This window comes from Lactuca serriola, chromosome 5, assembly GCF_051521515.1.
Source record: "Lactuca serriola cultivar US96UC23 chromosome 5, Lser_US96UC23_V15, whole genome shotgun sequence".
Taxonomy (NCBI): domain Eukaryota; kingdom Viridiplantae; phylum Streptophyta; class Magnoliopsida; order Asterales; family Asteraceae; genus Lactuca; species Lactuca serriola.
In genome coordinates, this window is record NC_136412.1 from 276,505,703 (window position 1) to 276,649,881 (window position 144,179).

Below are 144,179 nucleotides of genomic sequence, written 5' to 3' on the forward strand. Positions count from 1 at the left end.
CGGCCGTAAACTCATTGGTCCGTAAACCCATGGGCCGTGAACTCATGGGGGTATTACCATTTGGGCTGTAAACTCCTATGTGAGGCCCTACACCCCTTATATGCAACCCTATGTGGTTTAACACTTCATAACAAGTGTTTCCTAGTCCCTTAAGGTTGTTCCATTTCAAGATTAGTTGATATAAACACTAATTAGATGCATATATGTATCATTATATGATAAATAGGATCTCTGTGTGTGTTCAAGTCTTCACTTGGCACTTAGCATCCTATACCACTCGTTCATCCAAACCACCCACTACAGGTGACTTCATACCCCTTAATCTACCTTTTAAATGTTTTTAAATGATTTTATGGGGGGATTAAAAGTTGAAACATTTAGTTATTATATTAATCACATGTGATTAATAATTATCAAACAAATGGATTTACTATACTTTTAACTATTTTATCAAACAAACTACTTCAACATGTTTATCAAACTCTTTTACATACTAAACTATTTATCAAACTTGTTCTTATATACCAAACCTTTTCTTTTAAATCTTTTAAACTTTTATATTATCAAAACCATGTAAAATGCATATATAGTTATATAAGTAAGGTTGGAAGGACTTAGGACTGATAACTCTCTTTATTTCCTGTTCCTTGTTTGGTTGTGGACTTAGAGTACCCTGTTGTTTGTCCGAGTGTCGTTTGATCCTTAGTTATATATTATGTATATATGTATAGACATAAAAGCTTTTACCTGAGTTCAATACACTCAGTTATACAAACAAGTCTACTAGTAAACTATAATAGGTATAGTTTAGGAAGTCACTACTCACTAGTTCTAGTTAAATGAAACATACAAAGAGTCAGTTCATACATGAGTCAATACATACTATAAAGAGAAACAGATAAAGAATACTATAACGAGAAACAATACTTACTATAAAGAGAAACATATATAGAATACTATAACGAGAAACAATACTTACTATAAAGAGAAACAAATAGAGAATACTATAACGATAAACAATACATACTATACACTATACATGAGAACATACTATGATGAGAAACAAAGAGAACATACTACATACTAGACAGAGAGAACATATACTACACTAGTACATACAATACATATACAAGAATACGATAACATAAATGTGAGTCACCACTTCGGGGCATGGCATCACTGCTATGGATCGTTTTGTAACCAGAGTCACCTGGAGGGAGAGCGTGAATTTGTGTATAGATCTATACAGGACTGACCGTCCCACACCTTGCTGCTAGCTACAGTGGTACCTGCAGGTCTACAGGTGATGAATGTCATTCCATTTCGACGTCTTCAAGCGTTGTGTTTTACTAGTCGATCAAGTATGGTTACAATCATATCACATTATACCTTAATTAACAATCGGTTTAAGGTAGTTAGTACAACAGTAGTTACTATAATACAACACTACAGTACTTTATTATTTTCCCATTGCATTCACATTGTGATCTTCTCACATAAACGGTAATGTATAAACTATATTTTGTTAATGATAGTCACACTTGGGAAAAATACACCCTTTTACAATAAACAAACATGCATAACATTTGATGCCTTGGTAGAAGGCTACTTTTAGTAGAAAATATAGGATTTTCTAGGAGATACAAACATTTACTACAAACTTTTACAAACTTATACATCAAACACTTACAAACATTTTCATACAAACAATGACGCTAAAATGTTTATGAACTCACCAGGTTTAAAGCTAATAAACTCTTTCAAAATAACTTGTATTCTCAGGTCATCAGTAGACAAGTACCGATGCGAAGTTTTGAGAAGATGGAGCTGTCAAGACTCGTTTCTTATTTTGATTTATATTTTGGTGTCTTATAAACTATGAATGAACACATCTGTATTAAATTATACTATTAATGCAATGGATGATGTTGTTTCTTGTTTACTACTTTGCATTGTTATGATATTGTACATGACGTCCTCCGCCCCCGAACGTTTCCGCCGTTCCGGTTTTGGGGTGTGACACCAACTCATAGGTAACAAGTCATATCTCTAGGTTTGAAGAATATAAGATATTATCATCTCATGATCACTCGTGATAAAATCCATGAAGTGATTCCAATTAGCGTGGGTTGAATCCAATACTCAGAACTTATGAGTACTCATGAATGTTGTAGAACCACTTGCTATGTCCCATACCTTGGACATCTACAATCTAGCTTCATGACAGTCTTGATTCATATCTACTTCCAACATATGACCGACTGTGGATAGTTTGAATAACCTAGTCATTCAAGAAGAACTACCTAGTTATTCTGGAAGTCAAAACATGTAAAGTGAAACACAAGAATAATCGAATCCAATATGGTCTCAGAACTTATGAATATAAATAAAACACCTTTTATTTATCACTATATTGATTAAACATTATTCATTACATACTGTTTCAAACTATCAACTTTATACTCGAATTAAAACAATAGTAGTCCCATGCACCAAGCATGTACACTATGTTTTCTAAACACTAGCCATGCCATTCACCAAGTATGCACACTATGTTTGTCTAAACAGTAGTTATGCCATACACTAAGTATGCATACTAAGTTTGTCTTATGATCTTTACTTTGTGAAATAGATCGATTTAACATAACTCCAATGATTCTCATTTCACAGTAACAAATCCTTACCGCAAATGCAAGAATTCCAAATTCATGCCATTTACCAAAATATTGTTAGATTTTAAACTTATATGCATTGGTCCTCCTGTAATGATTATGCACAAAGTCACAAAGACTTGTCAACAGACATTACAGAGTATTCCAATGGAGATCATTCCATGGAAACGAAGTCTCAAATTCAAAGTACATTGCTTTGAACATCCTTCTTGCATTAATTTTCCTAATCTTACACAGATTTAATGAATAACTTCCACCTATGGGAACATTTCCATATTCCCATTTTGACTATCACTCCTGAACAAAAGTTGCCTCTTTTTCAGAATATGTCAATATGATCCTTCTAAAATTAACACTATACTTCCAACTATCCCTGAGCAACCAATCTTTGGTAAACCTTAGATTGTTCTCGACAACTGCTTAATCAAATTAGTCATATCTAGTTCTAGTACTTTTTCCCTCTTAATGCTCTAGGCATTTGGAAAAATTTAGAACAGATGAATGTTATAGCACATGCAATCGATCCTATATCTGAAGCATATGGGACACGATTCACGATGTCTCACATAAATACATGATACTAGACGAGTCTTTTTGCTACAATATTTCTATTTTCCAAGTTCTCATAATTCAAATTACGAAAAAGGATGTCATAATCATAATCAAATTTTAGAATGCAAATAATGGACCTATATGTAGAAATTCCTTATGTTGAGCCATTACAACACAAAATTCATATATATCCTTGACTAAAGCTGACTAAAACCTCAATCTAAGCTTTTAGAATTGAAATGAAGCATAATTTCCTCCCCCTTAATTATAGCAAAACACCTTTTCAACCCCTGCAACTTCACGAATTGAAACTTTTGTTTTCTATAATTAACATTGCTATCTTGCAATACTAATAATAATTATCACGCTCCCACTAACATGATGATTATTAGCATAACACTTATGCTCCCACTAGCTTCGACATGTACTCAGAAATCACTTGAACTTCTAGAAATCAATACTTTATTGACTTTCTTACCAAAGTTCAGATTTCTGGTACGAGATGTTTTGATAAGACTTTATCAAAATCACACACCTTTCCTTAGATAGCTCACATGTGTGTCTAAATAATTTTTAGAACTATGAAAGGGGATGCCGTAATCATAGTCTCAATTGTTTAGACCTTTGCCATTTCTCACAAGTCTATGTTAGTGTACCGGTTAACCATACACGCTCCACTAACGACTTTGAGAATGCAAATATCACAACTGTTATCTACTTAAAATCTACTTAGTGAAAGCGTTTCCTCACCATCATTTCCATGAATCGGAGAGAAACCTTATGACACTTAGATTTTCTGGTGTATGTGTTCCTATCCATGTGAATTTGTCAAAACCATAATCACAAGACAAGGTTAGTGACAAATCCAAACTCTTATGGATTAAACTTGTACAATCTTAACTTCTTGTCACCTGGCAGCTCAAGGGCCTGCCGTTGCTTCCAAGTTGTTATGCAACAAATTGAGAACTCTCAGAACTCATATGCAAATCCAACTTTAACTGGAATGTGCACAAAAATAGGAATATGTCAACACGATAGGCTATAAACCTCAAGTCGTGTGCTAGTGATAAACTATAGGTTTTTCCTTTTGATTAGATCTAGAAGCTTTTTCAAGATGTTTAAGACTCTCGCTGCCCTCTTGACATATAAGACTCACTTGCCAAATATTCAAGAGATAGTGCGAATTCTTTATCAAGAGAAACACTTCACACAATTGGCCTTAAGTTGGTCTCTGTTTTATCCAAAACATCACAACTTATCAATTTCAAATGTACAAGAGTAGGACACACTTTATTCTTACATTTGACTAGTGTTATAAACCTTTCTTTAAGATATGTCATTCAAGCTACAATCTTGGAGTATGACTCTAAGAATTGTTTTGGAACGAAGTATGATTCATCTTCTTGATTTAACCACTTCAACAATTCATGATTCCTCTTCTTAGCCATAAGATTGCACTAAGATGTCCTTAGAGGACCAATTGTGACATGGTTTCTTAATCATTAAGATGATCACAAAACATGATACTAAAGTACTCTCCCATCTTTTCAGATTTGAGAAACTTTTATCCTTCTGCCTAATTTGATTCTTCTCATTCGTCCTGCAAAACATTGAAATTTTTTTCCACGTTTCAAAATTATACTTAAACTGGTAAGTATAACCATATTTACTAAACATTAGTAAATCATAACGAATAATCTTATCAATCTTTTGTGGTGGACTTGACCAGTGCACAAGAATGTGTACTCGATCTCTTAGTCCTTCACTTGACTCACATATAAATGTGGACAAGGAATTAGTCTTAATTTTCCAAAGCTAAAGGTTCTCATTCATCATACTATAAAACTTGCATTATTCCAAGTTTTGGTCCAACTGAAACCTTGGGTTATGAGAATCTTTCCTTATTTGATAAATTTAGACACTACCACAAATGAAAGAATCAAATTCACATTTCCATTATTGCTAGAACCATATAAACATCAATTTTCCATAAAAGCCATTGCAATGAGATATAAACTAAAATAAAATCATAAATAAAATGTGGAAAAACTTTTTCCTTACAATGCGGCTTCAAATGAAAATTATGTTGTTACATATTTCCTAGCAATCTATCATAACTCCTAAGTAGTAGCTCAAGAATCCGATCTTCGAACCATGCGATTGAAACCCATCTTCGCGATTAGATTCAACATACTCTTTCTCTAAGTTCCCTTCCCTTTGCTTGATCTTGCCATACATTAAAAATGTATTAAGAATCTTCAAATAGAAACTTAAGAGAGTTAGATAGTGGACTTACCTGAAGCGGAGTCAAGCTTTTTGACTAGACCTTCTCTCAGATCTTTCAGGTAGTTAAGGCAGCTTCGCAACCGATGCCCCTTCCTTTGGCAATAAAAACATATGGACCCTTTGGAATGGTACACATGACTATCTCAGACTTAGACTTTCTCTTTACCATTTGGTCAACCAAGTTGATTGTGGTCGATCCCTTTCCATTAGAAAGAGAAAGCCTTTTCTGGATATCCAATGTTACCATTGTTAATGTCCATTGGGAAGTTGATCTCCTAATCAAATTTGATTTACTAATCCATAAATCATTTTTGATTCAGCAACACCAAGCAAATAGATAAGATCATTAAGGGTCATGTCATAGTCTTTTTCATAGTAGTCCTAAAGGAACTCACTATGTGACTTAGAAAGTGATTGAACATTCAATTTTCTTAAGACTTTGACACCTAACTCTCCCGGCTTGTCAATATGTGACTTCATCTCCAAGATGCGATCACACATAGACCTTGCTTGCCAATAAGGCTTGAGTGACCTTGAACTTGTGGATTAAGGAGAATAATTGGAGGAGGTGGAGGAATTGAAGTATGATTTCCATGATCCAGTCACGGGACATCATCTTCATTAGGAAAGCTTATTCCAAGAGTTTTTGGGAAGATCATAATTGTCTGAACTAGACATCCTTGTGGGAGATATTCAAGATAGTTGATTTAAAGTCCTTAATTTAACACCCAATATGAAATATTAAGGCTAGGACCCAACACAATATTTTATAACTTGGAAGAGCGATGTCATAATCCAAGCTATAAAATATTTGAAGGTAGGTGAATGATGATTCACCAATTTCCACCATGAAAAACGAAATAAATTATTAGGTTTTAATTGGATTTGAAACTCCTAGATCTTTTGAGATTCATAGAACTGTTCAATGGCATGTTTCAATCTCGATATGCCCTCTCAAATTTTGTGACTGGGATGCCGAGGATCACAAAACAAGGTGTGAATAACCATGCAAATATACTTGGTACCCTTAATATTTACCCCTCAATTGATGTGCCGGTTAACCACACACGCTCCACCGATACTTTGATAAACATTAAGTTACCCTTTGCCTACCTTGTTAAGTCCAACTAGTGTGTCGGTTAACCACACACGCTCCACTAACGACTTAAGCAATGTGCAAAGTGTAATTTAATGGGTTAGCACATTGTTCACATTTTTCAGAAAGTAACTAAGATTGGGAATTATAAAAAACATTTAGTTACTTTATATTTATCATTAATACTTTTAATGAAGATTTAAAGTCTTTGTCTTACCCGTTCGGCTAACGACCCTCCACCGATCAAGGAAGCGGTGGGTGAGAGTGGACACCCATTAAGCTACCATTTTGTAGGCAACAACCTTATACCCCCTTATAGACCGGCTTTGTGAATGAGGCCTAATAACAGTAAAACGACTTGTTCTTATACATATATAATTATTATTAACTTATAATATTATAAAGTATAAGGGTTGAATTTTAACTTTTAAAATTCTAGGGGTTGGAACTAAAGTTTACTAGATAATTTTACATGTTCCAAAACTTGAGGGAAAGTTTTGAAAACTATTCAAAACTATTCAATTCCATAACTTATGTGTTTAAAGTAGTTTTAATTCAAAAAACTCTTCAAGTTCCATAACTTGAGGACAAGTTATGGAAGACTTTAAACTACTAAAAAGAATATGACTTTTCTTTATTCATAACCTATGTAAATATTTATGAGTTTTATGAATCTTAAATGTGAATTTTCATATAACTTGAGGACAAGTTACAAAACACATTTTAGAATCAACTCTTAGATTAATTTGGATTTAAAACAACAATTTCACATAACTTTCCTATTAATCTAAGCAACTCAATAATTTAATGAAACTTTTTCATGTAATTAGCCTAACCATTAAACTAATAAAAAAACATGAATCTATTGACAGTTATATTTGAAATTGGATTAGCATGAACATTACCACATTAAAAACAGGTTTATAAGTTGAAAAAAGCTTAGGGTAATGTTCCTAGTCCAATTCTAGCCAAAACAGTCGAAGATATGTTGTCTGCTAGTCCAACTCGTCGAGTGCATAGACCAACTTGGCGAGTTGTATGAGTTTACCCTTGGACTCGTCGAGTCCCTTCATGGAATCGGCGAGTTTGCTGAGCAGACAGCAACAAACTTCGATTTTTCAGCCAATTTTGCAAGTATAACAAAAAACAAGCATAGGCTCTGATACCACTGTTGGGTTTTGAGCATTCTAACACTCCTAAGTGTACATGCAACCCTAAATACCTTGGATCTATTTTTTCTCTATTATACATGCAAACATGAATATTCCAAGGTATTATCCTAACTAGCATACAAAACATTAATTCATATGGAATAATATAAGTTAGAAGACATACCTTTAGATGTAGCTTGATTCCATGGAGCTTAAGAGCCTAGTGCCCCAAGTGTGACACCTCAAATGGTTCACACAACACCAAATACACTTAGAATAACTTGAGAGAAATGAGACACTTCATGAAATCGGCTAGCCCTCACCATTCCTTCATAGTGGCCGATTTTTGGGAAGAATAAGATGCTTATATAGTGTGTCACAATTAGGGTTACACCATGTAAACCCTAATTGTCATGGCCTTTCATTTCCATGATCCATGGGTACAAAAACACCATGGAGCATCCTATGGGTTTTAGCCCAACTTGATAATCCATGGAGCATTATCCCACTATACAAGTATGGATGATTTACACAATCAACCCATATATTTAATTAATATCCTTTTGATCACTTAATTAATTCTTGATCAATACTAATTAAATAATCTTATTAATATATTAGAACTTATAATATATATTAATAAACCTTAAGTGTTATTTCTCTCATTCTAGTCTATCCAAATGCATGATGCCATGCAACCCAAATGGACCATGTCAATCGGGTCAAGTACATACCAAATATAGTTATGGACTTAGACACTAATCCAACATGCGTATCATCAGGACAATTTCTTAGGATGGACTCTTGAGAGAAGGTTATATATGATTTATTAATATATTATAAGTAATAATATATTAATATGAAATCGTATGGTTTTAATTAGTATTTATCAAGAATTAATTTAGAATTGATTTAGTGATCAAAAAGAGACTAATTAAATCTATGGGGACTAATTATGTTAATTAGTTATATTTATGTGTGTTGGGCTTATGATCCATGTTGGACCAAGTTTATGTATGGCTACATAAAGAGTTGGGCCACATGAAACATGGATCATAAGACCCATGAGTATGGATTTGGGTTATATCCATGACCCTAGAAATCCCACATATAAATACATACTTCATTGCCCAAAATCAAGACTAGTGTATTCTTGGAGTTCATTGTGGTTTTGGGTGCATGGAGGTTCTCTCTCAAGTTCCTCCTTTGTCCATGACGTGTTGTGATTCCACTTGAGGCTTCCACATTATTTGGGCTAAGCTCTTAAGGCTAGATACATAAAGACTTCAATCTCCGCCATAAGGTATGTTATCCTAACTAGATTATTGTGTGGTATATGACATTTGTATGCTAGGTATAGATTTAATACCTTGGAAACACCATTGCATTTATAATTAGTGAAAACATAGATCCAAGGTAATTAGGGTTGCATGAACACCTTAGGAGTGTTAGAATGCTCAAAACCCAACAGTGGTATCAGAGCCTAGGCTTGTTTTCAATTATACTTGCTTATATTTGCTGAAAATCGAAGTTTTTGCTGTTTTGGGTTGGGGACTCGCCGAGTCCACTGATGGAATCGACGAGTCCATGTGTAAAATCATCCAACTCGTCGAGTTGGTTCATGCACTCGACGAGTTTGACCCCCAGACAACATATCTTCAAGTTTTAAGGTTGGAATTGGTCTAGAATCATTACCTTAAACTGTTTTGGACTTATAAAACCTGTTTCTGATGTGGTAATGATTACAGTAAACCAATTTCAAAGTTATTATCAAAGTTTCAAGTTTTATATATGATTCTTGAAAATTGTTGATATGGATTGTTCATGCTTATGAGTTTTGGTAGATCATAGGAATTATGTGCAAATTGTTTGTTAGTGTAACTTTTGATCTCAATGACATTGGATGGACTCCATAACTTGTCCTCAAGTTAAGGAACTCCAAAAGTTTTCATGTTACCTTGTTTTATGAGTTAATTTAGATTAATGAAAAAAATTATGTGTTAGTTGTTTTCAATCTAAATTGATCTAAAAGTAGTTCATAAAATGTGTTTTTGTAACTTGTCTTCAAGGTTATATGAAAAGTCACATTTATGACTCTTAAAACTCATAAAAATTGCCATATGTTACAAAATGAAGAGTCTTTTTTGTCATAAATAGTTTTATGAACTCTAAAACTTGTCCTCAAGTTATACTCCATAGCTTGTCCTTAAGTTATGAATGTTCAAGAGTCTCTTCATTAAAGATTTTCAAAACCTTAATTAAACTCATAAGTTATGAAAATCTAAGAGTTTTGAAAAGTTTCAAAATTTTCCCTCAAGTTTTGGAATTTGTAAAGTTACCTCCCATGTATACTTTAATTCCAAATTAAACCTTAGAATTTTAAAAGTTTAAAATTCAACCTTATACTATTATAATATTAAAAGTTAATGGTTATATATATATATATATATATATATATATATATATATATATATATATATATATATATATAAGATAAAGTCAATCTTACCATTAGTAGGCCTCATTCACGAAGCCGGTCTCTAAGGGGGGGGGGGGGTATAAGGTTACTGCCTATAAAATGGCAGTTTAATGGGTGTCCACTCTCACCCACCGCTTCCTTGACTGGTGGAGGGTCGTTAGCCGAACGGGTAGTATAGGACTCTAATTCTCCTTTAATTAAAAGTATAATGATAAATACTAAGTAACTAAACTCTTATAAATTCCCATATTAGTTACTTAGGAAAATGTAATGGTGCCAAACCATGAAATTACACTTTGCACCCTTGTTAAGTCGTTAGTGGAGCGCGTGTGGTTAACCAGCACACTAACATGGGACTAACAATGTGTGTCAAAGGGTGACTTAAGTTTTATCATAGATCGGTGGAGCGCATGTGGTTAACCGACACATCGATTGGGTGAAAAAATTAAGGGTACCAAGTCAATTTATATGGTTATTCACACCTTGTTTATGATCCTCGGCATCCCAGTCACAAACTTGAGATGGTATAATCGAGATTTAAACATGCCATTGAAAGTTCAATGAATCTCAAAAGATGTAGGAGTTTCAATCCAATTAAAACTTAATGGGATAATGACTTGAAAGGGTAACAAACTTTCGACTTTTTTCACATTTAGTCACTAAACTTTTTTTCGTTATCTATTTGCCATTGAACTATTGAAACTGTTCACATTTTACCCTTATGACTGGCTCTTACCGGTCATAAGGGTAAAATGTGAATAGTTTCAATAGTTTAGTGGCAAATAGATAACGAAAAAAAAGTTTAGTGACTAGATATGAACAAAATCGAAAGTTTGTTTCCCTCTAAAAAGTTCAATGACTAAATGTGAACAAACTTCCTCTTGTATTATGTTTTAGCAAATTATTTATTTTTGTTAAATTGTATCAACATTTGTTGATGAAGAAATCTATGAAATAAAAAAAACCTGAAAATATATTTAAAAAAAACAAAAAACCGAAAACGAAATAAAAAACCAATGGTTTGACATTTTCCAAAATAAAAAATCAAAATTTCAATCTGATTTTGGTTTTACAAAAAAAATGAACCATTCTCACTGATGTGAATTATGACCATTGGTTTGGCATGCGGAATTTGTGACATCCCATGAATACGTAGTTACAACATCGTCTGAACTCGTAATTCATAGTAAGGGGTTAGTATCATCGCATGAATACGTAGTTACAACATCGTCTGAACTCGTAATTCATCACCTACATGTTATGGGTCTACTGGTGTTTCCACTGGGTTGTCTAGAATAGTCCGTGGTCGCCATCTATACTCTGGTGGTTGACTACATCGCCACATTTCCAGTTAAGGTTATGGTATCTCCTTTCATCCTATATCACCTATTCATCATCATCTATTTACCTAATTATCATCACCTTTCTATCATCACACATCTCTCATCATTTTATTTCATTACACACCACCTATTTCATCTACCCATGTTTCATCCGCAACATATTTGTAGATATAAAATAAATATACCGTTTAAATCTTTTAAAACATGTATAAAATCGTTCATCCAACATAGACAGCAAGTATTCAAATAATATGCACACATAACACGTAATTTATATAAAATACTTCATATCTATGTGTAAGATGAAAGTAACTATATATACCATAAAAATTCCATAAATGCTTCCTAACTTCAAACCTCAAGGTTTACTCTACTAAAGCTTCATATTCTCGGCTCTCTGGACCTAGAAGGGTCCAGATTCTTAACTTCAAACCCCAAGGTTTACTCTACTAAAGCTTCATATTCTCGGGTCTCTGGACCTAGAAGGGTCCAGATCTATAACACAAACTTGCAAGAGGGGTTTGAGGCATTCAAAACCCCAAAGATGAAGTGATTCATGCCCTAACCCCAAAATGGAATCTACACAATAGGGAAGGAAAGGGGTTCATTTTTGTACCTCAGAATGAAGCTCCTTGCTTGAATAACTCAGAACAATAACCTTCCTTGGTCCCTCTTGCTGGAACTCTTCTCCTCTCTTGCAAAATCACACCAAAAAGCTCAAGATAGGTCTTCCTCTCACTCTACATACTCAAGCTCGCTAGGGTTCTGATTTATGGGAAAGGTAGTCGCAATTGAAGGCCATAAGTTCCTTTAAATATGGCTCGGGCCCAAAGATTTAGGGTTTCTACCAACAGCGCGGACTCGTCGAGTCGCCTCACCGACTCATCGAGTCCATTCATTAATCCGAGTCATCAGTCGCGACCTTACTCGACGAGTTGAGGCGTCAACTCGTCGAGTCTCTCTTCTTAACTCAAAAGAAAAATACTTAAATTATGATACTTGGAAATCCGGATGTTACATTTTGTTTTTTTTATTTCATAGATTTCTTCATCAACAAATGTTGCTACAATTTTTTTAAAGATATATATATATATATATATATATATATATATATATATATATATATATATATATATATATATATATATTTCAACGTTGAAATCATATCGATTGAAGGCAAACGGGCAACAAGCTGCGCCGCCAGTCCTTTCTGGATGGCAAAACCAATTCTTTTGAAAACAACATTTGTGGATCTAGGAGATATGACATTAGAATGCATGACCCGTTGGACTCTATTAAGGAGCTCCACCGCCTCTGGTGCGAAAAAACCAAATGTATCAAATGCAAAAGGAACAAACACATGTTGATTTTCTCTACATGCATTCTTGTGCTTTACCACTTTGCACGCAGCGGCTTTCAAAGCGGCATGCCCAGCTGCGAAACCCCCGCTCCCCAAACCAACGAGAGGAGAGACCCCAGTAAGATCCACGCACGCATATTTCCCTCCTATCCATCCAAAGACCAAAATGTCAGCCGGTCTAAGTGTGGACCTGCCATCCTGCTACAATTTAACAAAAATAAATAATTTGCTAAAACATAATACAATAGGAAGTTTGTTCACATTTAGCCATTGAACTTTTTAGAGGGAAACGAACTTTTGATTTTGTTCACATTTAGTCACTAAACTTTTTTTCGTTATCTATTTGCCACTAAACTATTGAAACTGTTCACATTTTACCCTTATGACCGGTAACAGCCGGTTATAAGGGTAAAATGTGAACAGTTTCAATAGTTTAATGGCAAATAGATAACGAAAAAAAGTTTAGTGACTAAATGTGAACAAAGTCAAAAGTTCATTACCCTTTCAAGTCATTATCCCAAACTTAATAATTTATTTTTTTCATGGTGTAAATTGGTAAATCGTCATTTACCTACCTTCAAATATTTTGTAGCTTGGATTACGACATCCCTCTTCCAAGTTATAAAATAGTTTGTTGGGTCCTAGCCTTAATATTTCATATTGGGTGTTATGTTAAGGACTTAAATCAACTGAAACTTGAATTTCTCCCTCATAGATGTCTAAGTTCAGACAACTATGGTCTTCCTCATCCTTTTGGATAGAGCTTTCCTAAAGAAGATGATATCCCAAATGGCAATCAAGGTGAAAGATCAATCCCTTTGTTGTGCATTAATAGGACTAGACATCATACTTCACTTCCTCCACCTCCTCCAATAATTCTCCTTGACCCACAAGTTCAAGGTCACTTAATCCCTACTTGGCAAGTAAAGTCTATATGTGCTTACATAATTGAGATTAAGTCACATGTTGGCAAGCCGGGAGAGTTGGGTGTCAAAGTCTTAAGGAAATTGACTATTGACTGGGTTCTTCAATCACTTCCCAAGTCATATAGTGAGTTCTTTAAGGACTGCTATGTGACAGACCATGACATGACCCTTAATGATCTTACATATTTGCTCAATTCTACTGAATCAGCAATGATTTGGAGCAATGGTAAAGCAGATTTGTTTGGAAGATCTACTTCCCATGCTTCCATGGACATTGGTAATGGTAACATTGAAAGTCCATAAAAGCTTTCTCTTCCCAATGGAAAGGGATCGGCCATGGTCAAGTCATTTGACCTAATGGTAAAGAGAAAGGCTAATTCTGAGATAATCTCGTGCACTATTTCCAAAGAGTCCATATGTTTCTATTGCCAAGAGAAGGGACATTAGTTGCGAAGCTGCCCATTTTACCTGAAAGATCATAAGGATGGTAAAGTCAAAAAAGGTTTGACTCTACTTCAGGTAAAGTCCACCTTCTAACTCTATTAAGTTCTTATTTGGAGATTCTTAATACATGATGTAATGTAATTACATTTTGATGTTTTGTAGAATCAAAGAAAAGTGTGGAAGCTTAAAGAAAGAGCATGCTGATTCTGATCGTGAAGAGATGGATTTCAATCGCATGGTTTGGTGATCAGAATTTTGAGCTCCTGCTTAAAGAGTTATGATAGATTACTTAGGAATAGATAACAACATTTTTTTCATATGTATTTGCATTATAAGGATAAGTTTTTTCCGCATGTTTTAAAATAAAAGAAAAGTTTTGATTTTATTTATTTTAGGTATCCTTATAATGGCATTTGTGAAAAAACGCCGTTTATATGATTTCGTTGATTGCAATATTGGAAAATGGATTTGATTCTTTTATTTGTGGTAGTGTCATAATTTACCAAATAAGGAAAGATCCTCATCACCCAAGTTTCATTTGTGATCGTGAAGAAATGATGAATGAGAACTTTCAGCTTTGGAAAAATTAAGACTAATTCATTGTTCACATGTATGTGTGAGTTAAGTAAGGGACTAAAGGATTGGGTACCCTTGGTTATGCGCTAGTCAGGTCCACCACAAAGATCGATAAGATTATTCGTTATGATTTACTAAAGTTTAGTAAATATGGTTATACTTACAAGTTTAAGTGTAATTCTGAAACATTGCAAAAGTTTCAATGTATGGCAGGACGGATAAGAAGAATCAAATAAGGCAAAAAGATAAAAGTTTCTCCAATATGAAGAGATGGGAGAGTACTTGAGTATCTTGTTTTATGATTATCTTAGTGATTATGGAACCATATCACAATTGATCCTCTAAGAAAACCTTAGTACATTTGTTTGGCTAAGGAGAAGAATCGTGAAGTGTGGAAATGGTCAAATCAAAAGATAAATCATACTTTGTTCCAAAACAAGTCTTAGAGTCATACTCTAAGATTGTAACTTGAGTGAAATAATTTTAAGAAAGGTTTATAACACTTATCAAATGTAGAGTAATATGTTTCTTACTCATGTACATCTAAAATTGGTAAGTTGTGATGTTTTGGATAAAACAGAGACCAACTAAGAACAATTGTGAGAAGTGTTAATCTTGATAAGAATCCGCACTAACTCTTGAATATTTGTTTTGTCAAGGAATGGATCGTGACAAGAGAATATTATATGTCAAGAGGACGGTGGGAGTATTAAAGATCTTAGAAAAATTTCAAGAACTAATCAAGAATAAAACCCATTGTTTAATTGCTAGCACACAACTTGAGGTTTGTAACCCATTGTTTTGGCATATTTTTGTGCCCACTCCAGTTTAAGTTGACTATGCTTGTGAGTTTTATAAGTTCTCAATTGTTTTCATAACAACCTAGAAGCAATGGTAGGCCCTGGTGCTACTAAGTGGCAAGAAAATGAGACCGGGCAAGTTCAGTCCATATGAGTTTAGATTTGTAACTAACCTTGTCTTAAGATTATGGTTTTGACAAATTCACATGGATAGGAACATATACACCATAAAATCTAAGTGTCATAAGCTTTCTCTCCGATTCATGAAAATGATGGTGAGGAAACGCTTTCACTAAGTAGATTTTAGGTAGATATATAGCAAGTGTGATATTTGCATTCTCAAACTCGTTAGTGGAGCGTGTGTGGTTAACCGACACACTAACATGGACTTGTGAGGAATGACAAAGGTCTAAACAATTGAGACTATGATTACGGCATCCCTTTTCATAGTTCTGAAATTGTTTAGACACACATGTAAGCTATCTAAGGAAAGGTATATGATTTTGATAAAGTCTTATCAAAGCATCTCATATAAGAAAACTGAACTTTGGTAGAAAGTCAATAAAGTATTGATTTCTAGAAGTCCAGCTGATTTCTGGGTACATGTCAAAGCTAGTGGGAGCATAAAGTGTTATGCTAGTTAAATTATAATTATCATGTTAGTGGGAGCATGATTATTATGTTACGTGTTGCAGGTTAGCAATGTTAATTATAGAAAACAAAGGTTTTAGTTCGCCTTGAAAAATTGTTTTGCTATAATTAAGGGAGAGGATTTTATGCTTCATTCCAATTCTAAAAGCTTAGTTTGAGATTTTAATCAACTTTAGTCAAGGGTATATATGAATGTTATGTTGGAATGGTTCAACATATGGAAATTCTATATATGTTGCATTCTCAAAATTCGATTATGATTACAGAATCCCTCTTCATAGTTCGAATTGTGAGAACATGGCATATAAAAAATTTTATAGCATGAATCGTGTCCCACATGCTTCGGGTATAGGATTGATTACATATCTAAATTTTCCAAATGCTTAGGGCATTAAGAGTGAAAAAGGAATAGAACTCGATATGACTAAAATGACTAAGCAATTGTTGAGGATAATCGGAGGTCTAGCAAAGATTGGTTGCTCATGGACAATTGGAAGTATAGTGTAAACTTTGGAAAGGACCATATTGACATATTCTGAAAAGAGGCAACTCTTGTTCAGAAGTGATAGTCGAAATGGTAATATGGAATTGTTTTCATAGGTGGAAGTTATTCTCTGAATCTGTGTAAGATTAGAAAACTTATGGCAAAGAAGGATGTTCAAAGGAATGTACTTTGAATATGAGAATTCGTTTCCTTGGAACTGATCTCCATTGGAATACTTTATAATGTCTGTTGCCAAGTCTTTGTAACTTTTGTGCATAGTCATTACAAGAGAATCATTGCATATAAGCTTAGAATCTAACATATTACAGTAAATGGCAAAAGTTTGGTATTCTTACATTTACAAAAGGGATTGGGATTGTGAAATATCATTATTGGAGTCGTGTTCAATTGATCTATTTCATAAAAGAAAGGACCATATGTAAAAATAGTGTGCATGCTTGGAGCATGGCATCACTATTGTTTTAATTCAAGTATTAAGTTGATAAATCGAAACATATACAATGAATAATGAGTAATCGATATGGTGCTTAGATAAAAGGGTTTTTATTTACACTCAAAGTGTTGGGGCCATATAGGATTAGTATTATTCTTGTGTTTCACTTTACATGTTTTGAATTCCCGAATAACTAGGTTATTCAAACCGTCCACAATCAATCATACTTTGGAAGTAGGTATTGAGGCAAGACTGTCATGAATGGGTCTGTAGTTTTTCTAGGTGGCTAGACTTAGCTGCATTGCTCATGAGTGCTCCTGGAATAAGATTCGAGTATTCGATTAAACCCACGCTCATTTGTATCACTTCATGGATTTTATCACGAGTGAATCATGAGACGATAATATCTTATATTCTTCAAACCTAGAGATATGAGTTGTTGACTATGAGTTGATTATACATTGATTGTACGAAAACGCATCAGTAACTTGATGTTATAAAACGTGACTTTGTGTATGATTCAACAAGTAGTTAGTACAAGCATATGAGTCGAAGTTTATCCATTCCTTTTACCTCATAAGGATAAAAGCGATATATGTGGGCCCCTCGATGATTTACTGATGACACCTCTAAGTGCTTGGCCAAGCCTGGATTGATTTGATTTGTTCAATTAGTCAGTTGTCATATATCAAAAATCGGGAAACAACAAATGGACAGAGAGAATGATTATAATCTATGTCTCAGTCCATATGATATCAAGAATGGAGGAATATATGATCACTTATCTAATAGACGCGTCATTGATTTGTTCAGAGTTCGATAGCGGCTTTAAGAGCTACAATTGCTAGTCGGGTTATGAAATCGTACTTGCAATAATAGTTTTAGACTTATCCAAGTGGGATAATGTTGGGTTAGATGTCTAAGCTCATAACTATTATTGGTGTGTACTTGACTTGAGAGTAGCATGGTCCATTTGGGTTGCATATCATCAGGACAATTTGTTAGGAGGGACTCTTGAGAGAAGGTTATATATGATTTATTAATATATTAGAAGTACTAATATATTAATATGAAATCATATGGTTTTAATTAGTATTGATCAATAATTAATTTAGAATTGATTTAGTGATCAAAAAGAGACTAATTAAATCTATGGGGACTAATTATGTTAATTAGTTATATTTATGTGTGTTGGGCTTATGATCCATGTTGGACCAAGTTTATGTATGGATACATAAAGAGTTGGGCCACATGAAACATGGATCATAAGACCCATGAGTATGGATTTGGGTTATATCCATGACCCTAGAAATCCCACATATAAATACATACTTCATTGCCCAAAATCGAGACTAGTGTATTCTTGGAGTTCATTGTGGTTTTGGGTGCATGGAGGTTCTCTCTCAAGTTCCTCCTTTGTCCATGATGTGTTGTGATTCCACTTGAGGCTTCCACACTATTAGGGCTAAGATCTTAAGGCTAGATACATCAAGACTTCTATCTCCACCATAAGGTATGTTATCCTAACTGGATTATTGTGTGATATATCACAATTGTATGCTAGTTATAGGTTTAATAACTTGGAAACACCATTGCATGTATAATTAGTGAAAACATAGATCCAAGGTAATTAGGGTTGCATGAACACCTTAGGAGTGTTAGAATGATCAAAACCCAATAACTTTTTTATAAAGTCAATGGTTATCTGTTCCCATTTCCATTCGGGGATTGATGGTTGTTGTAGTTGACCAGGTGGCTTCTAGTACTCTACTTTGCCTTTGGAGCAAGTCAAGTATATACTGACATATATGGCAATCATTGCTTCATGTTGGGCCACCAATAAAGCTTCTTAAGGTTGAGATACATCTTATTTGATCCGGGATATATCGAATATCTCAACTTATGAGCTTCATTTAAGACTAGACTTCTGACTTCACCAAACTTTGGGGTCCAAATTCGGTTGATGAAATATCGTGTTCCGTCTTCCTTGAGATCGAACTGTTTGTCCATTCCTCACCGGTTTTCTTTTACAATATTTTCAGGTTTGAGTGCTTCCAGTGGATCATCTCAAATTTAGGTGGTGAGATTAGAGTGGATTGTTAGGGTTAGAGCCTTTACATGAAGTGGTTTTGCTCATTCTTTCCTACTTAAAGCGTCTGCTACGACATTTTCTTTACCAGGATGATAACGAATTTCACATTCATAATCATTTAGCAATTCAACCCACCTTTGTGGTCTCATGTTGAGCTCCTTTTGGTCGAAAATGTGATAAAGGGTTTTCTGGTTGGTGAACATGACACACTTCGTTCTGTATCGGTCATGTCTCAAAATCTTTAAGGTAAACACTATAACTCCCAAATCTGAGTCAAGGGTAGTGTATTTGGCCTCGTTTGATTTAAGTTGTCTAGATGTGTATGCAATGACTTGATTCCTTTGCATCAGTACACATGCTAACCCTTGGTCTGAGGCTTCACAGAATACTACAAAGTCTTTTATTCCTTCTGGAAGAGACAAAATTGGTGCACTTCACAATAATTGTTTCAGTTTCTGGAAGGTAGACTCTTGTCTGTCTCCCCAATCAAACTTATTGTCTGTCTGGGTTAGAGTGGTGAGAGGCTTGGCTATTTTAGAGAAATTCTCAATGAATTTGCGTAATAGCCTACATGACCTAGGAATTTGCGTACTTCGGTTATCATTGTTGGTGCCTTCCAATCCCTAACTACTTCGACCTTCTTGGGATCGACAATAATCCATTTGCTACTAACAACATGGCCAAGGAAATGCACTTTGTTAATCCAGAACTCACATTTAGAGAACTTTGCATAAAGTTTCTCCTTTCTTAACAGTTCCAAAATTAATTGCAAGTATTGGCCATGTTATTCTTTGGTTCATGAATATATCAATATTTCATCGATAAACATGATCACAAATTTATCCAAATAGGGTTTACACACCCGATTCATAAGGTCCATGAATATGACTGGTGCATTGGTGAATCCGAAGGGCATAACTAGGAGCTCATAGTAACCGTACCGAGTCCTGAATGGCATCTTTGGAATGTATGCTTCTTGCACTCTGAGTTGATGATAAATGGATCTTAGATAACTCTTCAAGTAGTATCAGGATCCTTGTAGCTGATGGAACATGCCATCGATCCTCGGAAGTGGATATCGGTTTTTGATGGTGAGTTTGTTCATGTATCGATAGTCGAAACACATCCTGAATGATCCATCTTTCTTTTTAATCAATACCACAGCTCCCCATGGTGAGTTCTTGCACTTCCGATGGAGCCAGACGATAAGGGGATCTTGCCACTAGTGTCGCACCTGGGATCAGGTAGATTTGGAATTCGACTTGTCTGACACGAGGTACTCTAGGAAGATCCTCTGGAAATACGTCCTGGTAGTTGCACACTTGCATAATGTATTTGATTTCCTTACCTTTTCCTTGCATATCCACCACGTGGGCCAAGAAAGCGAAACATCTCTTCTGCAAACACTTTCTCGCCTTCATGCAAGAGACGACTCTCAGTTTCTTTACTGATTTATCTCCATAAATCACAAGGGCTTCATTGTTGGGTAAAGGTAGTCGAACGAACTTTTCTAACATAAAATATTTGCTCAATGAGGTGATAACCAATCCATCCCGATGATTACATCGAAACTTCCAATAAGTATAGTGACTTTCCTAGTATTGTATGTTGATGACATAATCCTTATAGGAAACGACATTCTAACTTTGCAAGAAGTGAAATCTTGGATTGGAGAGTGTTTTACTATGAAGGACCTAAGGGAAGCAGCCTATATTCTTGGAAAAAAATTTGAGGGATAGAAATAAACGACTTGTTGGTATTAGCTAGAGTACATACTTAGATAAAATACTGTAACGTTTTGGTATGGAGAATTCCAAGAAAGGGGATTTGCCCATCTATTAAGGTGAGTAAGACTCAAAGCCCCAATACCGACGAGGAAATAACTGACATGAGTTGAGTATTATATGCTTCGACTGTAGGTTCGATTATGTATGCTATGACATGTACTCGCTCTAATGTGTCTTATGCTTTGAGCATGGTTAGTCGATTTCAAGGAAATCCTGGCAGAGATCATTGGACTGTAGTCAAGAACACTCATAAGTATATGCGGAGGACGAAGGGCATGTTTCTAGTCCTTGGTGGCAGTGATATGTTAAGAGTGATTGGATATAGTGACACTAGCTTTTAGACAGATCAAGACAAATTTTGTTCTCAGTCGAGTTACGTGTTTGTGTTAAATGGTGGAGTGGTGACTTGGAAAAGTTCCAAGCAGGATACAGGGGCTGATTCTACTTGTGAATCAGAGTATATCGCAACGATTGAGGCATCAAAGGAAGCAAATTCGTTGAAGAACTTCATCGATGACCTCGGAGTAGTCTTGACCATTCAAGAGCCAATGGAACTTTTATGTGATAATGAAGGGGTGGTTACTTTGACAAAAGAACCAAATGATCATCCTAGATTCAAAGCATATCGACAAAAAGTATCATTACATCAGACATATGGTTGAAGAAGGTCATCTCCTAGTGAAGCGCGTATCATCAGAAGACAATCTTCCAAATGCTGTCACAAAGGCTCTAAGCGGGGTTAAACACAACCAGCATACTAATAGCATTGGTTTGAGAGATGATATTATTTTTAGTAGATAGTTGATAGTTTGAAACTTTGTAATAGAATAAATGTAATTGATTTTTGGTGATTGAATAATGGACAATTATTTATAACTATGGTTACTGCATTTTCAATTGTTTATCTTTGTGTTTCATTTTTGTATGTTTTACTTCCTGGATGATTTCAAAATTTCACAGTCGCTAATACTTTTAGAAATGAGTAGTGAATTAATATTGTCATGAATAGATTGTAGATTGTCTATAGAGATTAGACATGGCAATTGCTACAATGTTCATTAGTACTTAGGAAATAAGGATTTTGAGTATTGGATAAACCCATGCTCAGAGAAGTACTTCATGATTATATCATGAGTAATTATGAGGCGATAATATCTTTTATTCTTCAAATGGAGATATATAAAATGTAATTTACAATTCATATATGCATTGGTATTGCGAAAACGCATAAGTAACATGATGTTATAAATTGTAGTGTCGTGTATGATTTGGTGAGTAAAGGATACAAGTAATAAGTTGAAGTTTATTTGTTTCTTTTGCCCTAATAAGAAAAGCTATATCTTTGGCCCCTCGGTGATTTGGTATTGCCATTATAAGTACTAGGCCCAACCATGACTGAATTGATGTGTTGAATTGGGAGTCTAATGACATTATCACAAATCAGGAAATTGAGAAACATAATTTTGGAAAATGAGATTGATTGTAATCCATGTCGCATATCCATACGATATTTTGAAAAACAAAGGAATATTTGATCACTTATCTTAGGGTCAATGTCTGATTGAATCAGAGTTCGACAATTGCTTTGGAAAACACACTTTGTTGTTTAATTTAGAAGTTATACTTACAATTGTAGTTACAAACTTATCCAATTAGGAGACTTTTGGATTAAGGTGTTTAAGCCAATAACTATATTGGTATATAGTTGAATTAAAACAAAGTACTTTTTGGGTTGCCCTCAAAACTAGTAATTGACTATAATGATTTTTGAAGAGAGATGTTGATTTATTGATTTATTATAAGATTAATAAATAGAAATAAATAATTTGTTAATATATTATGAGATTAATATATTAATTAGAAATAATATTATTTAATTAATAAGTAATCGGAAATTAACTGAAATTAATTTTGGATTAGTTTAAAGTGCAAGGACTTAAGTTGTAATTGTTCATTAGTTGAAGATGAGGGATTCCAGAACCTTCCTAGGAGGGGATGGTTTTTGGAAGAGCCTTAAGGTTGGAGGGAGTAGTGTCGCACTCCCTCATGAAACCATGGTGACACGTAGGTGCCACCTCACCCGTTACCACAAAAGTGTGGTTTCATACCACACCTAAGGAGTGGTGCCACACTTAGGATTTTTTTATTTGTTTATAATAAATAAAAGAGACCAATCAGAGGGAGATAAGAAAAATGAACTAGTCACGTTGTTTGAAGGAATGCTCCTTTGGAAGGCCGCACTGCACTCTCTACCGCACCCAGGGGGCGGTGTTTGTGCTTATGTGTCAAGGAGAGTGCGGTCCAGGCCACACCCACTCCCTCTATTCTAAGGGTTCTAGAATTATCCTTTAAAGATAATTAGGAAGTTAGATAATTTCCTAATTTGAAATAATAGTATTATATCAAAATTAGGGTTTAAAAGGATCCTTGTATCAACTATAAATAGGACCCTTAGGATCCAATTTTTCGTCCACTCCTTTTAGAAAGGCTAAAGCCAAAAATTTCATCCTCTCTCTTCCTTTCTCCTCAAGTGTTCTAATTGCTAGGGTTTGGGTACAAACCATTAGAGGCATCAAGATTTTGTTGCTTGTTTTCCAATGCATTTGAAGAAAGGAATTGATTTGATCATTTACTATAAATCAAAAGGTATATAAACCCTAACCCGTTGTTAATTTCGATAATAGTAGGGCCTAGTTAGGGTTCTTGATACTCATAGTTTATTGTTATCAATAAAGAAAACTTAGATCCAAATAGGTTGCATGTGAAATTAAGGGTTAAATTATTTCGCTTCATGTTTTTAATTATAACCTATAAAATATATCAGATTGTAAATACATGGAGACTGTATGTCTTAGTCAATATCCTTTGCGTTATAACTGTTAATCTATATAGAACGTTGAATGTCAGGTGTAGATCGACGATACTGATTTATACGGGTATACATCTCGCCAACGGTTGCTAGCTACAACTATCGTTTGACGAGTCGAAAATGGGCGTTGACGTTTCTACACTACTTACTCCATGACGTTGATAAAGAGTTGATATGGAACTCTCAACACGCCCCTTTTTAGTGTTGGTGCAGAGGTCTCGTGTCGCAGTTCGGTTATGAGTTCATTATAGATCTCAGATTCATTTCTTTACCGTATAGAATTGAAATAAGATTTATACGGGGTTTTCGTTCACTTATACTAGTTGAAAGAGATTGTATGTAGTGAGATAGTTTGTGACTCAAAGGATAAGTGTCAATACCAGAAATTAAGTCATATAATACTTAATTAATATCATGGCACGACTGACCAAGGTTTATTAACTTACATATAACAAGTTATTTATATAAACTCTTTATTTTGTCCGAAAACACAATGTTTATGTGGGAGGAGTTTTTCCCACTAATTAGATGTCACTTTCCAAATTGAATAAGATAACCCTTAATAAATTTGGTTGGTTACAAAATCCAATAATAATTATTTCTTGTTTGTGATTTTTAAACTAGATGCTTCCTAGTTTTGATTAATAAAATTTGCTCCTATTCAAGATAAATATACCTAAAGTAAACAAAAAATGTAGTATTTTTTAATTGTACGATTTAAAATTTATTGCCTAAAACAGAGTTGGTATAAAGGATTTTGCAAGGGTGTGCATCCAACTAATTAAAAAATATATAAATATGATTTGATCGTTTGTTTAACGGTGTATTACGATTTTAATCAACTCGATTCTTATATTTATTTTTGTTTCTAGTTAACGATTTCTATCAAACATTGATAATATTTAAGGCACGATAAGTAATGCATATAAACTTTCTGACATATAAAATTAATTGCGCTTTACTTCCTTTACCATTATGATTTATGAAAAAGAAAAAGTCGTACTATTAAAAAGTAAAAGTCGTATTATACTATGAAAAAAAGTCGTATTTAAGGAATGATCGATGACACAATCGTTACAAAATAAACAAAAACAAAAAACAAAACGGTTATTGAACTTTGGAATTTATATACTCTAAAAAGAACATATAACTAGACATCGCAATGGAGCGGGTTTGAAACTAATCGACCTTAATCTAAATTCATTAAGCAATTTTCAAATGTTGATTTAAATCCGATCCGTAACCCGTAGGGTTTTGAATAATTAAACACATACTTTTATCCACTAGATCAACGAATTTTCAACTATTTTACCCAAGTCATTTACAATATTAAGATTATACTATAATTATTCATTACAACACATATAACATGAATCGCTACAATTAGATAACATTCATTTCAAAACAAACTTCAATTATAGCTTAATAAATAACGTTTCAAAACAAAAGAAATGTCTACTATTAGTCTATTACAAACATGAAAGAGAAAATGTAGACATCAAAAGACATCTTTAAAAAACCCAAAGTCCAACTGATCCATTCACGCATTGATGGCCTGGAAAAAAGTAAGCACATATAAGTATATAGTAAGTTATTACAAAGTAAAAAATTTAAATGACTTATAGAGTTATAGCAATATTTTTTTGTTTCCTTGACGGTAGCCAATAAGAAATCATTGTCATCCATGGATTAACACTGACTAAAACCGAAGCACTAAGAAATAATTATCACCCAACTTCATTAACACATGATTTCAATAAGACACGATTTTTATAAGTCCCCCGATTTTAAGTCATGATTTTGACATAGTAACACAAGAATTCAGTAACCAGTAAGGCAGCAACAAATGATATCAATAGGTCACGATTTCAATAAGTCGATTTTAGCAACACACAATTGGAGTAGAGAAGATGAAATTAATCGATTATATCCGAATTTTAGAAAACAAACCTGATTGTGGAATGTCGATTGCAGAAAACACTTCTATGAAACAAGATAGACTGAAGCCATTTCTTCTTGTTCTTGGTTATCGAAAGTGACTATAATACTAACTTCACAGATCTATTTGTATTGGGAGTAACTGAAATATGGGCATTAGAAACTGGGAAGTGAACGTGGAACTATTGAACTACTGAAACTCAGACATTAGAAAATGGGAAGTGAAAGTGGAACGATCGAACTCCCCGAGTTATGTACATAAAACTTTATCGGTGATAAATGTATAACATATAAATAATATATTTATATTTTTAAAAGAAAAACATCATAAATGGTCCCTATGGTTTCCCCAGATCTGAAGTTTAGTCCTCATGGTTTAAAAACATCATAGATGGTTGTTGAATCAAGAAAATGACCCTCTTAAACTTATCTATCCGAAGTCAACCCCTCTATCGCAACAGATCTTCTCTCTGGAATCACCTTCAGTCTACAACATCTTTTGCTATCGCAACCTCTTTTGAAGATGTCATCCACAACCTTCTGATCTGCAATTGAGACTTAGTTACATTATCTGACTTGTTAATTTACAGTGTATTATCCAGTGAACTTTTCATAGTCACTATAAGTCCGAAGTTTATTAGTTGTTTATTCGTTATGTAACCTTTTAAGACTCTATAAATAGAGTCATCACCTTCATGAATCAAATACCTCCACATCTGAATTTCTCTACCTCTGAATTCTTATCTACTACTATCTAAAATCTTTCTAAACTTTCACTCAAATATTAAGATCAACTCTCATATCTCCTTCAGAGCAAGTCCTTGAGACTTCTTTCACTTTAAGCTGATCACATGAACTAACTCAATTTGAATGCAAACCTTGTTAAGAATCAACTTAGTGTTTACTTGATATATAACTTGTCATTTACTTTTCCTTCACTTTTATGCACTTACATTTCCGCATCTAACTATCTAACAACTCTAACTCCATATTATTGTTGAGCTTAATGATCCTTTGAGATTAACTTATTTCCGCAATATATAACTTGTACTAACGTTTGTTCAAGTGTCTCCCAAAAGTTTTTCTCTCAACAAATGGTATCAGAGCCAAAGTGGTTGCTTTTTTAAACAAATCTCTGATTTTGAAAAGCCTTCTATACCACTGAAGCTCATTTCTTTTTAAAAAAATCTTAAAAAGGAGTTAATGGCACAAGCTTTATCACTCAACGTTTCCAATAGTGTTGGAGGTTCTAACCGATCCTCAATACTTGTTGCAAGCGAATATCACCACTGGTCTCAAAGAATGGAGAGGTATCTGAAACGAGTTGATAGAGATGTTTGGAGATTTGTAGAATAAGGTCCTCATGTTCCTATTCTCACTCCTATATAAACTGATGGTGCTCAAGATAGAGTCGGTGGAGGTCAAGTTGTGATGAATCGTCCCACTAAAGATGATCTTTGATAAAATGGAAAGTGATGATGTTGCTTTCTATGGAATCTCATGTGGAGTGGCCCCAGATAACTTTGACATCATTATTAACTGCAAATCATCCAAATAAATTTGGGATGTTCTTAAAAACTTGTATGAAGGTTCCAAACAAGCTCAAGACAATAAACTCACCACTGCCCTCAACGAGTTCAATAATTTCAAAGCTCATCCAGGTGAAAGTCTTAAAGACTCATTCAAAAGTTTCAATCTTATTGTCACCAAGTTGTCAAATGCTAGTACCGTCCGGAGTAATCATGAAACAAACCTTTAGTTTCTCAATGGTTTGGATAAGCACTGGACTACAGCCAAGATGATAGTCCAAGGAGATAGGAAGATTCACACACTATTTCTCTTCAAGTTGTATGGTGAACTTCAGGCACAAGAGTCAACTATGCTAAGAGATTGTGCAGACTTCGGAGGTCCACTTGCCCTCATAGCTCAAACCCCACTAAACAAAACCACCCAATCATATGAACCTTAACCTCTTTCATATGACAATCCACCGCAGTATTACGAGGCCGATACATAGTATGATGATGAAGAAGAATTCCAAAATGCAATCTCTCTTGTTAGCCAACAATTCAACAGGCTACATCCAACTTCTTTTCGTAAAAATCAACAGTTTACAAAACCACCCTTCAACCAAAACTTTAATCCACAGAACAATCATTCTCGATATCCTATAAACCCTCACCAGTCTTCGCAACCCCAAAACACTTATCAATCCCAGGAGACACCGCAACCCGTCAAGACAACTGACTCTGGTACCTCAACTGAAGATAAAAGTGATGTTATCATTTGTCGCAAATGCAACAAATAAAACCACTTTGCTAAAGATTGTAAAACTAATGTAGTGAAAGACAAAGCATTCTATCTCAGAATGGCTCAAGAGATGGAAGAGAAAGAGAAGGCAAGGGCATACTTGGATAAAGTAAAGAGGGATCATCAAGTGTGGTCTTCTGGAAATAAAAATGAAGATCATAACATCAAGGGAAAAGGAAAAATATGTATGGTGGCAACTACTGATGAGGACAGATCAACAAATCTGGAGAAAAACTACTGCTTCATGGCGAAAGATGGAACTCTAAGAATCATTGAACATGTAAAACTCATGATCCAATCTAATAACTACAACATGCATGATTGTCAACCTTTTTTGGACAAAATTAATGACACATGGGCTATCGTATTTTCATACTATAACAAGGCATTAGATGAGAAGAACATAGCGTCCCAAGAAATGTTTCATTTGAGAGGATGACTAAAATATAAGAGACTTAAAGTTGCCATGTTAAATAAGGACTTAGTGTTAGAGAAAGATGCTAGGATGTTATGTGAAACACAGTTAGGGATAGCCTTGAATCAAAGGAATTTAACCTAAAAGGAAAATGTATGTTTGAATCTTTTAATCGAAAAATTGTTTAAGGAAAGTGAGGCTATTGAAAATCTTATGAACAATGGGACTACAGATAACACATACAATTGGGGATGGTCCAATGGGTTTTCAACCGCAAAGGACTCATCACCTCGATTTAACAAAGACCGTCCATATGTCCCTCCGGATTGAGAATTTCAGTTCCGTGTCAATGACAAAACATTCCCTAAAAACATTAGATGTCACTTCGGTAGGCTTCATGAACTGAGTAACAATTTTCTAATTGAGGAAATTCTCCCAAAATCCTCTGATCCAATTCCAGTCATTAACACAAGTTGTCCCAACTCTCAGTCATCTTCTGTTATAGATGAAGAAATTGTTTTGCAAGGACCATACTTAGCCGATAATTGTTCCAACAAAAATCCATCTCTGACATACTCTGTAGTAGTCCAGTCATCCTTATCGCATACCAAATTTAAAAGCACAATGACTATCCAACCCATTTTTCATGAATTTCCAATAGAAAATTTCGAATAAGATCAATGTTCACAAAGTCCAAAATCATCAAGTTCAGATGATTCAAGTCCTCGTTTTCAAAAACAATCAAAAGTTTCCAAAAAACCACAGTTGAACACTTATGACTGCGGTTCCCCAAAAACTCAAGCAAAATTGGCTTTCAAATAAGAACTTACGTCTTGAAGCAAAAACCGAGATACCGATTTCAAAAACAAAAATCTCAAAAAAGCCAAATTTTCAAAGCAAAAGAGTTTAGAATAACCTATCACTGACAAAAATCTTTCAGAAGTCGCCACAGTCACAGATTTAGACAAAAATGAGTGTACGGTAACTAAAACATTTTCAAAAACTCCTGCAGAATCCAAAAAGAAAGTCACATCTTTTCAAAGGTATATTCTTCAAAATTATTCCTTAAAAGATCAAAAATGGAAAGGTCTGTTGCCAACTCCTGAACTGAAAAAGGCACCTCAGTCAAATATTAAGTCAAAACCTAAGAGAAATTCTTGTGCAAAAGCTTTTTCAAGTTCCAAAGTTTCTACAGCTAAAATTCATCCACGGACCAGACAAAAGACCTTACCCACATCCTCCAAACCAATGTCCAACTCGGGTATTTGGATTAAACCTTTTAATTCTGGACTCTATCTTTTGAAAACCTCACGTCCAATCCACCCTCGTAACATTCCCAAGGTTACAAAGCACTCATGATTAGGTCTATACACCGACAAGAAACTAGTCCATGTGCCTCGTATTCATGAACCTAGTCAGAAGGATTCTCGTTTATCCCCGGGCTCCAAACTTGTTTGGGTGCCCAAGCTAACCCATTAATCTTATATGAAATGTGCAAGGAGGAACAAGAAGAGGAGTGGTTGATTGAAAGTGCATGCTCCTTGCACATGACTGGAAGGTTAGAGTTGTTGGATTAGTGTCTAAGCCCGTAACTATATTTGGTAAGTACTTGACCCGGTTGTGCATGGTCCTTTTGGGTTGCCTTCACCAAAGCAACATGATAGGATGATTTATGAATAAAGAGGTTATTATGATTTATTAATATGTTGTATGAATAATATATTAAAGGAGAAATCATATAGTTTAATTAATAGTAGACAAGAATTAATTATGTGGCTAAAATAGATTAATTAAATAAAAGGGACTGGAACTGTCAATTGTGTGATAGATTTGGGCTGAGAATCCTTTGGAATTAAGGGGTGGACAAAATTAGAGTGGGAGCCCATCTAGATTTCGTCCAAGGCCTTTTACTAGAAGGTTTTGTGGACTGCTTAAGGCCTAAGCTATCCAATTAGGGTTTTGACTGAAACCCTAGCAACATAAGTATAAATAGACCCCGTAGGCTTCAGAAATCGGCTAACCCTATTCCTAAGAGTGCAAGAGCCAAATTCTAGAGCCTCCAACCTCTCTCCAAGATCATCCTTGTGTTATTGGTGTTTGTAAGCCATTAGAGGAGCAACATTTGTGACTCTAAGCTCCATGGACAAAATATTCAAGCTTCCAAGAAGAGGTAATCATCTAGATCTGCTTTTCTTATGTTAATTTTGAATTATACTCACTAGATCTAGGGTTTGCAAGACTTGGATGAATGCATGTACAATAGAGAAACCTAGATCCAAGCATTAGGGTTTGCATGAGCACATAAGATGTTCTATTGGCTCAAACCCATCAGTGGTATTAGAGCTTTGCTTGGTTTCTATTTTATTGATGCCTTATATGTTCATTCATACTTTAAAATCGTTTTTTGGGTTTTCTTTCTGATGAACTCAACGAGATCCATTGAGAACTCGACGAGTTCCAATGTGAACTCGACGAGTTTAGCTGTCAGACAGAGAGATTTTCGGGATTTCTTGCTGTTTTGCTTAAGGATAATTACCTAAATCGTTTTTGACTAATCAAATCCGAATTTTATTACTGTTTTTGGACTATCCTTACCAAATCAAAAGATAATTACCAATTGTTTGAATAATAAATTCCTTATTTGATAATATTTGATTATTCAAATTTAGATAATCATTAAATTAATTGTTTAATTTAAATCTTTTGCTATTTGATCCTTTGTGTTTTGAAAAGTTCAAAACTTGTCCTCAAGTTTTGAAATTTAAATTCTTGATTAAAAGTTTAATTTGAATTATTTAAATTTCAAACCCTAGAATTTTACAAGTTTAAAAATTCAACCTTATACTATAAAATGACTGTTTAATGGGTGTCCACTCTCACCCACCGCTTCTTTGATTAGTGGAGGGTCGTTAGCCGAACAGGTAGGATAGGGCAACCCTTTCCTCATTAAAAGTACAATGAATCTATATAAAGTAACTAAATGTTTTTCCAAAATTCCTAATCTTATTTACTTTAGGCAAAAGTGAATGATGCAATTCCATGAAATTACACTTTGTACCCTTGCTAAGACGTTAGTGGAGCGTGTGTGGTTAACCGACACACTAATTGGGTTCTAAGCAAAGGTGGAAAAAGGTGACTCATTGTTTGTCATAGTTCGATGGAGCGTGTGTGGTTAACTGACATATCGAATAGGTGACTGTAACAATGAGGGCACCATGTATATTTGCATGGCTATTCACACCCGTTTTGTGATCCTCGGCATCCCTGTCACAAACTAGAGGGGCATATTGAGATTTAAACATGCCATTGAAAATTTTACTGAATCTCAAAAGATCTAGGAGTTTTCAATACATTTAAAACTAAATATCTTTTTCGTTTTTCATGGTGGAGAATTAGTGAATCGTCATTCACTTACCTTCAAATTATTTAGTTGTTAGATTACGACATCCCTCTTCTAATTTGTAAATAATGTTGTTGGATCCTAGCCCTAATTCCTCATTTGGGTGTTTAATTAGGGATTCATTTCTGATCAAACTTTTTTCTTTTTCCTTTTCAGATGTCGAACGTCAACAACAATGCTTCCGACTCGAATTCCTCCGGCTCGTTCTCACTCATGAATTTGTGTGGGAGAGTGATCTTTGATGGGTCCAATTTCAATGATTGGATCTACAACACCCGAATGGTCACTCGTTACGAGGACAAACAGTATGTCCTCGATGAGAAGCTAAAGGAAATCAATGTCAACACTACCTCTATTAAAGAGATCGCGACCTTTGAGGTCCATGAGCATGATGCTACGAAATCCATTGCATCATGTTGGCGACTATGACTGCAGAACTCCAGAATTCCTATGAGTACATGTATCCCTATGAAATGCATCAAAACTTGTTGGACGGGTACCACCAGAGCGCTAAACAAGAAAGGTACGAGATCATCACTTCGATGATCACTACCAGAAGGGGTAATGGAGAGTCCCTTACCGCCCATCTGCGAAAGAAGTAGAGATATGTTGATCGTCTGCTAAAGTTGAATGTTAACTTCGATGAAGAGATGGTAATCAACATTATCCTTCACTCCTTGTCTCCCTGCTACAACCAGTTCCGCATGACCTACCACATGAATAAGGAAGAGGTCACTTTGAGCAAGCTTCAAGGCTTGCTGTGACATCCCCTAATTTCTCGGCCAGAAAAGACCGATTTAATTTATGCTTTTTAAAATAAAATTAGAGAAATCTTTTTAAAAGATGTTGCGGAATTGGTCCCCAAACAAAATATGATAAAAGTTTATCAAAACCCTTCATTAAGAAGGTATATGTTTTCCATATATATATATATATATATATATATATATATATATATATATATATATATATATATATATATATATATATATATATATATCAAAACCTCGAGATGTCATGTTCCGATACAGATCAAAAGCATAAACAAGACATTATAAGCCTTTCAATAGTTATTTACAACTATTGGCGTATAATCCAAAAATCTCTCGTCGTCCTCCGACTATGCTCGGGGTCCACTACCTGTAACATAAAAAGCTGAGTGGGTCAGGCTTGGGAGCCTGGTGAGCATATAGGGTTTTCAACCCACAATAATAATAAACTTACTAAGTTCATCAATCAACAATAACCCTGATTACCCGTTCCCGTTATCCTCACTTTATGTCCCTAAACACTTGTCACAAGGGACCTAGCTTAAAGAATATCATCGGGATGGACACTACTGCTAAGGGGTTTCCTCAGCCATACATGTCCTAAAGGCAACTGTCACACCCCAAAACCAAGAACGCAGGAAACGTTCTGTGGCGGAGGAAGTCATGTAAAGTATCACAACACAGTAAATGTAAATAAGCAAACAACATCACTCATTGCATTAAATATATAATTTTAATACAAGCGTGTTCTGTACAGTTTTAGACACCAAAAATATAATGTGAATCAAAATAATAAGATGAGTCTTGGATGCGCTCCATCTTCTCAAAAGCTTGCCTCGGTACCTGTCTACTGATGACCTGAGAATACAAGTAATTTTGAAAGAGTTTATCAGCATTAAGCTGGTGAGTTCATAAGTATTTTAGTGTCGGTGTTTGTTATCAAAACGTTTGAACATGTCTCAAGTGTAAGTTTGTAAAATGTAAGTAAATGTTTTTAAGTGTTTGTAAAAGTTTGAATCTCTCAGAAAAACCTATATTTTCTATTAAAGTAGCCTTCTACCAAGGCTTAACTGTTTTGTATGCTCGTTTGTTGTAAAAGTGTGTAATTTCCCAAGTGTAACTATCATTTAACAAAATATAGTTTGTACATTAATGTTTAAGTGAAATAATCACTAAATATATGTAATGGGTAAATCATTGTAGTATTGTAGTGTTGTATTATAGGAACTACTGTTGTACTAACTACCTTAAACCGGATTTATATTAAGGTATCAGGTGATTAATTGCACCATACTATCGACTGGTAACAACGACATACGAATGGTCGTAATAACGGAATGACGTTTGGCACCCGCAGACCTGCAGGTCCGGCTGTAGCTAACAGCAAGGTGTAGGATAATCAATCCAGTATAGATCTATACGCAAACTCACGCTCTCCCTCCAAGAGAATTCTGGCTACAACTCGGGCCATGACATTTAAGGCATGCTCTGATACAGTGGATCACAATTGTTAACGTATTCATGTATATGTAATGTAATGTTACTCGTTCTAGTATCGTTGTATATGTTCTCGTCCTAGTATAGTTGTATATGTTCTCTTTCTAGTATAGTTGTATATGTTTTCATTCTAGTAAAGTTGTATATGTTTTCTTCCTAGTATAGTTGTATATGTACTCATAGTAATAAGTATTGACTCATGAATGAACTGACTCATTGATCTAGAAATTGTAGTAGTATGATCTTGTGTTACCCCGATGGTAACTTACTAATGATGTGACTGATACGCATGAATATGGAAGTACTTTTATGTCTATATATGTACATTTGATATATAATTAATATTGAAACGACCTTCGGACGGTTACCCGAAATCTCACCAGACCACATCCAAATCGAGAAAAAGGAAATAGGGTGGATGGCCTTCCTAAGCCCTTTAAACATTTCTTATATATCTATACATATATGGGCATGCAATTTATAAGAAGTATAACAAAGTTTACATAAAATTATTTGATGAGTAAAAGAGTTTGTAAAACATTTTGGAGTAAAGCAATTTGATAAACAGTTTGAACAGTGATAAAATCATTGGTTTTCTAGTTATTAATCACATGTGATTGATGTAATAACTATAAGTATTCAACTTGTATCCCCCCCCCCATAAAAGTATTTAAAACATTTAAAAGTATTTCAAAGGTTAATTAAAGGGGTATGAACTCACCTGTAGTGAGTGGTTCTGATGACAATGTTGGATTAGACGTTAGGTGCCAAGTGGTGACTTGAGTACACGCGCGAATCCTATTTAGCATATATTGGCACATATATGGATTTAATTAGTGTTATGAACAACTAATTGATGATTTTGGGACCACCTTAGGGACTAGTAAACACTTATAATGAAGTGTTATAATCATATATGATTGTATGAGGGTTTATAAGGCTATACAAGAGGGTGTATGGCCAAAATACACACTATATGTGGGTGTGCGGCCAGGTGTGCGGCCTAGTGTGCTGCCAGCACATGTGTGCGGCCATGTGTGCTGCCAGGTGGTGTGTGCTGCCATGTGTGCGGCCAGATGATGATCTTGGTGTTCTTGGTGTTCTTGGTACCTTATGAAGATCTTCAAGGAGAATGGATGATACTTGAGAGGATTTTCGTGTTCTATGCTTGAAGAAGTGAATGAAGTGTTCAAGAATGAACTAAGTGTGGCATATATATATATGGAGTGTGCGGTTGGGAAGGTGTGAGGCCGCAAACAAGAGTGTGTGGCCGCACACTCAAGTGTATGGCCGTACACTCCATGTGTTGGAGTGTTTGGCCCGGTTTTGATTCCTACACTTCGAGTTAACGCTTTTTAACACTCCTACCTTGATTATATCACATTTAGAACGCTTCATTAGACTCTAAAGGGTACTACTATATAGTAAAATAAGTCTAATATTGGAAAGAATTAAAGAGTGCATGCGAGAAGTTTTCGGGTTGTCACATCATCCCCTTGTTAAGGGAATTTCGTCCCGAAATTTGAGTTTAAGTTACTACATTAAATAAATAATTAAAAAGATGAGGATATTTCAGTTTCATCTGATCCTCGCGTTCCCAAGTGAATTCCGGTCCGCGCTTGGCGTTCCAGCGAACCTTCACAATCGGGATACGACTTTGCTTCGTCTGCTTGACCTCACGGTCCATGACTTCTATGGGTTCTTCCACGAAGTTGAGGCTCTCGTTGATCTCGATCTCGTCGAGTGGGATTACAAGAGTCTCGTCGGATAGGCACTTTTTCAAACTGGAAACGTGGAATGTAGAATGTACGTTACGAAGTTCGTTCGGTAGATTGAGTTTGTAAGCCACTGGGCCGATTCTTGCGAGAATCTTGAAAGGCCCAATGTACCTTGGATTTAGCTTTCTATGCTTTCTGAAGCGTATCAATCCCTTCCAGGGTGAGACCTTCAATAAAACGCGGTCGCCCACCTGGAATTCCAACGGTTTCCTACGTTTATCGGCATAGCTTTTCTGTCGGTCTCTGGAGGCCTTCAATCGTTCACGGATCTGAACGATCTTCTCCGTCGTTTCCCGAATGATTTCCAGACCTGTGAGAGTACTATCAGAAGTTTTCCCCTAGCTAATTGGGTATCACCCACCTCAGCCCAGCACATAGGGGATCTGCACTTTCGGCCGTAGAGGGCTTCAAATGGGGCAGCCTTGATGCTCGTGTGATAACTGTTGTTGTAGGAAAACTCGACAAGGGTTAAATGAGTATCCCATGTTTTTCCAAAGTCAATCACACAGGCTCTCAACATATCTTCCAGTGTTTGGATGGTCCTCTCACTTTATCTGTCGGTCTGAGGATGGTAGGTTGTGCTCATGTCTAGCCTTGTTCCTAGGGAATGTTGCAACGATTGCCAGAATCTTGAGGTGAACCTACTATCTCTATCGGAGATAATGGATATAGGAACACCATGTAGTCGCACAATTTCCCTAATGTATGTTCTTGTAAGTTTCTCCATCTTATCGGTTTCCTTGATAGGTAGGAAGTGTGCAGACTTGGTCAATCTATCGACGATGACCCATATGGTATCAAGTCCACCCGTTGTCTTGGGCAACTTGGTTATGAAATCCATAGTGATCCGCTCCCACTTCCATTTTGGGATCTCTGGTTGTTGCAGTAAACCAGAGGGTTTCTGGTACTCGACCTTGACATTTGCGTAAGTAAGGCATTTACTCACGAAGGTAGCAATCTCTACTTTCATATTAGGCCACCAGTATGGCTTTTTAAGATCCAGATACATCTTATCTGAACCTGGGTGGACGGAATACCGAGTGTTGTGCGCCTCGGTCATGACCAAGTCTCGGAAACCACCGTGCTTCGGGGTCCAGATCCAGTTCATGAAATATAGGGCTCCACCACCCTTGGCTTCTAAGTTCTTATCCATTCCTCTGAGGGATTCACTCGCCACATGTTCAGGTTTCATAGCTTCAAGCTGAGCCGCCTGAATTTGTTTAGACAAGTGCGAATGGATAGTCATTGTCAACGACTTGACTCTTTGACCAGAATATTCCTTCCGACTTAGGGCGTCCGCTACTACGTTGGCTTTACCCGTATGATAACGAATGTCGCATTCATAGTCATTGAGTAGCTCGACCCACCGTCGTTGTCTCATGTTGAGCTCCTTTTGATCAAATATGTGTTGTAAACTCTTGTGGTCGGTAAAAATAGTGCTTTTTGTGCCGTACAAGTAATGTCTCCAGATCTTCAAGGCAAACACAACTGCCCCCAGCTCAAGATCATGTGTGGTGTAGTTGGATTCGTGTGTCTTCAGCTGTCTCGAGGCGTAGGCGATGACCTTACCTCGTTGCATTAGGACACAACCGAGCCCTTGGTTTGACGCATCGCAATAGACCACGAAGTCTTCTATTCCTTCGGGTAGGGATAGTATTGGTGCGGTGCACAAAGCTCGCTTGAGCGTTTGAAATGCTCTTTCTTGTTTCTCTTCCCAGTCAAAGGCCAAACCCTTCTGGGTCAGTGTTGTAAGAGGTTTCACAATACTGGAGAAGTTCTGTATGAATCTGCGGTAGTAGCCAACAAGACCTAGAAATTGACGAATTTCTGTAGGCGTCTTTGGTGCTGACCAGTTCTCAATAGCCTTAATTTTGGATGGATCCACGTGGAGTCCCTCTTCGCTTACCACGTGTCCTAAGAATTCGACTCTTCGGATTCAAAATTCACATTTTGAGAACTTCGCATAGAGCTTCTCCGTTCGTAAAGTTCTTAAAACTTGTCATAGGTGCTTGCCATGCTCTTCCTTACTCCGGGAGTAGATCAGGATGTCGTCAATAAAGACAATAACGAACTGATCCAAGTAAGGTCGGCATACTCTATTCATCAAATCCATGAAGACTGCGGGCGCATTGGTCAATCCGAATGGCATCACCACGAACTCGTAGTGTCCATAACGAGTTCGGAAGGCTGTCTTCGGCACATCCTCCTCTAGCACTCGTAACTGGTGATATCCGGATCTCAGATCAATTTTGGAAAAATAATTCGCCCCTTGCAGTTGGTCAAATAGATTGTCTATGCGAGGCGGAGGGTAACGATTTTTGACCGTCAGTTTGTTGAGTTCCCTGTAATCGATACACATACAGAATGATCCGTCTTTCTTCTTAACAAACAAGACTGGTGCTCCCCAAGGCGAGAAGCTTGGTCTTATGAATCCCTTGCTGAGCAGTTCGTTAAGTTGACCAGATAATTCTTGCATCTCTGTTGGTGCTAATCGGTAGGGCGACTTAGCTACTAGGGTAGCTCCCGGAATTAAGTCGATTATGAACTCAACCTGTCTTTGCGGAGGTAAACCTGGTAGCTCTTCTGGGAAAATGTCGGGGAAGTCGCTCACTACTGGGATGTTCTTTAGTTCTTTCATTTCGAGGCTCGTATCGACAACGTGAGCAAGGAATGCACGATATTCCTTACGTAGATATTTCTGTGCTTGAATACTGCAGATAATACGAAGACTTGTATTGGTTTTGTCGCCGTAGACGATAAGAGTTTCGTTAGACGGGAGGTTTAGACGGATTGCTTTCTCGAAGCACATGATGTCGGCGTGATGAAGACTCAACCAATCCATGCCGATGATAACGTCGAAGCTTTTAATTGAAACCGGCATGAGGTCGATTGGAAATGAATGGTTATCTAGTGTTAGGTTGCATCCTAAATATATACTCCTGGTGCTTTCAGTTTTCCCATTAGCCATTTCGACCGTGAATTGTTCTTTAAGTGCGTACGGTTGATGCTTAAGTATGTGAGCAAATTTATGGTTCACGAAGCTTCGGTCCGCTCCACTATCGAACAGAATGCATGCATAGGAGTTATCGAGAAGGAACGTACCATTCACCACCGTCGGGTCAGCAACTGCTTCCCCATGGCTTATTGCCAGTACTCTCCCTGATCCACCTGCATTCTTTGCTTTGGGGCAGTCCCTCTTGTAGTGGCCTGCTTCACCACATCCATAGCAGGTTGGGATCGCGCCTGAGCCGGGGACTTGGGTGATCGGTCTCGCCGGGAATTTACAGAAACGGACGGTGTGTCCTTTCCTGCTGCAGTTAGAGCACTGCATTTCACGGCAGGGGCCGTTGTGGTGGAAGTTGCATTTGTTGCACTTAGGCAAACTTCCAGCATACTGCCTTACCGGGGCAGTATCAGCAGCAGGGGTTATCGCAGCATGTACAGCCACAATTTGCTGCTTTTTAGCAGCTCGCTGATTCTTCTTGTCTTCCCAGAACTTCCGCTTAGTGTCAGCGGGTTTGGAGGGTTCCGGGATGGCTAGGGTGGTTGTTGTTGTAGGGGTTTTGACTCCATGGTCAATGAGTCGCTGTGCCAGTCGCTTGGCACTGTCGAAGGTAGTGGGGTTTGATGCTAGGACATTCCCCTGATACGGAGGCACTAGCCCCCATATGTATCTTTCGATCTTTTTCCCCTCAGTGGGAACCATATTGGGGCAGAGAGCCACCAGTTCACTGAACTTGGCGGTATAAGCGACCACGTCGGTGCCCTTCATGGCCAGGCTCCAAAGTTCATGTTCCAATTTCTGGATTTCGCCCCTCGGGCAATACTCCTCAATCATGAGGTCTTTCATCGTTTCCCAGCCCATGTTGTTGGCTTCGACGAGGGTTAGAGCTTTAATGTGGCCGTTCCACCACGTCAGGGCCTTTCCTTCAAAGGTGCATGCGGCATATTTGACTTTGCTCGCAGCAGGGCATGAACAGATTTCGAAGAATGATTCAGTCTTCTCGAACCATTGCGAGAGGGCAATGACTCCATCGGTGCCATGGAAAGGCTTCGGCTTGCAATTGGTGAAATCCTTGTAGGAGCACTCTCTCGAGCGCACAGGGGTTTCAACCGGAATGGAGTTAACAGGGGTTCCACCTCTGTTGGCGTCAGTAGAGTGATACTGAGCCATGGCAGTTGCCACTGCTGCGGCTACGGCATCATTCAGGGCTGCAGTATCGATGACCGGAGGCGGAGGAGGTGGTGGAGGTGCAGGGTTATTCCGGGGAGATTTTCGAGGAGGCATCTTTCAGCTATAAGTTTATAAAGATAGATACAATGGTAAGAATCAATTGTAAGCAAGTTGAGAGTGACACATGGACTAAATAGCCATAGTCCAATAGTTGAATGAGTGTACGAATTGAATTCACAATAGGGAAGAATAGTAGGAAAACGCAAGTGTAAAATTTTTCTCACATATTAGTTAGCTGTCAATAATACTGGTATTATTGATGTAATGGGTTCAGGGGAAAAATCGACCTAACAGTAGGTCTTACATCATACCATACGGAAAGTTTGACAGTTACTAGATTCCTAGTTAGCGTACTAAGAGTTAGGAATATTTTACAGGCAAGTGCTACTTAGAGCACAGATGTTAAAGGCTATTCATTAACCAAAATACAGAGATGTACTAGACATCATCTAACGGCGATGGGAATTCCTCGGGCGAGACCGGAGGTCTGACCCTTGACGAAACACCTCTTGAAGGTGTCGCTCCTGAGCCCTCTGGCGGGCTCGAAGTTCCAAGACTTCAGCTCGGGAGGCAGCCAGCTGTTGTTGTAGGGTTTCATTGGTTCTCCGGGTCCGTTCCATGTCTTCTTCAAGATGGCGGATGCGGACTGTGTTGACACCAGAGTTGGCATCAATCTCCATGACCCGGTCGATGGCTGCTCGACCTTGCTTAACATTACGAGCTATTCTACGGATAATGACGGGCAGAGCTCGGTCAACAGAACCACCTTCACTGACGTTGTAAAAGCTTCGGTCCCCAAAGTAAGGTAAGGGTTGACCCTGTTCATCACTCCAGTGATTCAAGTTTGTTGCCCACAAGGGAGTAGGACCTGGAAAAGCTGGTCGGGGGTTGTTGTTCGGGGCTTGACCTACTAGCGGTAGGTTGTTGACTTCAGGCTCGGAGTCAGATCCATCAGAAAAGCCTTCTGCAAGGTGATCATCCAAAGGGATTGGATGCTCATCTTCGGGCTCTTCTTCGATCCACCCGGCATTGCCTTCATTTGGAAAGTACGGGTCGCCATGATGGAATCCGGCCATTTAAATCTACGCGAGAAGAGAGGTATAAGAATATAGTATACATGTAGCTAGTAGTACAAAATACACCTATAGTATTTTAAGTTTAAGTTCTACTGATCTTCTTGTGGTATTGTTGGTAAGTTTTTAGACTTGTTAACACATCACAACCATTCTAGGGCATATGCTAATCACTCCTCGGACCAACATAGTTGATCATGCTATGTCATTCCCAGGACTGACCATACATCCCCGAGCTCACTTATGATATTTAACAATCGTAATACTTTTGTTCTTGTCATTGTGACACTGATTTTAGTATGAATACAGACTAGTATACTTAATTAAATATTTTAATATTTAAAGTATAGACTCTGGGTAATAGTGCTTTAATCCCTAATGGGTTTATAGTTTAGTATATCTTTTATGGGTTGATATACTTGATTCACTATAAACAATGCTCTGACACCAATCTGTCACACCCGAAAACCAAGAACGCAGGAAACGTTCTGGGGCGGAGGAAGTCATGTAAAGTATCACAACACATTAAATGTAAATAAGCAAACAACATCATCCATTGCATTAAATATATAATTTTAATACAAGCATGTTCTGTACAGTTTTAGACACCAAAAATATAATGTGAATCAAAATAATAAGACGAGTCTTGGATGCGCTCCATCTTCTCAAAAGCTGGCCTCGGTACCTGTCTACTGATGACCTAAGAATACAAGTTATTTTGAAAGAGTTTATCAGCATTAAGTTGGTGAGTTCATAAGTATTTTAGTGTTGGTGTTTGTTATCAAAACGTTTGAACATTTCTCAAGTGTAAGTTTGTAAAATGTAAGTAAATGTTTGTAAGTGTTTGTAAAAGTTTGAATCTCTCAGAAAAACCTATATTTACTATTAAAGTAGCCTTCTACTAAGGCTTAACTGTTTTGTATGCTCGTTTGTTGTAAAAGTGTGTAATTTCCCAAGTGTAACTATCATTTAACAAAATATAGTTTGTACATTAATGTTTAAGTGAAATAATCACTAAATATATGTAATGGGTAAATCATTGTAGTACTGTAGTGTTGTATTATAGGAACTACTGCTGTACTAACTACCTTAAACCGGATTTATATTAAGGTATCATGTGATTAATTGCACCATACTATCGACTGGTAACAACGACATACGAATGGTCGTAATAACGGAATGACGTTTGGCACCCGCAGACCTGCAGGTCCGGCTGTAGCTAACAGCAAGGTGTAGGATAGTCAATCCAGTATAGATCTATACGCAAACTCATGCTCTCCCTCCAAGAGAATTTTGGCTACAACTCGGGCCATGAAATTTAAGGCATGCTCCGATACAGTGGATCACAATTGTTAACGTATTCATGTATATGTAATGTAATATTACTCGTTCTAGTATCGTTGTATATGTTCTCGTCCTAGTATAGTTGTATATGTTCTCTTTCTAGTATAGTTGTATATGTTTTCTTTCTAGTATAGTTGTATATGTTTTCTTCCTAGTATAGTTGTATATGTACTCATAGTAATAAGTATTGACTCATGAATGAACTGACTCATTGATCTAGAAATTGTAGTAGTATGATCCTGTGTTACCCCGATGGTAACTTACTAATGATGTGACTGATTCGCATGAATATGGAAGTACTTTTATGTCTATATATGTACATTTGATATATAATTAATATTGAAACGACCTTCGGACGGTTACCCGAAATCCCACCAGACCACATCCAAATCGAGAAAAAGGAAATAGGGCGGATGGCCTTCCTAAGCCCTTTAAACATTTTTTATATATCTATACATATATGGGCATGCAATTTATAAGAAGTATAACAAAGTTACATAAAATTATTTGATGAGTAAAAGAGTTTGTAAAACATTTTGGAGTAAAGCAGTTTGATAAACAGTTTGAACAGTGATAAAATCATTGGTTTTCTAGTTATTAATCACATGTGATTGATGTAATAACTATAAGTATTCAACTTGTATTCCCCCCCCCCCATAAAAGTATTTAAAACATTTAAAAGTATTTCAAAGGTTAATTAAAGGGGTATGAACTCACCTGTAGTGAGTGGTTCTGATGACAATGTTGGATTAGACATTAGGTGCCAAGTGGTGACTTGAGTACACACGCGAATCCTATTTAGCATATATCGGCACATATATGGATTTAATTAGTGTTATGAACAACTAATTGATGATTTTGGGACCACCTTAGGGACTAGTAAACACTTATAATGAAGTGTTATAATCATATATGATTGTATGAGGATTTATAAGGCTATACAAGAAGGTGTATGGCCAAAATACACACTATATGTGGGTGTGCGGCCAGGTGTGCGGCCTAGTGTGCTGCCAGCACATGTGTGCGGCCATGTGTGCTGCCAGGTGGTGTGTGCTGCCATGTGTGCGGCCAGATGATGATCTTGGTGTTCTTGGTGTTCTTGGTACCTTTTATGAAGATCTTCAAGGAGAATGGATGATACTTGAGAGGATGTTCGTGTTCTGTGCTTGAAGAAGTGAATGAAGTGTTCAAGAATGAACTAAGTGTGGCATATATATATATATATATATATATATATATATATATATATATATATATATATATATATATGGAGTGTGCGGTTGGGAAGGTGTGAGGCCGCAAACAAGAGTGTGTGGCCGCACACTCAAGTGTATGGCCGCACACTCCATGTGTTGGAGTGTTTGGCCCGATTTTGATTCCTACACTTCGAGTTAACCCTTTTTAACACTCCTACCTTGATTATATCACATTTAGAATGCTTCATTGGACTCTAAAGGGTACTACTATATAGTAAAATAAGTCTAATATTGGAAAGAATTGAAGAGTGCATGCGAGAAGTTTTTCGGGTTGTCGCAGCAACCATGAGGGGGATGGAGTACAACGAATGAACACTCTCAGTTCATTAACACCTACAGGTTGCGGACCTGCTAATGTTTCCCACTGGACTGTCTAGAAAGTCCGTGGTCGTCATCCAAACTCCGCTAGATGACTGGATCTCAAAATACATCGAGGCCTCTCATCAGTTTTATTTTATCACACATCACAATCTTGATGGGTTTTGGTCATAAGAACATCCTATGTGCTCATACAAACCCTGATGCTTGGATCTAGGTTTCTCTATTGTACATGCAAGTTATTCAAGACTATAAACCCTAATTCTAGCATTCACGTAATAATATTAACATGATAATAGGTTTAAGATGTTACCTTGATTGTTATGTAGCAATAACAATCCAATTCCTCCTTGTATTGACTTTAGAAAGCTTAGAGTCACAAATGTCACTCCTCTAATGGTTCACAAACACCATAAGCAAAAGGATGAAGATGAGAGAGGATGGAGGCTGCCCAAAAACGTGTGAAACCCTAGAAGGTTGCTTAGCCACGTTTTTGGGTCATAAGGGATCCATATATATAGGAGGCTATTAGGGTTATCTAACAAGGAAACCCTAATTTGGATGCTTAAGCCCTAAGCAACCCATGGACTCCTTTAATTAAGGCCTTGGACGATTTCTCCATGGGTTTCCCATAGAATTCGTCCACTCCTTAATTTAAGACAATCCATAGCCCATATTGCAATTATCTTATAATTAAAATTCCAATCCCTTAAGTTTAATTAATCTCTTTTAGTCACAAAACTAATTACCAATTAATTCTTGACTAATATTAATTAACCAATATGATTTCTCCTTTAATATATTATTCTCATAATATATTAATAAATCATATTTAATCCTTTCTCTCCATAATTCATCCTATCAAGTTGCTTTGGTGAAGGCAACCCAAAAGGACCATGCACCATCGGGTCAAGTACATACCAAAATAGTTATGGACTTAGACACTAATCCAACAAATCTATCCATGTTCTACCCAACATCTTTGTAGACAAAAATACTTATACAGTTTAAAACTTGTATAAAACATCAACTCAACAGTTACCTCAAATAAACAATTAATATATTTACACATAGCACGTATTATAAGGTAAATACTTCATATCTATGTGTAAAATGAAAGTGACTATACACTCACATGATTTGATGATAATCGGGCAGCAATTCGTTTACTAAAACGATCGTTTCTAATAAAACCAGGAGTTTTATTGAGAAACCGGGATTTGTAAAAGTCGGGCTTCGAAACCGAAAAAATAAATTTTCTGGGCTTCTCGGGTACTTCGTGGCGTATTCCGGGCTTTACAATCGATACCAGGGCTTTGGGGGATTCTAAGATGAAGAAAATATGAAGAGAGGGGCTAAATATGGCAAAACTCCAAAAGTAACCGAGAGCCTTCGCAGGTACCCTTCTATTTATAGGGTCCGAAGTCTTGATCCAAGGGCTGAGAGTCTTCTGATCCGACAGCTGAGAGGCTTCGCAGGGGGGTGGCTCGCACATGGTCTACGCATGCGAGGGCTCACAGGCAGTCTGTGATTGGACTGAGGCGTGTGTCCAATGCGTAGGTGGTCAGCAAGTGCGAGGGTCTCGGTGGCACTCGCTGATTGGACCGCTTCGGATAAGGCCAGGTGCTCGGATGACTCAGCAGCTCTGGTGACTCAGCAGGACACGTGGCGCATGCGAGGCGAGGGTGACGTGGCAAAGTGTGACTATGCGAATTTTCTCATTTTTCGCGCCAAAACTTCTAAAATCCATAACTTTCGCATACGAGCTCCGTTTTTGACGTTCTTTATATGCACGCGTAGCTAAAATTACGCTCTACAACTTCTGTTTAGACTTTGTCGGCTAATTTTGACTTTAAATTTTATATTATTATTTTTAACAGACCGGGACAGGAAATCCGTTAAAAATTCATAACTTCTTCAACTTTTCAGCAGTCTGATGGCCTATTTCAGGTCCCATAAACTGCTTTTCCCCAGCTTCCAGCCAACATGATGGCATTCGACACTTTTCCCCATACAAAGCATGATAAGGTGCCATCTTAATGCTTGAGTGGAAACTATTATTATAGGAGAATTCTACTAAAGGTAAGTGTTCATCCCAGTTACCTTGGAATTCTAGGGTACATGCTCTCAGCATATCCTCCAATGTTTGAATCGTTCGCTCGCTCTGACCATCGGTTTGCGGATGGTGAGCTGTACTCAAACACAACTTGGTACCCAATTCCTCTTGTAGACTCCTCCAAAATCTCAAGGTAAAACAACTATCACGATCGGACACAATCGTTCATAGAACACCGTGAAGCCTCACAATTTACTTCACGTATGAATTCTCAAGTTTATCCATAGACCACTTCTCTTTGGCTGCTATGAAATGCGCACTCTTAGTGAAGCGATCAACGACCACCCAAATCATGTCGTGACCGTTCCTTGTTCTGGGCAGTTTAGTCACAAAATCCATGGTGATGTCTTCCCATTTACCCATGGGTACGGGTAAAGGCTCTAAACTCCCATACGGTTTCTGATGTTGTGCCTTAACCCTAGCACAAGTTACACACTCAACCACATACTTAGCAACATCGAGCTTCATCATCGGCCACCAATAATAGGGCTTTAAATCCCTATACATTTTTGTACTGCCGGGATGAATCGAGTACATGGTCTTGTGAGCTTCTTCCATCAAAAGATCTCTTACTCCGCCCGTCTTAGGTACCCAAATCCTATCTTGGAATACCTTCAACCCTTGGTTGTTTGTACCGAACACTAACGTTTTGCCCAAACATTCTTCCTTTAGGTCATTTTTCTCCAAAGCTTCCTCTTGAGCTTTCTTTATACTTTCCACAATTGTCGATACAACTTCAATTCTCAACGCTCTTGGCCTTTTCTTTTCAAGGTTTACCTTCCGACTGAGAGCATCAGCAACAACATTTTCTTTACCAGGGTGGTAAAGTATCTCACAGTCGTAGTCCTTGAGTAACTCTAGCCAGCGTCTTTGCCTCATGTTAAATTCCTTCTGATTAAAGAGATATTGGAGACTCTTATGATCAGTGAAAAGTTTACACTTTGTGCCATAAAGATAATGCCTCCATATCTTTAGGGTGAATACTACCGCTGCCAACTCCAAATCATGAGTGGGGTAGTTCTTTTCATGTTCCTTCAATTTCCTCGATGCATACGCTATCACTTTATCCCTTTGGGTCAGAACACAACCTAACCTCAACTCCAAATGCATCGCTATAAACTGCGAAGTCATCAACTCCTTCAGGCAATGAAAGAATTGGTGCTTCACACAGTCTTTTCTTCAACTTCTCTAAGGCTTCCTTATGCTTCTCATTTCAAGCATAAGTAGCTCCTTTGTGGGTCAAAGCTGTTAATGGAGTAGCAATCGAAGAAAAGCCTTGGATAAACCTTTGGTAATATCCAGCTAATCCTAAAAAGCTTCGAATCTCCATAGGGCTTTTTGGTTGTTCCCACTTCATCACAACTTCAATCTTTGCTGGGTCAACCATTATTCCTTCTTGGTTAACCACATGACCTAAAAAATTGACTTCTTGAATCCAAAATTCACATTTGGAGAACTTTGCATACAACTTCTCCTTTTTCAGGACTTCTAGCACTTCACGTAGATGCTTTTCATGCCGCTGCTTGCTTTTCGAATAAATCAAGATGTCTTCTATGAATACTATCACGGATTTATCTAGGAATGGTTTACAAACCCTATTCATAAAATCCATGAAAGTTGCTGGGGCATTGGTTAGTCCGAACAACATAACCAAAAATTCATAGTGTCCATATCTTGTTCTAAATGCATTCTTTTCGATATCCTGCTCTCTCACCTTTAGTTGATGGTATCCCGACCTAAGATCGATATTCGAGAAATAGCTCGAACCCTGTAACTGGTCGAACAGGTCATCGATCCTTGGCAACGGGTACTTATTCTTTATCGTCACTTTGTTCAGCTCTCTGTAATCGATGCACATTCTCATGCTTCCGTCTTTCTTCTTTACAAATAACACAGGGGCTCCCCATGGCGATGAACTAGGTCGAATGAAACCTTTGTCCAATAACTCCTGAAGTTGTTTCATAAGTTCTTTCATCTCTGTTGGTGCTAATCGATATGGTGCTTTTGCTATCGGCGTCATTCCTGGTAACAAGTCGATACGAAATTCTACTTGTCGATCAGGGGGCAATCCGGGAAAGACTTTCGGATAATCACACACCACCGGAATATTCTGCACGTCCTTCTTTTCCATCTTAGCATCAATCAGGAACACTAGATATGATGTACATCCCTTGGCCAAACACTTTCTGGCTTTCATTAAGGAAATGATTCCAGATTTTACTCTGCGTTTGTCTCCATACACCATAAACGACTCTTTCCCTGGTGGGTTTACTTTTACTATCTTCTTTCTACATAATATTTCTGCATCGTTGGCGCTAAGCCAATCCATTCCTAAAACTATGTCGAATCCATTTAACTCGATAGGCAATAATTCCTCGTGGAACTTATTCCCATCCAAGTCAATGAGGGTTTTTTCATACGATGGCTAACAGGTACAAACTTGCCACTAGCAATCTCGACTAATAAGGCATTAACTAGCCTATCTACAGGCAAAGCTAGCTTTCTACCAAATTCATGCGATATAAAGGAGTAATTGGCTCCAGAATCAAACAAAATTTGGGCAGGCAATTCGTTTACGAGAAAGGTACCTGAAGCGACATCGACTTCTTCTTTTGCAGCTTCAAGTTTCATCTGAAAGGCTCTCGCCTTCGACTTTGGTGGTAGATTGGGCTTTGCGGCATCCTTCCTCTTTGGGCAGTCTTTAAGAACATGCCCTACTTCCTGGCACTCAAAACATACCATTTTGTCGGACGGACACACGTTGGCATAATGCCCAGTCTTTCCACATTTGAAGCAAGTCACCTCCTCACTACATCTCCCAGATTGCTTTCTCTTGCACTTATCACACCATTTCACTTCACCTCCTCCTCCTCCAAACTTCTTGGACTTAGAAAATTTGCTTTTCTTGTTGGAACCTGAAGTTCCTTCAAATTTTCTCTTTTCACCAACTTCTGCCCTCTCCAGACCCTTCTCTTTGATCTGAACCTCGACATTATTAGCAGCCCAGATGGCGGCTTTCAAAGTGGTTTCTTGCTTAACCATCAGACCAAAGTCCGCTGGTAATCCAAGGGCAAACTTGTTGACCTTAGAGAGTTCAGTTGGAACTAGATGACGAACAAGCTTCATCTTTTCCATAAAACTAGCAGCGTATTCAGTAATGCTCATCTTTCCTTTCTTTAAATTCTGGAACTCATTGTTGATTTCCAGAAGATCCTGCTCAGAGAAGTACTGCAATTTCAGTTGTACCACAAATTCTTCCCAAGACATCTTACTAGCTTCACCCTTGGGCATCGAATCAGCTAGTAACTTCCACCAGCTCAACACACCAGACTTTAACAGAGGAATCGCAAGTGCGGTCTTTTGTTTGTTGCTGCACTCGCAACTTTCAAACATCGTCTCCATTTCGGAGATCCAATTCATGACTTCCACCGGTGTCGGACTTCCAGATAGACACGTCGGTTTAGATGCCATGAAATCTTTGTATTTGCATCCGCGTCCATCAACTCCTCCATCCTGGTTTTTTTGTAACTATTGGTGGGTTGGCTTGACCAAGAGTCCCACTGTAGTTCCCTCCTACTGATTTCCCTTCATTCAATACGGGCTGTTCAACAGGAATCGTAGTCTTTTCCCTATGTTGTTGTAGTAATCGCCTTGTCTCCTCCATTTGGCGATCTAACATCATTGCATCATTGCTTGTACCCCAGCCATCGTCATTGGCTCAGGTGCAGCTCCTACAACAGGTACTTGCTCAACTACTTGAGGTTGAGGTTGTTGATCCCTGTTTCCGTTTGCATTTGCAGCTCCACTATGAGTTCTTGCCATTACAATCTATATAATGAATAAGGCGAATTTAGGTCTTTATCCTTGTTAGACATGTCAATTCCCTTATCACTCCGAAACGTTTACATGTTAGTTCTAATCTTGTAATCATACGCTTAGAATCCTACATACATATGGTTTCCAGATCCGGTTGGCAACAGACCATAGATCCGAACAAATAATGGCACACATGGCAAACACATAGCATTTAGAACATAAGGGAATTTTAGGCATCTTCCCTAAAATAAACTAGTGATCATGACTAAAATATGGTAGACACTCATCTCACAATCATCACTTAGCATTCTAAGTTCAAGTCTAGAAATTCTACAATTTCTTAGTTCGCTTAAACTAATGCTCTGATACCAACTGTGACCTCCCCTAATTTCTCGGCTAGAAAAGACCGATTTAATTTATGCTTTTCAAAATAAAATCAGAGAAATCTTTTTAAAAGATGTTGCGGAATTGGTCCCCAAACAAAATATGATAAAAGTTTATCAAAACCCTTCATTAAGAAGGTATATGTTTTCCATATATATATATATCAAAACCTCAGGATGTCATGTTCTGATACAGATCAAAAGCATAAACAAGACATTATAAGCCTTTCAACAATTATTTACAACTACTGGCCTATAATCCAAAACTTTCTTCGTCCTCCGACTATGCTCGGGGTCCACTACCTGTAATATAAAAAGCTGAGTGGGTCAGGCTTGGGAGCCTGGTGAGCATATAGGGTTTTCAACCCATAATAATAAAAAACTTACTAAGTTCATCAATCAACAATAACCCTGATTACTCGTTCCTGTTATCCTCACCTTATTTCCCTAAACACTTGTCACAAGGGACCTAGCTTAAAGAATATCATCGGGATGGACACTACTGCTAAGGGGTTTCCTCAGCCATACATGTCCTAAAGGCAACCATGAGGGGGATGGAGTACAGTGAATGAACACTCTCAGTTCATTAACACCTACAGGTTACGGACCTGCTAATGTTTCCCACTAGACTGTCTAGAAAGTCCGTGGTCGTCATCCAAACTCCGCTAGATGACTGGATCTCAAAACACATCGAGGCCTCTCATCAATTTTATTTTATCACACATCACAATCTACCCATGTTCTACCCAACATCTTTGTAGACAAAAATACTTATACAGTTTAAAACTTGTATAAAACATCAACTCAACAGTTACCTCAAATAAACAATTAATATATTTACACATAGCACGTATTATAAGGTAAATACTTCATATCTATGTGTAAAATGAAAGTGACTATACACTCACATGATTTGATGATAATCGGGCATCAATTCGTTTCCTAAAACGATCGTTTCTAATAAAATCGGGAGTTTTATTGAGAAACCGGGCTTTGTAAAAGCCGGGCTTCGAAACCGAAAAAAATAAATTTTTCGGGCTTCTCGGGCACTTCGTGACGTATTTCGGGCTTTACAATCGATACCGGGGCTTTGGGGGATTCTAAGATGAAGAAAATATGAAGAGAGGGGCTAAATATGGCAAAACTCCAAAAGTAACCGAGAGCCTTCGCAGGTACCCTTCTATTTATAGGGTCCGAAGTCCTGATCCAAGGGCTTAGAGTCTTCTGATCCGATGGCTGAGAGGCTTCGCAGGGGGTGGCTCGCACATGGCTCGCACATGGTCTGCGCATGTGCGGGCTCGCTGGCAGTCTGTGATTGGACCGAGGCGTGTGTCTGATGCGCAGGTGGTCAGCTTGTGCGAGGGTCTTGGTGGCACTCGCTGATTGGACCACTTCGGATAAGGCCAGGTGCTCGGATGACTCAGCAGGACACGTGGCGCATGCGAGGCGAGGGTGACGTGGCAAAGTGTGACTATGCAAATTTTCTCATTTTTCGCGCCAAAACTTCTAAAATCCATAACTTTCGCATACGAGCTCCGTTTTTGACGTTCTTTATATGCACGCGTAGCTAAAATTACGCTCTACAACTTCCGTTTAGACTTTGTCGGCTAATTTTGACTTTAAACTTTATATTATTATTTTTAACAGACCAGGATAGGAAATCCGTTAAAAATTCATAACTTCTTCATCTGACATCCGTTTTCGTCAGACTTTTTACCGTTGTGCTCCTAATGACGAGACCTTCAATTCTCGTTTAGGTTGTGTCGGCTATAAATTGATCGATCTAAAATTCGAGTTTTTAGGTGTCTACTGCTAAGCTGAAACTTCGAAAAATCATAACTTCCTCATACGAAGTCAGATTTGGGCGTTCTTTTTATCGAACTTCTCGGTTTAACGAATACTACGACTTTTGTTTAGATCACTAAGGCTAAAAAGTAGTTTATCGAAAACTCACTTTTTATGACATTCAGCACCGTGTCGGTTTTGTCGCGAAACTTCAACATGTCATAACTTCTTCGTTATAACTCGGATTTTGGTATTCTTTATATCCCCGAAATCCTTGTTTCGACCACTACAACTTTATGTAAAGATATTGGGCTTATTTTACACTTTAATTTTGACGCTTATTTTTATTCTTAATTAATTAAGCCCTAATAATTTAGCATAAAACACATAATTCACATAATATTCACATAATTCCTTTTCATTTCTTCAAAATGAGTTACAAAGGTTAACCTAGACTATCAACTCAATATAAATGCCTAGGCTAGAAACACGAGTGTTACACTTGCTAAGGACAACTGAGAGCAATCTCAAAGATAAGTTTGTTGCATCAACTCCAACTCCTGCTACTGCCCCTGTCTTGGCAATTGGGCAAGGGAAGGGTAAGAAGAGGAAGGCTCCCTGAAAGAGCCACCACAAGGGAAAGTCCCAAGATGGCACCTCTTCTAGTGGAACCAATGTTGGTTCTGCTAAACCCAACTCAAACCCTAAGGAGGCAGGGTGCTACCATTGCTATAAGATAGGGCATTGGAAACGAAGCTGCCCAGAATATCTGCAAGCTATCAAGGATGGGAAGATCAAGCCATCCTACGCAGGTATTTACACTATTAAATCTAATGATTCATTGCATTCCTTTTCTTGGGTACTTGATACAGGATGCGGTTTTCACATTTGTTCTGATTTGTAGGGCCTAAGAAGAGATAGGGATGTGGAGCATGGAAAGATAAATTTGATCATGGGGAACAGAAAATCGTCACCTTTCACCAAGATTAGAGTTTACTCTTTATTGCTCAGTAGTAGATTAGGATTAGATTTAAATAATTGTTACTATTCGCCAGATATGGCAAGAAATATCATTTCATTTCATGGTTTATATAGACAAGGTTTTAGATATTCATTTGATAATGAAAAGGGTTCTATTAATGCTTATCTTAATGGTGTCTTTTATTTTGAAGCATTTCCTTGCAATGGAATATATGAAACTATGATGGTTGTAGATAACTTAGGAAATGATGTGTTGTGTATTGATTCATCCAATGGTTTGGATAAAGCTTGCTTGTGGCATTGCCGTCTTGGACATGTCAACAAGAAACGCATAGCCCAAATCCAAAAGAATGGAGTGTTGGAGTCATTCGACCTTAGGGACGATGACGTGTGCGAGTCTTGTTTACTTGGAAAGATGACCAAGTCAACCTTTACCGACACTTGTGAAAGGACTGAGGGTTCATTGGATCTCATACACACCGATGTGTGTGGGCCCTTTAGATCCTCCACAAGGGACGCGCGTCGCTTCTATGTGACTTTTATCGATGATCATAGCATATATGAGTATATCTACTTAATCAGGCACAAGTCAGAAACCTTTAAAAAGTTCAAAGAGTTTAAACAAGAAGTGGAGAATCAGTTGGGCAGGAATATCAAGATGCTTCGATCCGATCGAGGTGGAGAGTACCTAAGTCTTGATTCCACGACTACCTCAAGGAATGCGGAATCGTTTCGCAGTTGATGCCACCTAGGACATCATAGTTGAACGGTGTGGCTGAGAGGTGTAATCGAACCTTGCTAGACATGGTTCGTTCCATGATGCGTCGTTCTTCACTACCTATCTCATTTTGGGGGTATGCCTTAGAGATCGCCGCCTATATCCTTAACTTAGTCCCTACGAAGAAGGTTGCCAAAACACCTCACGAGATGTGGACAGGGAAAGCTCCCTCGTTATCTGTCACACCCCCGAACCAGACAGCGGAAACGTCTGAGGGCTCGCGTGACTTACATTGAATATCATCACAATGAATATACATGAAACATAACATAAACATCACCATGCATTAATAACTTAAATCTGACATTATTCATATCAAATGCATTGTCTAAATATTACATATCCATAGCAGAAATTGTTTGAAAGTTTTCAAAACGTAACATCCTAACATACTTGGTATTAATCTTTAGCTTACCTGTTACCTGAGAATACAAATTATTTTGAAAACGTCAACATATGGAATGTTGGTGAGTTCATAAGCAGGGTTGTTATGAAAATGTTTTGTGCAGTTTATAAAACCCAGAAAATCCGATATTTTTTGAAAAGACAATCGTTTATACTAAAGCGTGAAGATCCATAGGTTTGTGCATGAATGATTTCAAAGCGTGTATAAACGAGAAGTTTTGCATTATAGTTATTGAAAAATACAAGTCAATGGTGTTGATTTCCTCGAAAAACCCGATGTTTTCCAATAATATAATATGATTGTTTCGAATTATTATACCGTCACAACGAATGATTATGAATTCCCTTGATTACTCAGATAGCATTGGATTTATTTATGTTAGTCATTATAACCATGCATGATAATGACTAGTTCGTCGGTCTTGGCATTCTAGCGAATGCCGAAATTGATCTTAAGATTTTGTCACCCTAGACTGGCCGAGTCTAACTATAGTGAACAGCTGAGGTGTGGGGGAGTCACCCCCGTATAGATCTATACACAAACTATCGCTCTCCCTCCAGGAGACTTTGATTAAAACTACAGACTACGACCAACACTTAAAGGTGTCGTCTGTTATTACTCACTTAATCCAAACGAGTTTGATTACCATTGATTAACGACCTGTATTTGTTTACTTGAATTGAAGGTAAGCCTAACAAACGAGGAGAAGAGGATTACGAGGTCCTACTAATTACGTATGTTATTTAAGGCTATTGGGTATACGAAGGACGTGTTGGCCCATTTCGCATATGATTTATTTGGACCTTACTAGCAATGCTAATGGACCACCGAGGCCCAATAGCACGTAAAATCCATTGAGGGTCCCTTAAGCATGTAATTAGGTCACAGGAGGCCTAATAGACATGTATTATTATTGTTAGTCCCAAACACGAAGGCCCAATAAGCATGATTAGAATCTTTCAAGCCCAACAATTTGAATATTTACTTCTTTTGGGTATAGTATACTTGTCGGAAGTTTGATTGAACAATTGTTAAATCGAAAGACACTAAGCTTGTCGATTGTTTATAACGATATTTGAAAATATACATATATTCTTCATTCTATTTTCATAAGTTATAATTTGGTATTTTTGACCCAAATATCTTAATAATAAAATAATTGACTCAAAAATATTGGTTTGACCTATTAATCCATTCTTTAATAAAAATGACAATCTTAGTCCCTTTTTATAAAAAAAAATGACATTTTAGGCCCTTAAACTATTTTCTTGACATTTTTGGCCCATAGACTTAATTAAATAATGTTTTTAGCCCAAAATTTACTCTTTGGCAGTTTCAACACCTTTAGTAAAGGATTTTCATTTAAAGTCCAAACTTTTCGCAAATTTTACAATTTTTACCCAAAATCCAAAAACTTTGCATTTTTTATCCTTTTTGGAAATAAAGGTCATTTTAACCCCTGAAATAGATTTATTTGCCCCTTTACCCATTGTTTTGATAAATTTACCATTTCAATCCCTTAAAACACAGTTTTTCGCAATTTTGGGCCTATGGGCCGAAAAGCCCAAAAATTGGCCCATTAGGCCACAATTTACATTTCTAGTCCTTTGAAGAGCATAATATTCATAAAAACATCTATTTTAACTATTTTGACCCTTTTGGTCCCTATGAAAACCATGAATGACAACCTTTAACCCAACTTTTGTTTATTTGACAAATATGGCCCAAAAATGAGTTTTAAGTTTTAATATGTTTAATATAACCTTAGAGGGTAGTTTTTCTTGACTTGTTTAATGTAATATATCTTAGATCATGTTTATTTTCCTCCTTGAGCTATAGATATCGAGATTTCTTTCCTTTTTGGAACATATATACCACATAAACACATGAAATCACACATAACATACACATACACATAGATCTACAAATTTTACTTGTATTCTCCCCCATAAAACTTGTGAAAACTGAAAATAGAGGGGTATGAACTCACCTTTTCTTGTTGTTTTCGGTTTTGAAGAGAGAATGGAAGAGTTTGATGTTATTTTCGGCCCTAGAAAGCTTCTTGAGAAGACTTTGGCTTAAATAGGTTCTAAGAAGCATGATCATGAACTTTCATGAGTTAATAGGAGATTTATAAAAGATTCAAGAAGCTATACCATGGATCTAAGCATCAACTTACCTAGGATGATGATTTTTGTGGAAGAACCTCCTTCAAATGCCCTAGATCTCGAAAATTTTGATGGAGGAATAAGAGTGTTCTTGAGAGTGTTTGGGATGAGAGTTTGAAGATATGTTGGTGAGTTGAAGAAGGAGAAGAGAGAGAGGATGAGGTGACCATTATAGATGCATGTTGGTCCATACATGGGTACATGGTGTGCAATAAGGAGGTCGCACCTCCCAAAGTCAACCCTCCCCATTTTTACATCTTTCTTTTCTTTTTTTTTCTTTTTTTTTTGTTTCCTACTTGGGCCGAGAGTAGAGAGAGAAGAGAAAGAATTTGGGCCTTTAATGCTTGAGTCCATAATATGGGTCCAATTTGATGGTTTTTGGCCCATTGGGCCTTTTAGAGTAATTCACGGCATAATATACATCAAGGGATGAGTTTTATGGACCATTAGGGCTAATTAGATTTGTTATGGCCCAATAAGGTCTATTTTGATAAACTAGCCCATTTTAGGCTTATAAGGCCCAAAAAGGTTAGGTTTTATGAAAGTGGGTCCAATTAGAGCCCATATAAGACTTCTATGCCCAAAATAGTCCAATTGGAAGCTTATTGGTCCATTAGGCCCAATAAGGAAGTCCTAGTCCAAAATGGACTTAATCTGTGATTTTTAGGGTTTCCAACCTTTTGTTGACTATTTGAATGTTTGTATAGAGTATTTGATGGAATTTTGTTGTCATTAAATAAGCACCATACATGTTTTCAAGTTTTAGCTACAATGTTATCTTTGTTAAGGGTTTTACAAAGCATCAGAATTCCTAGTTGTGACATTGTCACATATCAAGGTTTGGGGTTGCGAGGCTTTCGTAAGACGAGAGACTCAAGACAAGCTCGAACCTCGTAGTGAGCGGTGTATTTTCATCGGCTACCCGCAAAAGTCCTTTGGATATCTCTTCTATAGACCGAGTGACAATTTTGTCTTCGTCACGAGGAGAGGGGTTTTCCGTGACCGAGAACTCATAAGTCAAGGGGACAGTGGGAGGCAAATCGATCTTGAAGGGATTCAAGAGTCGAGCGATGAAGGAACCTCTAACGCTGGCACTCAACCCGAGGAGGAAACTCCGGTTGAACTGATTGACGAGTCCTTACCTCTTACGTTCCGAAAGAGTTAGGGTTCAACCCCAGTTGTATGGTTTTCATAGTACTACAGAAGGGGATATGTTCATTAGTGATAGTACACTAGTGAATTTGTACAAACCTAATAGTTATAAGGAAGCCACGGCAGGCCCGAAGTCTATGAAGTGGAAAGAGGCGATGGACAACAAGATTCAGTCTATGTATGACAACCAAGTTTGGAATTTGGTTGACAATGTACCAGGTCGTAAGACGGTCGATTGCAAATGGATCTTCAAGAAGAAGACCGAAATGGATGGGAATGTGCACACCTATAAGGCGCGATTAGTTGCGAAGGGTTTCACTCAAACTCCCGGAGTTGATTATGATGAAACCTTCTCACCGGTTGTGAAGATAAAATCTATTAGGGTGATGCTGGCCATTGCTGCATTTCATGACTATGAAATATTGTAGATAAATGTCAAAACCGCTTTCCTTAATGGAAAGTTGGTTGAGGATGTTTAAATGGCTCAGCCAGAGGGTTTTGTCAATGAGAAGCATCCCAATAGAGTGTGCAAGCTTGAGAAGTCCATTTATGGATTGAAACAAGCATCTCGCATATGAAATCTTTGTTTCGATGAGAAAGTCAAAGATTTTGGTTTTCTACGAGGCGATGATGAATCATGTGTATATGGCAAAGCCAGTCGGAGTATGTTGATGACATACTACTCATAGGAAACAACATCCGGACCCTGCATGAGGTTAAGTCCTGGCTCGGGAAGTGCTTCTCTATGAAGGACCTCAGAGAGGCTGCCTATATTTTGGGAAAAAGGACAGTGAGAAACAAAAGTGAGAGACTAATAGGACTTAGTCAGAATACTTACTTGGACAAGGTACTAAATCTTTTTAGTATGGAGAATTCAAAGAAGGGAGAGTTACCAATCCAAAGTAATGACAAGTTGAGTAAGACTCAAAGCCCGAGTATCGAAGTCGAGATAACAGGAATGAGCAGAGTGCCATACGTTTCAGCAGTTGGCTCGATTATGTATGCTATGACTTGTACTCTCTCTAATGTAGCCTTCTCTTTGAGCATGGTCAGCAGATATCAAGGGAACCCTGGCAAAGCACATTGGACCGCAGTCAAGAATATTCTTAAGTACCTTAGGAGGACCAAGGAGTGGTTTCTAGTCCTCGGTGGGAGTGATGACTTAAGGGTGCGAAGGTACAGTGACGCCAGTTTTCAGACCGATAGGGACAACTACCGTTTGCATTTGGGTTGGGTCTTTACCCTAAATGGAGGAGCAGTGACTTGGAAAAGTTCCAAGAAGGAGACCGTAGCTGATTCAACGTGCGAATTAGAGTACATTGCAGTGAGCGAAGCATCGAAGGAGGCAATATGGTTGAAGAACTTCATCGGTGACCTTGGAGTTGTGACAGCCATAAAGGAACCTATGGAAATTTTCTGTGATAATGAAGGAGCGGTTGCCTTGTTAAAGGAATCAAGGGATCATGGAAGATCTCAACATATCGACAAAAAATATCACTTTATTCGACATTGGGTAGAAGAAGGACTCCTCGTAGTGAAGAGGGTATCGTCGGATGATAACCTAGCAGATCCACTTACGAAGGGACTGAGTAGGGTTAAACACTTGCAGCACGCTAGGAGCATTGGGCTGAAGGACGATATTAGTTTAGATTAGATATTTTAGAAACGTGTACTAGATAAATTGTAATTAACATTCGATGATTAAATAAGTGGGTATTATTTATGAGTAAAGTTACTGTTTTATGTTAATTGTTTACCTATTGTTTCATTTTGCATATTTTGACTTCCTGAATAATAAGATTATTCGAACGGTCCACAGTTGTTCATATGTTGGAAGTAGGTATGAATGAAGATTGTCATGAATTGGTGTGTAAATTGTCTAAAGTGTATTATACATAGCAAAAGTTTGCTACAACGTTCATGAGTGCTTATGAACTTGATTTGAGCATTGGAATAAACCCACGCTTGCTGGAATCACTTCATGGAATTTATCACGAGTGATCGTAAGACGATAATATCATATGGTCTTAAAATCTAGATATATGGTTTATTGTTTGCTAATTGGTTGTGCATTGATAATGCGTAAACGCATCAACAACTTGATGTTATAAAACACATTGTTTTGTATGATTTGATTAGTGGATAGTAAATCCATATAAGTCGAAGTTTATCTGTTCCTTTTATCCTAGGAGGGTAAAAGCGATATCAAGGCTTGTCGATGATTTGGTTTGACTTATGTGTCGGGCCCAGTCAAGACTGAATTGATGTGTTCGATTAAGTTCTATGTCAAATGAATCCGAGATCAAGAAACAAACTGCTGGACAATAAGTATGACTATGTTCCGTGTAATTGTCCACACAATATCTAGAACAGAGAATTATACGATCCCTTATCTAAAGGACAAGTTACTGATAAGATCAGAGTTCGACAACGTCTTTGAGAGCTACGATTGCTAATCGGATTGTGTTTACATTTGTAGATACTAGAATTATCCAAGTGGGAGACTGTTGGATTAGTGTCTAAGCCCGTAACTATATTTGGTAAGTACTTGTCCCGGTTGTGCATGGTCCTTTTGGGCTGCCTTCACCAAAGAAACATGATAGGATGATTTATGAATAAATAGGTTATTATGATTTATTAATATGTTATATGAATAATATATTAAAGGAGAAATCATATAGTTTAATTAATATTAGACGAGAATTAATTAAGAATTAATTTTGTGGCTAAAAGAGATTAATTAAATAAAAGGGATTGGAACTGTCAATTGTGTGATAGTTGATTTGGGCTGAGAATCCTTTGGAATTAAGGGGTGGACGAAATTAGAGTGGGAGCCCATCTATATTTCGTCCAAGGCCTTATTCTGGAAGGTTCTTTGGATTGCTTAATGCCTAAGCAATCCAATTAGAGTTTTGACTGAAACCCTAGCAACACAAGTATAAATAGACCCCTTAGGCTTCAGAAATCGGATAAACCTATTCGTAAGAGTGCAAGAGCCGAGTTCTAGAGCCTCCAACCTCTCTCCAAGATCATCCTCTTGCTATTGGTGTTTTTAAGCCATTAGAGGAGTAACATTTGTGACTCTAAGCTCCAAGGAAAAAGATTCAAGCTTCCAAGAAGAGGTAATCATCTAGATCTACTTTTTTTCATATTAATTTTGAATTATACTCGCTAGATCTAGGGTTTTCAATACTTGGATGAATGCATGTATAATAGAGAAACCTAGATCCAAGCATTAGGGTTTACATGAGCACATAGGGATGTTCTTTTGGCTCAAACCCATCAATAGTACCTTCGGGATTTTAGGCCTATATATAATGGTAGACATGTCACATTCGGTAACAACACAAATGGTATCATCCGGGGTTATGGTGTTCTGAATATGGGTAACTTCTCAATTCAAATGGTTGCTTATGTTGAAGGACTCAATCATAATTTGATCAACGTGGGTCAATTGTGCAAAGTTGGTCACAGATTTGAGTTTGATAGTGAGTATTGCCATCTTTTGACAAGTGATATATATAAGCACCCGTTTGATTAAGCCTAAATCCGAAGGCACGATGTATCCTTTAGACGTCTCTTTAATCATTGGAAAACCGCTATTGTGTTTCCTATCCAAAGCCGTATCCGAAGTCAATTGGTTGTGGCACCGCAAGTTAGCTCATCTCAACTTCCGGTATATCAACAACTTGGTCACTGAAGAACTTGTCTGAGGTCTTCCTATTCTAAAATACAACAATGACACCTTCTGCCCAACATGTGAGTGTGAAAAGAAAACAAAGGGAAGCCATCCATTGGTGATCAATTCTTCAATAATGGAGCCGTTGGAATTACTTCATAGTGACCTCTACGGTCCATCTACCGTAGACGGTCTCCACCATAAGAAATACATATTGGTTATAGTTGATGACTACACTCGTTTTACTTTAGTCTTCTTCTTGAAACTCAAATCAGATACACCGCGGGTCCTGATTAATTTCATCAAAGAAATCGAGATTTAGATCAAGCTTCCAGTAAGAAGAATAAGAAGTGACAATGTAACCGAATTCACTAATCATTTCTTGAATAGTTTCCTGGTTTCAAAAGGCATTAGTCACAATTTTTCAGCTCCCTACACACCGCAGCAAAATGGAGTTGTAGAGCGAAGGAATCATACGTTGGTTGAAGCTGCAAGATCAATGTTGAATTTTTCCAACCTTCTTCTATACTTCTAGGCCGAAGCAATGGCAACTGCATGCTATCTTTAAAACTGAAGCATCATTTGCAAGCGTCTAAACAAAACTCCTTATGAAGGCCTGAACAACCGCAAACCAAATGTCAGATTCTTCCACATTTTTGGATGCAGATGTTTTGTGATCAACAACAAAGATCACCTTAAAAAATTTGCATCCAATTCAGATGAAGGCCTTTTTATTGGCTACTCAACCAATAAAGTAGCCTATAGGGTTCTCATCAAACGTACATGACTGATAGTCGAAAGCTTCAACGTTAAATTCGATGACTATTATGTCCGCAACACTGCTCCTTCAACTGAAACAAAGTTCATCTTGGAAAGTGATATTCCAGTCTCTTTGGGTCCCCTTAACATGGTTAAAGTTAACTATGATGACCTATTTGAACCCATAGAGATGGCTCATTTATCTAAAATTCTTGTGTCTCCGGTAGCTCAACAACAACACGCATAAGTATCTGGACTATACTTGTCTGAAGATTTGTCGAACGGAACTTCCACCTTGCCGGTTGAGGGGGAAAGCACAACTCCGGTTCAAATCACAACCATTGAGCTTCTAGTTATCGAAGATGTAGCTCCGATATCCTCCCGTAGAGTCATAACTCAATCAAATGTCTCCTCAGACTTTGATGATGAAGAAATAGAGAACATTGACACAAGAACTGACTCAAGGATCATCACTCTATCATCATTCCAAGGGGGAACCTATTGGATTATATTTTCGAAAATGATTTCCTTTTTGAAAACCTTATACCATTTCCTTAGTTTGAGTTCAGACACACCCAAAAGCGTGCCCGAATCCCTCAAACCAAGGCTCTGATACCAACTTGAAACATCCCAGAAATATGACCCAAAAAATTCGTTTTGAAAACATTATAAAAACTATAATCATCCATAATCAATAACAAAAACAAGTGTCATGTATCTCAAAATCTCATATCAAATTTTGTATAAAAAACAAATGGGGAAATATATATATATCAGAGTCTCAATAAATCCCAGGCTGAAAGCTGTGGTGTGTGCCTTGCGATCATCCCGAGCCCTTCCCTTTGCTAGAAGAAGTACCTGAAACCAAAACTGAAAACTGTAAGCATGAAGCTTAGTGAGCTCCCCCAAACTACCACATACCATACAATAACACACATAACATATACTGGGCCTAGCCCACTGCATCGGGCCCTGCTCGGCATCGAAACGAAGTCCGACATAATCTGGGTCCCGCCCACTGCATCGGGCCCCGCCAGGCATCGGACCGAAGTCCGGAATAACTTGGGCCCCGTCCACTGCATCGGACCCAGCCCGGCATCTAACCGAAGTCCGGAATAAACTGAACATAACATAACATGAACATATAGCATAATCACATACTACATCGGGCTTCCCCGACATCAGACCGAAGTCCGGATCATATAACACATATTACAAACATGCATGAATCACGAAGATATCAAGCATACATACTACTGCATCGGGCCCCGCTTGGCATCGGACCGAAGTCCAGAACTACTATCATCTAAACGGGTCGGCATTGTGGCCATAGACCCGTTCCTATTGGAAGGAAACTCACCTCATAAGGCTGATGGCTGAAAAGCTGATCAGGAACTGTCTGACTGCTGCTCCAGTAACTCCCCGACTACAATTCCCATAAAGACACTAAATCAAACACTGATAACTAATCTTAGGATAAAATGACCATTTTACCCCTGGTCAAAGTCAACTTCCAGTTGACCTGACTCGCCGAGTTGGGCCGCCAACTCGTCGAGTCCCTATCCTTTCTTCTATCCTTCTATCTGACTCTACTCGTCGAGTTTTGCAAAGACTCGGCAAGTTCCTCTTCTATAATGATATCTAGTCAACCTTCATCTGACTCGTCGAGTTGTATGAACAACTTGTCGAGTCCTCCTTCATCATATGAACACGTCCAGACTATGACTCGCCGAGTTGTATGAACAACTCGTTGAGTCAGTTCTTGTGGTAAGGAGATTGCCTTGGACTCGCCGAGTGTGTTCTATCACTCATCGAGTCCCATGGTTTCCAGATCATGGCTATGTCTTAACACATCGAATCACTCCTCTGGACTTTTCTAAATCCTTGCTGTCACTCTGCTGGGTTCCTTTGAACCACAACAGATTGGGGACTGAAACCTCGGACTTGTCGAGTTCCAAGAACATCCCGTCGAGTTCATCTATTGTCCAAGTCTATAACTCGATTTCTAGCATACAACTATCAATCAGAATGTAGATTTGGGCTTCTAAGATCGATCTAGCATGTAAAGTTATGAACTTTACATGCATGCATGGAAGTATAAGCTTTAAGGACCCAAAATGAGGTCTAAAGGGGGTGCATGGGCTAATATGGCCATAAAGCTTGCTTCTTTATGCCATGAAATCGGTTCTAGAGTCTAGATCTGAAGATGAATCGACTTGGGACGTCCAAGTCTTAAGGATCAAGCTTATTGACCCCCAAAACTCCATAAAGGGGCAAAGGAGAAAATCTATAAAACCACAAGTCAAATATAAAGCTTGATTACCAGAAAGTGAGGAGAAACTGTTGTTGTTCTTAGATCTACAAGCTTCTCCCAGAGTCCTCCTTCTTCTCCTTCTTCACACTAGGTTCAAACCACACAAGTTTACTAAAAAATGGCACTCAAACACTCACAAGGCTCAAGGTGGCGAGTTAAGGTTTTCTGGATGTTGAGGGAGTGATAAGGAAGGTCATAGGGGCGTTATGTTCTTTAAATAGGGGAACAAACCCTTGAAATTAGGGTTTTCATCAGACAGCGCCTACTCGCTGATTCTGTCTTCCGACTCGTTGAGTAGACTTACTTAGTTCCTGCCCCGGATCCGATCTTACTCGACGAGTTGGGCCTTCAACTCGTTGAGTCCAAGGGAAAATTATAAAATTGACTTGATTAAATGCATACCTGAAACCAGGTGTTACTAAGAAGTTCAACTTCATTCCCCTCCTCGTCAAGAAAATCCTCCACATTTTAAAAATCTAGAACCAACCATGTCATCAGAACACTCCAATGACTCCCCTACAACTAAACAAAGAAAGGCAAATTGGAAAGCAGCAAAATTTGCTGAGTTAATCTGGAGAGAGCATGGCTTTGACACGACTATGGATGAAACCCTGATTAACTCCTGAATTAATCCTACAAAAAGATTGCTCGATGAAGACTATAAGCTAGTTCTGAAATATGCAGAACCACCTTTGGATGGATATTGGGATATCCCGATCTCTCCCAATGCCAAATTCTTCACTTTCTTTGAACCCTTCGACCGCAGTCTTCCTGATGACAAAAGATTGCCTCTCGAGTTTGAACGTCTGAACAAGTTTCACGCCAAACATAAATCACCGTTTGAAAGCATTTGGTCCAATGATAAACCTTCCGCAATCAAGAACTTTAAGATAAGGGAATTTATGAAGACAGACTTCATCCAATACACACTGACAAGAAGAGGCGACAATTACATCAAGACACAAGCAAATTTTCCGTACATGAACCCTGAGGAAGTCTTTCTGATTGCTCGGGTGTTTCAAATCAAGTCGGAGAAATATACAAAGATGAAAATTGCATATGAAAAGGATTGTGGATACCTTAAGTCCGCAGTGTGTGACTGCACCAAGATTGATGCGGACATTCATCCAGTTCTTGCTCAAAAATTCAATGTCCCAACACTTGAACCAACACCTGTCTTCACTGAAGGATATCAAGATCAATCCTTAGGAGCAACCAACTTCCCAAAACTGAGAGTTGTGTACAAGAGAGCCAACAACAATGTCAAATACTTCATCCCCATCACTCCTGTACACCACCTAACCCACCGACAACTTGAAGTCACCTTGACTTCGGTTCAGAGAACGAAGCATGAAACAGATGAAGTAAAATTTGAGATTACAAGGAGGATCACATGGTTAGGTGAAGTAAGAAAGTTTTGGTGGTTGCTGATCAAGGTTCTGAAGCTTAACACTTAATGAAGGTGAAATTGAAGAGGTAGCTTAGGGGGGAAATGTTGAATTAAGAAAGCGACCCTCTTAAACTTATCTATCTGAAGTCAACCCCTCTACCGCAACGGATCTTCTCTCTGGAATCACCTTCAGTCTACAACATCTTTTGCTACCACGACCTCTTTTGAAGATGTCATCCACAACCTTCTGATCCGTAATGGCGACTTAGTTACATTATCTGATTTATTAATTTACAATGTATTATCCAATGAACTTTTCATAGTCACTATAAGTCAAAAGCTTATTAGTTGTTTATTCGCAATGTAACCTTTTGAGACTCTATAAATAGAGTACTCAGCTTCATGAATCAAATACCTCCACATCTGAATGTCTCTATCTCTGAATTCTTATCTACTACTATCTAAGATCTTTCTAAACTTTCACTCAAATATTAAGATCAACTCTCATATCTCCTTCGGAGCAAGTCCTTGAGACTTCTTTCACTTTAAGCTGATCACATGAATTAACTCGGTTTGAATGCAAACCTTGTTAAGAATCAGCTTAGTGCTTACTTGATATATAACTTGTTGTCTTTTACTTTTCCTTCACTTTTCTGCACTTACATTTCCGGATCTAACTATCTAACAACTCTAACTTCAAATTACTGTTGAGCTTTATGATCCTTTGACATTAACTTATTTCCGCAATATATAACTTGTACTAACGTTTGTTCTAGTGTCTCCCAAAAATTTTTCTCTCAACAATGGTCCCTGTGCTTTCAAAGCTTTTGACTATTGGTCCTTATTGCTAACTACGTTAAGTTTTATCGGTTAACTGAATGACATTTTCGTCATTTCACTACCATAGTGACCATTTATGATATTTTCTCTTATTTTATAAAAAAATGAAATAATATGCAAACGGCCTCTCTTTCTCTCTCTCATATACATACATTCCACCCACATCCACACCCATCATTCCTTTTAACCACCAAACACCATCACCACTGTGAACCACCCTTAAACATCCATATAACCCTTCTAAAACATCATCAACCACCCATATACCTATTACATTCATCATTACCCAATTCCATCCTTTTACCCCCACCCACCTGCTCATTCTCTTTTCTCCCCCATCCATTACCGTCGACGCCATTGCTTCAACAAGAACACCAACACCACCGTTAAACGAAGGAAATCAGCAGACAAGAAGATGAAGACGAGAACCTCAAGTTGTACTAACGAAGAAGTGGATGCGATTCTGTTACGATGTGGCAGGCTTAGACGAAGCAATTCCTCCAGATCTCAAAACCCTATAATCACAGAAGAAGATACTCTCGTTCCAATATGAGCTTCGATTCCGACGAGACACTGAACCATCACTACCACCGATTCAAGGAGGAGGTTAGGGTTTCGTCTCCCTCTAGAATGCGACACCATAAATCCTTTGCGTTAAACCTTCAGGTTTTCACCGATAACCTAATCCAAGAGCAAATCGATAGAAAAGAGATTGATCCTTTGCTGCATAGAATGAAATCATTAGCAAAGATTGACAACAACGTCGTTAGATGTCCGCAGTTCGACAAACCATAACACGACATCATAAATTGAGCAAATTGCGGGGATTTCAGATAGAATTGTGTGATTATTATCCAAAGTAGGGAATTAGGTATGGTTCTAGAAGGGCTTACTCGATTGTTGATGGAAAAATGATTGCTTTGACTTAAATCGTTTGTATCAGTTGTAGTATATTTGTGAGATAAATACAGGATTCGAACAAAGAAGTGGATGAGAAGAGAGATTGAGGTATGAGATTGAAGAAGATGATGCTGGTATGTGCTCTTAAATGTGTGTGTGTGTATGTGTGCGTGTGTGTGTGTGAGAGAGAGAGAGAGAGATAGATCATTTGCATATTATTTCATTTTTTAAATAAGAGAAAATGTCATAAATGGTCCCTATGGTAATGAAATGACGAAAATGTCATTCAGTTAACAGACAAAACTTAACGGAGTTAACAATAATGACCAATCGCCAAAAGTTTTGAAAACACATGGACTATCTATGATGTTTTTAAACCACGGGAACTAAACTTCAGATCTGGGGAAACCACAATGACCATTTGTGATGTTTTTTCTTTTTAAAAATTTAGACGGGGTGTGTCATAAACGGATCAGATTGATAGTGATCCATATCCGACCTTTTTAATAAAATGGTTAAAGAGTATTGGTCGTTAACGGGTAAGCGGATTATAAAATATGATCCAAACTTATTAACTTTATATGGATTTGGAGTGGATCAGGATCAAAACTTGTTCCGTTGTTAAGTCTAAATATAACTAACATGAGTCTTGAAATCATGTAAAAAACAAGATCGTGAAGAAAAAAAAACTATAGATATTACAGCAGAAAAATAAAATTTGAAATTAACAATTGTTCTTTCAATCATATTCCATCCATTAAGAATGTATATATTACTATTATTATATTATATTAATATATTTCAGTATGGTTGAAAGTGACATTTCACCGTTCCCCCGTCCCCACCTCGGCCCCCGAAATGTTCAGCCTTTCTATCCCCGCCTCCGCCCCCAAATCCCCTTTATTACCCCCACCCCCACCCCCGATTCATTTACGTTTGCATTTTTTTGGTCTAAAAGAAGTAATTATTTAGGCTAAAAGAAGCTATCTTTTAGGTAACAAATAATTATTTATAACAGAATTTTACATGTTAAAAATAAAAAATTTATGGCATCTTAAAAACATTATACTAACAACTTAAAAATATGTTTTTTTGATGAATTTTTTAAGTTTAAAATCATGTTATTGTTTATTATATTTATATAATTAATATATGTAAATATATGTATAATTTATTAACGGGGTCCCCATGGGGGTTTTGGAACGGGATTGCCTACCCCTACCCCCGTCCCCAAAATTAAAACGGGGGTTAACCTTGCTCCTGTCCCCGTCCCCGCCCCCGATTAAAAAAAAATCCCCTAAACGGGACGGGGCCCTCACGGGATTTTTTGACATCCCTAGGTGGGAGTGCATCCCCACCCCGACCCCGACATTTCTAGGGATGTCAATGGGGGCAAACGGGACGGGGATTGCATCCCCGGCTCCTGCCCCCAAAATTTTCCCGTTCCCCGTCCCCGCCCCCGAATTCCCCTTCTGACCCCCGCCCCGCCCCCGATTGATTTTGGGCTACCTTATTTGGGCTAAAAGAAATTTTTGTTTTGGCTAAAAGAAACTATTTTTTGGGTAACAAATAGATATTTATAACATAATTTTACATGTTACAAACAACTTAAAAACATGTTTTTTGTAGAATTTTTGTACGTAAAAATCATTTTATTGTTTATTGTAATTATATAATTAATATATGTCAATTTATATAATTTATTAACGAGACCCCATGGGGGTTTCGGGACGGGACTACCAACCCCCGCCCCCGCCCTCGAAATCAAAACGGGGGTTAACCTTGTCCGCGCCCCCGCTCTGGTCCCTGATTTTTTTCAACGAATGCCCCCATACGAGACGGGGCCCCCACGAAACTTTTTGACACCCCTACTACCACCCCGTTGACATCCCTACTTAAAACCATAAAATTGTGAAACTTTATTTTATATATGTCGGCCAACCTTTGAACAAGCCTATTTAGCAGCCGCAATGTATTATAATAACATTTTCCCAAATGTCTCGTTCGGCAATAACAACACACGTGTGTTTGTGTGGTAACCAATTTCTTTCTCTCTCTTTTTCTTTGCCAAAAGAAAAACAATTACAAAGAAAATAAGGAATAAAATTTGTAGGAAAATATAAAGTTTAAGTTTTTTCTATTTTTCAATGAAAATCTCAAAACGAAAAGAAATTTTAAAAAGGGTTTTCAGTTTTCAAAACTTTTCAAGGAAATAATAAATAAAATTCTCTATAATGTATGTAAATTAGAAAAAGTAATTTTTATATTTATTTTCAAAGTTTTCCAAATTTCTAAAATAAAAAATGAAAACTCCAGCGGTTTTAACCAAACATAGTTTTCTAAAAATTTCATTAAGAACTGAAAATAAAATTCAATTCTATTTTTTGAAAACATTTATAAAAAAATAAAAACAATTTTCCACAACCAAACATACCTTAAGGTATTTTTTAAATCACTTTTCTCCTTTTTTTTATTCAAATATAATTTATTCTTTTAAAAATTAAGAGGTTGTTGCAATTAAAAAAAATAAAAGACTATCAAATTCTCTTAATTTGAAAAAAAAAATAAAAAAAATAAGTCTACATCTTAAATGAGAAATTAAAAGACTATCAAACAACCCATAAATAATTTTTTTTACTTAATGCACTTAATATATACAAAACTTAATAAATTAAGTTGTATGTACTTGTTTCCTTTTTACTTACTTTTAAGAAATTATCTTAATATATTAAATTAGAAAACATATGTTTTTAACATTAAACGGCAATCTATATATATATATATATATATATATATATATATATATATATATATATATATATATATATATATATATATATATATATATATATATATATGTATATACCTTCCACACCACTCATGTTTCCTCAAAATTAGAGGGCATGCTCATGATTCAAGAATCTTGTTTTATTTCTCATAACTTTAATAATAAACTAGAAAAGATTCACCGGCGTTGTCGGGGTCGGAAGGTATTGCTTTGTAAAGTAAAGTAGCATGTTGAATTGCATTGAGATAATCTAGTAAATGAAGATAAACAATGTCATCTAATTACATAAGTAAAGAAATCTAAATAATTATTTCTTTCAATAAATTAGGAAAATAAAGAAATGGTCTCACAAATTGAACTTAATTGTCATGTATGGCAGCGGCCGTAAAACCAATCCGGAAAATATAGACTGTTGTTTTTTGTCCGTTAATGTGAGGGTAATTTGGTCTTTTAAGGTAGTAGGGACTGAATTTGTGACGACGGGTAAACCATATGGACCATTTATGTAATTTTGGCGGTGGTGGTGGTGATGGCAGCTGGTGGGTGGCTTTATGGTATTGGGTGGGTATTTTCTAATAAATAAAACATTAATTTAAAACCAAAAAGAGAAATATAAATTAATAAAAAAAATCGGATTAGGAGTAAAAGAGTGATTTTGATTTCCATCGTTGTCCTCAATGTGTTAAATCTGGTAAACCACAGTGTCCAATCGTGTAATTTTATCTAACAATAACAATAATAATAATAATAATAATAATGAAGGATCATTTCTGCCAAAAGACTAAATACTAATAATATGTAACAAAAGACGAGAGTTATGAAAAATTCAAACGAAAGTGACAAAAATAACAAAGAAAACTTAGAAAGTTTACTATTCCTAACTTTCATATATATATATATATATATATATATATATATATATATATATATATATATATATATATATATATATATATATATATTTGCTACACATACTTTCCTGTTCAAAGCAAAGGATAAAAATATTAAAGAAAAATCTCTAAAATAAATATATTTAAAAAAATAAATAAATATAAAGCAACAAACTTCATGTATTTCTTTTAATAATCGGCATGTAAGTTATAATTTGCAATACTTTTTCAATATACATCAATATAATATAAGCATTTTAATTAATTGCAATGTGTAATTTTTTTTAGAATATATCTAATTTAGGTGATGAAACTATTAATTTAATATAATGAATATGTTGGATTTATTTTTGTTATTTGAATGTATTAGTTATGCATGACGGTATTTCTGATTTATTTAAATTTGAGATTTATTTAATATGATGATGTATATTTTCAATTTATAATGGTCATTAAATAAATGATATGTTTGTACACTTATATTTTATAACTAAGTGAATATACGTGTGTTGCACAAAATACGACAATATCTTTGAAATCTTTACAAATATATGTTATTTAAATATATCAATGACATTGTTGATAACTCTTATATAATAAATCTGATAATAAATTGGTATAAATATTATTTGTTTTGAATTATATGATAATATATTCATCTTTTAAAATTTTATTATCTCAATTGCCTCAATGGTCTCTACATCCAGTTACTCCTAAATAAAATTGAATATAATATATGGTTTAATGATATATATATATATATATATATATATATATATATATATATATATATATATATATAGTTGTTGTTATGATTAATTAATTTTAAAAAATTTATTTGTTTAAAATTTTAATATCTATCATTGTAATTATTTAAAACATTAAACATTGATTTTATTTTTAAAGGTAACAATATAATTTTTATATATAATGTTACTTTATTATTGTTGTTGTAAGTTATTTAGAATAACGTATTTAGAAAGGAAAAATGACATAAAAACCCTTAAGTTTTCACAAAAATATCGGTTTTACCCGTGGACGTGTTTTAGCCGGTTTCCATGTAACCTACCCGTACCTAATGCTAGTAACGCCCTTGAGTTTTCAAAAATGTTCGGATTTACCCTGAAGTTTTCAAAATTGTTCGGATTTACCGTTATTTTGATTATTTTGATTATTATTTTGATTTTCATTATTATTATTATTATTATTATTATTATTATTATTATTATTATTATTATTATTATTATTATTCTGTTTGAAATGTTTTTAAATGTATAAAAATATTTTATACTTATATTTTTAAATACGTTTTTAAATGTATATTAATATTTTTATTGATTTAAAAATATATTTACTTGTATTTAGTATTTAAAAATATATTTACTTTTATTTAGTATTTATATATATTTGAAAGCTAATGTACACCTTTAAAAACGTATTTATATATTAAAAATATATTTATTTATATTTAGTAGGTATTAATATATATATATATATATATATATATATATATATATATATATATATAAAAGAAACATTTTTTTAATTCATTGGTTGATTCATCAACCAAAACAAAAAAAAGTTTTTGATGTTTGGTTACTAAGTATAAATATGTGTTTATTTCATATTTATATGTATACGGTAGTTGTTTTATAAAATAAATAAATACTTATATGTATTAAATACAATTTAATACAAATAAATATATCTATTAAATACAAAAAAACATATTTATACACTTAAAATTTTATTTATACATTTTAAAATATTTTAATTTTTATTTAATATATATAAATATGTATTTATTTGATATACAAACTATGGTGTGCATATAAATATGAGATAAATACATATTTATACTTAGTAATATGTACCAATACATATCATTATATCTTTTATATAATATAAACCTTATAAATATGTATTTTTATATTTATATGTATACAATATACATTTATATGAAATAAATATATATTTATGCCTACTAAATACAAATAAATACATTTTTAATATATAAATTTATTTTTAAAGGAAGACATAGGCTTTCAAATGTATATAATTACTAAATATAAGTATACATATTCTTAAAAATATATTTGAATTAGTAAAAATATTTTTATACATTTAAAAATATATGTATAAAATATTTATATACCTTTAAAAATTTATCAAAAATTTATACTAATAATAATAATAATATGAATAATAATAATAAAATAATAATAATAATAATAATAATAATAATAATAATAATAATAATAATAATAAGAATAGTAATAGTAGTAATAATAATAATCAAAATAATCAAAATAAGAATCAAAGTAAGGGTAAATTCAAATGTTTTTGAAAACTTAAGGGTAAATTTGAACATTTTTGAAAACTCAAGGCTTTACTGGCATTAGGAAACTTGTAGGTTACCTGGAAATCGTCTAAAATGGTATAAATGAACAAATTAAACAAAACATCTGCTTTACTGGACCTAAAACACGTCCAATGGTAAAACCGACAGTTTTGTGAAAACTTAAGGGCTTTTATGTCATTTTCCCATTTGGAAACTGTTAATTGTTTTAATTTTGTTTTAGAAATTTAACTTTTTTAAAATTTATTTGATGAATATTTTTAGTTTCATTTATTGTAATTATTTAAAATAACAAAAAAAAAATGTTTTTAAAAATAACATTATAATATTGTATATAATATTATTTTTGACTATTTTTATTGTAAGTTTTTTTAAGTTACTTACTTGAAAAATCTTAATGATTAAAAAAACAGTTTCATGCTTTTTTATTAATTTAGGATTACAATTTAGGTTTAACACTATAATTTATAACATGTAACTATTTTTAAAATAGTCTCTTGATTTTTTTAACTGAAATATTGAAATATTAAGATATTGAAATTAATAATTGAAGTATCTTGAATAAAATCAAAAATTATACAAAATTGATGACTTTAAAATAAAAATGACAATCGGTCACATACAATAACATATCTAAACTAATAAGTTGACTATAATATGTGAAAAAGTTAAAATCTTAATTTTAAAAACAGAAGTAAAATATGATATTTTAATATTGCAGTTTAATTAATTTATGATTAGAATTTAGTTTTTGCATTAATTTAACATTATTAACCAATTTATAATAACTATTAGAAAAAAATTGAAAAGTAATGGAGGCTTCAAATACATGTGGTGCAGGTAAAATTGTCTCTTTAATAAATACATATCTATATCTATATCTATATCTATATCTATATCTATATCTATAACTATATATCTTATAATAGAAACATTTTTCTAAGCACCACATTGATTTGAAACTCCTTTGTCTTTTCATATTCTCAAATGATTATATTTCGAAGTACCACATTGAATTGAATCTCCATTGTCTTTTCATATTCTCAAATGTCTTCTAAGTAATTGATTTAGCATTAAACACCAAACATGCTATATAAACTCTTACATGTAAAAAGGATGTCATAAGAAAATGAAAAGAATAAAATTTCAATAGGCACAATTCTTTTAGAACGTATTAGTAATGATGGAGTCCCTAAAAGAGCTCTACAAGTCAAGGTTGTGGATGAATGTATTATTTTTTACTCATAGTTTGATCGTGTTATAATTTTTTCAGTAGTGATGTGCAATTCGAGTTGTGGCTTGCAATTTTCAAAGTTACATGTGAGAACATAATCATTAGCATATTGTTTTTATCTCTTCGTTTTTGTTATGAATATTTTAATATGCTTTGTTTTTTCTTAGACTTTTGTTTCCTTTTATATTTACATTTGTACATGTATAAAATGATGTTTGAACCACATATTGTAATTGATTAAAGCAATACATGTTAACTATATTAATATGCTCCATAATTTGTATCATAAAAGCTTAATTTCAAGTCCATCGTTATAGCAAGTTGTACAAATCTTATATGAAGTGACCTAAAATTAGAAGTTTACAAGTTTAACAAAGCTTCTTTCATAATTAGTTTAATGTTATTAATAATTTTTATTGTATACCTTAAAGGCACCAAACATGTCATAATGAGTTTTTATATCAACTTCGTATAAATATAATTATTTCAAAATTAATAATGACGATATTATTATTTTAATAACATATATATATATATATATATATATATATATATATTATCATATAATTCGAAATAATCAATATATTATATCAACTTAGTATACGAATTATTATATCAAATTTAACAACAACCTTATTGTTATATTTAAGAAAACATATATTGTAAAGATTTCAATTATATAGATGTTTCTACGCAATGCGCAGACATTCACCTAGTATACTTATAAAATAAGCAATTTTACTTGCATCACATTTATTTGAAACTTCCGTGACTTTTCAGTTTATTTTTAATAATTATTATAAATTCGTTAATAATGTTAAATTAATGTAAAAACTAAATTCTAAACATAAATTAACTAAACTACAATATTAAAATATCACATATTACTTCTAGTTATAAAACTATGACTTTAACTTTTTAACATATCATAGTTAATTTGTTAGCTTAAATATGTTGTCGTATATGAACAAGTGCTATTTTAAAGTCACAAATTTTGTATAATTTATGATTTTATGCAAAATAGTTAAATTATTAATTTTAATAGAATGTTAAACGGTTAACTTAAATCAAAATTTCAATTAAACTTTAAAGAAATCGAGAGACTATCTTATAAAGAGTTAAAAGTTATAAATTATATTGTTAAACCTAAATTGTAATCCTAAATTAACAAAAAAAACCATGAAACTATTTTTTATTTAATAATTTTCAAATAAGTAGCTTAAAAATAACTTAGAATAAGAATAGTTAAAAGTAATATTATGTAAAAAATTATAATGTTATCTTTAAAAAAAACAATGTTTGTTGTTTTAAATAATTACAATAAAAAAAAACTAACAATATTCATCAAATAAATTTTAAAAAAGTTAAATTTGTGAAACCAAATTAAAATAATTATGAGTTTTCAAATACGTTATTTTAAATATGTTACAACAATAATAGTTAAAAGTAAAATTATATATAAAAATTATATTGTTACCTTTGAAAACAAAAACAATGTTTGATGTTTTAAATAATTACAATGATAGAAATTAAAATCTTAAGCAAATAAATTTTTTAAAATTAATTAATCATAAAAACAACTATAAATTTCATTAAACTATATATTATATTTAATTTTATTCCAGAATAATCTGCAGGTAGAGGCCATTCAGATAATTGACTTTATAGAATTTTAAAAATAAATATATTATCATATAATTCAAAACAAACAATGTGTATACCAACTTATTATAAGATTTATTATATAAGAGCTAACAATAATGTTATTGATATGTTTAAAAAAACATATATTTGTAAAGATTTCAAATATATTGTTGTATTCTGCGCAACGCGCAGGTATTCACCTAGTGTGTGTGTGTGTGTATATATATATATATATATATATATATATATATATATATATTCAAGAAATGATAATTTACTATTTTTAAATAGGAAGATAAAATAGTCATTTATTTAGATTCAGACATTACATTCATTCCAATAAAAGAAATAACATTTATATTATCAACACTTTATCAATTCAATATCCTTATCAATTCAGTACATTTTATAAATTTAGGACTTAACAGGAAAAAATGAGTCTTAGTATACCTCCATTAGAAATTGACGTTAACTTGTAACACCCTGTTTCGAATCGTTTGTTAAGTTGGAGTCGTGGTCCGAAGATTAGTTTCATAAGGCTTCGGGTCTTGGTGGATCGAAATATTTAGTCCCCTTTGGATGTGGTTAATGTAGATTAGGTGATTCGACAGTACAGTTGGGGCTTTGGAGCCCATGTGTATAGCCGTAAAGTGATAGTTCAAGCCTTTTATGAAATTTAGGTTTAAGTACGGAAGTTTTAAGGCAAAGTAGAATTGATAGGACTTTGGAGCTTCTCATTACCTTTCCATGGTTATAAAGACCGTCGAAAATGGAGTTAGAACATGGAAGTTATGACCTATTGAAGTTAGCAGAGTTTTGGGGCTTAGGCTAGTACATGGGGAGTACTCCTTGAGCACGCATCGTGTAGTGGAGGTTTTGATCGTGGTTAAATTTCGAGTATGCCAAGCGTACTCAGGATTACGCATGGAGTACTCTAACCAGCTAGAAACCCTAATCTTTAGGGTTTTACCCCTAATTAAGCTCATTATGTCCCTTGAACCTTGCCTCTGATCAGCCTCCATACCTCCTAAACCCTAATCTCGACCCTTAGCCACCTTCTTAGAGTTATTGAGCTATTGTGAAGAATGTTAGTGTTTTCTTGTGCATTTTGAAGAGATAGAAGGTTATTGAAGATTCATCAATTGGTGTGAAGCTTAGAGATCCAGAGTTGTCACCTCTTTTGCAATCTACCGAAGCGCAGGGATTTTCTGGATCGACAGTCCGAGCTTTTATCTAAGATATTCAACAGCTTGAGGTGAGTCTCCTCACTGTAACTATGGGTCGAAGGCACCAATTCCGGCATATTGGTTTATGTATTATAGGAAGACTAGGGGGTGGCACCTGACATTTATATGAAAGACCCGGAGGCAGCTCTTGACAAATTGTATGCAAGACCAGGGATCGGACCCTGGCATATATATATATATATATATATATATATATATATATATATGTGTGTGTGTGTGTGTGTGTGTGTGTATAGATAATATGCTACTTGTTTTTATGATACTTGCATGGAAGACCAGGGGAGGTGGTTCTTGGCACTTGTCTGTAAGACCCAGGGTTTTGGCCCCCGGCCTGGCAAGGAGAGACTATGATACGGCTCATGTCATAATGGCAAGACTATGGTTGGCACATAGCATTCTCTATTGTATGTATGTTATATGGTATTTTGGGGAACTCACTAAACTTTATGCTTACGATTATTGTTTATGGTTTTAGATACTTCCGGTACAAAAGGGAAGGGCCTGACATGACTACACTACATCCACCCATGTTTCCGCAACTTTGTGATTTTAGGATTGTACTCTGATAATTGTTTCACCTTAATGTACTTTTGAATGATTGGAAATACTAAATGGGATCTTATGGTTGAATTATAAATGAAATTTTTATCTTATAATTTTTGGGATGTTACAAGTTGGTATCAGAGCCTTGGTTTGAGGGATTCGAGCATACTCTCGAGTGTGCCTGAACTCAAACTGAGAGTTTGGTAAGTTTTCATAAAATAAATGTTTTATTAAAGGATTTTCTAATCAAAGAAAGGGGTGTGGTGTGTGCAATCAACCGAGCTCAAGTATATTTTCCTAAAATACCCATACATGCTTTTGTTATGCTTTGAATTATGAATTTGTGAGTCGCATGCTAGATTAGGGTTAAGGATCTGCTTAGGATTGCATGATAGTATGCTAGGAGACATGCCTTGGTATTCATGTTGTATGAGCTTGTAGACTTGCATGCTAGTATTGATCAGTTAGTGATAGGATGACATGTTTAGGTTATGCTTGTTCAGATGTAACAACTCATTTATTAAATAAATAAATAAATAAATTGATGAATGTATAGTAGCCCTAAAATTAATAATTATATAGCAAGGTGTTGGTCTCGAGGAGCTAATTGTCATGATTTAGAGTTTTGGGGGTTAAAGTGTAAATTTGAGACTTATTTTGTAAAGATTTTTAGAAGACAGGGGGTGTTTGGTATCATTTGAACCTAAGTTGAAAAGGTTTTATAGAGGAGGGGCCATTTGGTAACATAAGGACTTCAATTGGAAATAATTTGTAGAGGGAGGGTCTGTTAGGTAAAACTCGGATCTAATTTGTAAAGGATTTTAGGAGGTAGGGTTTAAAAGGTAAAATATGGGTCAGTTTTGAAAGAAATGGGAAACGGAGGGACGATTTCTGTCATTATAGCCATAAGTTTCAAGTGTCGAGTATTTAATCATCACCATGTCTCAAAACTAACCCTAATTGAGGGATGCAACCACCAATTTCAGACTCCTTCAGCCGCCATTCGGTTCATCAGCCACCACCACCCTGATTTCCCTCTCTTGTTTTCCGACCAGATGAAGTCCCAAACGACCGCCACCTGCTGCCTCGCCGATGAAACACCGCCACAACAGCTTTGCTGCCGGAGATGTCGTGTGCACCGGAGAACCGTCGAGATCGAGGAAGCAAGCCACGTTCGTCATAGTGCAAGTCGTGTGCGGAAAAGGAACTCTCGGTTAGGACCATCACCTCCCACTCACATCTTCTTCTTCGTTCTTCCTATGGCCTGGCGTTGTGTACGTCGATTGGAATAGACGGTGGGCTTTGGTCGTCGTTTCTAGGTTTTTGGTTGTCGCTTGCCAGCTGTAGTGGCTGAGTTGGGAATGTTTCGCTCTTCAGATCGTGATTACGAAGTGTGTACATGTGTTTGCTCGGGTGGGCATCCACGGAACCGCTGCTACCACAGTAAGGTGGTGGGTGTCATCGCCGCCTTCCCATTTTCTGCCACCATTGTACGCCGCCAGGTCGATGGCTAGGTCCACCTTGCAATCAAAAGCATGTATGTGTGTGTGTTTATTTCAGTGGAAAGGTGTGTGGGTGTTTATTTGGCCGGAAAATCCACCACCAACACCGTGAGGTGGTGGCTGCCACCATCTACCACCGTCAGCCACCACAAGGGTGGTTGTATGTGTGTGTGTTTGGCTTAGCTTAGCTTAGCTTAGTGTGTGTGTCATTAGGATTTTTCTTTGTATGTTGTAACCTGTAACAGAATAATTAAAGAACAAATCAAACCAACACCGGTCGTCGTGTTGGGTGGTGTGTGCTTAGTTTGTGTTCAGATTGCTTTTAGAGTGCTTGGACACGATTTGACTAGGACCATAACCACTACCGTGAGGTGGCCGCCGTCGCCGTAAGCCGTCGTGAGCCGTCGTTGACCACCACTACCCGAGGTGGTAGTGGGTGGTGCCTAACTTGTGAAACCCTAGTGGGCCTAATGAAACCCTAATAGGCCTAAGGACTTAGCTTTTAGGCCTAATTAGGTTGAGAGGGGTTAGAAACCGTAATTTTGGATATATGGGCCTTGGGATTATTGGGACCCACATTTGGGCCATTGGAATGGAATTGTGAATTACACCCAATCACACCATATGATTTATCTAGTAGAATGATAGACTTAATGGATTAAGTCCTTAATGGGTTAAGTGAGAAACACTTAACCCTAATTGTCATTTTATGTGAAACCCTAATTTAACTTGGGCCTTAAGTGGGCCTTTATATTGGGCTTTAGTGATTGGGCCAATAATGGGCCGTTCAAGAACAATCATATGGACTAGAATAATTTAATGGGTTTTAGGGTAAGGCCCATGTAAGGGGTTTTGGCCTAATTTGGAAAATTGGGCCTTTATGATTATGAGATATTGGGCCATTAGAAATGCCAAATGTTTGGACCGGACTAAATGATTTGGGCCCAAACCTAATTTGTAAAGGTTTGGGCCCAATTTGGAAAATTGGGCCATATGTTGGGCTTTGACTCATAGTTGACTTTTGGGCCTTTTGATTGGGCCTTGGGCTTGAATCGAGCTAAGATAGGGGTAAAACAATCTTTTACCCAAGCATGGACTTATGGTTATGTTTTGGAACCCAAGTATTAATTGGGTGTTTTTTTTATGTTGATAGATACGGAAATCGGTCATCCAATAGCTAGGTTTTTGTCAGCGGGACTTCAACAATGTGAGGTAAGTTTTCCTCCAGTAGGAACGGGTCGAAGGCACCAATATCGGCCCGTTTATGTATGTTAGCATATGCTGGACTTAGGTCCGATGTCGGGGATAGCCCGATGTAGCTTATATGTTCCAAACTTCGATCCGATGTTGGGGCGGTCCAGAGAAGCGTTTATGTATGCTTGATGTCTTTGTGATTCTTGCATGTTATGTGTTATGCATTCCGAGCTTCGGTCCGATGCCGAGGCAACCCCGATGAATGTTTAGCTTATATGTTATGTGTTCTGGGCTTCGGTCCGATGTCGGGGCAAGCCCGAGGAATTTTTATATGCTTATGATATGTGTTTATGTTATATGATATGTTGTATGTATGTCGGACTTTGGTCTGATGCTAGGGCAAGCCCGATCCCGGGCGGGGCTCGATGCTGGGCGAGGCCCGATCCAGTGGGCTAGGCGCAAGTTATGTTTATTTTATGTGTTTATGTTATTTGCATTATTGATGTGTTTATATGTATACTGGATTTTGGTCCGATGCCGGGCGGGGCCCAATGTAGCGGGCGAGGCCCAGTGTATGGTATGTGCTAGTATGGGGAGACTCACTAAGCTTCGTGCTCATAGTTCTCAGTTTTGGTTTCAGGTACCTCGGTTTTCAAAATAGGATTTCGGGATGATTGCAGTGCACACACCATTTGTTTAGCCTGGGTTGTTTATACTCTGATATATTTTGGCAGCTATTATGATATTTGAGATACACTATTTATGCTTTTTATATGATGATGATGATATTTCTGGTTTTGTTAATGATTTAAAAACGAAAATTTTGGGATGTTTCATCAGATTACTCAATGCTTGAATGGTGCTTGGCTTGTGCTTTTTAGGATTTCTCATTAACTTCAGCTAACTCGTAAGCGAATATGCTAAGTTACATATTATTGAAACAAAATAATTTTAGAAAGTTAGGTTTAACTCTATTACACAACTCTTGTCTGAGTCCAACCGTTGTATTGTGAGACCTTTCATTCAAAGAATTATCTGGTTTCAGTAATATGTGATTGTATTTGTGAGCTAGTTAGGGGATGTTAGAGGGAGTTCCTTCTGGATTTGATGGAGGAGAGTGGTGTGGTGATTGCCCTAAGAGATCCTAGGAAGTGTTTTAGCGGGTTCGGATGCGTTGTTTAGCGATTACTTGGAGTACCAGTTTAAAAAGGTGACTTAGAGGATTCGGGACGATTCTTCAGGAAGGTATGGATAGGTGTGGAAGATAGTATTGGGCCCGTACTACTGAAAGCACAGGATCCATACTCAAATTGAGGAAAGTCACGGAGAGTCTAGGGAGCCTGTTGGATGAGGATTCTTGGGTATGTTCTGATAAGTTGTATGGTTGTTTTTTAGAATGGTGATGAACACACATGGAGGAGGTTCAATTTCTAGTTTAGTCTTAGGTTCAGATGTTGAGCCAATCGATGAGCAGATGCGGGAGTTTATCTTGCCGGAGATCACCCACGGTATTTTGGAGCAGACTCCTGTGATCTTCTATATAGTCAAAGAGGGGATTATGGAGATTTTGGATGAGCGTTTGGGCGCGTTCTACACTAAGATTATGGAGATTATAGGATCTCTCACTCTTTCCTTCGGCGAGTTTCATGCTTGTGGAGCTCCGCAGTTCTTTGTGGAGAAGGACTATATTGCTAGTAAGAGGTGGTTAACAGACATGGTGAATGATTTTTGAACGAGCTTCTGCCCCGAGGGGTCGAATGTCAGATTTTCTTCCTGTCTTCTGAAAGAGAAAGCTCAAGATTGGTGGGAGGAGGTAGAATTCGCTTTCGGAGGCGAATCCGTGGAGACGATGACTTGGGATGAGTTTGTGGCCCGGTTTAGGGCAAAGTTTGCACCAATTATTGAGGTGTAACAGTTTTCGAGGGAGTTTCAGGACCTTCGTCAGACTACTGAGATGGTGGCAGAGATCATTACCAAGTTCCAGGAGAGGGCTTTGTTGGTTCCACAGTATGCAGTGGACAAGGAGATGAAGAAGGTAAGGTATCATGATATGCTGAAGGATAACATCAGGGAGTTCGTGAGTATGCCAGGGTGAAAGACCCTGAATGATATGATTGCTAGATCCCAAGAATGGGAGATTAATTTGGAGCACCTGGGGAAGAGGAAGCCATAGCAAGTGTCGGTAGATGGGGGTCTTATGAAGAGACCCAAGACTTCATACCAGAAGTTGAGGGGCCATCAGGTCCGAGGTCAGTGCAGTACGCGTGAAGAAGCATGGTGGGGTCTATCAATCTAGAGGTATGGGTTGCTACAAGTGTGTCAAGGTTTTTCATGTCAGCAGAGATTGTCCCCAGGGGATGAGCCCGTTATGTTTTCACTACAACCAAGTGGGCCACAAGAAGGCTGACTGTCCAAAGTTGATGAGAGGAGTGGTGAGGGAACCTGCTCCAACCACTCTGAGGATTACTGATGATCACAAGGGTAGAGTGGAGGTTCCTGCGCTGAGGAGCCAAGCACTGCAGTCACAGGTCGAGGGGATCCGAGTACCATCAGTTGATGCCGCAGGTATGTATTGTATTCTTTTCCTTCATGCTTTTATTGATTGTGTTTATCATTGTATGTTTGTGTATGAGATGTTATGTGGGGTGTGTCGCAGACTCCACCTAGGGTTATAATTTTCTTCATGATGTTCTAGACATTTTATCTTGAGAATCTACATATGTCATTTTGCATGCCAAGATCTGTGTTTAGGGGATGTTCGGGTGAGCCATATTTAGATTGCAATGTGGGAGGCATTGGCTATCGTCATAACAAGCTTGAAGTGAGAGCAGATCAGTTGTTGATTCACATTTGGTAGTTTCAGCAAGGATTCAAGAAATTCGCGAGGTGGACATGTTGAGCTCGGATGAAGGGTATGTAGGAGTTCCTCCTGGTTTTGAAGAAATAAGGAATGGGTTGATTGTGAGCATGATATCAGGAGTTACCAAGTTCATACCTTCGTATCGTGGTCAGTTGTAGGTTTGCATGGGAATTGCTCTAAGTACAAGTAGGTCGTGGAATCAGTTGGGTATCTGCTTCGATATTTGTGATGTTGTTCTTCGTTATCTGATAAGTCGTCGAGGACTTGTAGTGGGCTCAGTGAAAAGTTCCTGGGATTGTAGAGCTCGTTGATGTTTTAGTAAATATTCATTCGGTTTTGGAATGAGTGCGATCACGAAGATCGGCTACTAAGGGAATGCTAATTCTTGTAAGTTTAGGTTATCGGCAGTTTGAATTATAAGGTTATGAAAATGGATTAGAAATCCATCAAATATTGAGGATTGGAAGAGCGCAATCAAATCCAAGTGGGGGAGAATTGTTTGGTCTTAGGGACACATCAGTAGTGATGTTTGGTGGATACTGATCCGGATCAGATTGAAGGTTGTGTTTGAGCCTCTCTGCATGTTCTTGTCTGATTAAGGCTTAGGGGTTTGAAGCATAACCCAAACACCTGGTTGGGAGTGTAGTCAGATACGAATTCGACTCAAGATGATTGTGGTTAGATTGGTAGATGAGCGGTAAGACCATAGGCGGTGACCATGGCCAATAGTTGTCAAGTGTTTTAAGACTGCAGGGTGGCCATAGCATTCACTAGATTGGCAGACAGTATAGGAGTGTTGTAAGACTGCGGGTGGCCATAACATTCACTTAAATGGCAAGTAGTGGTAGAAGTGTTGTTATACTGCGGGGTGTTCGTAACATTCACTAGGTTGGCAGGTAGTGTGGTAGTGTTGTAAGACTGTGGGATGACCCTTAGCATTCACCTAGTTCTTAGGAATTTGTGAGAGCATGATAAATTTATGATTGGTCGGTAGTTCCTCTAGGCATGATTAGACCTTGGCAAGTCAGGTCGTGAGACTTTGGAAAAGCCACAACATTCATGAATTAAGGAAGGTTGTGGACCGTATGAGGCCGACTGTGATATAAGACTATAGTTGGGCATGTAGCATTCATATATAACAAAGTGGATTCGGTTACATCAGGTTTGATGGTTGGTTATGTTCGGTTGGATCAGGAAGGCTAATAGAGCCATTGTAACGCCCCGGTTTTTAGGCATTTACAAATTCATTTCTTTATTTTAAAGTGTGTCATTTTGGTCCTTGTTTTAGAAGGAAGTAGTCGCAAGAAGCCTTAGTGGAAAAATAGTAATTTTAGGAGAAGGTGTGGTACACTAAGCGTACATGTGAGTATACTAATCGTACTAGGGTGTGCCCTAGTACAGTGGACGTACATATATGTATGATGGGGGTACTCTTGTCCGAAAGAAACCCTAAGTTTTAGGGTTTGTGGGGTATTTAAGCACCTTTATGGATCAATTAGCCTCATCTTTTCAGCCTCCAATCCCTTGAGTCATTTTTGGCAAACCCTAACCCCATAAGAGAGCGTCTTGAGCTAAAAGTGTGTCGTTTGTGTGCTTAATGAAGAAGGAGTGCATCAAGGAGATTAGTAGTTGAAGCAAGCTTTTGGATCTTGGATTATCACCTTCTTGGGAAGCTCTAGAAGGTAAAAAGTTGCTACCTTTATGATTTCTTTTCTTAGATCTCATTTTGGTTGCTTTATGATGTTCTTTTTGTCCCAAAAGTCCCATTGTTATGCATGTATGGTTTTGGTCATTTTGGGTTGTCCTTTCAGACCATAGGAAGGGTTCTAAGCCATAAAAATGAGGTCCCTTTAGCTAGTTTGGCTCCATGCTTATTGTAGAAGGTCTTAATGGATTAAGACCATGTATTAAGGACTTTTTGGATGTCTAAAGTCATAAAGTTGGAGACTTTATGACCCTGGAGTGCATTTGGATCATGGATCTAAAGTTTGGGCTTAAGTGCTTAAGCGATTAAGCACTTAGGAAGAAATTGAGTCTTACGAGGGTATGCCCCCACGTACCCAATTTGCTCCCCCGATGATGAACTATGCACAGCCTCATGTACGTTGAGCGTACCTCCGGAGTACGCCCTGTGTATGTGACCGTTATTGGCCTCTTTGTTTTGGGTTTCGGTTTTGGACTTTTATTGTCTTGGGCCATGTTGGGCCACCTGGATTTTATGGTATGGGATTTTGTTTTGTTGGACTTTCTTAGGTAAAGGATCACGAAATGAATTGTGACCAATTTGGTAAATTGGGCCATATTTGGGCCTTAGATGTTTCTTTTGGATTTTGGGCCTTTGGTCATCTAGTTTGGGCCTTAGCTTTGGGCCAAGCTTGAGAAGGGTAAAAAGGTCTTTTGCCCTAATTTGGACTCATAATGTGAATCGGGGGCTAGATTTTGATAGGTTGTCTTTGTGTTAATTGATTGTATGTGGATCATAGCAGATCTGCAGTCATAGATTATTCGTGGGATCAGCTCTGATGAGGTGTTGTCTTTATATTGGCGGTTCGGGGATCTGGCAGCCAGCAGCCAGGGGTCATCTTTATGTTTTGCAGTGCGAGGTGAGTTTTCCTCACTGTATTATGGGTCGAAGGCACCAGTTCTGACCCATTGGTTTGATATCCTGCTATTCATTGATATTCTGAGTGTGGTATAGATCTGCATGATTATGCTAGTTGCTGATATGTTAGTATGGTAGACTTGTCGGACTACCTATGATTCCTTCTGCCTAATTATCTATATATGTTTGTCATCTGTCATCATATTGTGTTGGGTTGAGGTTGTACTACTTAGTGTTGTAGCCAACAAACCCTGGAGCATTCCAGATACGAGCCGAGGGCCGGGTAGGGCATGCCAGACTCATACTGAGTGCTCAGTAGCATTCTAGATACGATCTGAGGACCCGATTGGTATGCCAGACTCTTACTGATAGTTTGAGAGTATTGGAGCAATCCATATATGAGTTGAGGGTCGGGTAGGGCATGCCAGACTCATACTGAGTGCTCAGTAGCATTCCATATATGAGTTGTGCACCGGTTGGTATGATAAACTCGTACTGAGGGTTGAACATTGGTATTCTAGTCCGATGATTGATTGAATTGGGAGCAAGTCAAACATAAGTTGTGTGCCCTGGGGGCAAACCAAACTTATGATGTGGGCTCAAGAGTAGACCAGATATGAGCTGTGGACCTGATAGGCAAGCCATACTCATACTGTGGGCTCACGAGTAATCCAATATTCTAGTTGTGGACCCAATACATGTTGTTGTTATTTATGTGCTAATTGTTTGGGTGTTGGTACTTTGGGGAAACTCACTAAGCTTCGTGCTTACAGTTTTTTTATGGTTTCAATTTCTTTAGATCATTCTTGGAAAGCCGAAGGCATGACTGTAACATCCTTGATTTATATCGAATTGGATCTTGGGAGACTCTGGTTTTAAATCATGTTTTGTAGAAAATGTTTTTGTAGACAATTTTGTTAATAAATTGGTTGTTTTGAATGGTTTAAATTTGGTGAAATTTTTGTGATGTAACAAGTTGGTATTAGAGCCTTGGTCTGAGTGAATTGGAGTTTTAAAAATAATTTTCAAATTTAAGGTTTTAAAAATCACTTTCAAAGTTGCTTTCAAAATAAAGAGGATACAATGTGTACGATCAGTCGGAGCCAGTAAGTTGTGTAACAGCCTATTCTAAAAATGTTTGTTTATGGATTTCAGAGGCCTAGGCTAGGGGCGTTTTGGTCTTTTTGGGTCTTGAAGTTTTTAGTCGAGAGGTTTGTGGCTGGGATGTGTCGCTAGAAGCGTAGGGATTCTCGCCACCTTTTCGGGGATACAAAATTTGTTGGAAATGGACCTCGGATAAGGAAGATATGACACTTGGAAGTTATTGGCATTAATGGTCCCTAATGGAAAAAGCTGCCAAGGAAGGACCATGCATGCAAAGTGGAAGGCGTGTGGGTACGCCCAACGTATAAAGGAGGAGGATCGCGGGTGCTTTAGACGTACGCCTAGTGTACAGGAGGTACGCCCAACGTACGTCCAGAGTCCAGAAACCCTAAATTTTAGGGTACGCCACTATAAAAGGTATGATAAGCCTCAAAGGTCAACCTCCATTTCACCCTTGGACAGCCACCACGAAACCCTAATCCTCCCTTGAGTGTTCTTGAAGCTTTGGTGGCCATTAATGAGCATTTTGGTGTTATAAAACCATTTTTCCAAGCAAGGAAGGAACAAAGCAAGGTGGTAGATTAAGGGAGAAGTTGTAGATCTGGGACTTTTGCTTCTTTCCAGACCCTTTCAAGGTATAAAGTTCTGAGCTTGATGATAGTTCTCTTAGATCTCTATTAGGAGGAGTTTATGGACTCTTTAGTCCAAAGAATGGATCTTTTGATGAAATCTCGTGCTTGAGCATAGGGTTGCCACCCTTTGAGCTAAAAGGGTCCCATAAGCAGTAAAGTCTTCATATTGAATGTCTTAATGGGTTCATGTATGAGATCTAGCCATTTCCATGGAAGTATGTGGTTACATTTCAAGTTTGGGCTCATTTGGTGGGTTTCAAGCCACCAAGTAGTCGAATTTATGGATTAAGACATTAATGAGGACTTGGATGTGTGTTTGTAGCTTCTGGCTTGTAGTATTAAGTACTTAATGGAAAAGTGGCTTAACAGGGTTGTACGCTGGGCGTACATGCAGGTACGCATGGTGTACAAGCCATCAACCAGTACGCTTGGCGTACATAGATGTACGCCCCGCGTATGTATCAGATTTGGGCTTTTCGTTTTTGGGCCTCGGTTAGGGCCAATTTTTGGGTGTTTGGGCTTGATGGCCATCAGAAGTCAGATAATGTGGGCCAAGAAGATGTTTGGGCTTAGGGTAAGGCCCATTAGAGGGATTGGGACCAATTTTGCAAATTAGGCCATTAGTGGGCCACTAGTGGGCTTGGGAAGCCTACTTAGTGTTGGGCCTTTATATATTATGGCTTGGGCCTTAAGTTGGGCCTTTCTATTGGGCTTTGTTGATTGAGCTAATAATGGGCCATCCAAGATCACTCAATGGACTAGAATATTTAGATGGGCTTTAGGGTAAGGCCCATATGAGGGTGTGGGCCTAATTTGGAAAATTGGGCCATAGATGGGCCATAGTTTGGGCCTTAATGATTATATTATATTGGGCCATTAGAAATGCCAAATGTTTGGACTGGACTAAGTAGTTGGGCATTTAATTATGACCATGTAAAGGTTTGGGCCCAATTTGGAAAATTAGGCCATATTTTGGGCTTTGACTCATAGTTGACTGTTGGGCCTTTGGATTGGATCAAGCTAAGATTGGGGTAAAGCATCCTTTTACCCCAAGCATGGACTTATGGTTATGTATTGGAACCCAATTATTAATTGGGTGTTATTTTGATGTTGACAGTTCGGGAACCTATCATCCAGCAGTTGGGATTATGTCTTCAGGACTTCAACAGTGTGAGGTGAGTTACCTTCCAGTAGAAATGGGTCTAAAACCACAATGCCGACCCATCAGTATGAGTTGTTTGATAGATGATTGTTTTTGAGATAATTATCTAGGTTTGCTACTATCTGATATGTTTTCTATGCTAGCATTATATGACATTATGTGATAGTGGTAGTAGGGGGAATAGTCCCCGGTTACTGGTCGAGAGGGCCAAAGGGGTAGCCTAGTACCCAACTATGCTAGACAGTATGTTTATATTATGTTATGTTATTATGTGGTAGTGGTAGGGGGTGAAATAGTCCCCGTAACCGGTTGAGATACACCGGAGGGTAGGTCGGGCACCCAGATATGCCTAACAGAGGGGTAGGTTGAGCACCCTGGTATTCTCTGCAGGGTATGTCGGGCACCCAGATATGCTTGACAGGGTAGGTCGGGCACCCAGATATGCCCAAAAGTATGTGATTTGTATGGTATGTGGTATGATGGGGGAACTCACTATGCTTTGTGTTTATAGTTTTCAGTTTTGGTTTCAGGTACTTCTTTATAAAAGGAAAGGAGTCGCCTCGATCGCAGTGCTTCACACTATATTTTTACACATGAGATCTTGGGGATTACACTCTGATATTGTTTGATGATAACATGTTTTGATTATTTCTACTTTGGTTTTTGACATGAGATGTTATTATGGATGTTTTATTACTTATGGTTTTATAATAACTTAATTAAAAACAAAATTTTTCAGCCTTGAATTTCGGGATGTTACAAGTTGACCCCAAATTTCCACACTATTTTTTGATATTGTAATATATTAGAACGACTCTTGTTTGAGTCCAACGATTGTAGAGCCGGGCCCTTTAGTCGAAGGATTATTTAAGCTTGGTTGCATGTGATTGTAGTCAGGAAATGGTTAGTTGGCTTTGGTAGGGGTTCTTCAACAACTAATGGCAGAGGAGGTGTGGGCAAGTCCTAGGATAGCCTAGGGAGTATTTAGTGTGGTTGTTTTGCCAAGGAGCAGGTTTCCAGAGTATTTTAGGACTATGACTTAGAAAATCTGAAATGGTTCTTGAGGAAAGTATGGATAGGTGTAGAAGGTAGTACTGGGCCCGTACTACTGGAAGCACATGATCCATACTCGAATCAAGGAAGGTTTCGGGCATGCAAATGGATCTGGTAAATGTTTTGAGCCCCAGTGGCGTTATTGATTTGGGTTGTTTGGTGCAGACCTAGTGAAATTTTTTGGTTTGAGGTCTAGGAGGTTTTTCCGAGGCCAGGTATTCGAGTCGCAGGACTCATGGAGGGGGAGATGATTATTATCGGCTTGGGTTCTGCAGCTGGAAGTGGGATGGTTGGTTGTTGGTTTGGAATGTTGTAATCTGTGGCAGGGGTTATGCCCTTTCAATTTCTCTAAGTTCGGGGAAGGAGTGAGCAAGCTCGTAACTTCCACGGTTAGGAATGGTAGTACCTGTTCAAGCTGGTTTGAGTTATAATTTGGTTTTAGCGCCAGCTAGTGGTAGTTCGAGCTCTAAGTGGGGGAGAACCGGGATTATTAGGTTGAGTATTTTTAGGCGTTGAGGGATTTGCCAGTTCATTGTTTGATTGTTGTTTGCAGATTAGCTGGGTAGATGTTGATCAGTGGATCTTTGTAGGAGCAGGTATGTTCAGTTCCATGTGGGTCTTGATTCTGTGGATTAAGTGCAATGTGTCCTCGACCACTGGTTGTGAGGTTCATCATTCGGTAGAAGTTCGCTCGGAAGTTTAATTGTGTCAGCCGAGATGCACTAGTCGGGCCAATCTGTCATCAATTTTAGTAAGTTCTATGCTTTTTGGGACTTCGAGTGTGTTACACTCAATGGTGGAATGTGAACTTGGTTCATAGTAGACTCAGGTTTTGTCAACCTTCGAGATCCATGGAAGTGTTCTCGAGCTAGTTGTGTAGTGATGGAATCCATTAAGTCTCAATCAAGTATGGGATCTTGTTTCGAATGATCGTGGGGATGTTTTATTTTATTGATTGAGATATTATTTTTATTATCTTTGGAATTCCTTCTCTTTTTGGATGAGGTTATGGGTTTCATAAGTATGTATATGGGGGTAGTTCATGTGAGCTAGGCAAGATAGCATTGGAGCACCTGGTTCGGATTATGTGCATGGTTCTTTTGGGTTTTAGCCTTCGAATCGGACCAAGAGTGCAACCGTTATCCTATTCTCGGGTCGTGTGTGACCATGTTGTCGTAAGATTCTGCCTTAGTAGCAGCCTCGTTGTGCTTAGTTGGCATTGTGAGGGAGTTGACTAGGCCCCTTCAAGGCAATAGAACGTGGTGAGTATCTTTAGGCCCGGAGTGCTGGGCGATCGATGCGATGGCGTCAAGGTAGGTGTGATATCGAGAGCATTCCAGACTTGGGTTGAGGGTCAGGGAGGGCATTCCAGACTCATTTTGTGGGCTCGAAGGCAATCCAAACCTATGCTGAGGACCTTGTAGGGGTATTCATGTCATAGGATGAGGGCCAGTGAACATGGTTGTTCATTTCTTCTGCTTGTGGTGCTTTCGGTGTCGACGTACCGATCGGAGTCGATCGAGTCACAAATCTATTGGTTGGATAAAGGAAGCAGTAAGGGTTGTGGGGAGTATCAGTCAGGAATAAGAAAGTCCTTGTGAGATGTATGCATTATATTTTCGGTTGTTTGATTGTTGTTGCTAGGGTATTGGTTTTCAAGTTGGGACTGGTTGGGAAGTCGCAAGTCATAAAGTTCTTTATTATTGTCTCAAGTGATTGTCCAGGTGGGGGTATACCTAAGTCTATTAGGGGGTTGGATGTAACGCATAAATTCTTAGATTTATCTTCTTGCTCGGCGAAGTAGTGGTTGGTGATGGCATAGCAAAGAGTCAAGGGTTATTAAGGTTTTAGTACATCATATGGTTTGGTTTTGGGTGAAGATCGCAGTCGGTGGGTTTTAAGGATCAGTTATGCATGTTTCTGTTAGTGTCTCTAGCCAGGGACTGGGGGCAAATTCATAAGTGGATGCTCATCAAATGTAGGGAAGGGTCCTCGAGAAGAATATGAGTCCCCATATTTGAGTGGGGTTTTGGTGAAAACTCGCGTTGGGAATTGCGAGTGTATCCGTACAAGGACTGTACTCAGAAAGATGTGGATCAAGAGATTTGGATGTCAAAGACCTCAGCTGGAGGGTTCAGGATTTAGTTTATGTGTCTGTGCTCAGGGATGGTTCTACCTGTGTAAAGGTCGGGCAAGTGATATGGTTTCAGTATTATATATAGTTGCAGCATGTCAGTTCGTCAGTTAAGGAAATCAATATTTCGTAGCCATTGTGTTCATGGAAATTGTTGTCTTCAGGATGAGATTTCTCTCGAAGGAATATCTAATCCCTTCTGGTCGAGCGGAGGGTTGTCGACAGCAACAACTGGTCTGCGATTCTGTTTTCTAGTAGGAATCGCAGATGAGTAGGAATCAAGTAGATAGTTCGATGGATAAGTGTTATGGATTTAACATTAGTTCAACATGGGCGGTCTATAAAGGAATTAGACCAGTTCGAGACTTCAAGATTTAGATAAGCAGATAGGGTTTCTTCAAAGGATTATGGAATTTCCTTCTTTGATTGGAGTTTTTTGTTGGGTCAAGTTGCCTGGGGAATGTAACTGTATGATCAAGGTTGTGGTTGTGCCCCTCAAGTCGTCAGGCTTGCAGGGGATGAAAATGAATGATTTCGAGGACGAAATCGAATCAAAGTGGGGGAGAGTTGTAACGCCCTGGTTTTCAGGCATTTTCTAATTCGTCTCTTGGCTTTAAAGTGTGTCATTTTGGTCCTTGTTTTGGAAGGAAGTTGTAATATCCCAAAATTTAGAACCAAAATTTTCATTTTTAATTATTAAATAAACCATGGTTATCAAAACCTCTGGTCAAAACATAAGTCAAATATCCAAACATCACAATCATGTTTATAAAACAAAATATCCATAACAAAACATTAGAGTAAACATCCCATGCTAAAACATCATGGTGTGTGCAATACAGTCATCCCGAGCTCTTGCCTTTGCTACATGAAATACCTGAAACCAAAACTGAAAACCGTAAGCACAAAGCTTAGTGAATTTCCCCTAAACTACCACATACCATACACATAACATGCAACTAGGAGATATGGGCCCTGCCCACACTAAAAGGAGATACGGGGCCTTCCCACACTCAGATAAAAAGGCCCTGTCCAATGAAATATGGGCCCCGCCCACACTCAGTGAGATACAAGCCTCGCCCACACTCAGCTAACTAGGGGATACGAGCCCTGTCCACACTCGGCTAACTAGGTGATACGGGCCTAGCCCACACTCGGCTAACTAGGAGATACGAGCCCCACCCACACTCGACTAACTAGGAGATACGGGCCCCACCCATAATTGGCTAACTAAGAAACACATACAAGTATCACACAGACAACAAATATAACCAAAACATACCAATCCATTCCATATCCATACTCAAGTAATGCTAAGATACGGGCCCTGCCCACACTTAGCTACTAATCAGCATACATAATAAACACGGACCGACATTGGTGTCGTCGACCTGTTCAATCCAGGAGGAAACTCACCTCACAAAGCTGAAGTCTGGCTGCTAGCTGACTGATTCCCGAATTGCTGATCCTTCGTCTCCACAAGCTATCAACCAACAGATAAAACTAATTAAGTTCGGGATCCTCATAACTTATCCATAAGTCCTCACTAGGGTAAAAAAGCATTCTACCCTTCACATACTCTTTCCCCAAAATGGACTCTACTCATAACTCATGGCTCAAAAAGATAATTACTCCCACAAGGTCCAATATATGGCCCAATTTCCAATTAGGCCTAATTCTTTCTCATGGGCCTTAGCCCATTGCCCTAAAATATTTCTTCAGCCCATTAGCCCAATTTCTAGGTGGTTCACCTCAGCCTAAGCCACTATTCCTTGGAAGTGGCCCAAACCAAGGCTCAACGATGAAAAGCCCACTCTGATTGAGTACACAGGGTGTACTCATCTGTACGCTAAGTGTACAGGCTGCATGGCTTGTACGCCATGTGTATTGGATTGTACGCTCGATGTACTCCTATATTAAGCCATAATCTCAAAAATAGCTTAACCCCTTAAGACCTAAAGCTCCAAACACAGATCTGAGTCCATTAAAGCGTCTTAACCCATAAAGTCGATTAGTTGGTGGCTTGCAAACCACCAAATGGGTCCAAGATTGGAATATTATAATCTGCTTATATGAAAATGGCCAAAACTCATGCATAAACTCTCCAAGATCTTCAAGATGAAAACTTTGTAACTTAGGGACTCAAATAGCACCAAGGGTAGCAACCCTAAGCCTAGGAATAGGTTTTGAGCAATAAAGCTTCATCCTTGGGACCAAAAAGGTCCAAAAACTCAACATAAGAGATCTAAGCACTCATGGATCAAGTTCAAGACTTTACACCTTGAAAAGGTCTGAAATAAAGCAACAATCCCAGATCTATAACTTCTCTTTTGTACACAACCTTGCTTTGACCTTTACTTCCTTGGAAAATGGATCCAAAACATCAAAATGCTCTCAAGAGGCCTTACAAGAACAAGAAAACACAAAATATGAATTAGGTTTTCATGGGAGTAGCTTGAGGGAGAGAGGGAGGCTGGACTTTAGGGCATATTGTTCTTTATATATGGATCAAACCCTAAATTTAGGGTTTTAGGGACTACACACGTACGCTGCGTGTACGTGAATGGCATGCGCAATCAACTTACATCCGTATGCTGTGTGTACATAGGGTGGTACGCCCAGTATACGACACTCCTTAAACCCACTTTGCAAGGATCCAATGGATCCAATCCCAATCAATATAAAATAATTAATTCAATACATAAATAGTACTTTGGAGAATTGCCGAGCATTACAATCCCCCCCACTTGAATCAGACTTCGTCCTCAAATCCCATCACCTCGAACAACTCGGGATAATGCTCCCTTATTTCCTCCTTGGTCTCCCACATCCATTCCAAACCCTTGCGCCGCATCCGCTTCACCTTCACCAACTGTACAACCTTGTTCATCAAGGTTTTTGTCTTCCGATCAAAAATCACTATCGGTCTATCAACGTAGTTCAAGCGTTCGTCCACCTAAATATCCTCTAAAGGCACGACTGCGGAATCATCCACTACGCACTTCGGCAACCGGGCGACATGAAAAGTATTGTGGATCTGACTAAGATCGGTTGGCAGTTCCAATAGATACGCAACTCGGCCCACCCAAGCCAAAACCTTGAATGGACTGATGTACATGGGACCCAACTTGCTCCGCTTCCTCCCATTTCTACACGTGAATCTCCAATGGTTGCGTCTTGCCTTGAGGTCGCTGGTGATCGGCCTTGACTTTCCTACAAGTCAAGCATCTCTCCACATACCAAGCTATGTCTCGCTTCATGAAGGACCACCAATAATTAGGGCGAAGATCCCGATACATCTTCGTCGCCCTGGGTTGAATGGAGAATCTCGACTTGTGAGGCTCATCCATCAGAACCTGGCGTACACCGCCCTAGTAAGGAACCCAAACCCTCCAATGTGGAGTCAACAACCCATGGTTGTCATAACTGAATGAAGCTACCTGGCTTATGATCCGCTCATACTTTTGGCGCACTTCCTTCATACCCTCGACTTGCGCCTCCCGAATCTGTTCCAACAACTGAGTAATCACTGTCATCCTCAGGCATATGTACCGAATCAGAGCCACGAATTCCTTACGGCTAAGAGCATTGGCCACCATATTGGCCTTCCCCAGGTGATAAAGGATCTCACAGTCATAATCCTTCACCACATCCAACCAACGACGCTACCTCATGTTCAAATTCGGCCGATCCATCAAGTACCTCAAGCTCTTGTGGTTCGTGTAAATGGTACAATGAATCCCATAGAGGTAGTGTTGTCATTTGCCAAATCTTGAAGGAAAAAACCACAGCCCCCAGCTCCAAATCGCGCATCGGGTAATTCGCCTCATAGGGGTTCAACTGCCTCGAAGTGTACACTATCATGCGGCTCCACTGCATCAACACTTCACCCATACTCGTGATCGAAGCGTCACAGTAAACCATGAAATCATCGACACCCTCCGACAAGGTCAGAATCGGTGCCTCGCACAACTGCTGTCTGAGAGTCTCGAAAGCTGCCTACTGCTCAGGCCCTAAGCGGAATGTCACTGACTTCTTGGTCATTCGGGTCAATAGAAAAACAATCTTGGAGAAATCCTGGATGAATCTCCCATAATAACCCGCCAGACCAAGAAAACTCCGAATCTCAGATGGAGACCTCAGAACCTCCCACTACATGTAACGCCTGTGTTTCTGGGCATGCCATTTTTAGCAATGTAATAGTCTAGGTTAACCTTTGTAACTCAACTTGAAATAATAAGAATGTATTATTTGTGAATTATGTGAATTATGTGATTTATGTGTTTATTTTCTTGATTTTTATAATTTAATGAATTAAGAATGAAATAAGCGTCAAAATTAAAGTGTGAGATACGCCCGATATCTTTGCATAAAGTTGTAGTGGTTGAAACAAGGATTCCGGAGATATAAGGAATGCCAAAATCCGAGTTATAACGAAGAAGTTATGACCTGTCGAAGTTTCGAGACAGAATTGGTACGACGCCGAGCGACGTAAAATATGAATTTAAGATAGAGCGATATTTAGCCTTAACAATCTAAATGAAAGTCGTAGATTTCGTTAAACCGAGAGCGTGCATAAAAGGAACGCCCAAATCTGACTTCGTATGAGGAAGTTATGATTTTCTGAAGTTTCGACGTGGCAGTATGCAGCCCGAATACTCGATTTGAGATCGAGCGGTTTTTAGCCGAAACAATCTAAATGAGAATCGAAGATCTCGTTGTTAGTAGCGAAACGATGAAAATTTAGGCGAGAACGGACGTCAGACGAAGAAGTTATGAATTTATAACGAAGTTTTTCTGTCCCGGCCTTCTAAAAATAAATAATAAAAATAAAAGTCAAAATTAGCCAATGGAGTCTAAATGAAAGTTGTAGAGTATGGTCTGACCTTCGCGTGGATATAAAGAACGTCGAAAACGGAGCTCGTATGCGAAAGTTACGCAATTTAGAAAATTGACAAGTCAATTACGCCCCGCGTAATTTGAGTACGCCCCGCGTACTCAGTCGGATGCAACTTGTCTGACCAATACTCGAGTGCCGCCAGTCGACGCATGCAGTGACGTCAAAGTACGCCCCGCGTAACCGAGTACGCCCCGCGTACTGAGTACGCCCTGCGTAATTTGAGATTACGCCCCGCGTAATCCCAGACCCTCAGCCTATAAATAGAACTCGAATTCAGCCATTTTCTCTTGTTCAAACTCTTCTCTCTCTCTAAGTTTTGCCTCGTTTTGCGTGCCGTTTATACCCCGAAGCCCCGGTAATATTCCCGAGCCCCGAAGCAAGATCCGAAGCCCCGAGAATCCCGAAGAGCGTTATTCCCGAGCCGAAACGCTGCCCGCGAGGAGCCCGGTTTTGTGAAGATCTTCCAGATCTACGGAGAAACACCTCTTCTGCAAGAGCTTAAGATGGGCGAACATCAAGTTCTTAGACTAGGTCCCTTGTGTTAGTTATTTTAGGGACAAAAAGTGAGAATAACGGGAATGGGTAACTGGGTTATTGTTGGTTGATAATAATTAATTAAATTATTTATTGTGGGTTGAAAACCCTATATGCTCACCAGGCTCCCAAGCCTGACCCACTCAGTTGATTTATTTTACAGGAAGTGGCGCAAGAGCTTAAGATGGGCGAACATCAAGTTGTTTTGTTTACAAGTCTGTATATGTATATATTTGTTGAAAGACTTGTAATGCTATCGTTTATGCTTTATGATCTGTATCGGAACATGACATCCCGACTTTTGATTATGAAATGAAATCATATTTCTTTATGAAATGTTTTGATAAATATCCATTTTAAAAATTAAAAGGATTTACTCTGAAAATTATTTCAAAAAGCATAAATGAAATCGGTCTTTTCTGGCCGAGATTTTGGGGATGTCACAGTTGGTATCAGAGCATTAGTTTAAGCGAACTAGGAATTTTTAGGATTTCTAGACTTAAACTTAGAATGCTAAGTGGAATTTTGAGATGTGTGTCTGTTATGTTTTAGACACGAGCACTAGTTTATTTTAGGAGAGTTGCCTAAAATGCTTTGATGTGCTAAATGTTATATGTTGCCATATATGATATTATTTGTTCGGATCTACGGTTTGTTGCCAACCGGATCTGAAGGTTTATGTGTTTAGGATTCTAAGCGTATGTATACGATATTAGAACTAGCATGTAATCGTTTGGAGTAATAAGGTGAAATTATTCGGTGTAGATCAAAATGGTGAGAACAAGAAGTGGAGTTGGAAATGCTGACGAAAACAGGAATCAACCACCAGTGATTGAGCCAATACCTGTCGTAGCAGCAGCACCTGAGCCAATAACCATGGCTGGTGTGCAATTGATGATTCAGACGATGTTGGATCGTCAGATGGATGAAACTAGACGGTTGCTTCAACAAAATCGTGAAGAACTGTCGATTCGTGTGGAAGAGCCTGAATTAAATGAAGGGCACTCAGAAGGAGGAAACTTCAGTGGGTCTGTTGGTCCAGCCAACCCACCGATAGTTAGGCAAGATAACCATGAAGGAAGGAATGATGGAATGGGATGCAAGTACAAGGACTTTTTGACTTACAAACCATCGACCTTCAATGGAAAGGAGGATCCGATTGGGGTTATGGATTGGATCTCCGAAATGGAGCTAGCCTTCATGACTTGTGGCTGCAGAGGTAAGTTGCAAACTATCTATGCCGTGCGTCAATTCCGAGGTGGAGCCATTCGTTGGTGGAACACTCTAGGGAAGACCTTAAGCCCTAATGAGCCACTGCAATTGACATGGGCAGAATTCTTGGTGCAGTTCAAGCGCAAGTTTTGTTCGGCTCAAAATCTGTTGGAGTTGGAGAATAAGTTTTTGACATTGATGAAGGGTAGCATGTCAGTGGATGAGTACACCAATAACTTCACCGATAAGATGGAGTTTGCCTTGCGTATCGTTCCAGACGAGCTGACAAAGGTGGACCGGTATGCGAAGGGACTCCCATAGGAGTATGAGGTGCCAGTACGTCAGGCACATACTTTAGAGGCAGCTATCTGGGCTGCCAAGTCTGTTGAGAACATGATAAAGGGGAGAACCACCAACAAGGTTGAGGTTGGTGAGAAGAGGAAGTTTGAGGGAACATCTGGTTCCGGTAAGAAAAGCAAATTTTCGAAATCTGATTCGAAAAGGTTTGGTAGGGGTAAAGGAGGGGAAGCGAAGTGGTGTGAAAAGTGTAAGAAAAAGCATTTCGGGAAATGTAGCGAGGATGTAACTTGCTACAAGTGTGGAAAGGTTGGACATTTTGCCAATGAATGTCCGAACAACAAAAGGATGTGTTTTGGTTGTAATGAAGAGGGGCATATTTTGAAAGACTGTCCGAAGAAGAAGGAGGCAGCTAAGCCCAACATTCCACCAAAGCCGAAGGCGAGAGCATTCCAGATGACACTGGAAGCTGCTAAGGATGAAGTTGATGTTGCTTCAGGTACCTTTCTCGTTAACAATTTGCCTGCCCAAATTTTATTTGATTCTGGAGCCAACTACTCCTTTATATCGCATGAATTTGGTAGAAAACTAGCTTTGCCTATTAATAGACTAGATAATGCTTTATTAGTCGAAGTTGCTAGTGGCAAGTTTGTACCTGTTAGCCATCGAATGAAAAACATCTTAATTGACTTGAATGGGAATAAGTTCTGCGAGGAATTATTGCCTATCGAACTTAACGGTTTCGACATCGTGTTGGGAATGGACTGGCTCAGCGCCAATGATGCCGAAATTTTATGCAAGAAGAAGATAGTTAAAGTAAACCCGCCTGGAAAGGAATCGTTTATGGTGTATGGGGACAAACGCCGAGTGAATTCTGGAATCATTTCCCTAATGAAAGCCAGAAAGTGTTTGACCAAGGGATGTACATCATATTTAGCATTCGTGGTTGATGCTAAAAAGGAAAAGAAGGTGATGCAGAGTATTCCTGTGGTGTGTGATTATCCGGAAGTATTTCCCGAAGATCTTCCTGGATTACCACCTGATAGACAAGTAGAGTTCAGAATAGACATGCTACCAGGAACCACGCCAATAGCAAAAGCACCTTATCGATTAGCACCAACGGAGATGAAGGAGTTGATGATGCAACTTCAAGAGTTGTTGGACAAAGGTTTCATTAGACCTAGTTCATCGCCCTGGGGAGCTCCAGTGTTATTCGTGAAGAAGAAAGATGGAACTATGAGAATGTGCATTGATTACAGAGAGCTGAACAAGGCAACAATAAATAATAGATATCCGTTGCCAAGGATTGATGACCTATTTGATCAATTGCAAGGTTCGAGCTATTTCTCGAAGATCGATCTTAGGTCAGGATATCATCAGCTGAAAGTAAGAGAGCAGGATATAGAGAAGACTGCGTTCAGAACTAGATATGGACACTACGAGTTCTTGGTTATGTCGTTTGGACTAACCAATGCTCCGGTAGCATTCATGGATTTAATGAATAGGGTTTGTAATCCGTTCCTTGATAAATCCGTGATAGTGTTCATCGACGACATTCTGATTTACTCAAAAAGCCAGGAGGAGCATGGCAGACACTTGCGAGAAGTGTTAGAAGTTTTGAAGAAGGAGAAGCTGTATGCTAAGTTCTCCAAATGTGATTTTTGGATTCGTGAAGTCCAATTCTTGGGTCACGTGGTCAACCAGGAAGGGATAATGGTTGATCCAGCAAAGATTGAAGCTGTAATGAAGTGGGAACAACCGAAAAGTCCCACGGAGATCCGAAGCTTTTTAGGATTAGCCGGATATTACCGAAGGTTTATCCAAGGCTTTTCTTCGATTGCTACTCCATTGACAGCTTTGACCCACAAAGGAGCTGCTTATGCTTGGAGTGAGAAGCATAAAGAAGCATTCGAGAAGCTAAAGAAGAAACTATGCGAGGCACCGATACTTTCTCTACCCGATGGAGTTGAAGACTTCGCTGTTTATAGCGATGCGTCTGGGGTTGGATTGGGTTGTGTTTTAACCCAAAGAGAAAAGGTGATAGCATATGCGTCTCGACAACTGAAAGAGCATGAAAAGAACTACCCGACTCATGATTTGGAGTTGGCAGCGGTAGTTTTCGCTCTGAAGATATGGAGGCATTACCTCTATGGCACTAAGTGCAAAATTTTCACTGATCATAAGAGTCTCCAATATCTCTTTAATCAGAAGGAATTGAATATGAGGCAACGACGTTGGCTGGAATTACTCAAGGACTACGACTGCGAGATACTTTACCACCCCGGTAAGGCTAATGTTGTTGCTGATGCTCTCAGTCGGAGAGTCAATCTTGAAAGGAAAAGGCCAAGAGCGTTGAGAATTGAAGTTGTCTCGACCATTGTGGAAAGTATAAAGAAAGCTCAAGAGGAAGCTTCTGAGAAAAATGACCGAAAGGAGGAACGTTTGGGTAAAACGTGGTGTTTGGTACGAACGGTCATGGACTGAAGGTATTCCAAGATCGTATTTGGGTACCTAAGTCAGGAGGAATTAGAGATCTTCTGATGGAAGAAGCTCACAAGACCATGTATTCGATTCATCCCGGTAGCACTAAAATGTATAGGGACCTGAAACCCTACTACTGGTGGCCGACGATGAAGCTTGATGTTGCAAAGTATGTGGCCGAGTGTGTGACTTGTGCGAGAGTCAAGACACAACATCAGAAACCGTACGGGAGTTTAGAACCTTTACCTGTGCCTATAGGTAAGTGGGAAGACATTGTCATGGATTTTGTCACTAAACTGCCCAGAACAAAGAATGGTCACGATATGATTTGGGTGGTCGTTGATCGATTCACTAAGAGTGCGCATTTCATAGCAGCCAATGAGAAATGGTCTATGGAAAAGCTTGCGAATTCTTACATAAAGGAAATTGTGAGGCTTCACGGTGTTCCGTTAACAATTGTGTCGGATCGTGATAGTCGTTTCACCTCGCGATTTTGGAAAAGTCTACAAGAGGAATTGGGTACCAAGTTGTGTTTAAGTACAGCTTACCATCCGCAGACTGATGGTCAGAGTGAACGAACGATACAAACACTTGAAGATATGCTGAGAGCATGTACCTTGGAATTCCTAGGTAATTGGGATGAACATTTACCGTTGGTAGAATTTTCCTATAACAATAGTTTTCACTCGAGCATTAAGATGGCACCTTACCAAGCTTTGTATGGACAAAAGTGTCGTACGCCGTCTTGTTGGCTTGAGGCTGGGGAAAAGCAGTTTATGGGACCGGAGATGGTTCATCAGACTGCTGAAAAGTTGAAAATAATTAGGGAAAGAATGTTAGCAGCTCAAGATCGTCAAAAGAGTTATGCTGACAAAAAGCGAAGACCGATGACTTTTGAAGTTGGGGATTCGGTTTTGCTTAAAGTCTCGCCGTGGAAGGGACTTATAAGATTTGGTAAAAGGGGAAAATTAAGTCCAAGGTTTATTGGACCGTTTAAAGTCCTTCAGAGGATTGGGAACCAAGCTTACAAGCTCGAACTACCAGAAGAACTGAATGGAATTCATAACACTTTCCATGTGTGTTATTTGAGGAAGTTCACGGGAGAAGTTCCCGACATGATTCCACTTTCGGAGTTGAGAATTGATGAGAACAAAAGGTTGATTGAAGAACCAGAGGCAATCGTTGACCGAAAGACTAAGAAGTTGCGACGCAAGATGGTCGAGTTAGTTCTTGTCCGATGGAAACACACGAATGGGCTAAACCTCACCTGGGAGACGGAGAGTGACATGATGAGTCGCTATCCGCATTTGTTTGTTGATGTGTGATTCCGGGGACGGAATCATTCTAAGGTGGAGAGAATTGTAACGCCTGTGTTTCTGGGCTTGCCATTTTTAGCAATGTAATAGTCTAGGTTAAACTTTGTAACTCAACTTGAAATAATAAGAATGTATTATTTGTGAATTATGTGAATTATGTGATTTATGTGTTTATTTTCTTGATTTTTATAATTTAATGAATTAAGAATGAAATAAGCGTCAAAATTAAAGTGTGAGATACGCCTGATATCTTTGCATAAAGTTGTAGTGGTTGAAACAAGGATTCCGGAGATATAAGGAATGCCAAAATCCGAGTTATAACGAAGAAGTTATGACCTGTCGAAGTTTCGAGACAGAACCGGTACGACGCCGAGCGACGTAAAATATGAATTTAAGATAGAGCGATATTTAGCCTTAACAATCTAAATGAAAGTCGTAGATTTCGTTAAACCGAGAGCGTGCATAAAAGGAACGCCCAAATCTGACTTCGTATGAGGAAGTTATGATTTTCTGAAGTTTCGACGTGGCAGTATGCAGCCCGAATACTCGATTTGAGATCGAGCGGTTTTTAGCCGAAACAATCTAAATGAGAATCGAAGATCTCGTTGTTAGTAGCGAAACGATGAAAATTTAGGCGAGAACGGACGTCAGACGAAGAAGTTATGAATTTATAACGAAGTTTTTCTGTCCCGGCCTTCTAAAAATAAATAATAAAAATAAAAGTCAAAATTAGCCAATGGAGTCTAAATGAAAGTTGTAGAGTATGGTCTGACCTTCGCGTGGATATAAAGAACGTCGAAAACGGAGCTCGTATGCGAAAGTTACGCAATTTAGAAAATTGACAAGTCAATTACGCCCCGCGTAATTTGAGTACGCCCCGCGTACTCAGTCGGATGCAACTTGTCTGACCAATACTCGAGTGCCGCCAGTCGACGCATGCAGTGACGTCAAAGTACGCCCTGCGTAACCGAGTACGCCCCGCGTACTGAGTACGCCCTGCGTAATTTGAGATTACGCCCCGCGTAATCCCAGACCCTCAGCCTATAAATAGAACTCGAATTCAGCCATTTTCTCTTGTTCAAACTCTTCTCTCTCTCTAAGTTTTGCCTCGTTTTGCGTGCCGTTTATACCCCGAATCCCCGGTAGTATTCCCGAGCCCCGAAGCAAGATCCGAAGCCCCGAGAATCCCGAAGAGCGTTATTCCCGAGCCGAAACGCTGCCCGCAAGGAGCCCGGTTTTGTGAAGATCTTCCAGATCTACGGAGAAACACCTCTTCTGCAAGCCGTAGTGCTGCCCGATCATCTTCTGATCAAGTGAGTGTGTAGTTACTTTCATTCCAACACAATATTATGAAGTATTTTATATAAAATACGTGCTATGTGTATATATTTTGTTGTTATATATGTGAATGTATACCCACTCTCTTCTATCTTATAGATCTGATTATTTCTCAATGAAATACGTGTTATGTGTGTGTGCCTCATCTGTTATGTGAAAAATGTTTTGATTGAGCATGCTATACAGGTTTTGAAATTACGTATAAAAATGTATATTTTATCTACTAATATGTTGGGTAGAATATGGGTAGATAGTTGGTGTGTAATAAACAGATGAGAGGCCTCGATGTTGTTTTGATCCAGTCATCTAGCGGAATTTAGATGACGACCACGGACTTTTCTAGACAGTCCAGTGGAACGCTAGCAGGCTCATAACCTGTAGGTGTTAATGAACTTGGGTGTTCATTCGCTGTATTCCATCCCCCCATGGTTGCCTTATTTGACTTATATTGCTGAGGAACCCCCGAAGCATGTGTAGTCGCCCCGATGAAATATTCTTAGACTAGGTCCCTTGTGTTAGTTATTTTAGGGACATAAAGTGAGAATAACGGGAATGGGTAACTGGGTTATTGTTGGTTGATAATAATTAATTAAATTATTTATTGTGGGTTGAAAACCCTATATGCTCACCAGGCTCCCAAGCCTGACCCACTCAGTTGATTTATTTTACAGGAAGTGGCGCAAGAGCTTAAGATGGGCGAACATCAAGTTGTTTTGTTTACAAGTCTGTATATGTATATATTTGTTGAAAGAATTGTAATGCTATCGTTTATGCTTTATGATCTGTATCGGAACATGACATCCCGACTTTTGATTATGAAATGAAATCATATTTCTTTATGAAATGTTTTGATAAATATCCATTTTATCATGTTTTGTTTTTGGGAACAAATTCCGCATCTCTTTTAAAAATTAAAAGGATTTACTCTGAAAATTATTTCAAAAAGCATAAATGAAATCGGTCTTTTCTGGCCGAGATTTTGGGGATGTCACACTACATCACGACCACTACCTTGGCCGGATCGACCAGAATACCCTTCTGGTTGACAAGGTCCCCCAGAAACTGCACCTCGCCCAACCAGAACTCACACTTGGAAAGCTTTGCAAAAAGTCTCTCCCTCCTTAGTTTCTCCAGCACCTCCCTCAGGAGCTCCTAATGCTGTTCCTGAGTTTTGGACTAAACCAAGATGTCATCATTAAAAACTATCATAGACCAATCCAACATCGATCTGCACACGTGGTTCATGAGATCCACAAACGTGGCAAGAGCATTGGTGAGTCTAAACGACATCACCACGAACTCGTAGTGACCATAATGAGTCCGAAAGCCTGTCTTCTGCACATTGTTGTCCCTAACTCGCATCTGGTGATAACATGATGGCATATCAATCTTGGAGAACCAAGATGCACCCTGTAGCTGATCAAATAAATCGTCAATCCTTGGGCGTAGATAACGGTTCTTCACCATTACCTTATTTAGCTCCCGGTAGTCTTTACACATCCGATGTGACCCATCCTTCTTCCTCACAAACAGAATCGGGGCTCCATATGGCGAACTACTCGGCCTGATAAATCCTTTGTCCAACAGCTCCTGCAACTGTGTAGACAACTCCTGCATCTCGGAAGGAGGCAACCGATATGGTGCCTTGGCTATCAGAGCCACACTAGGAACTAGGTCAATCTTGAACTCTACCTGCCTCTCCGGAGGTACCCCAGATAAATCCTCTAGGAACACATCTAGGTACTTCCGTATAACTAGTACATTGTGCACAGCCACCTAAGCCTTCTCACGAATATCCATGACATAAGCGACATAACCTTTGCAACCCTGCTAAAGGTAGTGTCTCGCCCTCGCTGCCAAACACAAAATCGGTCCATACTGCGACCTCCTGACCTGATTCTCCAACCCTCCCCCACTTGGGGTCCTAACTCAAACTAGATGATGCTCGCAGTCGATCACTACCCCATTGGGTCACAACAAGTCCATACCCACGATAACCTTATTCCCTCACAGGGGAATATGGACTAAGTCCACGAAATACTACTTATCGAAAAACTACAATGTACATCCCCGGTGAACCCTCACGACCCGAATGATCCTATCATCCTCAATCTCTACATCAAGGGGACAGTCCAACTCCCCCGGAGCTCCAACAAATCGCTTGCTAAGCGCGAGCGAAGCAAAAGATCGAGTAGCCCCCGAATCAAATAATACCAGAGCAGATATGTGATATTGCCATATTTATACATAGTTTTAGGCAATATTTGAATACATTTTTATACGTATTTTGATTATTTGCATAGAATAATGGTACTTATAAGACTAATTTGTATTTTACAGCTAAAAGAAGTCATTTTAAAGAATAAGGACTAAAACTGACAAAAGAAGGAACTTTGGAGGCTTGGAAGACTAAAGAAAATAAAACCCATGAAAACAGCTTAATCCACGTCGTGGACATCTCCTACACGACGTGGAATGGAAAATTCTAGAAGTTGAGTACGCGCAAAGTCAAAATCCTTGCCTAATAAGGATTATTTCACGCCCACAACGTGAAGTCCTAATCCACGACGTGGAATGCAATTTCATGTTAAGTATATATATATATATATATATATATATATATATATATATATATATACCTTTGACACTTACGGGTTTAGAGGTTGGCTGGAGTTTAGAAGTTCCAGAAGATGAATTTCATAAAGAATTTAGAGAGAAATAAAGCATTGGTATTGGAAAAGAATAGGAAGATCATTACTTTCCTTTTGATTTGGTACAATTCATTATGTATTTATTAATTGAACTTGTGTGCTTTATTTTAGCTATGAGTAGCTAAATCTAGTTGCTTCTATTAGCTAGATGAAGCTGGAACAAATGGTTTGATTATAGTAATTTAGACTTTTTCTTTTTGGTTAATGTCTTGTGTTTGATTGTTTATACATAGCACACTTAATTTGATACTAGATTGCTTTTAATTCTTATTCTGTGTAGTTAGTGACCACTAATCTACATGAATGCGATTAGCTAGTAATTTAGTGAACATTAGATTATTAGAGCTAAGATCAAATCAATCTTAGATAAGTAACTGAAATATTGAATTTGGTTGTGCTGGAGAACTCACATTATGACTATAATTGTGTTTGTCAACTCAATCTTACATAGCTCCAATCCTGTATAATAATTGATTCTGTGTTAAATTATGTATGACCATGCATAGCTCTACATGAATTAATTCAATATTAGTAAATTTGGAATTGAATTGCTAATAATATTTAATTGGTAACCAACGGGAATTGTCATAATTAATAGTTAAACCATTGAGGGAAAGTGGATTCAAACTAACATAAGTGTTTTAATTATTTGATTGAATTGTGTTAAAAATTTTATTTTTATCTAAACTTGCAAAATTACATAAAAACCCATTTTTACTTTTGTTAGAATTTTTGATTAATTTAACAGTAAGTAGGTTAAATAATTAATTTCGTTCCCTGTGTTCGATACCCGATTTTTGTGCTATACTATTTGCGAGGGGTACACTGCCTTGGGTCGAATAACTAGTAGGAGAGTAGGTAAAATTAGGTGTAGCTATTTGCACGCATCAAGTTTTTGGCGCCGTTGCCGGGGAACGACTATTTTAGTTTTTAATTTAATTACTTTAGGTTAATCGATCCTTTTTGTGGGCGTAAAAACCGCAAAAAGTTAATTTTCTGCAAAAAAAAATTAATTTTTTTTTTATTTTACTGTTCTCACGACTTGAGATTCACCTCTCACGACATGAGTTTACTAGTTTTCAGTTTTTATTTATTTTGTTTTTAGTTCGTTTTTTTTATGTATTTTCCAAATCTCGATGCTTTTGACACTTTTCTTGAGGAAGTGGAGCATGAATTATCGCGAGAAGATGAGGGATATGACTCAGAAGAAGATTTAAGGGAGCTAAAAAGATGGATGGATGACATCCTTCCTGACGAACCAGAACAAGCTGAGCTAGAGATAGAAGATGAGGAATTTCATCCAGAAAGAAATTTGGAGGAGGTGGAATGTTTGCTAACAGAATGCTCAGATGAAGAACAAAAACAACTAGAAATTCAAGAACAACATCATGATATGATCATTACCATGACGCGAGCTCCCGATAGTTCGGTTTGTGTTTCAATGCACAGGGTGACAGTTCCATCTTAGAAGAAGGTTCTGAAGAACGATCATTTTCTGACAAGCAACCAACTGGTCCCCACCGTTTTAAATTTTCTAGGACTAAATAGATGCTCACTCGTTTGACCACAAATTGAAATGAGAGGTCAAATTTTACAAGTTCGTATGAAGAGAGTATTCGATGAAACGAATGGATTAATAACGAGGGGATTGACAGTTTATTAAGTTGGGAGTCCAGCTCAAGACTTGCACAAAAAGAAGCACTTATCGGGAGGCAACCCGATGTTTGAAGAATTTATATCATTTTATTTTTATTTCATTTTTTTTTATTTTCTTAGTTTATTTATGGTGTGTTTAATTTGTGTGTTTATTTTTATTTTTATTTTGTTTTTAAATACTTGTAACTGGATGATGGGTGATTATTTCCTTTTCTTCTCTATAACTTGTTTTGTTGCAGATTTCATGAGTTTTCGTGAGCGAGAAGTTAAGAGTTAAAAGCTTTCGAGAGAGGCCGTGTCATTTAGAGTTATGAGTCGAGGCCCACAATCTAAGAAAAGTGTGGGGTTAATCGAGAGAGAAGAAAGTTAGAGAAGAGTCATGTCATATACAGTAAGGAAGGGTCTTAATTTATTATGACACAAGTTCACATTACGCTTATATACAGAAGAAAAGCTTTTTGTGATGCACAGTTTCCATGACGTGGACACCAAAAATACGTCATGGATTGAGTTTAATTTGTGAATTTAGAAGCAACATTATCGAAGCTACGCCGTGTATTCCTACACCACGACGTGGAGTGCAGAAGTTCCATTTTATTTTTCTTGTCTACACCATGCAATGCGGCGTATGCTTTCCTACATTGGTCTATTATGCTTTGAAGCTTTTCTACACTACATTTGTTGAAGTTTAAAGTCTCAGATTCATTTTCTGCCGGCACATTTACGTATCTCACTTATTGAAGATCCAAGTTCCATATTTGAAGAAGTCCAAGTTCAAGATGTTCAAGTTACTCACATTGTGAAGAATCGATCTCGTCACTTCTACCCATGGGAGTCTATTCCTTTTTCTCACTTTTATTGCTTTCAATTTATTTTATGCATACAATGAGGACATTGTATGTAATAAGTGTGTTTAGGGGGTCGAGAAAGTAAATTTCTAGAAAATTATAAAAAATTAAAAATTTTGAAAAATTAAGAAATGGATTTGAAATAATAATCTAAAAAAATTGAATCTAGTAATAATTAGTTTGAACTTAAATTGCTAGTGTTGCGTGGGATGATCCGATGCAAGCTCAAATGTTTAATTGAGCCAACATATGTTATACTAATTTGTGGCATCCCATTCCTAGTGAAAAGTCGTGAGATATGAAAAGGTAATATTGTAGTTTATATGGCATAATATGTTTTGCAGCCTAAATCTGAATCTATCCAGGAAAACTTATGTAGTCACTACAGATAGACTAATATCTTTAACCAATAAAGGCTGAAGTTGAGCTCCCTTGCTTAAGCATGTAAGATTTGAGTGAAAAAGTGAGAAATTGAAAAAAAAAAGAAATTGAAAAAAGAAGAGAGAAATTACCAAAAAGTTGAAAGAATTTTGGAGCAGTCAAGTATGAAATCCAAAACTCAAAATTCTGAAGAATCAAAAAGTTGAAGATACCAAAAATCAAAAAGGTGGTGAATTCAAAGAAATTAAAGATTAATTATCAAAAGAAGTGAAGAATTCCAAGAGATCCATTGTGGTATCTAAAGTGGTAATTTCTAGATTATGTATGCTTGGGTAGCTTGACCAAAAATACCTTGAGGTTAAGAAAGATTTTTGAGGATTGATTCGGAGGGTTGCAGAAATGAGTATTGTGTAAGCTAAGGGTGAAGGCTCATAAGGATTGTGAGTATTTAGGATTAGGGGAGCTATTAGGACCTTAGACACAAATATGCGCATTGAGGTCTTGGTATAATGGTGAGTTCAAAATGGATTGTTCTATGTGATGCTAGTGATGAAGGTTTGAATTAAAAATAATTAGTTTTGCTTGAGGGCAAACAAATAATAAGTATGAAGTATTTTTGATATTGCCATATTTATACATACTTTTAGGCAATATCTGAATACATTTTTATACATATTTTGGTTATTTGCATAGAATAATGGTACTTATAAGATTAATTTGTATTTTATAGCTACAAGAAGTCATTTTGAAAAATAAGGACTAAAAGTGACAAAAGAAGGAACTTTGGAGGCTTGTAAGACTAAAGAAAATAAAACCCACGAAAACAGCTTAATCCACGTCGTGGACATCTCCTACACGACGTGGAATGGAAAATTCTAGAAGATGAGTACGCACAAAGTCGAAATCCTTGCCCGATAAGGATTCTTTCATGCCCACGACGTGAAGTCCTAATCCACGACGTGGAATGCAATTTCATGATAAGTATATATATCTTTGACACTTACGAGTTTAGAGGTTGGTTGGAGATTAGAAGTTCCAGAAGACGAATTTTAGAAAGAATTTAGAGAGAAATCAAGCATTGGTATTGAAAAGGATAAAAAGATCATTACTTTGCTTTTGATTTGGTACAATTCATTATGTGTTTATTAATTGAACTTGTGTGTTTTATTTTAGCAATGAGTAGATAAATCTAGTTGCTTCTGTTAGCTAGATGAAGTGGGAACTAATGGTTTGATTATATTAATTTAGACTTTTTCTTGTTGATTAATGTCTTGTGTTTGATTGTTTATACTGTTGGGTTTTATACCAAAGAACAATCGTATGTGCTCATACAAAACCCTAAAGCTTGGATCTAGGCTTCTCTATTGTACATTCAATTCATCCAAGACTTGAAACACTAATCTAGAATACATTGAAATCAAAATCTATAATAAACTAGTTTAGATGATACCTTTCAGTGGTTGCTAGAATCCTTTGATCTTCAAGAAGCCTAGTGTCACAAGCGTAACACCTCTAATGGCTCACAAACACCACAAGCAAGATGATGATGTTTAGGAGAGAGAGAGGATGAGAGGAAAAAGTCGACTCCAAGCTTCCAAGGGATCAACTGACCAATTTTGCTAGCCCTAGGGGTCCTTATATACTTGAGCTTCTAGGGTTTCAGTCAAAACCCTAATTGGATGACTTAGGCCCTAAGTAACTTGAGAATCTTCTGGAATGAGGCCTCCTTGGACGAATTTAAGATGAACTCCTCCTTAATTTCATCCATGCGCTAATCCATCAGGATTCTCAGCCCAATATCAACTATCACACAATTGACAGTTCTAGTCCCCTTTATTTAATTAATCTCTTTTAGCCATAGAATTAATTCTTAATTAATTCTTGACTAATATTAATTAGACTATATGATTTCTCTTTTAATATATTATTCATATAATATATTAATAAATCATAATAACCTCTATTTTTCTATAAATCATCCTATCAATTTGCTTTGGTGAAGGCAACCCAAAAGGACCATGCACAACCGGGTCAAGTACATACCAAATAAAGTTACGGGCTTAGCCACTAATCCAATAGCCTCCCACTTGGATAAGTATAGGATAAGTATAGTAACTATAGATGTAAGTACTATCCGATTAGCAATCATAGCTCTCAAAGATGCTGTCAAACTCTGATCTTATCAGTAACCTGTCCTTTAGATATGGGATCGTATACTCCTCCGTTCTAGATATCGTGCAGACAATTACATGGAACATTGTCATACTTATTGTCCAGCAGTTTGTTTCTTGATCTCTGATTTATTTAACATAGAACTTAATTGAACACATCAACTCAGTCCTGACCGGGCCCGACACATAACTCATACCAAATCATCGAGGGGCCCAAATATCACTTTTACCCTCTTAGGATAAAAGGAACAGATAAACTTTAACTTATATGCATTTATCATTTACTCATCAAATCATACACAACAATGCGTTTTATAACATCAAGTTACTGATGCGCATTATCAATGTACAATCAACTCGCAAATAATAAACCATATATCTAGGTTTTAAGACCATATGATATTATCGTCTTGCGATCACTCGAGATAAATTCCATGAAGGGATACCAACAAGTGTGGGTTTAATCCAATGCTCAAATCATATTCATAAGCACTCATGAATGTTGCAGCAAACCTTTTCTATGTCTAATACACTTTAGACAATCTACAAACCAATTCATGACAATCTTCTTTCATACCTACTCCCAAAGTATGAGCGACTGTGGAACGTTCGAATAATTTTATTAATCAGGAAGTCAAAACATGCAAAGTGAAACAAAAGGTAAACAATCAACATAGGACAGTGACCTTACTTATAGATAATAATCCTTTATTTAATCATCAAATGTCAATTACATTTATCTATTACATGTTTCGAAGCTATTTAATCTAAACTAATATCGTCCTTCAGCCCGATGCTCCTAGCGTGCTGCAAGTGCTTAACCCTCCTTAATCCCTTCGTAAGGGGATCTGTTGGGTTATCCTTCGACGATACCATCTTCATTACGAGGTGTTCCTCTTCCACCCGATGTCGAATAAAATGATATTTCCTATCGATATGTCGAGATCTACCATGATCCCTCGGTTCCTTGGTCAAGGCAACCGCTCCTTCATTATCACAGAAAATTTCCATGGGCTCCTTTACGGCTGGCACAACTCCAAGGTCTAAAATGAAGTATATGCCTCCTTTGACGCTTCACTCACCGCTATGTACTTTGATTCACACGTTGAATCAGCTACGGTCTCCTATTCGGAACTCTTCCAAGTTACTGCTCCTCCATTAAGGGTAAAGACCCAGCCCGACTACGAACGGTAGTTGTCCCTGTTGGTCTGAAAACTGGCGTCACTATACCCTCGCACCTTTAAGTCATCACTCCCACCGAGGACTAGAAACCATTCCTTGGTCCTCCGAAGGTATTTCAGAATATTCTTGATTATGGTCCAATGTGGTTTGCGAGGGTTCCCTTGATATCTGCTAACCATGCTCAAAGCAAAGGCCACATCAAGGTGAGTGCAATTCATAACATACATGATCGAGCCAACTACAAAAGCGTATCGTACTCGACTTATCTCTGCTATCTCGACTTCGGTACTTGGGCTTTGAGTCTTACTCAACTTGGCATTACTTTGGATTGGTAACTCCCTTTTCTTGGAATTCTCCATACTAAAATGTTTTAGTACCTTGTCTAAGTAAGTATTCTGACTAAGTCCTATCAGCCTTTTACTCCTGTTTCTCACTATCCTTATTCCCAAATTATAGGCAGCCTCTCCGAGGTCCTTCATAGTGAAACACTTCCCAAGCCAGGACTTAAGTTCCTACAGCGTCGGGATGTCGTTTCCTATGAGTAGTATGTTATCGACATACAATACGAGGAAGCTACCTATACTCCCATTGGCTTTCACATATACACATGATTCATCCTCGCTTCACAGAAAACCAAACTCTTTGACTTTCTCATCGAAACAAAGATTCCATCGGTGAGATGCTTGTTTCAATCCATAAATGGACTTCTAAATCTTACACACTCTATAGGGGTGCTTTGCATCAACAAAACCATCTGGCTAACTCTTGTAAGCATCCTCAGCCAACTTTCCATTAAGGAAATCGATTTTGACATCCATCTGCCATATCTCACGTTCATGAAATGTAGTAATGGCTAGCATCACCCTAATAGAGTTTATCTTCGCAACCGGTGAGAAGGTCTCATCATAGTCAACTTTGGGACTTTGAATAAATCCCTTCGCAACCAATCGTGTTTTATAAGTGTGTACCTTCCCATCCATGTTGGTCTTCTTCTTGAAGGTCCACTTGCACTCGACCGTCTTACGACCTGGCACATTGTCAACCAAATTCCAAACTTGATTGTCATACATGGACTGAATCTCGCTGTCCATAGCCTATTTCCATTTCACATACTTCGGGCCTGCCATGGCTTCCTTGTAGCTATTAGTTTCATCCAAATTTATTAGTTTACTATCACTAATAAACGTATCAACCTCACTTGTTATATGAAAACCATACAACACAGGCGAAACACTAACTCTACTAGAACATCTAAGAGGTAAGGATTCGTCAATCGGTTCAACCGGAGTTTCCTCCTCGGATTGAGCACCAGTGTTAGAGATTCGTTCATCGCTCGACTCTTGAAGCTCTTCAAGATCAATTTGCCTCCCACTGTCCCCTTGGATTATGAGTTCTTGCTCTCGAAAAACCCCTCTTCTCGCAACGAAGACAACATTGTCACCCGGTCTAAAGAAGAGATATCCAAAGGACTTTTACGGGTAGCCGATGAAAATACACTGCTCACTACGAGGCTCGAGCTTGTCGTGAGTCTCTCGTCTTATGAAATCCTCGCAACCCTAAACCTTGATATGTGCTAACGAGGGAGCTTTCCCTGTCCACATTTCGTGAGGTGTTTTGGCAACCTTCTTTGTAGGGACTAAGTTAAGAATATGGGCGGCAATATCTAAGGTATACCACCAGAATGAGATAGGTAGTGAAAGACAACTAATCTTGGAACGAAACATGTCTAGCAAGGTTCGATTACGACTGTCAGCCACACCATTCAACTGCGGTGTCCTAGGTGGTGTCAATTGCGAAACGATTCCGCATTCCTTGAGGTAGTCGTGGAATTCAAGACTTAGGTACTCTCCTCCTCGATCGGATCGAAGCATCTTGATTTTCCTGCCCAACTAATTCTCCACTTCTTGTTTAAACTCTTTGGACTTTTCAAAGGTTTCTGACTTGTGCTTGATTAAGTAGATATACCCAAATCTGCTATAATCATTGGTTAAAGTCACATAGAAGCGGCTCGCATCCATTATGGTGGATCTAAAGAGTCCACATACATCGATGTGTATGAGATCCAGTAAACCCTCACCCCTTTCACAAGTACCAGTGAAGGTGACTTGGTCATCTTTCCAAGTAAACAAGACTCGCACACGTCATCATCCCTAAGGTCAAATGACTCCAACACTCCATCCTTTTGGAGTTGGGATATGCATTTCTTATTGACATGTCCAAGACGACAATGCCACAAGCATGCTTTATCCAAACTATTGGAAGAATCGATACACAACACATCATTTCCTAAATTGTCTACAATCATCACAGTTTCATATATTCCATTACAAGGCAATGCTTCAAAATAGAAAACACCATTAAGATAAGCATTAATAGAACCCTTTTCATTATCAAATGAATATCTAAATCCTTGTCTATACAAACCATGAAAAGAAATGACGTTTCTTCCCATTTCTGGCGAATAGCAGCAATTATTCAAATCTAGTCCTAATCCGTTACTAAGAACTAAAGAGTAAACTCCAATCTTGGTGACATGCGACGATCTTCTATTCCCCATGATCAAGTTTATCTTCTTAGGCCCTGCAAATCAGAACAACTGAGAAAACCACATCCTGTACCAAGAACCCAAGAAATAGCATGTGATGAATCATTAGATTGATTCGTATAAATACCTGCGAAGGACGGGTTGATCATTCCATCCTTGATATCTTATAGATACTTTGGGCAGCTTCGTTTCTAATGCCCTATTTTGTGGCAATGATGGCATTCTGCATCCTTGGGATTGGAGTCGGGTCTAGCAGAACCAACCTTGGTTCCACTAGAAGAGGTGCCATCATGGGACCTTCCCTTATGGTGGCTCTTTGAGGGAGCCTTCCTCTTCTTACCCTTTCCTTTCCTAATAGCCAAGATTGGGGCAGCAGCAGGAGTAGGAGTTTATGCAACAAACTTGTCCTTGAGGTTACTCTCGGCAGGCCTCAATAGACCTTGCAACTTACTTAACGTGACCTCCTCTTTGTTCATGTGGAAGGTCATGTGAAACTGGTTGAAGTACGGTGACAGTGAATAAAGAATGATGTCAATTGCTAGCTCCTCATTGAAGTTAACATTTAACTTCAGTAGGCGATCAACATACCTCTGCATCTTCTGCAGATAAACAGTGACAGACTCTTCATCTCTCATCTTGGTCGTGATCATCGAAGTGATGATCTTGTACCTCTCCTGGCTCGCACTTTGGTGATACCTTTCAACCAAGTCCTGATTCATTTTGTAGGCATAGAAGTTCTCATAGGACTTTTGGAGTTCAATAGTCATTGTAGCTAGCATGATGCAATTGATTTTCGTGGCATCACGCTGATGGGCCTTGAAGGCAGCGATCTCTTTGGGAGTGGCAGTGTTCATGTCCACCTCTTTCAGCTCCTTGTCGAGGACATATTATTTGTACTCGTATCGCGTGACCATTCTTATGTTACGGATCCATTCATTAAAATAGTTCCCATCGAAAATCACCCTCCCACACAAGTTCATGAGTGAGAACGAGCCGGAGGCGTTGTTGTTTAATTTTGACATCTAAAAAGGAAAGGAGAAAAAGTTTGATTAGATAAGCATCCCCAACTAAACACCCAAATGATAAATTAGGGCTAGGATCCAACAACATTATTTTCAATTTGGAAAAGAGATGTCGTAATCTAAACAACAAATAATTTGAAGGTAAGTGAATGACGATTCACTAATTTCCACCTTGAAAAACAAATTAAAATTAAGTTTTAAATGTATTGAAAACTCCTAGATCTTTTGAGATTCATTGAACTTTTCAATGACATGTTTAAATCTCGATATGCCCCTCAAGTTTCTGACTGGTATGTCGAGGATCACAAACCAGGTGTGAATAACCATGCTTATGTACATGGTGCTCTCAATGTTGCAGTCACCTAATCAACGTGCCGGTTAACCACACACGCTCTATCGATCTATGACAAACATCGAGTCACCCTTTTCCACCTTTGCTTAGAGCCAAATTAGTGTGTCGGATAACCACACACGCTCCATTAACGTCTTAGCAAGGGTACAAAGCGTAATTTCATGGAATTGCATCAAATTCACTTTGGCCTAAAGAAACTAAGATTGAGAATTTTGTAAAATCATTTAGTTACTTTATAAGTTCACTATACTTTTAATGAGGAAAGGTTTGCCCTATCCTACCGGTTCGGCTAACGACCCTCCACCAAACAAGGAAGCGGTGGGTGAGTGGACACCCATTAAACGACCATTTTATAGGCTATAGCCTTATACCCCCTTATAGATCGGCTTCGTGAATGAGGCCTACTAACGGTAGGACTAGCATTTAAGTTATACATATATAATAATTATTCTTATAATATTATAATAGTATAGGGTGAATTTTAAACTTGTAAAATTCTAGGATTTAGAATTTAATAATTTCAAAATTAAATTTTAATTCAAAAATTAAATTCCAAAACTTGAGGGGAAGTTTTGAAACATTTCAAAACTAACTAGATCAAAATTCAAATAAATAATTAAACAATCAATTATGGTGATTATCTAATTTTGACATAATCCAATTTTATGCAAGATAATGATCAAATTAATTAAAATAATTAACATTTACCATATAAGGAAACAATTATTCAATTAATTTAAAATTATCTTTTATTTTGGCAAAGATAATAACTCAATATAAATAAAATTCGTATTTTATCAATTAAAAACGATTTGGTAATTATCCCACAACAAAATATACATAAAATCCCGAAAACCCCTCTGTCTGACAGCCCGACTCGTCGAGTCCCCTTATGGACTCGTCGAGTTCATCCTACTCGTCGAGCCCACTTTGGTACTCACCGAGTCTGTCAGGCAGAAGACCAAAAAATCGATTTTTCAAGCATGAGTGAAACACAAAGCAACAAATACAACAAAATCCAACATGGCTCTGATACCAATGTTGGGTTTTATACAAAAGAACAATCCAATGTGCTCATACAAAACCCTAAAGCTTGGATCTAGGCTTCTCTATTCTACATTCAATTCATCCAAGACTTGAAACACTAATCTAGCATACATTGAAATCGAAATCTATAATAAAGTAGTTTAGATGATACCTTTCAATGGTTTCAAGAATCCTTTGATATTCAAGAAGCTTAGTGTCACAAGCGTAACACCTCCAATGGCTCACAAACACCACAAGCAAGAGGATGATGTTTAGGGGAGAGAGAGGGGATGAGAGGCAAAAGTCGACTCCAAGCTTCCAAGGGATCAAGTGGCCGATTTTGCTAGCCCTAGGGGTCATTATATACTTGAGCTTCTAGGGTTTCAATCCAAAACCTAATTTGATGACTTAGGCCCTAAGTAACTTGTGAACCTTATGGAATGAGGCCTCCTTGGACGAATTTAAGATGGACTCCTCCTTAATTTCGTTCGTGCCCTAATCCATATGGATTCTCATCCCAATATCAACAATCACACAATTGACAGTTCTAGTCCCCTTTATTTAATTAATCTCTTTTAGCCACAAAATTAATTCTTGACTAATATTAATTAAACTATATGATTTCTCTTTTAATATATTATTCATATAATATATTAATAAATCATAATAACCTCTATTTTTCCATAAATCATCCTATCAAGTTGCTTTGGTGAAGGCAACCTAAAAGGACCATGCACAATCAGGTCAAGTACATACCAAATATAGTTACGGGCTTAAACACTAATGCAACATATACCTATCATGCTTAATTTGATACTAGATTGCTTTTAATTCGTATTATGTGTAGTTAGTGACCATTAGTCTACATGAATGTGATTGCCTAGTAATTTAGTGAACATTAGCTTATTATAGCTAAGATCAAACCAATCTTAGTTAAGTAATTGAAATATTAAATTTGGCTATGCTGAAGAACTCACATTATGACCATAATTGTGTTTGTCAACTCAATCTTACATAGCTCCAATCATTTATAATAATTGATTTTGTGTTAAATTATGTATGACCATGCATAGCTCTAAATGAATTAATTAAATATTAGTAAATTTGGAATTGAATTGCTAATAATATTTAATTGGTAACCATCAGGAATTGTCATAATTAATAGTTAAACCATTAAGGGAAGATTGATTCAAACTAACAGAAGTGTTTTTATTATTTGATTGAATTGTGTTAAGAATTTAAGTTTATCTAAACTTGCAAAATTAGATAAAACCCCCCTTTTTTACATTTGTTTGAATTTTAGATTAATTTAACAGTAAGCAGGTTAAATAATTAATTTCGTTCCTTGTGTTCGATACCCGACTTTTGTGCTATACTATTTGCGAGGGGTACACTGCCCTGGGTCAAATAGCTAGTAGGAAAGTAGGTAAAATTAGGTGTAGCTATTTGCACGCATCAATATGCCGTTCACTAAGAACGATCCTATAATGAAACACATAAACATAAGCGACAAATCAATATAAATAAAAAGATAAGGAGATGATACATACCCGTCACAACATCGAGAGCTGCACTTACCTCCTCTATGGTCAGCTGGAAGGCTTTGCTCTTCGCCACAAGCGCCTCTGTGTGGCCCTGAAGGCAATCAGTAATCCTTAATGTAGCAGGAGTGGGTGTCACCACCTGTCCTGCTACTGCTAAACTTGGGAACTGGGACCTCTTGTGGCCCCTCTAATTGCACTGGAAGCAAATCAGACCAGATATTGTGGTGGTGGTGGTAGCAGTACAATCCCTGCTGATGTGACCAGTTCGGCCGCACTTAAACCAGCCCGAACTACCCGCTCTACACGTCCCCTGGTGCATCCTACCACACTTGGTGCAGCAGCCTCAGCTCTGCTGACGCTTCCCTTGGGATTCCACCTTGGGCTTCTTGCCTGAACCATCCACACCAGATGCCACATCTGGCTTCCTCTTACTCTCCATCTCTAAATCAATATTTCTGTCCATAGCCCTAACTATCATATCCTACAGCGTCTTGCAGCTGGATCGGCTCACTAACTGCCGAATGTCTCTCCTCAACATCTCATGGTACCGAGCATTTTTCATCTCCTCGTCTGGCACATACTGTGGAACAAGAAGGGCCCTCTCCCTGAATTTGGCGGTGATCTTAGTCACCGTCTCAGTCATCTGTCGGAGATCCTGGAACTCCTGTGCAAGCTGTTGCACCTTAATCACAGGTGCGAACTCAGCCCTAAACCTCGTCGTGGAGTTGCTCCAGGTCATAGTATCAAGGGCAACATCACCAATAGCTTGTCCAATCTCCTCCCACTAATCCTGCACCATCTCCTTCAGAAGGAAGGAAGCAAGTCAAAGCTTGTCCCCCTCAGGACAACGACTGGTGCGAAAGGCGTTGGCGACATCCGCCAACCACATGCTGCTAGCAATGGGGTCCCTATCCCCATGGTATTCTAGAGCAACACAAGCTCGAAACTCGTTGAATGTCATCGTGCACGCCCCTTCATGGTCGCCATCTTAGTGCAGAATGCACCCAACCTCTCATTAAGAATCTCCAAAATGCCCTCCTTGACTGTACCGAAGATCATAGGAGTCTGGTCAATAATACTGCATGTGATCTCAGATGAAATGAACTCCCTCATCTGATCATCGAGCTGCCCAGCTCCAGAGCCCGAGCCTGATCCCTCGCCTGCGCCAGAACTACCAACTGGTCTAGTGCGTAACGTCACCGTGCTGAAAATACATCATAACAATCATCAGAATACTCATCATAACTCGAGGAATCATACACACTACAAGTTACCTGGTTTCATCTCAGCCTCCTTGACTCAAGTACGGATCCTCTGTTTTCAGTAGTACGGGCCCATACTACTTTCCACATCTATCTGTACTTTCCTCAAGAATTGCCTTGACTCCACCAAGCCCCTTTCACTATTATTGCTCCCAGCACTAATCTCATCCTAGGCTTACTCTAGGGTAATCTCCGACCCACTCTCCGCCATCAACTACATAAGAAGTCCCTGTTACCTTTCGCTAACTATTTCACGAATACCATTACATATTACTAAGACCAGATAAGTCTTCGAATGAGAGGTCTCTCCCTACAATGGTTAGACTCAAACGAGAGCTACAAAATAAGGCTAAACCTAACCTTCTGAAATTATTTAGTCATTGTAATATGTAGCTTAGCATATTCATTTACAAGTTAGCTAAAGGCAACTAGGACTCCTAAAATCACAAAGCAAGCAGCATTCAAGCATTGAGTAACCAAAACCAAGCATATCCTAATCAAGCCATCATATTACTGACTAATCAGTACTAGCACACAGTTCAATAAGCTCATACAGTAGGCATACAAGGCAACCTTCCTACATCCTTATCCCTAATCTAGCATGCATTTCACATATTCACAATTCATATCATAACATAAACGTGTATGGATAATCTGGGAGAACTTACTTGAGCTCGGCTTATTGCGTGCACCACATCCTTTTCTCTTTTAAATTCCTTTTTATAAAAATAATTTTCTTTTGAAAATTTTCATACCAAGTCCTCAGTTTGAGTTCAGACACACCGAAGAGTGTGCCCGAATCACTCAAATCAAGGCTTTTATACCAACTTGTAACATCCCAAAATTTAGAACCAAAAATTTCATTTTTAACTATTAAATAAAACCATGGTTATCAAAACCTCTCGTTAAAACAGAAGTCAAATATCCAAACATCACAATCATGTTTATAAAACTAAATATCCCCAACAAAACATCAGAGTAAACATCCCATGCTAAAACATCATGGTGTATGCAATGCAGTCATCCCGAGCTCTTCCCTTTGCTACCGGAAGTACCTGAAACCAAAACTGAAAACCGTAAGTACGAAGCTTAGTAAATTTCCCCCAAACTACCACATACCATACACATAACATGCAACTAGGAGATATGAGCCCCTCCCACACTCAAGGAGATACGGGCCCCGCCCACACTTGGATAGCGGGCCCCGCCCTATGAAATACTGGCCCTGTCTACACTCAGTGAGATACAGGCCTTGCCTACACTCAGGTAACTAGGAGATACGAGCCCCACCCAAAATCAACTAACTAGGAGATACGAGCCCCACCCACACTAGGCTAACTAGGAGATACGGGCCCAACCCACACTCGGCTAACTAAGAAACACATACAATTATCACTCATACAACAAGTATAACCAAAACATACCAATCCATTCCATATCCATACTCAAGTAATGCTAAGATACGGGCCCTGCCTATACTTAGCTACTAACCATCATACATAATAAATACTGGCCGAAATTGGTGCCTACGACTCATTTAATCCAGAAGGAAACTCACCTCACAAAGGTGAAGTTTAGCTGCTAGTTGACAAATTACCGAACTGCTGATCCTTCGAATCCACGAGCTCTTAACCAACAGACAAAACTAATTAAGTTAGGGATCCTCATAACTTAACCATAAGTTCTCACTGGGGTAAAAGACCATTTTACCCCTCACATACTCTTACCCCAAAATGGACTCTACTCATAACTCATGGCTCAAAAAGATAATTACTCCTATAAGGCCTAATATATGACCCAATTTCTAATTAGGGCTAATTCTTTCTCATGGGCCTTAGCCCATTGCCCTAAAATATTTCTTCAGCCCATTAGCCCAATTTCGAGGTGGTCCAACTCGGCCCAAGACACTATTCCCTGGAAGTGGCCAAAACCAAGGCCCAACAATGAAAAACTCACTATGACTGAGTACCCAGGGCATACTTTTCTGTACACTAAACATATAGGTTGTATGGCTTGTACATCGCATGTATGGGATTGTATGCTCAACGTACTCCTCTTTTAATCCATAATCTCAAAAAGAGCTTAACACCTTAATACCTAAAGCTCCAAACACATATATGAGTCCATTAAAGCATCTTAACCCGTAAAGTCGATTACTTGGTGGCTTGTGTAACGCCCGTAGATCTGGGCTAGTCAATTTAGAGGCAATAAGTGTCGAAAACGACTTTTTGGAAAAATATTATTTAGAATAAATATTCTTAAAAAAGTTGTAGAATAAGTCTCAAGGTTTCCGTACATATAAAGAACGCCGAAATCCGAGTTATAACGAAGAAGTTATGGGTCGTCGAAGTTTTATAGCAAAACCGGCACGACACCGGGAAGCGTAAATAGTGAATTTACGATAGAGAAATTTTTAGCCTTAGTAATCTAAAAGAAAGTCATAGTATATGTTAAACCGAGAGCGTCCATAAAAAGAACGCCCAAATCTGACTTCGTATGAGGAAGTTATGAATTTTCTAAGATTTGGCTTAGCAGTGCACAGTCCGAAACTCGAATTTTAGTTCGATCGGTTTTTGGCTTACACGACCTAAATGAGAGTTGAATATCTCCTTAATAGGAACTCAACGGTAAAAAGACAGACGAAAACGGAGTCCGTATGAAGGAGTTACGAATTCTCCGCGGTCATTTAACAGTCTAATCTCCTCCTACTGTTAAATTTAAGATCAGTCGAGAACTAGCCAATGAAGTCTAAATGAAAGTCGTAGATCTTGTTTTTACCTATGCGTAGAAAAAAAGAACGTCGAAAACGGAGTTCGTATGCAAAAGTTATGAATTTTTGAAAATTGGCTGATTTCCACCCTATGTGCGTCGCCACGTGTCAGCACCAGGCGAAGCCTTGGAGCCTACGCAACACCACGACGTGGCGAAGGTCACCACGACGTGGTGACGCTCCAGGAGCACTATAAATAGAGGTGTCGGGGTAACCCTCAACCTCACACCTTCACCCTTTCTTTCTCTCTCTAGAAACTCTCTCTAAACCTCCCAAAACCCCCCAAAAAGCCTAGGGAACCCCCTAGCACAAGGCGGAAGCCCCGGAGCGCCTGGCGGCTCCATAAAGAAGAGCCTTCGGCTCAGAAACTCTGCTCCGGAGGAGCCCCGTTTCCAAGGAAACCCGCTGTAAGTGAGCTATACCTACCCTACCTCTAGTATAGCTTATGTTTTAATATAGTATCGTTATTAGGAACTTATAATAATTATTTAGGCTATTTTTATGGGTTATTTAAGCATCGTTATAATATCTTTTTAACCACTCGTGGTACGGGGGTTCCGGTTTGGAGGGTCGCTTGGGTTGCTGGATTCATAAGTGCTTTTATGCCGAAATGATCCTACCCTCCGGTGTTCCATGTCTGGCCTCGTCTGTATATAGTGGGTGAAAAGTATTGTGTCGCACTTATATAATAATAATAATAATAGTTAGACTATTAATTAGTTGTGGTTAGTGTCAAACTAAACCCTAGTGGTTTTTATACTAGGTTTTGTCGAGGGAAAATTGTTCTAAGAGTAACGACGCGCAGTCCGAGTGCCGAGTCACCACCTAATCAGGTGAGTGCATAGTTACTTTCATCTTACACATAGATATGAAGTATTTTATATAAACTACGTGCTATGTGTGCATACTGTCTGAATACTTGTCTATGCTGGGTGAAAGATTTTTATACACACTTTAAATGATTTAAATTGTATATGTATTTTATATCTACAAATATGTTGGGATAAAACATGGGTAGATGAAATAATTGGTGTGTGATGAAATAAAATGATGAGAGATAGGTGATGATAGGAAGGTGATGACAGTTAGGTGAGGATAGATAGGTGATGATGAATCGGTGATGTAGGATACCAAAACCTTGTCCGGTAATATGGAGATATAGTCATCTACCAGAGTATAGATGGCGACCACGGACTATTCTAGACAACCCGTGGAAACACCACCAGACTTATAACCTGTAGGTGATGAATTATGAGTCCAAGTGATGTTGTGACTGCATATTCATGTGATGATACTCTTACCATGAATTACGAGTTCAGGCAATGTTGTAACTATGTATTCATGCCTTAGGAACGAACATATAAGGGAATGTGATGTAAGGAGATGAGAGGTAAATAGGATATAGGAGATGACCCTTATGATAATTCATTAGGGGAGAATAAAGAAGAAAATGGGGAAGGGTAATTGAGTTGATTATATAATTGTTTAAACATAATAATTATATTGTTGTGGGTTGAAAACCCTATGTACTCACTAGGTTTCCCAACCTGAACCACTCCAGCTTATTTGTATCACAGGTGACGATACGAAGCTACTTACACTAAGAGATTTAAAAGAAATGTAGATCACTAGTGTAACTAAATGTAAGTTTTGTTTATGCTTATGTTTCTATATTGACGATGACATCCCAAATGTTTTAAAAGGAATAACAATTCGTTTCTTCGGAAATGATTTGATAACGCAATTAACATGTTCTTTTGGGAACAAATTCCGCAACATTTTTTATTAAAAGAAGTACTCTGATTTTTATAAAGCATAAACAAAATCGGTCTTTTCTGGCCAGGACAATGGGGATGTCACAGCTTGAAAACCACCAAATGGGTCCAATCTTGGAATATGACAATCTAGTTTTATGAAAATGGCCAAAACTCATGCATAAACTCTCCAAGACCTTCATGATGACAACTTTCCGACTTAGGGACTCAAATAGCACCAAGGGTGGCAACCATAAGCCTAGGAATCAGTTTTGAGCAATAAAGCTTCATCCTTGGGACCAAAAAGGTCCAAAAACTCAACATAATAGATCTAAGCACTCATGGATCAAGTTCAAGACTTTATACCTTGAAAAGGTCTGAAATGAAGCAGCAATCCCAGATCTACAACTTCTCCTTTGTACCACCACCTTGCTTTGACCTTTACTTCCTTGGAGAATGGATCCAAAAAATCAAATGCTCTCAAGAGGCCTTACAAGAAAAAGAACACATAAAACATAGATTAGGGTTTCGTGGGAGTAGCTTGAGGGTGAGAGGGATGCTGGTCTTTAAGGCATAATGTTCTTTATATAGGGATAAAACCCTAAATTTAGGGTTTTTGGGACTGCACACGTACGCTACACGTACTCTTCAGTATGTTATGCGTACGTACATGGCATGTGCGATCAACTTACATCAGTACGCGAATATTGGATAGTACGCCCAGCGTACGGCACCCCTTGAGCCTATTTTGCAAGGATCCAATGGATCCAAGCCCAATCAATATAAAATAATTAATCCAATACATAAATAATACCTTTGAGAATTATCGAGTGTTACAGAAGTGGTCGCAAGAAGCCTTAGTGGCAAACTGGTAATTTTGGGAGAATGTGTGGTAGGCTAAGCGTACATGTGAGTACGCGAAGCGTACTGGTGTGTGCCCTAGTACGCTGGGCGTACTCTTGTTCAAAAGAAACCCTAAGTTTTAGGGTTTATGGGGTATTTAAGCACCTTTATGGATCATATAGCCTCATCTTTTCAGTCTCCAAGCCCTTGAGTGTTTTTTGAAAACCCTAACCCCATAAGAGAGTGTCTTGAGCTAAAAGTGTGTCCTTTATGTGCTTAATGAAGAAGGAGTTGCATTAAGGAGATTAGTAGTTGAAGCAAGCTTTTGGATCTTGGATCATCACCTTCTTGGGAAGCTCCAGAAGGTAAAAAGTTGCCACCTTTATGCTTTGTTTTCTTAGATCTCATTTTGCTAGCTTTATGATGTTATTTTTGTCCCAAAAATCCCATTGTTATGCATGTATGGTTTTGGTCATTTTGGGTTATCCTTTCAGACCCTAGGAAGGGTTCTAAGCCATAAAAATGAGGTCCCTTTAGCTAGTTTGGCTCCATGCTTCTTGTAGAAGGTCTTAACGGATTAAGACCATGTATTAAGGACTTTTTGGATGATTAAAGTCATAAAGTTGGAGACTTATGACCCTAGAGTGTATTTGCATCATGGATCTGAAGTTTGGGCTTAAGTGATTAAGCCATTAAGCAATTAGGAAGAAATTGAGTCTTGTGAGGGTACACCCCACGTAGGGAGGTGTGTGCCCCACGTACCCAATCTGCTCCTCCGATGATGAATTTTGCGCAGCCTCGTGTACGTTGAGCGTACCTCCGGAGTATGCCCCGTGTATGCGACAATTTTGGGCCTTTTCGTTTTTGGCTTCGATTTTGGACTCGGATTGTCTTGGGCCATTTTGGGCCACCTGGATATTATGGTTTGGGATTTTGTTTTGTTGGACTTTCTTGGGTAAAGGCTAACAAAAGGGATTAGGCCTAATTTGGAAAATTGGGCCATATTTGGGCCTTAGATGTTTGTTTTGGATTTTGGGCCTTTGGTCATCTAGTTTGGGCCTTAGCTTTGGCCCAAGCTTGAGAAGGGTAAAAACGTCTTTTACCCTAATTTGGACGCATAGAATGAATCAAGGGCTATATGTTGATGGGTTGTATTTGTGTTAATTGATAGCGCGTGGATCATAGCGGATCTGCAGTCAGAGATTATTTGTGGGATCAGATCTGATGAGGTGTTGCCTTTATATTGGCGGTTCGAGGATCTAGCAGCCAACAACCAGGGATCATCTTTATGTTTTGCAGTGCGAGGTGAGTTTTCCTCACTGTATTATGGGTCGAAGACACCAATTCCGACCCACTGGTTTGATATCCTGCTATTCATTGATATTCTGAGTGTGGTATAGATCTGCATGATTATGCTAGTTGCTGATATGTTAGTATGGTAGACCTGTAGGACTACCTATGAATCCTTCTGTCTGATTATCTATATATGTTTTTCATCTGTCATCATATTGTGTTGGGTTGACGTTGTACCACTTCGTGTTGTAGCCAACAAACCTTGGAGCATTCCATATACGATATGAGGTCCGGGTAGGGCATGCCAGACTCATACTGAGTGCTCAGTAGCATTCCAGATACGATCTGAGGACCTGATTGGTATGCCAGAATCTTACTGCGGGCTTGAGAGTATTGGAGCAATCCAGATATGAGTTGAGGGCCGAGTAGGGCATGCCAGACTCATACTGAGGGCTCAGTAGCATTCCAGATACAAGCTATGGGCAAGTTGGTATGTCAGACTCGTACTGAGGGCTGAACATTGGTATTCTAGTCCGATGACTGATTGAGTTGGGAGCAAGCCAAACATAAGTTTTAGGCCTTGGGGCAAGCCAGACTTACGATGTGGGCTCAAGAGCAAGCCATATATGACCTGTAGGCCTGATAGGCAAGCCAGACTCATATTATGGGGTCAAGGGTAATCCAGTCTTCTAGTTGTGGACCCAATACATGTTGTTATTTATGTGCTAATTGTTTGGGTGTTGTTACTTTGGGGGAACTCACTAAGTTTCGTGCTGATAGTTTTTTTATGGTTTCAGGTTCTTTAGATGATTTGTGGCAAGGCGATGGCGTGACCGTACACATCCTTGGTTTTACAACAGATTGGATCTTGGGAGACTCTGATTTTAAATCATGATTTTGAGAAAATGTTTTTGTAAACACTTTTTTTAATAAATGGGGTTTTTTGAAAGGTTTAAATTTGTTGAAAATTTTGTGATGTTACAACCATTATGGCATGCAAGCTAGGTTAGTTCATCCCAGATAGACCCTCGTTCGGAAGTCGCATGGTGCGACAGTGTGAAGTTATTAGTCTCAGCAACCGGTTGGAAATTCGGTATATTGGTTAATTAGTAGGTAAGCATGAGACCAGGAAGGTCTCGATGACATCTGGAGTGTAATTATCGAGGAATAAGATGAGCCAGATGTGGTGCTAGTGATTGGGACTCGTGTCTGGAATTGCTTGTTATTTAGTGAATATGTTAAGTCACTTACCGTGTGGGTTAAATAATCTCAGAGTAATTGATTTGACCCTACTGCGTAACTCTCGTCTGAGTCTAACCGTTGTTGGGATGAGTCTTTTACTCGAAGGATTATCTAATCCTTCTGTCAAGTGAATTTTTTAATGAACGGCCAGTGATTCTGTTTCCCAGTGGAAACAAACAGATAATCCAAGGGTTGGAAGAGTTATGATCCGTTTTGAATTCAAAGTGGAGTTGAAATGACAGTGCTTCAGAGCGGATTTTCTGTCGGGGAGACAAACACCATTTTAGGATTTCGGTTTTCAAGTAGAGTAGTGACGATTACTCTTCAGGGGATAATTTAAGTAGGGAAGGGATATGTTTATAGTTAGGATTTGAGAGCCCTGCTAAGGCTAGGTTCAGTTACAATTTTGGAATGTGGTTTTATGCTTGAGTCGAGTTCTCAATTCGAATTGGGGTTGTGGGAGTATCGCCCTGGGTGTTTGGCATTTCTGGAAAGCAGTAAGGAATGCTTTTAAGAATGAAATCTAATTTAAGTGGGGGAGAGCTGTAACACCCTGTTTTGAATCGTTTCTTAAGTCAGAGTCGTGCCTCGAAGATCAGTTTCATAAGGCTTTAGGCCTTGGGGGAAGGAAAGATCTAGGTCCCTTTGGATGTAGGTATTTTAGATTAGGTGATTCGAGAGTCCGGTTGGGGCTTTAGAGCCCATGGATATAACCGTAAAGTGATAGTTCATTCCTTTTATGAAATTTGGGTTTGATTTCGTAAGTTTTAAGGCAAAGGAGAATTGATAGGATTGTGGAGCTTCTCATTACCTTTCCGTGGATATAATGATCGTCAAAAATGGAGTTGGAACAAGGAAGTTATGACCTCTTGAAGTTTGCAGAATTTTAGGGCTTAGGCTAGTACGCGGGGCGTACTCCTTGGGTACGCAACACATAGTGGTGGTTTTGGAACAAGGAAGTTATGACCTATTTAAGCTCATTATGTCCCTTGAGCCTTGCCTCTTATTAGCCTCTATACCTCCCAAACCCCAATCTTGACACTTAGCCACCTTCTTAGTGTTATTGAGCTCTTGTGAAGAATCTTAGTGTTTTCTTGTGCATTTTGAAGAGATAGAAGGTTGTTGAAGATTCATCAATTGGTGTGAAGCTTAGAGATATAGAGTTGTCACTTCTTTTGTAATCTATTGAAGCGTGGGGATTTTCCAGATCGAGAGTTCGAGCTTTTATCTGAGATATTCAGCAGCTTGAAGTGAGTCTCCTCAATATATTTATGGGTCGAAGGCACCAATGTCGACCCATTGGTTTATGTATTATAGGAATACCAGGGGTGGCCCATGGAATTTGTATGAAAGACTCGGAGGCGGCTCCTGGCAAATTGTATGCAAGACCAGGGATCGGACCCTGGCAGATAGATAGATAAATATATGTATAGATAGTGTGCTAGTTGTCTTTGTGATACTTGTATGGAAGACCATGATATGGATCTTGGCACTTGTCTGTAAGACCCAGAGTTTTGGCCCTCGACCTGGCAAGGAGAGACCATGTTACGACTCGTGGCATAATGACAAGACTGTGGTTGACACATAGCCTTCTTTATTGTATGTACGATATATGATATTTTGGGGAATTCACTAAACTTTGTGCTTACGGTTATTGTTTATGGTTTTAGATACTTCCAGTACAAAAAGGAAAAGCCCGACATGACTGCACTACGTCCATCTATGTTTCCGCAACTTTGTGATTTTAGGATTTTACTTTGATAACTGTTTCACCTTAATATACTTTTGAATGATTGTAAATACCAAATGAGGTCTTATGGTTGAATTATAAATAAAATTTTTATCTTATAATTTTTTGGATGTTAAATAACTTCTTTTAAAATAATATTTTTACCTTATTATTATCATTATTATTATTATTATTATTATTATTATTATTAACGGGGATCCCAACCGACTTGTCTTTAACAACCCGACTGAAGCAACCACAAAACCCAGACAAGACATGTCGGGCAGAACATATGATCTAGTTTAAACACCTTATGGGGAAAGAGAAATGGCCAATGATCATCCTTTAATTCAAATCCTCTTAGGACTCGAAGTCATGACTTTGTACAGGGAGAAAAGAAAAGTATCACCATAAGCAAGAAATGTCACTTTCTTTATCAAGCAAGCCCTCACCATTATTGTTATTATTTATAAGGTAATATCAAGCCCTCACCATTATTTAACAATTATACAATATTTGTCTTATTTAACACGCCTGGGATTATTTAGTACTATGTTCAATGAAGCAATAAGAACGTATACAATCTCGCGGACGAAGGACAATATTGAAACAAAACTCAAAACAAAGAAATAGAATTTCTTACCGACCGACAAAGAAAATTCCTATAATTGATTCTATAATTATTACTTCCTCCGTCCCAAAATTATAGTTCAGTTTTCCTTTTTGGTTTGTTCCAAAATAATAGTCCACTTCTAAAAATAAATAACATTTTTATCAAAATACTCTCTCATTATTACTTAACCAACTAAACATTTAATGGAACATTAAATGCAAAGTAAGGACAAAACTGTCATTTTATTATATAAAGTTAGTGGTAATTAATGTTTTTCTTAATCTGTGTGTTTTTTGTCTGTGGACAATAATATTGAGACGGAGGGAGTATTAAATAGAAATCGATAACAAAAAAAATGAGATTATGATACCATCTGGATTAATTGTTATTTTATCTAAACAAAAACGATTACTACCTCCGTCCCATATTTATTGTCCACTTTTGACTTTTAAAGTCTTTATTCTTCAACTTTGACCTTAAATATTTTTGTCCTTGATATATAAAACTTAATGCAAAATTTATGAATAGATTTTATTTTAAATGTTTTTTCATTGCTATAAGTTTCAACAACTAATACATAACACAAATAACAATATTTAAAGTTAAAGTTGACGAATAAAGCCTTAAAAAGTCAAAAATGGACAATTATTATGGGACGGAGGGAATATTTGACAACAAACATATAATTAAGCGTTAAACATTAATGTTGAAAATAAAATCGTCAAATTTAATTTTTAAGTTGAGATCCAAATCCATACAACGACTTTTGTGAGTAACCAATCTCATCCTTGGATCTTGAACCCCCCGCGTGCCGACCACTAATCGAATGCCATACTAAATTACTAATTAATGCACACGTACGAAAACTTTTTTTGTTTTTTTTGTTTTTTTTTTTAATTTTAAAACTGATAATATAATATTTTTATTTTATTCTTTAAATTATATTTATAAATTTAATTATTTACTATTTTATATAGCTTATTTAATTTTATTAACTATATATTTATATAAAAAGTAATATTAAAATGCTTCTATCAAAATGTTCAGAACGGCAGAAGCTAAACTGGACTACATTTGATATTGTAGATTTCATTTTATTTTTATACGTTCAAGCTCATCATCAAATATATTATTTTATTTAAAATGATATCTTATATATTAACGAAAACATAATGATATAATAAGTTTATCTTATTTTACTTATATATATATATATATATATATATATATATATATATATATATATATATATATATATATATATACACACACACACTGACACTAGTCGTTTACCTGCACCAAACGATGGGTGCGAATAATTTTTTCAGAAATTAGAGACGATTAATTTTTTTGTACATATAGTTTATATGTCTAAATAATTATCAATAAGAGTAGAGATATTCGGTTTTTGGATAATTCGGTTCGGGTGCAATTAATTCTTGTACATATTGCAGTATTGAAATGATGACTAAGACCGGTCTTAGTCTCGTATGTGATTCACATGAAGTGTATATGATAGAGGAAGAGCGATGATGGTTCAGTGCTCCAACAACAATGATAGTGGATGGTGGTGATCGAGGTGGTAATTATGGTGTGCGAGTGTAATGTTTAGATCTAGGTAGTTTAAGGTTAGAGAGGTGGCAATGGGTAGTTGAAGGCGCTGACAACGATAGTTTAGGGTTAGATGGATAATGTGATTGTACCATATTAGTGACGGTTGTGGCAAGGATGGCTATGAGAAAGGAAAATATAGAATCAGAGAAAGGAGTGGTTGATAGTAGTCAACGGTTGTGGTGGTTATGGCAGAGCTGGAGCAGTTATGAGCAGCTATGGTGGTGGCGATGAAACAGGGAGAATTAGGGTTATATACAGAGGAAGAGGATAAATTTATGGTCAATTTGATTAGTATTGTCGACTAGTTCCTTTTGTTGAATAAATTTATTTTTGGAAAAAAATATCATTTTGAAAATTACACACAATTGACAAATATCATTTACGGTCATATGGGTCATATTTGTGTTATGTGCCAACTACAACGAGCAAAGTAGATGAGAGGGAACTGAAAGAATGATTGGTCCTTTAGCTATTCGATTGAACGCTTAAGTTTTTATGTAATTTGTAGCCCAAAATATGCTTCTTTTCATGTATTTCTAAGTTCTCTAAGTTCAAACCATGTTGGTTTATGTATTGCAAGTATTTTCTTGGTTTTATGTATTGAAAATACTTTCTTGAAGGTGCTTTGAAGACTATAATTTCTATTATTTCACATTTGACGCTCATGTTTTTATGTAATTAGTAGCTCAAACTAAGCTTCCTTTAATGTATTTCTAAGTTCAAACAATGTTAGAATTATGTATTAATCTTGGTATGATTAAACTTGTGTAAAAAATAAAATGAATTAGTACTTTTATGTTCTGCACCTAAATATAAGAAAATGATATGTTATCATGAAAAAACAATAAGAAAATACTATTGGACAATTAACGAAATACCACATTAAATCTAATAGTTTGAATGATTTTAGTGAAGATGTATATATAGTTCAAACTTAACCAATCAACTTCCATGGTGGAATTCTAAACTGAATTCCGTTGGTATAATTTTCTGAACCTTAAAGAATAAGGAGTCTACACACACACACACACACACACACACACACATATATATATATATATATATATATATATATATATATATATATATATATATATATATATATATATATGGTATTTGTTTCTAGTTGGTATTTGTTTTCCCAATAAAATTTTGCATATTAAATCAGAGAACCCTAATGAAGCTATGCGATCTGCAAAACAAAATAAATGCTATTAAAAAGAAATAAAATTCCATTTAGAAGTTGGAGACATATTTTTGGAAACGGAAAATGCAACAAAACTCATAAAATAAGCAAATTAAAAGGAGTAAATACAAGAAATTGCAACATGCTTTAAATTATTTGAATCGAGTTTACCATCTTGATTAGAATTCCAAATGGTAGAAACAAAGCTACGATCAACTTACCTCACTGGTATGAAATAAAAGTAAAATACTAGAACACACATATAAATTAAAGTACATTTCCTTTTCATGCATGTTTTAAAAAGAAAGGAACATAAGATGATGTAAAAAGAAATAAACAAAATTAAACCCAATAATATATCAATAATTGCATTGCCATTTCTAGGCTAGAATATTGGGTAATATTTGATGTTGATAACTTAAATAATATTTTGTAAGAATGCATGATCAACCATAATGGGGCAATAGGTGGGCTTAACGATCATGGTAAGAATACATCCAATTGGGTGGATGTAAAAAATATGACGTAGCTTATCCATAATAAACACCTTCTTGAGTTCCTACACGAACACTTACCCAATCATTAATGAATTTGAAGATGTTCTTAACTTTTAGTTAACAATAGAGTTCATAGCTACCCAACTATTGGCACCACCTCAATCACACATTCCACAAGCCAAGCACTTTCCACTAGTGAATATTGTTTCTCAACCTTTTTCACCAGTATCTGTCCAATTATCAAAGATTATTGCTATATCAAATATTGATCGACTCAACTCAGTACACATTATATACCACTTTATAGCAGGCGATAACATCTATGTAAATTGTCAGGAAAATATTTGAGTAAAAAACGAATATGAGTTGAGGTGCAATAACATCTTAGGGACCCAACAATGACTATTTCTATAGGAACAAAAGAAATGGAAAAATAGTTGGTTATATTGAAAATATATGAAAAGTATGAAAGTTATATCAAAATGACCTTACCTTTTTTAGTCTCCGCTCCAAACTTGGTATGATTCTTCATACATTTGTAGCCGTTTTCTTGTAAATACTAAATACTAAACAAATGGAAGTAGCTAATGAAAGAAATCTAGTTGAAGTGTCTAGTTCACCATTTGCACATGTAGAACTCTTAAAGGGTGAATAGTTCTTGAGTATCTCAAGACCACCATTTTCCCTAATTGTTTAGCTTCCTAAAAGAAAAAGAAACAAAGAACGTGAGTAGTTCCTACCAAAGTTGAAATCTTATTCAAGATCAAGGGATGTTTTAAAAAACATCTTCACTTACCTTACCATTACAAGGTCCCTTTTTATCAACCATTATTTATAAATCGTCAATGCTCTATGGTAAGTTTAGTGGCTATGGAAGCAAATTCTTCATGAACCCCTTCTAACCAATTGCTTACATTTATATTTCTCGTTTTATCCTACACAAAAAAAGCTTTATAAGACCGATTCCATCACTATAAACCAACAGACAAAAAAGATTGTAAAGGGAATATAACCCACATAATGAAAACCTAATATTACTAAAAATAAACCATCAAGTGTATTTTTCTGTTTAGTAAGCAGACAAACAAAAGAAAAGCACATAAAAATGCAATAATGTACTTAATTATTTCTAATAAACAAAAAAGTACATCCCTTGTTATTCTCTTGTCTCAAGTTTGTGCTTTATACCTCAGATTATGGGAATATTTAGGTCAAGAATGCTTACCTATAATTGAAAACATAGGAGTGGGAGAATTCATGGTTTTGAAAAAAAATCGACAACCATTACAACACACGTTCATTGAGGTTTGTTACAGGTTGCAAGATCATAAACCAAGATCCAAATCCTAAAACACAAATATATATATATATATATATATATATATATATATATATATATATATATATATAATTCGAAGAAACATAGTACCATATGAAACACTAGAATCTAAAACACACAAACAGTTGAAAAAACACCAAAAACCTGTAACTCAACAGATCCAAAAAAATTAGGTTAGAACTCTAATCAACTCGACTTCAAGATTCATCAATTATTCTTTGATTGTACGTCCCACCAGGGATCTGTTCAGAGAGCTAATGGTGGTGGTGAGGATGGGGTTGTTGTTGGGGGTGACGGTGACCATGAATGGTGGTGGCGAGGATAGTGAATGATGCATAGGTCCCGATGGTAGGATAGTGGTTGCTGATATGTGCATATCTACATATATATTTTACATCGTATCTTAATATTATTAGCTATATTTATGATTATTATAGGAAAAAAGGTACTTATTATGTTTAATATCTATTATGAAGCATAAAATACATTCTCGGAAGCAATATGGAAGCTGGAAGCTAGAATGTAGAGCTTAGGCAAGAAGAAGACACAAGAAGGATGTTGTTGGACAGCTTGACCCCTTGTCAGTATTTTGGCCATATCTCATGACTTGTAACTCCAATTGACGTGATTCAAAATGATCTGAAAACTAGACACAATTTTAGGCAAATTTCATGTTTTGAGAAAATGCTGATTTTCGATAACCACTACGTGGTGATACCACCACAACGTGGTGAATGGAATTTTCGCGATTCTTCACGTTGGCTTGGGGAATACGGGATAAACACGAGGACCACGATGTGGTGCCTTTACCACATTGTGGTGGCTAGATTTTAGGAAAGTATACATATATCTGAACATTATGACAAATTGGGGGACTTGGAGGTGACTTTATGGAGAAGTATTGCGACAAAAACCCTTCTAAGAACCCTGTGGGGTCGATTTTGAAGCTAAGAAGTCAATTGGAGAAAGGATTTGCATATACATATTCAATTTTCTTAGTTTAATGATGTTTAGCTTAGTTTACCTTTTGTTTATGTGTTCATTAGTTGTGATTATGGGATAAAACATTTTCTTTCATTTAGATTAGATGAACTCCTGAATACTATGTGTTGATTTCTTGTTTTATGGATTGATGAAGTTGGTTTTTGCTTTAAATGTTGTTTGATAAATCTAAACCTAGATTGTTAAAGTTTCTATCTTTATTTCCTTGTCTCAAGTTTTGTGTAATTAAACTGCAGTTAGTTGCATGAACTTGGTTTACCTAGTTGTTTATGACCATTAGAGATTGACCATATCCTAGTATAGGTGATAAGTTAGTTGCTTAACTGTGTTTGAGAGCAGTATTTAATCATAATATTTGCTCGATTACTAGAATGAGAAAAGAATAGTAGTCTGTAGATTATATCATTCATAGTTCAAATTACCTTTAAAATCAATGTAGTGTCCTTAACTTACATTATCATTGGGGTTAAAGTTGTTAAATTGACTTATGCTAGTTAGGCTGACCATGAAGACTAGTAACTATTATTTGGTAGCTAGCGGAATTAATCTATTGTCTTGAAATCAACCATAGGAAACAGGAGGGATTCGAAGCTAAACGGAAGTATCCATTATTCTTGATTTGAAATCGCCTTTCTAGTTGTTTACTTTAGTAATTAGTTTGTTATTTTAATTTAAGTTTTTCTGAACTTGTAAAATCATATAAAACCTCCATTTTAGTTGTTTTTCTTAGTTTAGCTTTTAGTAGTTATTTTATTAATTAAATATTGTTCCTTGTGATCGACACCCGACTTACCTAAACTATTCTATAATTCGACTACGTACACTGCCTATGTGTATTTAGCTAGTTAAGTTCGTTAGGTTATAAATTCAAAACTAGATAGTGGGTAGTTTTTAGCACATCAAGTTTTTGGCGACGTTGCTGGGGAATGACTAATTTGATTATTAGTTTAATTGCTTTTAGTTATTTGATCCTTTTGTAGGGTAAAAACCACAAAAAGTTACTTCGGTTTCATTTGTTTTTTTTAGTTTTTTTCTCTGAAATGCAACCACGACGTGGTTATCTTCACCATGTCGTGGTCTCGCTTCAGTTAGTTTTTCGGTTTTTTTGTTCCTTTTTACGCGTGTGTTTTCTAGTTTTTTTAGTAGGAAATATGGGGGACATCATGACTATGTCAATGAAAGAGTACAAGCGACATATGAGGAATGAAAACAGATGGGGTCTTGATCCACCAAAAATCCCAACCACGACAAAGTTTGAACTTCCGGGGCACATTATTAATATGTTAAGGGAACTACCTTTTTATGGGAAGGAGCACGAGGACGCTTATGAACATATAGAAGAGGTGGTGGAGATTTCCCATTATTTTAATGCTCCTAACGTGAGTAAAGATGCGGTGATGCTTCGAATTTTACCGGTCATATTGAAGGGTGAAGCAAAAGAATGGTTAAAATCACTTCACTTTGGAGCAATCACAACATGGGCTGATTTTAAGACCGAGCTCATCAACTAGTTTACCCCTCCTTCAAAAGTGGCAAAGCTTAAGAGAAATATCCATAGCTTTCAATAATTAGAAGGGGAGTCGTTATATGAAGCTTAGGAATGTTACAAGAGATTTTTACGACATTGCCCTCAACATGACTTCCATTTGCAACAAGAAATTATATTTTATGATGGATTCAATGTGTGCACTCGTCAACTTCTAGACTCGCAAGGGCCCATGACAAAGAAGAATCCGACAACAAATAAATCTTTGATTGAAGAATTCTCAAAACATTCAAGAGAGTATCACAACTCAAAGGAGGATTTCACTAGAGGAAATTCAAGTAAAGATGGAGGTCAAGATGCTATTAGTGCAGTTATTGCAAAGCTAGATGCAATGGAAGAAAAGATCACAAAATTGGGTGGACCAATTCAAGATAGATGTGGAGCTTGTGGAGGACCCCATTCTACTATGGATTGTGATTTGGAGTACAGGAGAACTCAAGACACGACAAAATATCAATAGCTAGAGCATAATCTCTACCAACTAGAACGAGTCCAATTCGAGAAGATAGATGCTCTCGAGTCGATGCTATTCAGATTCATGGAAGCTAGCGAAAAAAGACATGATGCAACTGATGCAACACTTAGAGTTCAAAAAGCATCTATTTTGAGCATTCCATATAGGTTGGGCAATTAACAAAACTTTTACAAGAAAAGCTATCAAATTTACTTTCAAGAAAAGTCGAGTCAATCCTTATGGATCAAGTCATGGCTATTGATATATAAGAAGAAGATGAATTGGAGCATATGAAGGACCTTGAAGAGGAGTCTAATCAGTCACTTGAAGTAAAAAGGGAAAAAGAAGAAGAGTATTTTGAAGCTTCCCAGTCACCACGACGTGGAGACAATAGTGCCATGTCGTGGGCAATAAAAGAACATTATGATTTCTTAGTTTTTGAGCCATATCGACCACCTATTCCTTTCCCATCCCGTGCCAATGCAAATTTGGTGAAACAAGAAAACATGAAGTTCCTTAAGAATGATGAATTTGAATGCACGAAGGAAGAAGAGTGGGAGGAATGGGAGGAGCCTTTACCAAAAGAGCAATTGGAAAAAGAAGTGAATTATTCAAAACCTCCAATGTCAACGCCAATGATGTTTGAGGTGTTTACTTTTACAAGACCACCAAATCCAGTAACAGAGGCGATTGAAGAAAAAGAAGTAGAGAGTGATGAGTCTCATTTTGAAAAGAAAAACTCGGAAAGAAACAAGACAAAAGCTAAAGACACGAGAATGAGGAAAGAACCCAAGGGAAACATAAAGAAGATGTTAACCCAATAATGCAAGAAAGTTCAAGAAAGGCATTCAATAGAAGGGTTGCTTACAAACGAGTAAGGTTCAAGATGATGGAGAACAGGGAGGTTACACTTCCACTCGACGCAACGTAGAGTGGGAAGGAGTCCCGCTCACGACTCCTAAAAAAGAAGCACTTGTTGGGAGACAACTTATGAGTTTGCATTTTAGTTTCCTTTTGATTTGTTTTAGTTTTAAATTTTTGACTTTTAGTTTTTCTTAGTTTAACCGAATGATGATGTGTTTCTCTAGTTCTTGATCTTATTTTGTAGTGAAGAAAGAAGTGAAGCAGTGAAAGAGCTTAATATGAAGAAACCGCGTGATTTTTGAAGATCATAATTGAATAACAAGTTTTTGAATTAGTGTGGGGTTCCCACATAATGAATAGAAAATCATTTAGAAGCATATTTACTGAAAAGAAGAGTGGGAATGGTCTTACACATTACAAAGATTCGATGCCCACCTGTTTTAATCTAAGAAGATTCTTGTAACACCCCAAATAAGGTATTACTCTTTAGAACCTTGAAATAGAAAAGATGGCATAAAAGGTCCCTTAGTACACGGGGCGTACTCCAGAAGTACGCTTAGCGTACTAAGGATGCATGAACGCGGAAGGTGGCCGCGTACGCAGGGCGTACATATAGGTACGCGGGGCGTACGTGACAGAGGGCCAAAACCCTAATTCTCGGAATTGACACCTATTTAAACACCCTTAAGCCTCTTGGTCCAAATCCTAATTAGCCTACATAGCCTCATTTCACCCTTTTACACCAAATATCCCTTGTGAGAGTGTTTTTGAGATTAAGGAGTTTATTTGTGACCATTTTAGAGTTCATTCAAGAAGAACGAATTGCTAAGAAAGCTTGGAGTGGCATTGGGCTTCAAGAATCTGCATCTAGTTCACCTTAAAGAGCTTCTGGAGGTATAAAGCTTTGATCTTGTCATCTTATTCATTAGATCTAGCTAGGGTTTTCTATATTGTCCCTTTAGTTGGTTTTGGACATTCTCTTGAGAGTTAAGCAACTCCAGAGACTGAAATGGTTAGATCTGAGTTTTATGAGCATGCTAGATGCATAAAGGAGCTAGCTTGAAGAGTATCTAGACTCCATGCATGAGTTTGAAGCTTTATATGAAGTCCTAATGTGAATAATGAAGTTTTTAAGTCCCATATAGCATGCAAGGGGAAAATTTTGTCAAATTTATGCCCCAGGACGTCTTAATGAGCTAAGATCTGATATTGGACATTAGAACATCAAGTATTAAGCACTTAATGGAAGAAGCTGCTTAATATGTTTGTACGTTGGACGTAACTTAGAGTACGCAGCGCATACAGCTCAGGGACTCAGTACGTTGCACGTACCAGGGTGGTACGCAAGGCGTACGCACCTCAGATGGGCTCAAACTTGTTTTGCACTTGTAATCCCTTTGGGCCTGGTCACCTTTTGAGTTAGTTAGCCAACTTATCTGTTTTGGGCCATGGTTACTATGGTTGGGCTTTATTAAGCCATGAAACCCATTAATGATTTTGGACATGGACTTTGGGCCCATTAGCAAAGGAAGACTTTTTGGGCCATTGTGAAAGGACTTGGGGTTTGGGTTCTTTAATTGGATTATGTTCAGCCCTAACCTGGGGTAATGCTATTATTGTTCAACACGGGTGTTCACAGAATGTTAGGAGAGCAACTTTCAGATTCAGCAGATAGAGGTGAGTCCCCTCACCATACCAATAGGTCTAAAGCACCAAGGCCGACCCATTTTATGATATGTGGTACACTAGCTGAAGTTATATTATGTGGCATGATAGCTGGTTATGTGTTAGGAAGTATGCTAGCTATATATGTGGTATGCTTGTATGGAAGACCATGGGAGAGCCCATGGCACCTGGATGTAGGACCATGTGGAGAGCCCATGGCTTTCCTATTAAAGACCATGGGAGAGCCCATGGGACCCGGATGTAAGGCCATGTGGAGAGCCCATGGCTTTCTTATTAACGACCATAGGAGAGCCCATGGAACTTCGGTGTAAGACCATGTGGGGATCCCATGGCATCCTGGAGTAAGACCCTGGGGACGAGCCCACGACATCCCTATATGTTGTATGCATGGATTATATGGTTTATGTAGCTTTTATAGCTACTATGAATTATATGATTATGTGGATTGTGTGTGGTATGCTCTGGGGAACTCACTAAGCATTAACTTACAATTTGTTGATTTGTTTGAGGTACTTCTGAGCCTAAGGGCAAGGGCAAGGCTTTATGGCACGACATGCACCCTCTCTGTTATTTGATTTGATGGGACACTTTGATGTTTGAAATAAAAACTTAATGTTATGGATTTTGAAAACAATAGTCATTGTTACTTCATATTTTATGGGAATGTTTGGTTAATTAAAAATGAAAAATTTCTTTTGAAAATTGGGTCGTTACAAGCTGGTATCAGAGCCTTGGTTTGATGGATTCGGACACACTCTCGGGTGTGTCAGGACTCAAACCATGGAAATGGTAAAATTGTTTTCAAAAATACAAGTTAAAAACTTCTTAAACTGGAAACGAGGAGAGTGCAATGCACGTGATCGGCCAATCCAAGTAAGTAGTTCCCCATTATGTTAGCCATGTTATACTGATATTTGAGTTATGATAATCGTATGAATCTTGCTACGTGTATGCTTTCTAAATTGTATACGGTTAGGATCTTAGGGTAGAGTCTATTATTCGAAAGTCTATTAGATCCTGTTTTGTGTATAATTTTCATGCATAATGCAACCCGTTGTGGTTGAGTTTTGGTTTGATATGGATAGAGTAAATCATAGGATAGCCTAACATTTGAGCTATGCGGTATCCTGTGAGGCATGACTTGTTTTGGGACGAATTAGAGTTATCTTGTAGAGCCTTAGGGAAGGTACATGTATGTGTGGATGGTAGTATTAGGCCCGTACTACTAGAAGCACATGACATGTACCTGAACAAATGTTAAATTTGGAAGCTCTAAGGAGAACCGGTGTGGAAGGACCCCCCCCCCCCTTTTTGGATATCCTAATCATTATGTTTTATGGTATTGCAGTATAGTATGGCGGTGACATGACATGGAGCTGGGGGATCATGATCAAGATCTAGGGCTAGGTCGGGCGACAATACCGAGCCCATTGACGAGAGGCTGCGCGAGCATATCACAGTTGAGGTTATGAGGGGCATCCTTGATGCTACCCTAGTGATTTTTGGGACAGTCAAGGAACGGATGATGGAAATTATAGAGGAGAGGCTTAGGGCATTCAGAGCCGAGATTACTGCGGGCCAAGTCGGGGCCCGAACTCCCTCGTTCCGGGAGTTCAAGCCGTGTGGGGTGCTGGAGTTCTTCGGGGTCAAGGACCCCCTAAGTTAGCCGACGCTAGGTGACGGACATAGAGAACGCCCAACACACGGGTTCTTGCCTTGATGCGGAAAAGGTGGGTTTTGCTTCGTGTATGCTGAGGCATCGAGCCCGGGATTGGTGGGGTGAGGTGACTATCCATGTGGGAGCAGCCGGTATGGCTGAGATAACATGGGCAAATTTTGTCAAGCGTTTCGATTTGGAGTTTGCACCACCCATTGAGTTGCAAAGTCTAGTGAGGGAGTTTCATATGCTCCAGAAAACCACTGAGATTGTGACGGAGATCACCGCCAAGTTTTGAGAGCGAGCACTGTTGATCCCACAATATGTTACAGATGAGGATACGACGTATCATTCCATACTGAGGGATGATATCCAAGAGTTTGTGAGATTTATAGGTTGCAAAAAACTGAATGAGATGGTGGAGAATGCCCGTGAGTAGGAGATGGAGTTGGATTTCCGCATGAAGCGGAAGCCCAAACAGGTACAGACAGCAGTAGGTCAGGCTTAAAAGCCTAAGACCTCAGATTCTTCTAGTAGGGGCT

The 144,179-nt window shown here is 37.6% G+C and overlaps 1 non-coding gene across 1 annotated transcript; it reads right to left on the reverse strand.

Annotated features, from left to right (window-relative positions):
• Positions 1–138,965: 138,965 nt before the first annotated feature.
• On the reverse strand, positions 138,966–139,072 carry LOC145056029 (small nucleolar RNA R71). Its single transcript, XR_013685570.1, has one exon. It is a non-coding gene; the product is annotated as a small nucleolar RNA R71 (small nucleolar RNA).
• Positions 139,073–144,179: the final 5,107 nt, after the last annotated feature.